At 39.4% G+C, this 143440-nt stretch overlaps 5 protein-coding genes and 1 long non-coding RNA gene across 23 annotated transcripts; 2 read left to right on the top strand and 4 right to left on the bottom strand.

The window, feature by feature from the left end:
• Nucleotides 1-1869: 1869 nt before the first annotated feature.
• On the bottom strand, nucleotides 1870-6235 carry LOC142034024 (uncharacterized). Of its 2 annotated transcripts, none has more exons than XR_012651430.1 (3): nucleotides 6022-6235; nucleotides 5574-5688; nucleotides 1870-1925 (listed from the first exon to the last, which is right to left on the bottom strand). It is a non-coding gene; the product is annotated as an uncharacterized LOC142034024 (long non-coding RNA). The 2 variants fall into 2 exon arrangements; XR_012651429.1 differs by lacking the exon at nucleotides 1870-1925 and adding an exon at nucleotides 3431-4651.
• Nucleotides 6236-62628: 56393 nt separating this feature from the next.
• On the top strand, nucleotides 62629-70019 carry HEMK2 (HemK methyltransferase 2, ETF1 glutamine and histone H4 lysine). 3 transcript variants are annotated; one of them, XM_075033875.1, is made up of 6 exons: nucleotides 62629-62792; nucleotides 63710-63799; nucleotides 64423-64513; nucleotides 65426-65509; nucleotides 66201-66342; nucleotides 67365-70019. In XM_075033875.1, the coding sequence occupies exons 1-6, from the start codon at nucleotides 62656-62658 to the stop codon at nucleotides 67469-67471; spliced, it is 651 nt and encodes a 216-aa protein (XP_074889976.1). In that variant the 5' UTR covers nucleotides 62629-62655; the 3' UTR covers nucleotides 67472-70019. The 3 variants fall into 3 exon arrangements, with proteins under 3 accessions (XP_074889976.1, XP_074889975.1, XP_074889977.1); XM_075033874.1 differs by having other exon boundaries at nucleotides 62629-62801; XM_075033876.1 differs by lacking the exon at nucleotides 65426-65509 and having other exon boundaries at nucleotides 62629-62801.
• Nucleotides 70020-70365: 346 nt separating this feature from the next.
• Nucleotides 70366-103634, bottom strand: LTN1 (listerin E3 ubiquitin protein ligase 1). Of its 6 annotated transcripts, XM_075033864.1 has the most exons (32): nucleotides 103472-103558; nucleotides 102792-102828; nucleotides 101708-101911; nucleotides 101276-101374; nucleotides 100036-100266; nucleotides 99209-99261; nucleotides 98582-98771; nucleotides 97744-97917; nucleotides 97523-97582; nucleotides 95908-96098; nucleotides 94462-94609; nucleotides 93329-94111; nucleotides 92789-92830; nucleotides 91579-91771; nucleotides 88905-89144; nucleotides 87774-87927; nucleotides 87340-87490; nucleotides 86410-86611; nucleotides 85285-85444; nucleotides 85014-85118; nucleotides 84613-84755; nucleotides 82571-82706; nucleotides 81528-81672; nucleotides 79641-79854; nucleotides 79118-79355; nucleotides 78116-78190; nucleotides 77033-77219; nucleotides 76401-76572; nucleotides 75053-75273; nucleotides 74302-74496; nucleotides 73471-73638; nucleotides 70366-72702 (listed from the first exon to the last, which is right to left on the bottom strand). In XM_075033864.1, the coding sequence occupies exons 3-32, from the start codon at nucleotides 101753-101755 to the stop codon at nucleotides 72640-72642; spliced, it is 5181 nt and encodes a 1726-aa protein (XP_074889965.1). In that variant the 5' UTR covers nucleotides 101756-101911; nucleotides 102792-102828; nucleotides 103472-103558; the 3' UTR covers nucleotides 70366-72639. The 6 variants fall into 6 exon arrangements, with proteins under 6 accessions (XP_074889965.1, XP_074889962.1, XP_074889959.1 ...); XM_075033861.1 differs by lacking the exon at nucleotides 102792-102828 and having other exon boundaries at nucleotides 73471-73547; nucleotides 103472-103634; XM_075033858.1 differs by lacking the exon at nucleotides 102792-102828 and having other exon boundaries at nucleotides 103472-103609.
• A 107-nt stretch (nucleotides 103635-103741) lies between these two features.
• RWDD2B (RWD domain containing 2B) lies at nucleotides 103742-108115 on the bottom strand. 4 transcript variants are annotated; one of them, XM_075033870.1, is made up of 5 exons: nucleotides 108039-108115; nucleotides 107138-107356; nucleotides 106979-107046; nucleotides 105886-106251; nucleotides 103742-105161 (listed from the first exon to the last, which is right to left on the bottom strand). In XM_075033870.1, exons 2-5 carry the CDS (start codon nucleotides 107342-107344, stop codon nucleotides 104924-104926), a joined length of 879 nt encoding a protein of 292 aa, XP_074889971.1. In that variant the 5' UTR covers nucleotides 107345-107356; nucleotides 108039-108115; the 3' UTR covers nucleotides 103742-104923. The 4 variants fall into 4 exon arrangements, with proteins under 4 accessions (XP_074889971.1, XP_074889972.1, XP_074889974.1 ...); XM_075033871.1 differs by lacking the exon at nucleotides 108039-108115 and adding an exon at nucleotides 107759-107845; XM_075033873.1 differs by lacking the exon at nucleotides 108039-108115 and having other exon boundaries at nucleotides 105886-106090; nucleotides 106175-106251; nucleotides 107138-107743.
• On the top strand, nucleotides 107868-129083 carry USP16 (ubiquitin specific peptidase 16). 4 transcript variants are annotated; one of them, XM_075033868.1, is made up of 18 exons: nucleotides 107868-107996; nucleotides 109971-110076; nucleotides 112637-112815; nucleotides 113465-113568; nucleotides 115979-116082; nucleotides 117979-118157; nucleotides 119131-119223; nucleotides 119907-120037; nucleotides 120408-120495; nucleotides 121386-121464; nucleotides 122341-122432; nucleotides 123407-123463; nucleotides 124625-124792; nucleotides 125405-126077; nucleotides 126788-126882; nucleotides 128103-128189; nucleotides 128489-128645; nucleotides 128753-129083. In XM_075033868.1, exons 2-18 carry the CDS (start codon nucleotides 110010-110012, stop codon nucleotides 128875-128877), a joined length of 2478 nt encoding a protein of 825 aa, XP_074889969.1. In that variant the 5' UTR covers nucleotides 107868-107996; nucleotides 109971-110009; the 3' UTR covers nucleotides 128878-129083. The 4 variants fall into 4 exon arrangements, with proteins under 4 accessions (XP_074889969.1, XP_074889966.1, XP_074889967.1 ...); XM_075033865.1 differs by having other exon boundaries at nucleotides 117976-118157; XM_075033866.1 differs by lacking the exon at nucleotides 107868-107996 and adding an exon at nucleotides 108197-108244 and having other exon boundaries at nucleotides 117976-118157.
• A 2306-nt stretch (nucleotides 129084-131389) lies between these two features.
• CCT8 (chaperonin containing TCP1 subunit 8) lies at nucleotides 131390-143114 on the bottom strand. 4 transcript variants are annotated; one of them, XM_075033854.1, is made up of 16 exons: nucleotides 142956-143114; nucleotides 141204-141294; nucleotides 140513-140592; nucleotides 139172-139321; nucleotides 138720-138900; nucleotides 137938-137999; nucleotides 137110-137247; nucleotides 136489-136667; nucleotides 135461-135527; nucleotides 135291-135378; nucleotides 135065-135180; nucleotides 133730-133801; nucleotides 133362-133526; nucleotides 132809-132928; nucleotides 132249-132375; nucleotides 131390-131619 (listed from the first exon to the last, which is right to left on the bottom strand). In XM_075033854.1, the coding sequence occupies exons 1-15, from the start codon at nucleotides 143013-143015 to the stop codon at nucleotides 132283-132285; spliced, it is 1662 nt and encodes a 553-aa protein (XP_074889955.1). In that variant the 5' UTR covers nucleotides 143016-143114; the 3' UTR covers nucleotides 131390-131619; nucleotides 132249-132282. The 4 variants fall into 4 exon arrangements, with proteins under 4 accessions (XP_074889955.1, XP_074889956.1, XP_074889957.1 ...); XM_075033855.1 differs by having other exon boundaries at nucleotides 132277-132375; XM_075033856.1 differs by having other exon boundaries at nucleotides 132284-132375.
• Between the last annotated feature and the right edge of the window lie 326 nt (nucleotides 143115-143440).

Below are 143440 nucleotides of genomic sequence, written 5' to 3'. Positions count from 1 at the left end.
AGCAGAAGAGCTCAGACACTAAGGGCTGAACTTCTCTGCAGTAACACGTCTAAGAGATATGTGTATATTTAAGCCAAATCCATAGGCCTCATGAATCCTTACCAATTCCAAGGAAAACATTTGAGTTTATGCAATCCTGACATAATGCTCCATTATACATTGTAAACAGGGGCCAAAGGTATCTCAAATAATGAAAATATTGGCTTTGAGATCCAGGGTGGATCTTGCAGAGCTTGTTCAGATGTTTGTATTGTACCCGTAGTGATCTCCAGATCCAGGAAGGCTTCTCAGCACAGATGTGGCACAGTGCAACCCCTTACTGGTGCCTTCCTGCAACACTGCACCCAGCATAACAAGCTTTTCCAGATCCCGGAGTGCAGTGCCGATAAGTATTCAGGCACCGCACTGAACGGTTAGGCAGGTTGAGTGAAAGTGCCCTGCTGAATATGCAAGCGGGCTGGCACCGCCAGGCATTGCCCCCCACAACACTCAGCTTTCAGGATTGTGGTACAAGTACACTCCAGCTGGTTCCTTGCAGAACAGGCTCAACACTGAAGGTTAGAATAACCTTTGGGTTTATAATAAAGAAGGTTCCTCTTAGTTAGCAGCAGGTAAGTTGGTTACTTTTAGAACCTCAAGCTCACATCAGCATTAATCTATTTTTTGCTGGTCCAAGCAATTTACCGAATGCAGTCAAAAAAGAATAATAGTTTGTGCTTTTGTATTCATTTTACAACTGGTAAAATTACCCTTCTTGACACTCAAAGAAGCCTCCTTGCTGTGTATTTCTGAGTGCAAACATACAGACAACTAAAAAAATATCAGTATTTTAAATAGTACTTGTTCCAGTAGGGTATACAGATACAAAAACTTTATTTTAAAAAGCCACGGAATAGTATACTTTTGAACATGTGAGTAGATACACTACCTTTTCTATCCTCTTTCAGAGGTTCAGTTGTCTGACAATCCTGTATACTTAAGTAGTATTGAATATCTAAACAGCTGTGCTTCAAAACTCCCCCGTTTAGTTTTTTCAATGACTGCCTCTGTAAAGAAACAAATATTCTCCTAATCACCTCTTGTGATTCATTAAGATCCAGCTCAGTTTCTCATGTTATCCCTAATATCTAGAGGATTTAAATTGATGATGAGAAAAATACTTCTATGGATATACAGTTGTTTCATTTCCACATTTGTATACTACAGAAGGAGGAAAAAAGAAAGGACATTATGGCTACAGAACAGTGAAGTCTAAGATCTCGGAAGGTGTTCCTCTCCTCGGGCCTGTTCTCGTATGCTTTTGAGACATCTTCTATCAAATACATTGAGCACCTAGAAAGTAGGTACCCCTAATTCAAACCACATGTCTTAACTCCTATCTGCTCTGGTGATCTCATCTCTCAACTATCACGTGCAGTTGTGCATTGTGCAATCCTCCCCTTCATTTTCAGTCCTGGCTTGTTTAATGAGAGCTCTTTCAAACTGTGTTTTTTCCACAATACATAGGAATATAAATATTAATTTCTCACATTCTGTACCTATTATTGCATTTCACTTCAGAAATAATATTTCCAGAGGTGCCTCTAAAGGATAGTTAAAAAATATTAATTATAATAAATTGAACTCCCTGCATATATTGAATATAGCGCCTGTAATTTTTGTTCATTTATTCTCTATAATAGTGTCTAATTGCATCTATTACTTATGCAAACCTCCCAAGGTCTTGCACATAAATAACTCCCATTTACTTGAAGAGAAGTTACTCATATCCTGCAGTAGAAGAAAATTCCTGCTCACATTTCACTGCAGATTTTTCTTCAAAAACTCAAGAGTATTTGTCCTTCTGTAACATAAAGCCAAGGAACTCACCTACATGCCTGAAGAATTTGCACAGACACAAGTCACAAATGAAAGAACCAGAAGAGCTGAAACATAAGAAAAAATTGTTTCAAGGTAGTGCTTCATGCTTTCACTCATGCTTGGGAAGAGCATATAGCTTCAAAGCTGAAAATGTGTGAAAAAACATGATGAAGTCTCTCATCATTACTCTTCAAATCCATTCCTAAAACTGTTGCTTGCCTTGCTTACAAAATGTTAAAATTAATTAGCTGGCTAAGGTGCTGATTCTACTGTGCATTATGCTAGAAATTACAGTTGTTATTCCATTTTACATTTGGGGCAATCTTCCTTTTTGAATGATACCTGGTGCCTTGGGTTCAGCTGGGATAGAGTTAATTTCTACAGGAACCTGGGAGTTGGGGGGGCATAGCCGGGGCAGCTGACCCAAACTAGCCAAGGAGCTATTCCATACCATGGGACATCATGCTCAGTATATATATAGGGAGCGGGCCGGGGCGTGGTCTCGACTTTCGGTGGGGGAAGTGGCGGAGCGTCGGGTCGCGGGTGGTGAGCAGTTGCACTGTGCATCACTCCTTTTGTATACTCTTTTATTGGTACCGTTGTTGTTGTTGTAACTTCTTTGGTTTTGTGTTGTCCCAGTAAACCGCCCTTATCGCAACCCTCGAGGTTCTGGGTTTTTTTCCCTTTTCCCTCCTCCGTCTCCCCGCTATCCCACCGGGGAGGGGTGGGAGGAGCGAGCGAGTGGCTTCGTGGTCCCTTGTTACCGGCTGGGCTGAACCCACGGCACCTGGTCAGCGAGGCATCGGTCAGCCTGCACCAGGAAGGCACTACAGCAGTGTAAAGGTGCATGTGTTGGCATGCATGACAGAACAGGAATAAGTTAGAAACAGTGTTTATGTACCATTAACAATGTAAAGCCAGGCTCTTATGCAGTTTCTCTACTCATTTGGGGAAGCATCTCACTCCACAATTACGCCTATTGATTAGAATAACTGAAGATTTTCTGTCTGTTCTCAACAGAAAATAGAGTTCAGCTGTAAAGGCAAAAATAAGGATTATGTATACAAATGTATTTGCACATAATAAGAGGTATATGATCACTTTTCTGACGTCTTCCATCACTTTTCTCTATCTTTATTCTGTTCTTTAATCAGTGAGCTCCAGACATATAAACCATGTCAATGATCAGAAAGGACTCCATATATTTAAGGTGCTTCTGAAGTCTCAGTAAGGCAGGACTAAGCATGCTCTTATCATTTGTATTATCAACAGGTATTGGTTTAATTTTACACAGTAACAGATGAATATTTCCATCTCCAGGCAGTAAAATGACTATGAGTCTAAAGTAAAAGTAAAAGAGAAATCCTCATTTCATATTTCCTGAACAGTTGGCAATCACAGGTTTTGAATTTTATTGAGTGGGCAATTTCTTCTTAATTTTAATTCTCTCTTGATTAAACTTTCTTTCTGGTGATTAGATTTGTATGCACTAAGCTGGAAACCAATTTCAAAGACAGATGTCCCTTTTCTTTCACCCACCATGAAACTCTTCCATATGGAGAAGGTCAGTCAGAAGCCTAGTCACCTTTTAAAAGTCACTGGATTTTGTGAAGCAAGGAGGAATTTCACCCATAAATCTTTATACATCTTGTTCCACTGATAAATTAACACTGAGACTGAGTTTTTTATTACTAATATAATAATAGTTATACTGCTGAGTGAGGTGTTTTCAGCATCTTTGGACTGGAATTAAGGTGTTCCCCAAGCGGATGTAAAATACATAGCAAGTTTAACAGCTTCTTACATTGTCTCTTAAATTTTCCCTGGCTCAATGTAAAAATCTGTTTGAGTGATTTCAGATAGCTCAAAAGAGAGCTCCAGCTTCCTACTTAATATCTGTGCTAACATCATCATCCACCATGTTTAGGAAATTATTATTTTGCAAGAGGATACTTTCTTTCTATGGATAATAAAAATATTTGCTGGCTGGGATAATAAAGCTTTATCAGAAGGAAGAAGATCAAATTATTTTTTTATCAGAACACTCAGTAATTCTTCCACTTCACTTGATTCTGGTTAGTTTAAACTTAAAGATACCTCCTAATTCAATGATGCTGGATCAAACTTGTGAGAACTCTTTATGAAAATAGTGTTGACTCCCTAGACAAGACACCAACAGTATCTTAGCCATTTACTCCTGCATATCTGGAAAATCAATTATTTGGAAGACTTTTCCTGCCCAAATCTCATCACTGTCTACCTTGGATTTATGCAGCAACTGATAGTAAAGTGTGAAAGTAATTGGAGGCTGACCAAAGGCTGCCTTTACTCTACAAACTTGTGTTAACTGTTTGCTGCGAGCCAGTTATATAGATGTTTTGCTTATTTATGTCCTGCTGACATCAGAGTATATCCCAAAGATATATTATTAAATGCATGGTATGACAGCTTTCACCCGATAGGAATCTATACCTCATCTTGATAGGGGCTGAACACTGAGTTAAAAGAAATGACCACCAGCATGAAAAATACACTGCTTCCTTTGTCTACCTAGGTGCCACAATGCAAATCACTGCTGCGCCCATGTGCAGTGCTACCATGCTCCAGAAGGTGCCCTTCCAACATCGGGGAGTGACTGAAACGCTGAGCAAAGAAATCCACCAACTGGCCAATTCCACTGCTTTCATGTCCTGGGTGCCCAGTCCTCATGAGCAGCAGGGTGCTGCTGCAAGACGGGAGATCCGTCAAATCTTCTTGACACGGAGAAGCACTTGACCACATCAGTCCCCAGCTAAAATTGTCCAAATCGGTCAATGTGGGTTCTTGACAACAACAAAAAAACACACACTCACATAAATTACTATTAAAACCAGCAGTATGTGGTAAGGACCTGAGTGCAAGGTTTCACCCTTGGAAGCTGTAAGCAACTAATAATTAGATTTCCAGGTCTTACTGACTCTTTACGGGTTTCTCAATTTGAAAGAGTGTAACTAACCAGTAAATGATCTGCTGTGGTCTCAGAAAGCAAACTGAATCAACATGTAGAGGATTTAGACCATTTCCATAAACATGTTTAAAAACAAAATTGATGGGAGCTTTCAAACAGGTCTTGAGTGAAAAAAATTTTGAAGGCCTGCACAATCTCTCCAGCTGATATCTTCTCCATATGTGCCTGAATTGCACAGCAGCCAAGAAGCTCTCCGAGAGCTCAAGCCACTCTGACGGAATCTCGCAATGCGCTGCTCAACTGGAGGGAGAGCACAGCTAAAATTCCTGGCTAGGAAATACATCACTTAAAAACAAACGTGGTCCAGGAAAAAAGTCATGGAAAACATTGAAAACAGTCATATGGCACTGCAAGATGTCAGCAAATGTCTTGGGTTTTTTTAACCAAAAAAGCTGGAAGTCAGCATGATTGAGGGTATCATGCTTGCTTTCTTATCAGAAGTATTTTTTTCTGGCCATTTATGTGAAAAAGCACCATATAAAATTAAAAAAAATAACCACCAAGACTACTCTTACTGTGCTAAATCATTAAATCAACTGTAAATTAAGCATTGAATGCACTCCCAAGTCAGGATCCCACCAAGTTTGTATGTTTAGCAATCACAGTCATACTGAATTGGGCATTTCAGAATTGAGGGAACTTTGCTTTACTTAACTGGGTTGTTAATGATCCCCACATCCCATGATAAGAATTTAAAATTACTTACCTACAATTCATGCATTTAAAAGAAAAATAGCCTCAGGAGGTTCATTACTGCATACAACTTCATCCACAGCGAACTCTACATTCCTGCCGTTAAAAAGAGCAACCTCAGAACGGGCCTGCAGAAAGCACGAGAGAAGTACATATGTCACAAATAATATACTTCCCTCCCTGTGCCAAGCAATTTTCTCCATTCTTTAAAGCTGCTCTGTTGTCCATAGAGTATTTCTCTGGCAAGCCAAAGGACCCTCCGCTGACTTCTGCAGGACTGTTCCAGTCACCTTGCTGGGAACTGGCTTTTGTGTCCGTATGTCCCCAAGGGAGTAAATGCTGGCACCTCCAGCATCAACTTGCCCCCTGTGTCCCCCTGAGCCTGGGTCTCCACATGCTGATGTGGACAAGAAACCAGCAGAAAGGACAGCAGAAAGGAAATGCTCTGCTCTGCATTTTACCAGGATTTCCCTAGTCTTCAAGGGGGTTATGGTCCTGCCAAGGGATCACGGTCCCATGGGTCGTGCTTCCAGGATCTGGTCATTTCTGCCTCACTAGGTGCCAGGAGCAGCACGTGTCCTCCTCACCCCCCAGAGCCAGCCCCCCACATCTCCCAGCACCTCCCAAACTGCTCTGCACGCTGTGGGAAGTGGAGGGAGGAGCTGATAAAATAGGACCATTAATTGGTACGCACGTGATTTATTCAGCTCCTTCCAAACCTGAGCTCCTGAGATCAAAGCAGATTACCATCCTCAGCTGCTCGGGGAGGGAGAAATAGCTGGGAATGCCACATGAGTTAGCTGGGATGGGCCTGGGCTTGTGTCAGCAGCGCTTGGTGGCTCCCATTCTGCTCCTCCAGCTCTGGAGAAAACCGATGTAGCTTAGCCCATATTGAAGCACATTGTAAGAAGTGCAGACTAACACGTCCATACTGCGCAGCAGGGTGCGATAGTGCAGAAATCCTGTGCTAGGGCTGATCCAGGCCAGGAAGTACAGCTACAAAGTCCCTCCACAAGCCTTGCTAGCTTGGGAGCACTTCCAGATAAAAAATACTGTGCAGTTCTTAGGGCTGAACTGGCTCATGTGAAGTGCAATCCCCAGCTCTTCTACTTTAGATTGCTGCTTTTCCTTTTTATTCACTTATTTGAACTTAACATTAAATGAGAACAGAAGAGAACATGAAAGGGCAATTCAGCCCACCAAACTGCTGCCTAGGAAATATATGCATATGATGCATTAACATACTGGTCATGCAGCTCCAAAAGCCAGTAACGAACACCACCAAATCTATTTTACCATCTTTTAGGCAACATGAGATTTTCCTTTTTGCTTGCTAATTTATTCTGAGCATTATACTGTTCAGTTGTATTTAAACCAGATGCACGTTGCTGGGGTTTTTTCTTCTTTTTGTATTTGTTGTTCATCTGCTGTGCTTGGCTAACAGGAGCTGCTTTTGTTAAGAATTTTTGCTGCAATACATTCAAAGATCAGATGTCATCTAATTCCTTAACCCAAAAATCTCTCAGGTTTATCAGGATCTCTTTTCACCTTAGCAGATTAAATCTGGAGTGATTTTTCATGAAGGCCACAGCTATAATTAATACTATGCTCCTACACAGATCTGTTATGTCTTATATCTTTGCTAAAGGCATAGCTTAAACCTTGCTAGACTTGGGGGCTTAATGCTTTCCCTGACAGTCACTGCCTGCACCTTCGCCCAAAGGAGTGATTTGAAATGACATGATCCTGCTGGGTTCAGCCAACAGCCACAGCTTTCTCTAGGAAACAAATGGTGAGCCGGGTGAGAGGTTTAAGACGCAGGGCTATGATGCAGACAGCTATAGACGTGGGGCCAGGAGGCAGAAGACAATTGTCTTCTCCAGCACTGCCTGGGCTTCACTCTTACGCAAGATGCACGCAGCCTGGGCATGTAGAGATGCAAGCACGCTGGGAAGCACCACGCGGCCACAGGTATGGAAGCCCTGAGCCTGGGGACCTGTGCCTGCACTTTCAGGGCATCAGAAAGTCACACAGAGAAATGCCCATAAGAACTAGCAAAAATCAGCCAAAAATATTTGCCATGGAAAATTCTGGGAAGAAAATTTTTCCAGTTTTTGCTTTGGGGTTTATTTGGATCAGAGTGTTCTCAAATATGGTGAGCTTGGGCCTTTTGAGCAAAAAAAACTTGCAAGTTTGAAAAGCAATAAAGAAATAAAAACACTTATGTTTCCAAAGCAAAGCCATTTTTCATCCCCAAAAATGTCTGACTGAAAAACAGTCTGTGTATTTTTATTCCCCTTTCCCCAAGTGAAAGAAACAGTGGCCGCCTGCAGAAACCCCTCCCTTTGACTCTGGATTGGCACAGGAAGGAGGGTCTGAATGGGAATGGATATGGGCATGCGTAAAAACAATAACATGAAAAAAAAGATGTTTAGTCAGGGGAGGAGGCTGGAGAGTATTTTAGAAGTACTGCTGCATACTTCCCTGTACTCATTCTTCCTTATGCATCCATTGTTGACCACTGACTAAATGAACTGGCCCAGAGCAGCTGTTCTCACACTCTTATTTATAATAAATGGTTCTGCCACCTTTACAGAAAACAACACAGACTCCACTGTAAAGGCTACGTGAATTTCTATCCGACACTTTACTCTCCTTCAAATGTCCCGTGGAGAAGTATTAGGTGAGAGACCCCAAGGCATCAGAGGCTTCAACACAGATGCAGCATCATTGATTTTGTGTCGCAGGTACATCAAGCCATTGCCAACAGAACAGAAATGAAGACGCGCCAAGCCCTCCTCCCAGAACCATCAATCTTCAGCCACACACCACGGGAGCACCGCGGGCCCTTACTTCCTTCTTCCCTCCCCTGCTTGCCACTCCAGCACAGGAGTGCCAGCAACGAAGCTGTACAAGAGATGACAGCCCACGTAGCATGCTAATTTTGAATGATGGTAGTACCTAGAGATGGCTTCACAGGTAATGGTGCATTCAAAAATAGATTTAGAAGGGGTCATAGGCAAGAGGTCACTATCTGTGACATTTCACACAGTGTTAGCTTTTAATGGCCCTGAGTTCTCTTTATCATTTCTACTTGGTTTTTCTTCATGAAGTTCTCAGACAGGTTTTTAATTTACAGCTCCAGATGGAATTTGTTCTTGAAGTTCCTGTTTTTCACAGTTAACTAAAAGACCTATTTAAAATTTTGCATAAAATTTAATAAGAAAGTGAATCACTTAGAGTTTTGGAGTAAGAAAGAGCTTGGTTAACATTGGATAATTTTAATCTACTGTTCCTGTGTCATGAAATTAAGTTTATTGTTCTCACAACTGAAAAACACCCTCTGAACAACAGTAATAAAGTATTTCACATTATGATTCAGATGTAGAATAGCTCACAGCAGCTAGGAAATTCAAAGCTAAAGCATGTAGTATTATATACTCCACTTTTTCACCCGCAAGTTCATGTTTAGCACTCCCATGCACTATATACCCTCATACCTGTGCCAAAAAGCAGGCTGTGCCTCTCAGTGGATGCCCATACTACTAGGCACTACAAACATCCATGTGACTACAGCAAGCTGTCGTGGCTGAAGAAGGGATAAAGGAAAGCAGAACTAAGTTTGCAAGAACTGAGCCAAAAAGGATGGCAGCTGTTATTTGGTTATTTGTATTAGTTAAGTTGTATAAGCAGCGGGTCTTTTTCCAGCTTAACATAATTATGTACTTGCAGAAGTTATTGTTGTTTTTAATTGTCTGAGGATGTCTTTAATACTATTAGCAGGACAGCTCCAGTTTTAAAAAAGAAATTAGGATTGTGAAATGGTGCATGACTGTGGGAGTGAACATACTGTTGCTCTACAACTGGAACTCACAGAAAAGAGTTCAACAATGGTGAATTTTACTATACTATAATTAAATTCTCAGTGGAAAAATACAAGCATCCCAATGGAGGTGTCTTGATTTGCATCAGATGGTGATGTGACTCTAAAAGCTTATTAGAGTCATAAAATATTCTGATATTTAGGACCTTTACAAATCTTCATGACAGAGCTCAGCTTAAGCATTATAATTTTGTGAATTGCTTCTGATCATATTTTAATCATTACAGACATTTCAGAGTACTCCAAAAGAAAAGCATAATCACTTGTTCTCATTTAAAACTGATTTAGGATACAAGTTTAATAAAGTTATCACCACTGGAAAGCCATTTCACTATTTTTAACTGAGTATACAGACTAACGACAGCATTGGTAGTGGAGACATCACGGTATGAGCTGTCTGTTCTTAATGTAACAGGTTTTTGTTGTTTGAATTGCAGTGTTTGAATGTCGTGACTGAACAGAACAATTTTAACACAAATTCCCAGCAAACTCCTCCTCCTGATTTCTCCCATCAGCTACCAGACTCCACATCTAACTCGTATCTACTAGCTTAAGGTGGTGGGAATAGCTGCCTCAGGTCAAGCAGGTCAGTTAGTTTATTTTCTAAAATCTGTTAAATCAGTCCAGCTTCTTCAAAATATCAGCTGAATGAGGTACTGCCTTTTAAATCTGCTGTAGTATCACACTGAGAAGGAAGAAGGTCACTCATTAATGGCTATCAAAGACTCAAAAAAAGCTTATGGTGACAATTTTGATAATTATGAGTTTGCAGTGTTCAAAACAATCAAAGGCCTCTGCAGCTTCTAACCAGTCCAGATAAATATTTTCCTTGGTGTACTTTATCACTTGGACAATTTGCTTATACCTCACCTGTCTATTCCTTCCATATAAGACCATTTTTTGCATATAAGATCATTTTCCTAATCCCATCTGTATATTTTTACTGTAAACACTCTTCTACATAAAGACCACCTCTACCTTGCCAACCACACTTTCACGAGCTGTTTCTTGAAGAGAAAAAAAAAAAACAAAAACCACCTGTTTCTCTTGTGGAAGTCTGTAAGCAGAGCTGTACATGTCTTTTCCAACCTGTGAAAGCCTGAAGACAGCGCACCACTGTACAGGTGTAATTAAGAAGGCGTCCTTTCCCTACAATGGAAAACTGACACTGTGCAAAGATTCAAAGCTCATTTGCTTCTTTTTCCAGCTTTTAAAACTGCAAACCTGGGAGACTGAGTTGCCTGAATAGCAGGAAGGAAAACATGATCTTTTCAACCCTCCCAGTCATTGGTCTGAGTCCAGGTATGGCCAGCAGTAATCCAAAGCCCTCTAGTAGCTGTTTAGAAATCTGCGTGCCATGAATTAGTGGCCACATGCCAGGCACTGATTAGGCATCGCTCACCAGTGGTCCCTGACGGACAAAGCGATGGCACATTGATGATGAAACATGAGAAGCTTATTCAAGCGCTCTGTGGATAAACAGAGGTCTTCGCACTCACAGCCTTGAAGTTTGGATCTTCTCACAAGCAGGCATTTTTTCAGCTGTGGCAGTCGGTGTCAATATTTGCATTTTTACCATGTCTGCCCAAACATTTTGCTTCTCCCTGTTATCTCACATATGGATCAGGGTGAGTTTAAAGGCACACCCATGATCCACCCACAGCACAGGCTTTCCAGCACTATCCCAGCACTGAGTGTAACTCTACCTCTAACTTGGCTTCTGAATTAGATTAAAATAACCAAACAGGCACGCATTTCAACCTATTTCCAGTCTAAGGGTACATGCATGTGCCATTGACTGTTTCGGTAATGCTAACATTGACAGGGCTAACCCCTCTGCTTGAGGCGAGGAGACATCTTTATCTCCCCTTTCCTGACAGGAAGATGAGGCATGAAGAAATTAAGGCCTGGACCCACAGAGACTCCAACACGAACAGTTGTTACGTGCCTCCTGCTTGTGACAAGCTAGCCTGAGCCTTTTTCCACACCTCCCGCCCTGGCTGTAGCCATGCCTCTGTCCCCAGCCGCTCTCGTCCTCCCCTTGCCAAAGGCTGACGCCTGCTCAGGTCTGCCAGAATAACTGCACGTGTAACCCCCCCCTCGTGCAGTTCATGAAAAATAGTAAGGGCTAGCAAAGGCTTGCTGTTTACAGCACTGGAGATCAAGGCAATCAACTCAGAGAGTGCTTATCCTGGCAGAGCAGAGGTGATGGTAATCGCTGATGGAGGCGACAAGGGGCTGCGGGGGGGGGCATGGCCGTTGGGAGGGACACGTCTCGCTCAGCACGACGACTACTGCAGTACCAGCTCTGGACTGAGCAAAGCAGAGACCGCCTGCAGCAGGAGGGTAAAGCACCCCCAGCCTCTGCCCTGCCTGCTTCGCCTGCACAGAGGTCTACCAAGTAACACCTTGGAGGTCTGTTGCTCAGGCGGCCACTGCAGCACCTGCAGCAAACCTGGCCCGCCAAGGGCTTTCTCTTCCTCCCCTGCCCTCCTCCCGGGATGCCCTGGTGCTTGGAGCTTCACCCAGGCTCCAGCCCCATGGCCTACGGTCACAGCGGAGAACGAGGAAGGGCACAGCACATAATTCTGGCTCTCCTAAACCCCGGGCTGATGGCTCTCCTTCTGCTCGTAACAGTAAGAGTCAGTGGAGGAACCTACTGATCTGCTGCTAATCTTCAAAGAGCCTCTTCCAAACCACAGGATACTGGCTCTCACTTCACAAAAATCTTCCAGATCAGCAAAAGTGAGGCTTCTCCAAGCACAATTTACAGTCACAAACTGTGTGGTTTCTTGTAGGTGGAGGCGAAGTCAAACACTTGGCTCGGCACGCTGCATTTCTGGTCTTCCCAAGCACTCGCAGTAAGTACCTCGGGAAATGGAGAGCACCCGGCACTAATGATGTAACTGCGCTGGCAGAGGTGGGGACACACACCCACATGCACAAAATCTTTTATAGGGTGCATGGATTCTCTCTTGTAGCTTCTTACGCTCTTATGTCAAACATGGCAGCTACAATCTCTCTCCCTGCTTGCAGTGGCAAAACATCAATAGTCACACACATAGACTCTTGGATGGAAAGTGAATTTATCTCTTGTTGACAGTCTCATTAGAAACAAATAATAAGTATTCCAAGACTTTTTCAGTTCCTGCGGTCTCTCTCCAAGAGACTTGCTTTCTGTTACAGCTCAAGCGAACTGCCCTGCTCAAAGGTCACAGAAGGAAGTCTGTGAAAGAACTGGAATTCAAATCCAGGTCTCTTAAATCCCAAACTGACTATAATTTTATAATTAATTCATTCTATGTAGCAAAAATGTTATGCATCTTATTTTATTATTTGGAAGTAGGGCCTTCTGGTTTTTATATTACATCATACACATCAGTTCCATAAATACTTTCTGCATGTGACTAATCCTACGCAGTGTCTAAAGTCAGACTACTAAAACATATGTCTGCAAGATCAGGGCCTAGATTTGTTTTCAGTCATTCTTGTAAGAAATTATTTAGCTTCCGAAGAGCTAAGCCACATCTCAGAAGGTTTTTAGGAAGAAACCTAGAGGTTTGCCAGAGCCTAGGCACATACCTGTCATCTCTTCTTCTCAAAGTCTCCCAACATGCTCTGTTAAACCAATGGTATATTAGTCCTACAGAAAACAAGTGAAAATTGTCAGAAACATGAATGTATGGATCAATGGTATCACAAAGGGCTAATTAAAAAATGTAAAATCCTCTTTACATCTGCTACTAAAGTATATCACTCTTTTCAGCTGCTATCATTTGTTACATTTGCTGGACTAGGCTTGGAAGGACTGTCACGTGAGGGAAAATTACCTGCAATCCAGTCAACAGAGTGAGCACACAACAGCAGCAAGCCTTCATTACAGCACAAAATTTATCATAAATAACAAAGAGTGAATAACTCAGCTACAAAACTGGATCAAACCTGAACAATTTCTGATTTAACATCCAGCCATCTGCAGTCCTGTACTGCCATCTGCAGCCTCCTGATAAAAGTCAGATTTCTAAACCAGCAGACTCACATGGACCTTAGCAATGCCGTGGTCCTTGTAAACATTAGGAGTGTTCAGTGGCAGGCAGATTTTTTTTCCACAAATATTATCATATTATAATCAAAATATTCTTCTTTTTCAAGACCACGTTTGTTCTTTCTCCAGCTTTTTTTTTTTATTTTCTGGTTTATCTCAGTTCTCTGCTGTCTTTGCTAACTGAAGTTGAACGTCAGACCCAGAGTGCAACACACTTAATAACCCAGAAAGTTTGTAATACGATGATAAGTAAGAGCATTTTAGAAGTCGCACAGGATGTCTTAGCTACATACGGAAATTGGTTTTAATTTGTGTAATTATAGTTGCAGCATTAAAATTAAGTTTTAATAGAATATATCCCCTACCATCTCTCACCAGAGAAATATAAACACCTTTTCTTGTATGCAAAAGTTGCCTGGACTCCAAAAACATGCTATAATATGTATGTTCTCTGTTCTAGGTTATGGAAGCAGATCAGCTAAAATGGCACTGGGCCATTGTTCATCAAGGTACTGGCATGTGGCTGAATGTAGCAAGGTACGGTAGCTTAGCAAGCTACCGTGCACCAGTGGCGAGCAACTACAGCTGACCATGATCCTCCATGAAACTTCCCCCACTCCGAGAGGTAAAACAAAAACCCCTTAGGGGCTGTTGAAACAAATGAGTTTAACTCAGGTGTGTTCCAGGAATGCTGTACGATAATCATAATGATCTTTTCTCCAAAAAAAAGAAAAAAAAGGTCCTGGATTAAGAAGAGAAAATAGGCATGAAAAAAGTGGCTTGGAAAGAACTGGCTGTTTTACAGTAATAAGATAAATCAAGACTATCCACTGGCTGTCAAACAGCAAATAAGGCACCTCAGAACATCAAGTCTGCCTTGAAGGGAGCAGCTCAGCTGCACCATTTACCATAACCACTCTAAGACCTGGTATAACTCAAGTGTAAGTCAGACCTGCTAGAACCTGAGTGACTCACAGGTGCCTTGACATTGGTTTTGCATGTCTTGTCCCTCTAATGCTAGGAGGTGACACGTCAGTCAGTGGGTATTGATCACAGTGTACGTGCATGCTGCAAAACAGGCTGCGGCTCTTGAGGCAGAGCGAGGCACTGAGCGCAGGACGCCCCAGCAGCACTGGGAACACCAAGCTGGGAGGGGACAGGGCTGCCGGAGCAGACCACCCTCTCCCAAATTAGAGATTAAGCATGCTGCTGGGAGCTCAGTGGGAGCCAGGGGGATACTGGCTGTTAGAGAGGTAAGATGCCACGTATTATCAGTGGTATCTCACCTCTGTGTAAGGTAGCAGCTCTCAGCTCTCGCTGTGTTCAGAAGTCATCAGAGTAAGGAGCCATGAGCTGCTGCAGCGCCAAGCTCCTGGCCCTGTCTCTGCCCTGCTGCTTGGTATTTAAAATCCACCCATGCACTGCCTTGGAAACTCATGCTTCTGGCACTAACCCCTGCTCTAGAGCAAATTTCGAAGTAAATTGTTTCAATATTGCTAGTATAATATAAGGATTTGGTAGGCTTTGATCTGAAAGAATGAGCCTGAAAAGATCCATAATCTCAAGAAATTTATTCAGGGTGATTGTCTGAAAGATTTCTGAAAGATTGTCTGAAACATTGTCTGATGTTCTGAAAGATCTAGCACTGTCTCACTAGCAGCCCATGGGCCAGATCCTGCCTTCTGGACACTTACAGCTACAGCCCTTGTGATGCAGAGGGGAAATAGCTACTTGGTCAGCCTTATCTTAAGAGCCAAATGCTTCTTCCAGTGCCTGGTCAAATCATAGTTCTTAGTACTAGACCCAGGAGTCTCTTAGGAGGCAGGGGTTGAGCCTGCTCACACTGGCACATGGCCAGAAAAGCCATCACATCGAGGAAATCAGCAAGAGGCATTCCAGAACTGGGATCCAGCCCCATAGCTGATGAGGTTGGGCACCCTGAACTGGCCATTTGCAGTTCCCCACATACCAATGACACAAAAAAGTACACATTTAATTGCTGGAGGAAAGGTCTTAGGGAATGCATATGGAAATTTGAACTGTACCACAGGGATCACATAGGGAAACATGGAGAGAAAGTGATCCATGACTTGTCTAATACATAATGCTCTTACTGCACAAACTGCTTCAAGGAAACGGTTTGTAATAATACAACTAATCCCTACTGCCAGTATGCAACCTTGCAAGTATTAGCATAGCAAAACAGTAGCCAAAACATAAAGATCAAGGACACATCAATATTAAAAACTATTTTTAAAAGAGGTAAATTATATTCCCTGACATCATTTTTTATCTTCAATGTATTGCCCTATGTGAAGGAGTCACTGCAAAGAGAAAGGAGATTTATGGCTATATAGGAAAAAGTGCAGGACAAATTGTAGAGGTAAATGAAGAGATTATGTTACCAGAGATATTAGAGCTAAAAATCATACCTCATGAATCAGTGCGCAGGACTGTTGTTGAATTTTCATGTAGCCAGACTGACATCTTGTGGCTTGTGCAGAACATTTAAATGTGCACCTTGGGGGAATTAACTTGTAAATTGTTACAGCATGATAAGATATACCTTTTTTTCAGCAGAACAGTATGCGGCTCCCCCAGCTTATTAGTGGTTGCAATCATGAAGTTTATATAAAAACTTTAATTTCAGTTTCTGCTTTTGCAGGTACTTGTTAGCCCTACCTCTGTCTTAGCCTAATGGTAGAGCTGCATTTAAAGACAGTCACTCAAAAAAGTGTTTAACAGTAAAAATTGTAAAATTGGCTCAGCATTCAGGAAATTATACAGATTACTAATAATTGTATGTCCTTGTTACCTTTATTCATTTTTAATATCAGGGTGAAAGTTTATGAAACACAAAAATGGTCCTTTTTGATCAGCTGACAGGTACCCTTATATCAGTATTTAGTGACCAGCAGCAACTGCTTATGGAAGAATATGAATATAGTTTGGCCCAAATAAAATTAGAAGATCTGACTAACCTTCACTTCTCCAGTCTTAATGAGACACCATCCTCACACCAGTTTTAATCCACCCTGACTTCCAGGAACATAAGCTCTTTTCTCTCTTCAGCCTGTAAGGCAAAGAGAGTGGGGAGATCAAGGATGATGTTGGAGCAAGGAAAGGAAGGATTGCTGGGGATCTGTAAGAGAAAGGCTAGATAAAAGAATATGCAGGGACAATCAAAGGACACATCCACACTGTGCCAGGGTAGCTGGCACAGATCTTCAAGCTACTGGCAACCAAGTCAGCAGCGCGTGAAGCCTCCTAACCCTGCTGATTTCAGGGCTGGGCAGCCTAGGCACAGTGCCGAGCTCACCCAGCTACTTGGTTCTGGGCTTGAAGCTATGTCCTTTCCAGCCAGCCACCCAATACCAGAGGGGCTCAAGATGAGCTCTGCAATCTTTGCACCATGCTTCACTTCATGGTGTAGGCTTACTCCAAGCCATCATTACAGGTCAAGCCCAGTAGATGTCTTCAAGGGAAAAGGGGCAAGGAAGAGTTAGGAGATGGGATTAAATAAAACAGGGTGAAAATGGAAAGCAAATAAGACAAAACCTGCTAGAAGAAAAGCCAGCCATCCTCTCCTTCCTGCTTTTCATGGCTCCATGGAGGAAAAAAGAAGCTCTCAGGGCTGCCCTGCAAAGCTCTGCACTGACACTTGACACGGCACTTAATGTCCCTTGTATCTGCAGAGTGAATTCTTACAGAAATGGAGAAAAACTGGGCCTCCCTGTTATGAATAGTTCACAGTTGCTAATACCATGTAGACCATATAGACCATGTACTTTAGGAAAGGGTCCTCCAGAGAACAGTTCACAGCAAGACCATACCTAAAGCTGTGAAGTATCCAGAGTCATCGTCTCCCTCTCTCTCCATGGAGGCTGCAGAAGGAGCCCAGGAAACTTGGGTGACTGCCCTGAACTAAGGGGCAAATGTTCCAACAGCACTTGCAAGACCTTGTAAGCCTGACCGCTGGGCACATACATCCACTGTACGTGCTCAGGCATCCCCCGCACCTAGGAGCTGGAAGCTAGATGTGGGTGTAGTCCCCTGATGACAAGGGGCACAAGCAGAATGCTCTGCCAATAAAAGCTGGATTTTTTTCTTCTTTATTTTTAATGTGAGAGAATAGAAAGGGAGGAATTAATGTCACCGTGCTAAGAGAGGTATTTCTGAGGGCAGAGTGGAGCCACATGCCCAAGTAGATCAAATTACTTTGGCTGAAGTTACAGAAAAGCAGCAGCCCGAGCTGGCCTTGAGCAATAAACTCAGCCAAGCCTTTCCCACACAGATCCACTCATGTACTTCAAACACAGACTGGATGCAATGTCCTTGCTGTCCCAGCTGGGATCTGCTTTCCATCAACAGCTGACATTCACACCAAATTGTAGAGTTTAATATTTATCCCTAAACACATCAAGCCTGCTAATAAAAATGGACTGGGAACTATTTGGTTACAGTTACTAAGGCATCAATAGGCAAGAGTGGGAGTTCACATCTCTGAGCCTCAGGCTGTTCCCATCCTCCCCGCCACGCTGCTCCCAAGCCATTTCTCAGCTTCTTTGCACTTTAAACAAATTCTGCCTCTAAAATGTCCAAAGTCCTCTCACAGGAAGGGCAATGGGTGGGAAAGATGCTCCCTCGACATATTCCCTTCTTTTCCCCACAGGGTGATGCCACCTTCTGACCCCATAAGGGGGCAAATATTTAATAGCAGTCTATTTAAAAGCAGAGGTGGGGGGCTGTGGGGGTGAGAGGGTACCATGTCTGTATGAGGTCTCCCAGCTTTGCCCCTCCATTTCCACCATACCTGAGACCATGCCTGTCAGGCACTTGTTTTCCCACTGCCTTTAAAACCACACATAATAGAAGGAAAAAGACTAGCTCACTCCGTTTCTTACTTCCCATTTGTCTTGATACAGGCCCTTAAAATACAAGCATTATCTAAAGACTGAGAGATTCATTCGCCTGTTGGTATTGTTGGGCAGCGGGCAGTGTTTGCAACACGGACGCCCACGTAGATGGGAAGTGTTCAGTCTTCCAGTCTGTCAAGTCAACACATTTCATGGCTGGTAACAACCACAGAAAATAATTATGAACAGTGACAATGTAATTAATAACTAATTTCAGGACATTTGGTTCCAATAATGGCAGCTGGCATGCAGGTACGTGGTTACAGAAATCCTCCCCGCAGGCCTTCACAGCTCACCGTATCCAGAGGTATCAAATGACTGCAGACTGCTTCAGCTCATCATTAACTATGGTTGCAAGAAATTCTTAAGACATTAACCAAGTTTAGGGGCGTATGTATGGAGATCCCTAAACTTCTTCAAAATGAGAGAAGCCATCCCAGCCACAGCTGTCAGCAGTGACGCTGCTGAAGCAGAGACCAGGTCATGCACATGACACTTCACACTTGGGCTTGAAGCTGCATAGGTCAGTTTTAAATGGGATAAATACTCTTGAAGTATTACTGAAGGCTCCAAGGACTATGGATGTAAGCACAGCAAAGTTTTCAGGGTGAAGCAATACCTTTTATTAGATCAACTGATAAAACTGGAATAAACAGGCAAGCTATGAAGCACCCTAGCTGAGACCCTTCTGAGCCAAAAGGGGGTTGTGTGCCCCAAAGCTTGTCCAGTTTTTCCCATGTGTATGAGCTAGCCCAATAAAGGGCCATACTTCTCTCTAGAAACCTTCCCTCACTTAGGGGAGACCATCACAGCAACACGATTACTGCTAGTGGCACCAACACAACAACTCAAGATCTTCCCCAGATTTGAAAAACCAGACAAGCTGGCAGACATGCAAGCTCTTTTTCAGAAAGATTACTACAAAAAAGGCTTCTGCCTGTCTTCCTCTTGCAATGTTTTGAGTTACTGTAACAGGCAATAGAACCTCTCACCACAGGCACCATCTTGCCTAACTAGGCCAGTTTGTGGTAAAGCTTTGTCTTCTTCAGCTCCCTTGATAAATATTACAGCACCATGTGGTAGAGATCATAATTTTTAACTGTCCAAACCCATACTATAATTATCTGCAAAAAGACAATGCTATTGAGAACTGACCTCCTCAGCAAAGTCAGTGCCTGTACCTTCTCCAGGAGGCAAAACAGTCCAAGGAAGAGGACAAAGCCTGGTAAATCTGAATTTGGCAAATGCTGACTCTCAGGACTTCATGAAGATGTTTAGATAGGCTTTGCAGGCTCTGAGAAGTAAGCTTGTGGCTGCTGTGTCTAATACTTGTCATATCTAATTACTGTACAGTATTGCACAATTGCCTAAGTGAATTATGTGTTTCCTTTGAGATACCGTGAGCTGTACCGGTCAGCCTAAGGAACAGCGTGCTGTATTTTTGATCAATGAACCATCTGACCAGGTGAGGCTATCCTCTTTCTTGCACTATAAATGTGTACAGATTTTGCCTCACATGGACTTGCAGAACTTAATCTCACATTGGCTCTGGACAAGTGAAGAGGCAAAATGAGGATCTTCAGCTTCCTCCAGCATCAAAATACTATGTGTTCTTGGGGACATCTACCAGCAGTCAGCATCACCCCCGTGCAGCTGAAGGAAATCCTTTCAGGGCTGTATCCTTTACAAGCAAAGCTCCGGGGGTCAGACCCAGACTCCTTTATGTTCCCCAGGTAAGTGGCATTGGTATTTATTGGAGTAGGTTTTCAGCAGCATACACGTGGAGTTAATTACGCAGCCCACATTGCCATTAATAACAGCCAAGCACCTAATCCTCCACATGCAGCATGCCGAATACGTTACCCTATGAAACTGCAGCTTCACAGTTATTATACTTCAGTTTATGTAGTTTCCCTTATGCTGTGCTGAATGGATTTTCATTCTGTGTCCAGGAGCATTCCAGTCCCTCCAGTAGCAAACAATAAATGAATCTTAGGAGGCTCTGGTGTACTTAGGAGGCTCTGGTGAACCTATCAAAAGAGGCAATTTATTTCTGAACTTGGCACTAGGCATCGTGTGCCTTGTAAATGTCAATTTGTGTATGTGTGAGCATCTGACACTACTCAGCAGCACACGGCTGGGGCCAAGAATTTGACTGATTCTGGCTGATTTGCAAGCCTAAAAATATTCTCTTTTATCAATATCCATTTTTTTTTGCTTATTTGCATGCTAAGAAAATTCTAAGCAGGCGGTGGTTTCATGGATCAATCCACAACAGCTCTGCGGAGACCAAGTACATGATGACCTGCCATAAACTGTGTGATGACACAGTTAGAACCATTGCATAAGAAGTGGCCCATATATAGGCATACTTTGATTTTCACTGTTTGTCTGTTCTAATGCTGCAGGAATCAGAGACATTTTAATCTCTTTTATTGTTTTGTATTCATTTACATGCAGTGCCCAAAGGCCTCTGGCAAGCAGAGAGAGGGCTATATAAGTCAAATGCATTGTTATTACTGCTGTAGTTCCTATCATGGGTCCAATTCTCTTCCCATTGACGTCAATGACAAATCTTCCAATAATTTCAGTGAGAGCTAGATTAAGCCAAAAATCTATGATCACACCCTGTTATGTTTTATACCAACAGTACTGTGGGCTCCAGCTGAAAATTTTAGCATTCATTACAGTATAGGAAATACAGGGGGCTCTAAAAGAGGTTTTGATGATAAATGAGTGCATTTACATGGCAAGCTGCTCCATTTGTCATCGGAACATGACAAAGGTGGGTGCCAAAATAAAATCTTCAGAAATACCAGGAAAAAGAATGCAAACTTTTAACTTTTCTTAGAACAAATCAGGGGAGCTATGTGGGTTTATATGACAATTTTGAACCAATCAAGAATTAGCCTGATAAAGCAGTAGAATACTCAAATGACACCATAGGTTTACAGCTTGGGTGTACTATTTTTTCCATTTCATCAGTCCTCTTCATTTGGTGACTCTCAGTACTGCCCTGTCACTTTCAGTTTCACCCAGTGAGCCCCTTCATTTCTCTCTTTAATGTTCATTTTCCTTCCTTTCCTTCATTTTCGCACTCTCATCTGCTCACTGCTTTCCTTCTGTTTGCTGTCTCTCAGAGGCCTCTCTCTGTTACGAAGGAATTCAGCCACTTACAGCCACCCAGCTCTTCACACCTGCAAAGCTTTTCCTCTCTGTTGCCAACTTTTGTCCTTTTTCAACACCAGAGCTGCATACTTCTTCCAACTCCTACTTTCAGGACTGCTCCCCCTCCCTCCATCTTCTTGATTCAGCTTTTGTTCCTCTTTCTTAGCACTTCGATGTGTACCCCCTAAACTCATTGTTTTTCAGAGTCACCTTTTCCAACATGAAAGTTCAATCTGCCTTGCCTGATGGACTGTGCAGCCCATAGATCTGCACTGACACCATTATCCTCTCTTGAAATCCAAAAAATAGGTCAAACCAAGATGGGTGAAAACCCAGCTAAAAGCTCAAAATGTGATGGTTAATTAACGGCTCAAAATCAAACCAACAAATGGCATTCCTCAGCGGTTGATGTGAGGTCCAATACTATTCAACATATTTTTCAATGGTCTGGATAATGGGACTGAATGCCCACACCAAGTTTGTGGATGACACCAAATTGGGAAAAGAGATATGCTGGAAGGAGATGAGCCACCACACAGAGAGACCTCAACAGGCTGGAAGACTGAGCCAACAAGATTGCTGTTTATTATGAGGTTAAAACAGTAAATGTTTGAGGTTTAATGAAGACAAATGTAGAGTCCTGCAGCTGGGATGGAACAATCCCAAGCAGCAGTACAGGCTGGGGACTGGCTGGCTGGGGAGCAGCTCTGCTGAAAAGGCCCTGGGGGTCTGGGCAGACGACAAGCTGAGCATGGGCCAGCAGCCTGCCCTGGCAGCAAAGGCGGCAGACTGTGTCCTGGGCTGCATCAACAAGAGTACAGCCAGCAAACCAAAAGATGTGATTATTCCTCTCTACTTGGCACTTGTCAGGCCACACCAGGACTATTTCACCCAGTTTTGCTTTCTCTCTGCTCAAAAGAGACATTGAAAAATCGGAGACAGCCTGGTGGATGATAATCACCGGTGATTAGAGTGCTGGAGAACTTAATGTGGAAGGAAAGGTTGGAGGAGTTGAGTTTTTCAGCCAAAAAAAGGTCCATGGGAAATCTAATCACAGTCTTCTAATACCCAAAAGGTAGTTTTAGAGAGGTAGATAGAGGTACAGAGAAGTATTGCCTTCACAGGGATGCACAGCAACAGGACAAGAGGCAATGGGCACAAGTGACCAGGAGAAATGCCACCTAGATATAAGAAAATAATATTCCCTGTGAGAACAATTCAGTATTAGAAATGGTTGCTCAGAGAAGTGGTGGAATCTCCTTCACTGGGAATACTCCAGATTTGGCTTGACAGGGCCCTGGATAACCAAACCTAAGGCCCCGCTTTCAGAGAAGGAAAGATGATGTCAAGTGGTCCCTTCCAATCTCAGCTTTTCCGTGATTCTGTGAAAGCATGGGTGAAGAGGCATGTGTCAAATTCTGGATGCCTCCTCTCAAGGAGGCTTAGAAGCATTAAGAACAAGGCATGGAAGTGATGAGATAGACATAGGACAGGTTCAGTAGATGAAAATATGTGAAAGCATATGAGGAAGTAACATGAAAGGCAAGGATCTTTGCAGGGTCTCCTCCCTGATGAAAGCAGAGCTGATCGCTGAAAGGAACAGATGAAAAATGGGTGAGCTGTTTTTCACCTTAGCACGGTGACCAGGAAATTCAGCCACGGAGCAAGACACTGCAGGGGTAGATGTTGCACAAGTGATGGTTCCTATCTGAAAGACTTTGTCCACGTATAACACAGTAAATGAGACTTAAAGACTCTCTGGAGAGTGCCAGAGACTAATATAGTATGAGTCAACATGACATCACTGGTTGGGAACCAGCTCTGGGAAATGGTAGCTGAACAGTTGAGGGCAGGGATGTGAAGCCTTCAGTCAGTAGCATGTACCACTGGATGGAAAGTGAAGCCATCGCACTCTGGAAGCTGTTAAGCTAAGCTGCCGACAGCCTTTCAGCTCTCACTGTGCTGCTGAAATCTTTCTGGAGCCTGTGGTGATGAAGGCCTGAAGCTTCATCTCTGGTGGCCCTGAGACACCCCTACCACCTTACAGCCAGCAGAGTCATCTTGTGGATTGTACATAGGTGTGGGTTAGTGTGGGCCATTTGCTGAAATTTCTAGAGCAGCAAAGGGGATGTGTGTGGGGGGGTCCTATCTGAGAAACGTACACAGTTGTTCAAGTTGTGTGAAATGTTATTCTTTAGGCGTTATTTGGTACTTTTTTACTGGTGGAGTTATGTCTGATTCATGCTGGGTTTTCTTCTCTTTTTTTTTTTTTATTTATTTATTCCTGGAAGATCTGAGATCTGTCCATGCATCAGCAAAAATGTCAGGCTGCAAGGCAGGGAAAAGGGAGATTGCATTAATGTTGCATAGTGATACCTCAGTACATGCCACAGGCTCCACACTGCTCTTTGCTCCTCACCACAGTCCTTGAAGTCCAACAAGTAAACTAAGCCTACGGAAATGTTAGTTGCATCAGGAGATTTCAGATTGCTGATCAACGAGGACTAGGACTATGCCACATTCATTGTGTTCAAACACAGGGAGTGCAAAGTGTAGGGGACGGTCAGCAAGGTGTAAGCACATCCCATACCCCATTTTCCTGGCAGGCTGCTCTATTTGTGCCACTAAGGAGAACTTGTGTCCCTCAAGGAGGAGCCACAGGGTCTGTCTTCACATGTGCTAAAAACCTTCTGCAAATTTTGGCAGAAGGTTTAATGGCATCATCAGTGCAAGTCAGTGTTAAGTCCAGGCAGACTGCTCTTCCTAACTTTCTGTCTTATTGCTGTGATATGGCTCGTCTGAAATAATCATGCAACATCCACCAACACTGAACAACACAAACCAATCACCCCTGAGGTATTTCCAAAAGCCTGAGGTTTCAGAAAACACATCACTTAAGATACCATGCAATGTCCCTTGCTTTCAAATGAACTGCCAAGCATAACTTACTGCACACATGGTCCCAGAATAATCTGTGGGCTTTGAGAAGCAACATCCTGCAGCTTAAGGAAAATTCACAATACCCACATAGACTAACCTGCTGGCTGGAAGAAAACATTTTCAGTACAAACAACTTCAAAACACTGTATTAATGAATTTTGCAATTTGTGCATGATCATCGTCATGCTTTTAACAGGTCCTTCTGGAAAATACAATAGAATAAAGATTGTTTGGCATTATATAGGCATATAACAAGATTAACAAGCCTAGTCATTGCAATCCATTTAAGACCTGTTTACCCCAAATATTGCTTGTGTTTGTTTTCATAAGATTTCTGAGAAGCAGGGAAGTGAATCACAAAATGTTCAAGTGACTTGCTTAAGTGAAATTACAGCAAAGGAGAGACTTGAACCCTCTTGAGTCCTCTGCTACCCATCCTATGGACCACCCTGCCTTAGCCTCTAAATTATACATGATGTCAACTCTAGCCCTTAATAAGAGTCAGTTCCTGCTCTGGAACACAGATCTGTAAAATTAATATATTTCTGCTGATATTGAGAGTCATAAACTCTTTTGCTTCCTGAAGTAGGTATTTATTCTTATTCCTACCCCTTCTAAGTACTGCAAAGCCACGTCCATTAAGGAAGAATGAGTAAGACTCTGCTCTGCATCATAGATTGATATTTTACTGTTCTGCATCATGAATTAACAGTTTTCTGCATCACGTATCAATATGTTCCAAATCCAAGGCCATAATCCTGTCTCTCCAGACAGCCTCTGGGAGACAGAGAATGAAAAAGATTAACTAGAAACAGAATCTGAAGAGCGTGTGCTTGCATAAATACAACGCAAGGCACGGTTTGGCTGGTGGAAAGTTATGGTGACAATGAAGAAGTCAAGGAGAATGCAGCTTGGATTTCAAGAAGACCAGAAGCCTGCAGAGCTGGCAGGTGGACAAATATGTCTTATAAACTCAACAAAATTCCATAAAAGCTGCTGTTACATAGATGCGAAACTATATCACACCATATTTTCTGTGCTATTGTTCAGAGTATGACCTCAGTAGTGTAGAAGGCTTTTCAGCATGTATTTTGTACTCACTTTTTTTTTCTGGAGGAGGAAAAAAAATTCAGATTGCACATGTAAATTTTTAATTTGTCCTTTCAATGCTAGGGCATAAATTCACACTTTCACAGCTGCAGGTTTTGGGCCACAGGTTTTTTTTCTGCATGGCTGAGCTTTTAGGACAGCAACACATCTGAAAACCCAGTGCAGATCGATAGCAACAGTGGGCAGAAGTGGTGACAACTGCATTCGAATGGGTCATGTACAGTCTTCCTACTGGCACAACAGCAGGCCCATAAGAAAGTCAGAAAAATAAACCAGAGTGTTAAAAAAATGTATAAAAATGATAGGAGAAAGCACAAGCATTATCCCCCACTCTGTATTGACGCTAAGGCCAGCTCCTCCATTAGGGGCACTTCAGTTTTATGTCAGTGAGGGCAGGGGAAGGATGGAAGAAATAAGTATTTATTTGTGTTAACATACAAAGTACGTTGACAACATTTATATCCTTTTTTCTTTATGCTCAATGAATGCAGAGTCTTCAGCTTATGGTAATTCCAAGCAGGATATAAATTGCTATCCACATTAAGTTAGGGGTTAGTCACGGGATTTTACAGCAGATGCCTTAGAGCAAGAGACATTTTGAATACTTCATAAACAGTCTTGGAGACATGGAGTTCCCAGCTCCCATCACAAGAGTAAAGATCTGCTGTTTCTACAAGCTAATCAAGTCATGATATTTTTTAATAAAGGTAGCACAGCAATATGGTACATTATGTGGTGGTTTTCTACTGTGAGTAACCACAAATTGCTACACAGTGCAAGTAACCACAAATTGTAAGTACTGCTGCAAGTACTTACAGTACTAGTAGTTCCTTAGACTAAAGAACCCTGAAATATTGGGCCGTATAGGCTCAAAAGCCATCTATCTTTTGAGAAGAAGGAAAAGTAACCATCAGATTCAGCCTATAGACACTTAATGTTTTATTGTACTTTAATCAAAGCTTAATTAGTCACAAGATACATTTAAACAGACTTCAGCAATAAAATGGTTGTCTCAGGCTTGTCTTATGCAACCAAAGAGAAAAAGAATAATGGTTTTTTTAATGGAAAACATTTTTGTTTGAGTTAAAGAACATTTACAAAATTAACTGCCAAATCACACTCTTTGCAAAGGAAAAATATTTTAAGTGGCTTTCACATTTTTCCTGATGAGGCATATTTGTTATCTTTTCCATCCACGCACCTAAAACCATCCTCTGACTGAGAGGAGTTCTTCAGGTACTATGTTAGCGCTGTTATTGTTATTCTTAGTGTAATATCTGGACTATTGTGGTAGCTCTATAAAATGTTTTCCTGATGGCACACAAATCTTGTCAGCAAATGTACTTCAGTCTGCTCATAGCTGGTGTGTACTACAGATAAATAACCAGTGAATTATACATGTGACTTCATTTAATATTCTTGGTAAACAGTTTATTATGTCTGTGGCTATACACTGCTCTCGCTCTGTCTCCCACTCTTTACTTTGCACAACTTAGTGATTAATGGTTAAAAAAGACAAAACCTCCGCCAGTTTGAACAAATAGTTCTGGGGACTCGATACATCTGGGCACAATTCCAAATTTGAGGAGGCGCCAGTAAACTAATGAGGAATGTTACTGATCTGCTCTAGCTATGCGAAATCAGGATTTCATCTTGTACAAACTATGCAGGGTCAAACACAGTCGACATTTAGCTTCGGAGTCCTCAGGATGTTCCTGGGTGTTGGTGATTCACCAGGTCTGATCCAGTGTCTCAGCTTGCTCCTAGGAAGCACCGTGCTGCTAGGTGGGATACTGAAGTCGCAGGTTTTTGAGTCCTTGAGACCAGTAAAAATTCCTATGGTACATTTTTTTTGTGAGATGAGCTCTGTTAAAGTCTGCTGTGCTGGACAAATTCCAGCTCTGAATAATTTATGCCTGCTTGAGTGACCTATAAAAAATTAAGTGTAGATGGTTTTATTCTTTGCTTCCAGCACTGGGGCTGGATCCAGGAGCTCCAGACGACTCAGAGGCACAGAGACCTACCAACACAACTGCTAAATACAGTGTTTTGTGAATGGAAGTAAGAGATCTCTCCTGCAGCCTAGGGACAACCAAGTCTTCCTGGGTGTGCAAAGGTTAGGGATGCCAGTTTCTGCAGCCAACAGTACATCCACAAATGATAGTTACCTGGGCCTCTTCAGTCTCGAAAAGACACATCTGAAAGTGAATATGACAGAGGTCTATGAAACCATGGTATCACATGGAGGGGTTGCTTTCTCTTGCAGTATAAGAACTATAAGGCATTAAATGAACCTCATAGGATCCAAGTTCTGAGCAAACCAATGGATGTGTTTTGTCATGCTGTAGATCTGCTTCCGACAGGATGCACATGCTGTGGATGCTAAAATTTTACATGAACCAATCGGCAGCTACAGCAAATGCACAGGTTAAGGGTTTTCTGAATTATACAGAAACCTTATATGATTCAGAAAGCTGGAGGCTGGCAAAATATTAGGTAGAAGTACCATATGTGTAAGCTCTATTCCCATATTCTTCTCCAGCCTCTTTAGGATCTCTCAGAGGCAGAAAAACTGAAAAAGCTTCATCTTTGGCTTGACAGTATTGCTACTGCCATGACAACCACTTCTGTTCTGGAAAAATAAAACACCCTTCTGCAGCTAGTGGTGCAAACCAGCTCTGTCTGGTTGCAATGTCTGGCACAGGTGAGCACAAGGTTCAAACTCCTCACTGCTACCCTACCTTGCTGATCTGAATTTAATAAAACTCCATGAAATCAGAAGCAGATAGTGAGGAATGGTACTAGAATCTTTCATATGATTATTCACAATTAAACATTAGACACCAGTAAGAGACAGTTTCACGGGAACAACGTGATATATTTCAACCACCTACTGATCCTGGCATGTAATCTATTTTGCTTTCTATTAGATAGGACACTTTGATAAGACCCTTCACCCATTTGGTAGCAAACATAATTGGATATCTAAACAATTACTGGTACATATGCCTGCTTCCATTGATTGGCAGCTTGAGGCCTTCAGCAAGACCTGCCACATCACTTTTTACACATCATCAGTAGATCAGTAAAAACACATTTTCCAAGTGCAGTGTTGGGTACCTCTGTTCTATGAGAGCTGCTAGCTGCAGCTGCCAAGGGAGTATTTAGGATGGTAGGCTTTGCTTTAAAAATGTGCAGCTTAAATGCAATGGAAAAGGGGCTGTGAAAAGATATTAAAAATGAACATTGGCAATGGTGTATGGAAAGAGTAATCAAAGTTTATAGATGTATTTTATTTAATGTGAAACTGAAACCTCTCCAAATCAAAATCATCATCAGAAGTTATTTTTTGAAGAAAAGATACTGTGGTCAGCATCATTTGCTGGGGCTCTAATTCAGAAAAAAGGCTTTTGAATGTGGTTGGTATGTGTTTGCTGACCTGGATCTTCTGTGCAACACCTAGGTTGGGATGGGCAATAAACCCTCTCTTCAGCAGGAGATATTGTAATAAACTGCAGACAAAGTCTAGGACACTATTACCCTTGTAGGATACCATCGCATGGTCTTCATTCAATCTACATCAGATGAACGCCTCATTCGCAAAACCAAATCCTCTTCTTTTGTACATATAAGTCATGCACTGTAAATGAGATGTGGGCCAAAATACTTGCAGAACTGAATCATAATTCAGAGGCATTGAGGTTGGCCAGAAAATCTTATGACTGGCACTTCCCAAATCAGGTGCTTAATTTTGCAACTTGGTGTCTTAGAACTTCTATGAATAACAGGAAATGCTTTAGGGAGCTTATTTAGTTGATTTGGACTTTTTGCCTTTTTCATAAGCAATATGGAATATAAGCTGCTTTCTTGTATCCCTGCACAAATTCCTGCCTGTGCAGCTACTGGTTTCAGATTGTTTCACTAATCAGTCCTGAAACCATCCATGCTTCTTTGTGCCGAATCTTGCATTATGGTACTGGGTGTGGGGAGCTGCAGTACCTTCACAGGGCAACTACAAGAGCAAAACACTGTTTCAGGCTTCTCTGGTGCATGTTCAGTATGTCTTAAGAGCTCTGTACTCTCACCACATCCCTACTGTACTTTGTCAGGTGAAGTGGCCCACTCCACCTCAGTGCAGCAAATGGGCAGCTCTGTTATCACAGCGTTGGAATGAATACAGTGCAACGTGCAGGTAGAAACAGAGAGAACAGCAGTATGCAAATAACTAGAGAACAGGCAGTTCTCCGACAACAGGACAAGGAATAACTGAAAAACGCAAATGCAAGTACAATTTTTCCCAGATGACATAGCTGAAAAAAAAAACAACAAAGGTCTTAGATGAGTTTGAATGTATGGCAGTGAAGCACTTCATGCTGGAAAATCCCAGTCTGTGTAATTTCTGTTGTGACTTCATGATCTGCTGTTCACCAGTTGTCATTCCCTTGTTTTGGTGGGATGACAAAAGCAAAGGAGGACAAGGATTAAACAAAGTAGAAGGGGAGCAGCAGTACTCAGAGGCGGGGGGAGAGGGAGTGAAATTAGAAGAAAGGGTAGGCCAGTCCAAAGAACAGGGTAGGTATGTGGGACTGCAGACATCAGCAAGCAAAGCAGCACAGGAGGAGCAGACCCACAGATTGGAACCATTGATGCTGAGGCCCCCATTAGTGAGGTAATAATGACTTAAAAGGACTGTGAGACGGCTCAGCTTTGTTAACTAGGGAACTCATTTCCCAAGCAGCATGGTCTAAAGTCAAGTCTCCCCACGGTACTTCTTGCAGAGGAGGTAAGTTCAAACCCCATGAGGCAGAGAGGCAGGTCAAGCCTACGTGCACCCTGGTTATCAGATGCCTGGATGAAAGGGAGATGGCACTAGCACTGCCATCAAGCCCATCTCCACAAGTTCTGCAAGCTGGCTCCTTTGTTTCCTTCGTTCCTATTAGACGTGGTCCAGGCAGGAACACATTGCTCCAATTCTGTTGAATTTTCCACAAAAATCTTTCAGAGATTTTTCAGGTTGGAAAACAAATCAAAGAACTTTGTATTCAGTGCAACCCAAATGATGTTTTCTTCTGACTTTTCAGTTTGCATGGCTGAACTGTACACTGAGGTATAATCCCTCTAATAAGGTATGAAACTCTTAGAACAAGGCCAGCTCTCTTTGTTGTCTGGCCACCCCAGTATCTAGTCGTGGAGGTAAGTTCACACTCCACCTGAAACGAACAGCTTCAGTTGTTCTTCTCTATATGCTCCAGGAGACTGTAATTTCTTTCCTGTGCATCTGCACGGAGATGGATGTGGTTTAGCCTTTATCAAGGTCTGAAGAGAACCTCTTCCCTTAGCAAAAACCCACATCAGCTGTATTTAGAAATATGTGGATGAATCACTCTAAGGGCTGTATAAACAAAAGCATTCTTTTTGCAGATTTGAGGCAGCACAACTTGGTAACATATTTTTGTAGGAATTTAAATCTTCAGTTATTTCTGGAATTCTTACAGCACTGACAATTAAATTCGCAATTCAATAAGTAGTGAATTGTGTCTATTAATTAAAGGCTACAGGTCACTCACTTTGTATCTGCAGTCTAAAGAGTTGCACAAAAACATTTTATTTGGATGTCTTTTTGAAACTTGTTTTCCAAGATAAGCGACCAACTGTTAACAAATCTGAACAGCATTTTTAAACAAAATTTAAGACAAGGAAATAAACTGTTTTTTTAAAAAATAATAGAAGGCCTGATCATAGAGAGGAAAGTCCCTACTTAAACTAGATACAGTAATTAAAATAACAAGCACAAATCCTAGCAATAGAGCAAAGTTAAAAAGCATTATTTCACCATCCGCTTTGGAGTGGGCAGGAGACGACAGTGCTACCTCCATTTTGCAGATGAGAACTATAATGCACACGGCAGCTGTATGCATTTTCAAAATTCAAATGGAGCCATCTGAGTCGAGGTGAATGCCCAGAATTGCCTGCATCCTTATCATGGGCTGAGTTTGCCTAACTGTGCTACTATTTAAGATTCACGGTACTGACAGAGACCCCTGGGAAAGAGGCCCTCACTGTAACTAGAGGTAGGCACTTGTACCTATACTGCTGCCCACCAGTAGCCAAATCCTAAGCATGTCCTGGCACAGCACTCACTGCTTATTCAGCCAACGTGGCATCTTCCAAAACCACTGCGTAACATCAAAGGCACGAGGGGAAGGTGCGGGTGTAAGCACACGTGCCCCCAAGAACTAGAGTAACACTATCAAATTCTTTCCCATAAACGACTGAGAGCTACCAGAAGTTATAGCTGCTATTAAATATGCACTGATTTGGGACCTAGAAATATGTATCAAACCTAATTATCTGTACAGTGGTCATGTATTTCATGTGATTTCAAAGGCAGGGGGGGGTGCCATTTTTGTCTCTCCTATGAAAGTTACTGCTAATTTATTACAGATTACATGTTGATGTTTACGTGGCAGCAGTCCCAGTATCTCTGCTGACTTTGTTTCACAAGATGACCAAAATATCACCAAATTATCATCCCTGCAGCCACAGAGTGGGCACCTGAAGACTGCAAATTATATTTCCCAAATGGCCCCTAAAAAGCAAGCACTCTTTTGAGTGCCTGCATATACAAAAACATGGCATGGCAGCGCTGGGTTCCTCTGTCTGTCCATGTGTGTCTGCACATCCATCACAGTGTGATTCTGTAGGCCTTATCATATTTAGTTAAATGTGTGTGTGCATTATAGATTTTCATTTATGATAACTACAATTCTGGTTTTAAAAAACTGAAGCATAATCTACCAAAAATTAGATGTTTTTAAGTCATCCATTCTGTTTTAACACCACATTTTTAAGATAAAGAAAACCACTAAATTTATTTTAAACTTAGATTACTACTTTAGCTTCTTTTATATTCTTGGGGTTTTCTTCTGAGTTTAATGAGCTTAGCAGTACTTTTACAGAGCAAGTGTTTAACATGTGTTGACCATACAACCAGCAGGATAAGTTCCACTGAAGAAAATTCTTTAAGGTTCCATAAATCAGAAGAGAATTTACAATGTTCTTCTCTAATTGCTGGGAACAGTTTGAATGCAAAAGGAGAACAAAAATATATTAAAACAAAAAGCATGTCTTAATATATTGCAAACAAAAATCTACCATATCATTGTAGTGAGATCAATTCACTAATTCACTCTCTGTCCAATATCATGGGAGTCCTAAATTCAGCCGTTATATGTGATAGTTCCATGATGCTTTCTGCAAGCTGACTGAGCCAATTGTTTGGGTAAAAAGGAATAGGAAAATAAGGAAAAGCCTCTCACAGCTCACTTGCACAACCTTTAATGTCCAGGTCAGAGATAATATTACCAGACTTCTTACAGCCTGTCAGAAACTCTTTCTTATAAGAATGTATGTAAAAGATGTATATAGGAGAAGACTGCTGGGATTTCAAGAGATTCATGAAGAATGTTTCTTGTAATGCCAAGATAAGCTACAAAAGAAATGCATACATGAGAATTAAAAATTTGCTGAAGCAGCACAGCCTAACTGGAATAGGTACAACCACCCATCTTAAAATAATTGTTGTTGTTGCATTAGCACCTGAAAGCTTAATCAGAAGTTAAACCCTAAACTCCAGATAAGCTTGTCTGCAATATGAGCAAAATACATCTGTGGCTTCAGGCTAGGAGTGTGGTGGAGAAATAAATCTCCATGTGCTTGCAGGTGTTAAAAATCAAAATAACATCCAACGTCCAGCACTTTTGTTTGGAAATCTGTCATGAGCCAAAGTTTCACATTTTTTACAGGTTAATTTATTACTCATTTTGCAATCACTTTCTGCACGCCACATGCAGCATTCTGTGAAATAAGCTAACTAATTACAAAGTCCTGAACTAGACTCATACCCATGTTCAGCGCAAAATAAACTTCCTCCTGTTCTGTTCACTTTAAAGCAAGATTTGGAAAACTGAGACAAGATACAGCCAATATGGATTTCTGCAAGACATCAGAGGACTTTCAAGCACACATCTAGTGCTTCCAGATGTGAAGGTTTAAAGCTTGCCCAGTTTTTGAGATGTCTTAATTATGTCAGCAATGTCCTCAGAAGTCACCCTGCACACTGCAAACACACTGCCCAGTGGAACATGACTGGCAGGTTGTACTCAAAAGAAAGTTGAACGTGAGGTCAAAGGGGGTGTTGGACATCAGGATCCGACTGTGACAGAAATGTGTGTGGTGCTTACACAATGCCTGCATTCTCCTGACTCTTGTCTGCCTCTGACCAGTGCTGTTAGTTATGTCTGTTCATAACAAATACTGCACTTGGTTTGCAAAGGCCAATGAATCTTCCTTAAACTTCTCTGTCTGGTGCTCCCTCTCCTCCCTTGTGCTGGTGCTAGAACAGGCTGCACACTCAAAGCACCAGAACTACACTGGTCACCCAGATACCAGGATGATGAAAGTAATTTTCAAAAATAGGAGGAGGGTGCTGGAAGCACAAGCAAAACATATCAGCTGCAACATGGCAAAGACGGCAGTCTGAGTGACATGGCTCTAGAGGGGACAGACATCATGAGGTAGCTGCACCACAACCTCTGTATCAGACAGGCTTGAAAGGAGCAAGTTGATCAGGAAAAGGAAAATGCCTTGTGACTTGGTAACTGCATTTCACAACATCTATGCTCTAAACTGTCTGCCCATTTGCCAAAAATCCATCTAAGAAAAAAACCACACTGGCTATTTTCCCTTCGTGATGATCTGTCCTCTGACGGATATCTGTTGTGGGGAGAGAGATGGCTGGTGGAATGAGAGATCCATTTAAGGAGTGAATTGTGCAAAGAATACGCATGGAAAAAAGCAAATGGAAACTGTGCTGTAGGCGTGGGGATGTACTGGTCCCTACCAGTCCTGTGTTTAAAGCAGCAGAGGCCAAAGCCCTGTTCGTATTGCAGTGCATCATTTGCATAAGCTCAAGCTACTTTAAGCATGAACATAACTTCAACCACTAGAAGATGTCAGTGCAGTGACTATACCTGTAACGAGGGGGGTTGTCTTTTAGGAGACAGGAATGATTCTCCTAGTGAATTTATCATTTTAGCTGTCATGTTTTCTCTCTTCAAATGTCCTGCCAAACAAAGCACCTGAGGATGTGTGGGTTACTGTACCATCCTAAAGGCCAAAGCTATTAAAGGGATAATGTCTGTATATTGTGCAAAAGAACAGGGTAGTTCATTTAGGGAAATACCTGTTGAATCTGGAATTCTGTGCCTTGCAAAGCACCAATCTTTGCTTCAGTTAAGAAACAACTGACTAGACATGTGGTCATGCAATTCTAAATTTCCTTTTCTCTTCTTTTTATTTAAAAATTTTTATGGAAACTTGTTGGCACAGATTTCAGTCTGTAATGTGTACCATCATTAATGAGCACAACTGCAGTGGGCTGTAAATAAAGAATCACATTTAGAACATAAATGCAAACAGACTCGCTCTTCCGTCCTCCCTCAAAACCACAAAGTACGACTGGACCCCAAAGCCACTGCCATCTCCATTGATTCATCTGCAAGTGGCTTTGTGTGGATGGCAATAAACACAACAGCACTGGATGGGGATGAAAGCATGAAAGAAGTGGATGCTCTCAGCTCCTCGCAAACCAGAGTGGGCATGATGTTTGGCTGGCAGTTTTTTGTCCCAAGGCATATTAAACAGTCAGGTTTTCTGAAAGCCTCTTTCTCATGTTTAACTGCCATGTCAGTGGCCTTCTCCTTAGCTTTGGCGATGGATCCATACCTTTTCCAACATTGCAGGGTTCTTTTACAATCCCAAAAAGACATTTTTGTTGCCACACCAAATTGACAACGGAGCTGGTGCTTTGTTCAACTTTCTTGCAGCTTATGGGAGATAGAATTGGGTTACTGCAAAAGTATCTCCACAGTAAAGTTATATATTTCGACGCATTTGCTTGTTACAGTTCTCAGGCAGTTCAAAGTGAACATGTATTATATGGAGAACTGACGTTGTAATACATCACTATCAACAAAGGGAATAGACTGTTTGGATCCTTGTGTAAACTGGTTATAGGAGACAAAAGCTACAAATAAAAGGATAGAGAACAGGCTTTAGACTAAGGATCCTTGGACAGAAGATCAGGTGGATCAGCACTGATGAGCTAAAATGTTGGATGCTGTTTTAATGAATTGTTTTGAACATCCTAACAGAGAATCCTATTTAATTTAGATGAGCTGAATTTTCAGTGTTTATAATAAAATACTGCTGCAAACATAGGATTTAAAGCAGTGCTTGAAACCAGGCCTTCCTGTTCTTCTGGTTAATTCAAAAAGCAATAATCTCAGGTGTGAAAAAGTAATGGTTTTAACAAGCTATAATCTGATTTTTTTGTGCAATTAATTACATGGCTTCTAGCATGGCACTATTCAGTGCTTTGACAGCACAGCTGGCAGTACTTCCTAAAACTATATAATTGAAGAAAATCTGATTATTTCCTGTTTGCTAGCAATGGATGAGTTTAGCTCAAAGTTGTTTAGCAAATGCTTAGTTTCATCTTGTATCTATAATGTAAAAGTCGGCATAGATTACTTTTTAAATGTAACAGATGTTGCATTTGCAATTGGCAATGACTTGCACATTCTGCACCAGAACACTTCAAAGTACTCACCTTATGGTCTAAGCTTTTCAGTATATATTCTCACAGGTTTGGGGTAGGTTTTTTACTTTATCCCTAAGTAGGATGTCAATCGTTTCACAACTATAAGAAGGTAGGTAACATTTTCTCCGTTGTTAAAATATTCTTTCATATAGAAGTACGGGTTTGATATTTTCTTCTGATGTTTGCTTTTGTTATGTGAGAGGTATGTAGTAGGAGTGCACAGGAAGCTGAAAAAATGAGACCTTAACTTAAGTGGCTTTAGAAAGTAACCACATCTCCCTAACTATGTGTTGATCTGTGATCCGAAGTGATTTCGGTTCCCTGCTCTGTCACAGACATCTTCAGCAACCTGAACTAAGGCCGATCTCCTCTTTGGGCCTGAATTTCCCTATTGGTCTCACTGGGCAGTGGTCCTTCCCTGCCTTACCAGCACATGGATAACTCCTACACGCCACAGACTGTGAGAGGTCAAGTACTATATTAATGAAGACTGTGTGAGTGCTTAAGGAAATGGAAGTACTTCGTATGCTTAGGTTTACTGTTCCAAGTTCCCCGGCATAAAAAGGAAGTATGCCTTGAATGTTTTACCCTGCAGTACCCCTCAGGATACTTTTTTCATTGCCCAGAAAAGATCCCCTTTTCAAATGAAACAATGTCACTACAAAAAGCCAAGTTGATATTTTTCATTTAATTGTAGATAGTTACATTTATTATTCAAAATTAAATCCCTCATAAAATCATAAAGAAAAGGATTTTAGAAGTGTATTGATGTTTTCTCACTATATCTAGATATGATTCCATTACTGAAATCAGGTTTTAAGATTACATTAGTTTTGAGTGGACAAACTGTGGCACTTTCAACAGTGTTTATTAGACAATTCCTGAAAATATTCTGTATTTAAACTGTCTCTAGTTGATAATGTGTGGAAAATGCAGCACCAAAATTGCTGATTTTTTTTTTGAAATCTTGACTTCAAAACATCAGTTTCCTTTTTGCTTTTAAAATATCATTGACAAGTTCTTATGTATTAATTAATACCTGCAATGTCTGGGGCTTCTTTAAGCATGTATCTGTTAGATTTGTCTTGCCACTTGTAACTAATCAAGAGATACAGTTGTAGAAGATACCCAAAATACTTTGATCTCAGCTGTAAAGACAGCTGAGGCAAGGCAAGATTATTCCTGATCAAATAAGGGACCTTGAAATAGATTCTGTGATGGTGCTACTCAAATGGGAACAAGCATCAGTTTAGAAAGTGTAACTTAGTGCCAGCTAAAATTATTTTTACGATTCTAAGAATATGTAGCTTTAAATTTCAGAAAAAAATAGACCAAGACTTGCTTCTGCAGTAACTCTTCTGTCACTTTTGCAAGGCTGTAAGACTGCTTTGAAGTTACAAGAAAAGAAAGTTGTATTACTTCATTCATGTTTAATAAGAGAGAAAACCAAAAGCAAGCAAGGTAAGTAAGTAGAAATACAGGCAATAACAGTTACATGCAGCCTGGGTAAGAGACCAAAGGTCTACCACAGATTGCCAGCCCAGATTCAGTACTTCAGCATATATGATGCAGGTCCCTGGTATGACACTGCTCCAGCTGGCAGTGGCCACCAGCTCGGAGAGTCTGGGATTTCAGTACACACGATAAAATTTACCTATTGCCCAGCTCCTCATTCAGATTTTTTCCAGACTGCTTTGACACATCTGTGCTGCTAATTGCGTGACTCTCTTTGATGGCCCATTTTCAAGTCTACAGCATTCAAGTGTCTTAATTTACAACAGAACAAGATAACAAGCCAATAAAGGATCACATTGTTAGTGTAATCTCACCAGCGCTTACTCGTATTACAATAAATTTAGGAGACTTTGTCCAAGATCATTAAAATATGGTAGGTAGATTATTCTACATTTTTAAACCCATTTAATGGGAAAGGCTAGCTTCATTCTGCAGGTAGACATTGGTGTTAGTTAAAAAGTTATGTAAATAATCTTTTAACTAAACTGTTCCTAATTAATTGCATGCAAATAAGCACCTTGGGCTGAAAATGTAATGCAGGTTTTCATAGGCAATCTGCGCTCACCATAAAATGGTCAGGTTTTCACTCTTACTGACCTCCTGCTGCTCCACCTCATTACAGGTGCTCAAACACCCCTGAAAATGAGGCTGCATTTGTCTAGGTAGGTGAATAGAAATGTAGTTGCCCAAACTCATACACCTTAGTCCTAATAATCAGGGTCCTTTCACTACCTACTAAGCCCATAAAATTGCATTTACCAGCATTTTCTAACTTACTGTTACGTAATTAGAAGGATGAGTTTTAATTTTAACTTGGGTTTCATATATATCAAAACGACGCTAAAACCTTCTGGCAGACTGAAGCCTAGCAAAAAGGCACTGTGCTTTCTTCACACAGGGAAGCATCATGAACTATAAAAGTCCACAAAAGAGACTTACTTAGACAATAATGATAGTAGTATTGGTATACTGATACTAAAATGCAAGTGAAAATGTACCAGCATTTCCAGTGCATGGTCAGAATTAAAATAGTGGAGGCATCTTCCTCCAGAAAGTAACAGCTGTAAGTTGTTTTAGATCTTGGAGGGATGCAGTTAAATTCATCCATTAATGTCTAAAGAAAATGTTAACTTTTTTTTTTTTTAAATGTTCTGGATAACTTAACATGTGTTACTTATCTGTTTCTCTTCCATGAACCTCATTCTCTGAATGCCGAGATCCACATCCCAACCATTGGAATCAGAAACCTTCAACAACTGTTCAGTTGCAAGCTCTTTTCTACAATTGCACGCTTTATTTTACCTAGGAACATAAAAGGGCTTGGAAAGCACCAGCCTTCTTGTAGAACTGCAGCAATGCACAGATACAAACATATTCTCCACTACCAGATAGGGTGTTAAAACAACTAAAAAATGGTTGAGTTTTCCTCCATCACCGTTAACTAAAAAAAACCATAGCTCCCATTCTTGAAGACTGCAAGCATAGATTTCCAAACAGCTGACACTGTGAAACAGTAAAAGTTGCTTCACACTGATCTATCCTAATGGATACATAGAAAAACCATATATATAGTAGAAATTAGCTTTTGTACTCTATTTAAAAGAAATATTGTGCACCATCTTAATTGTCAGAACTTGCAGGGGTGCAGGACAAGCCAACTGCCGGAGGTAGAGGACTTGAGAAAGTGAGCAAAAGCAACAGGGTAAGTCCCCACATCACAAAAGTATCCTGCTGAAGAATTTATGAAAGGCTTGAACTTTTGGGAGAGTCAAGGCAAGATGGAAAAGCCAGTAGTGTTTGTGTTTTAGAGGCAGATCTTATCAGGACATTGGGTAGTGCTTAAGAAGAAGGGCTGGGACAGTGGTTAAGCCCTATGGAAAGATCTAGGTGAGGTTAAGACCTGGAACAGACTTTGAAAAACTATTATCCAATAACTTCTTATCCCAGGCAATAGTAAGGAAATCCTACAAAAATTGCCTCTCGTGTATTGAGACCATAGGGGCTATGCCAACACTAGTATTGCATGAAATACATGTATGATACCGACCTTTATTTCTGTACTCCCAGTCAAATCCCTCACACCATTCTTCATACATAAACCCAAATGCAATCCCAGTAACAACAGGATACATTTATACAATTTAGAAATCTTTGTCTGAAGATACCCGAGAGATCAACTGAAACTTTGAAAAGTATAGCTCTCTGTACATTTCAATGTAAGTAAAACTGGCCTTGCTTGATTAAAAACAATTAGGTTGTGCAATCATTTGGCTCCATGGCCTTTGAAATACAGGATGCTGGGCTACATGAGGGGCAGGATGATTCTGAGCTCTAACTAGTCAATCAAGGAACATCGTTTGCTGTTACAAGAGCACCTTCTACTGCCTGTGTAATGGAATTGTGTTAGGAATGCTACATCTTAAAAGACAGGTCCCCCTGAAAATTCAGTGTCATCAGCACCTTCCTAAGAACTTTTAAAGGGTGATCTCCTGTATAATGTGGCAAAGAAAATTATGTAAAAATACAAGACTATTTGTATTTTTAGAAATCAAGATTCTTTGAGCTTTAATTCAAAATCCCTATATTCCCATACTTATACTCTGATCCATACAGATGCTTTCCCCACTTTGTAATAGATTGTACTTACTTTGAATTTCTAGGCCTTGTTTCAGTTCATCAAGTACAGCTGTTTGTTAGTACTATTTCCAATTTTCCTGGAGTGGAGTATCACATAGCTCACAAACCACCTATTAATAAAGCAGTAATTTTAATTATGTTTCCATTATTTAGGCATATGAATTTTATGGTCTCAAGGAACAACAGTGTTCTGCCAACTATGCACTTGCACTAAAGGAACTCTAAACGTTGTTTAGCAAAATGCTACTACAACCATCAGATACATTTAGCTATCACAGATTTATCTACCAGGGAATACTGGAGCTTTTCCTTTTTTCTCTTCTTCTGTTTTTTGTCCTGTATACTCTTGATAAATCTGCCCAAGTTAATATTGAGTATCCTAGTATCCTCACCTAAATATCTCTTTCAGGGGAAAAATACCTATTCATGAGCTGCATGTTAACTAGTACATTAAGGAATTCAATTGCAATATGACACCAGAAAGAAGCTGTGACCTTAATAAACCTCATGGATGCTAAAAGGGATGTCTCAGCAATTGAATGCAAAACAATAGCCTACAAAAATCATCCATTAAATCATTCAGTGGTGACAATCTTTTGTGTCTTGCAAAAGACTTGTATACATCATGTTATCTCCAGCCTTTCCTTGAGTTAGTTACCTATTTCTCCACTAATATCAGGAACCATTGCCACAAAAACCAGTGCACTGTATAGGCACTTGTGCTAATGGTTAACACTCTCGCCGTTCCCTCAATCACCAAATGATTGCCATTAGGTAAAAGAGAGGCTGTATCCTCTTCAAATCTGTTCAAGTTTTCTACTGTACCTCATAACTCCCTTCAGTTTCATCCTGATGTATTCCCACCTCTGCTCTTGACATTTCCTCTGCAAGATCTCTCTCACACACACAAAGCAATTTTCCCCAATTACACCTGCATTTCCCTTGTAATCGCCTCCTCCAGTGTCCCTTCACCCACACAGTGTGACATCTTCCCAGGGGAGGCTGGTTTCACCCCCTGAGGACTTCAGGGGATGACTTGCTAAGGCTGCAGAGCCTGAGCTGCTTTCAGAAGGGGACTGGAGGCAACTGCCAGCCAACATTGCTGAGCAGCAACTGCAGCAAGAAGAGGATGCTGACGTTTAGAAGGGCCCGGCATCCCGGATCAGTAGAAGACTTTATGGGCCATATCTTGAAGATAGACTTCCACTTACAGAAAATAACATTTTTAAAGACACTGAATTCCAAATGTTTCTTAAAAAAAAGCCACTCAATGTCAGATCCCCCTCTCTGCCAGTTTATATGTAGATAACTTACTCTTTTTAAGTATGAATCTAAGGAATCTTGAAAAATCTAACCCAGGACTCTGTTCCAAATGGCTCCTATTTCAGACACACTATGCAAAAAACAGCCTACACAAAAACTCAAAGAGCTAAAAACTAATATGCATGGCCACCTGCAAAAAAGTGAAAAAAAGATTTTTGTTGTCTTAGAAAACCAGCTGGGGACTGGCACTGCAATACATCTTTCTGATTCTGGCTTTATTCTGTCATCTTTGAAAGTAAGTCTTGCAGGAGCTGTTCCATGAATATTCTCCCTAACAATATGCATAAGAGCTTGGAGTTTATTGTGTTGTTCAGTTAGGATGCAACAAGATAGCCTTGTGTATATACTACTGTCATCCCTTTGAATCACAGTGCCCCATTGTACATAAGCACTAAATGAGAAGGCTAATGAAATAATTTTCAGGATGAATATTCAGCAGAAATCTTAGCACCTCGGTTTTGCATAATATTTTCCCCAATCGAAATTCAGCCCAGTTTAGCTTTTCTCTCTTTTCTAGGAGTGTCTGGATAATATCAAATACTTGCAGTTAAGCTAATTCTGCTCTTGTGTGAGTTAATTCATTTTGACATCATGCTAGACTTGGCATCATTTTGGGGTACATACCACTGGGGACAGGTGGAATTTCAATAGTAACTCTTGTCTCCTTGGTTGTGTTATAAAACTAACCTGTGGAATCCAAGCAGATGAAGCAAAAGTGTGCTGAGGTAAATTGTATTTTATAGAGATTGAACTTTTTTATTATTGAGTATATGTCTTAAATCCTATAGACAACACTAGTTTTACCACTTTTTATGTCGTGAATCATACAGAATAGTGATTTGCTTTTATAACACTTACTTCCTTTGCCAACTTCTAAAATTATGTTGTAAGAGCCTGGATATAACAAGAATTTTATAGAACATTTGTGGAATAAAAAATTTGAGGAATTACTGCAGTTTGTTTATTTCTTTAAAATGAACTGCAGTATAAAGCTAGTTACACTGTACTTAAAATATTTCCCCATATGCTCTTAATAAGTGGTATTGCTGCACTACACTGGTATGAAATGGATGAGGGTGACCATCTGGGGCCATTTCTCACACAAAGGGAAATGGCTGAATAATTTCATTATTTAACATGACTGCCATAATTAGCCAAGATGTAACATAGTCATATAATTACTCCAAATATAGACTTTCTGAGACTTCGAAGAGCTTGGCTGGCTGTTTGTAAAAATAGTTTTATTCCCCCCTCCCACAAGCAGTTTAGCAATACGGGCTAGCGGCCACTCCACCCGGTCTATTTTTGCCCCCGTGTGTTTGTGCATTGTGTGTTGACAACTGTAGCATGTTTGTACTATGAACCCTGCTTTGAATGGGGGCTTAAATCTGTTCACGTTTTCTAATGTGAAAGGAATGTTGGCATGGCTAGAGAGAAAAAGAAACCCTTTTAAAAATCTTCCTGCATGAAGAAAGAAACTTTTTCTCCACAGTAAGTGTGATGTGAATAGAACAGAAGGACTAATTGTTTTCCTCTTGTTCTGGCACGTATGTTGTGAATCGGGTGGGACCATGTTTAACTGCAGCATCTATTCAAATTGGTAGCAAATAATTAAGCACTAAATAATAGTTTTATTTGGGAAGGAACTTTTGTACAGCCCTTGCTGTAGATTTCAGCACATACTCCTCAAGTGGAATGCTTTTTCAGAGATTATGCCTTAAAAGACATAATATACATATATACATGCAGTGAGCAGACACCTCAAAGGTAGGTACCCTAAGTGACAGACATGGTAACAATCTGTCCCTGAAGGTTACTGCAAGGAGTAATCTTTTTTCTCTGTGTCTTTGGTGGAAACAACGAAAGGAGTCACAGGCTTGAACTGAAATGAAAGCTGTTGAGGATAGGCATTCTGAAAAGTCATTTCTAATTTTAAGGAAAATGCAGAAGTGTAGTAGATTTCCTAGAAAACTATGGAGCCTGCATCACAGATATCTTTAAGGACACACCATGTAGGTATGTGTCAGGAATGACCACAGTGCTGTTGATCCTGCCTTGGACAGGGAGATGGACTGCCTAATCCCCTCAGGTGGATGGAAGTGGGCATAATGGTAGATTGTAAGCATTTTTTCTACTCCCTCACCAGAAAACGGGTCAGAAAAGACTCCTGTACAAGCCCTAACTCTACAGGCCTGTCCAAGACTCGTCTGTGTCAAGTGTTCCACGTAGCTTTGAATCTGCTCAGCAGTATGCGTAGCCCTCCTTCACTACTTTACTCCCTCCACCCTCCACAGCTCTGGTGCACCCAAATTTGCAGGTGGTCATCCAAAGAGAGCCCAAAGTTTTGCCACAGTGCTGATGGACCTGCTCTCCCACCATCAGGAGGGGAAGGCTGTGGTACCTATTCTGGATGGATGCTGCTCAGGCTTTTGGCAGGTAATTTTGAGCAAGAGGAGCTGGTCAGTAAATAAAACACATCCCATGCATGTACTGGAAGAGAAGGTGGTGTATTAGGAATATCCCTACATATCTGCCCCGTGCAGGCATCTGCTCTTGTCCACAGCTGGAGGCAGGGATTTGATCCAGGGAGTTGACACTGCCTTCAAGCAAGGACAGGGGCATCTCACCTGGTAGCTGTGCCATGCTACTGCCATCCAGACTGAGCTGTGGTCTGACATGGCAGTGCACACCACGGGCTGCCTCCCCACATGCCGACATGCAGCCAGGGGAGGTTTAGATTGGATATTAGAAAAAAATTCTTTACTGAAAGGGTTGTCAGGCATTAGAACAGGCTGCCCAAGGAAGTGGTGGAGTCATCATCCCTGGAGATGTTCAAAAAATGTGTAGACGTGGCACTTCAGGACGTGGTTTAGTGGGCATGGTGGTGTTGGGTTGACAGTTGGACTTGATGATCTTAAAGGTCTTTTCCAACCTAAACGATTCTATGATTCTACCTGCAGCACCCCCGCACCCATCCCACCACCACAGTGCAGGAGACAGCATGGCAAGATGGGGCTCCACAGGCACCATCGGCCCATCATCGAACACAGCAGCTCTTCTCCACCTGCCCTGCTCGCCGGGAAGGTCCCCCTTGCAGATGCCGTCTGTGGGGCACCTGCTGAAAGTGGGAAGGGAAGAAACCCTGAAGCCAGGCTGCTGAGCTCCTGCAGACCTCCAGTCCCTCAAAGCCGAGGGCGAGCTCGGTGCCATGCTGGCTGTCCATGGCAGAGGACACGCCGGGGCAGGCCAGCACTCCTGCTGCACGTGGCACCAAAGGTGGGCAGCCATCTAACTTGTGCTGGTGGGAATGCAGAGGAGGGGGAGAAAAGAGTTACCATGACTGGCTGCTCTTCCTCAGCCAGCAACTACTGAATACTCGGAAACCCTTCAGCCTGAGCTCGCCTCTCACGTGGCTGGCGACAGGGACAGTATCTGCACCGTGCTGCCGCTGGGCATGGCACCGTTCCCCTGGCCATCACCCACCGCATTTGGGGTGAGGAGGAGACCACCAAGACCGCCAAGCAGCATCTGTGTAGAGATGTCTAGGGGGGGCTGTATGGGCTCAGTCCCCCAGGAGGGAGCAGGGCACCCGGGCTGGCTGGCCAACACATGGGCTGTCTTTGCTGCACACAGCAGTTACGCAGAAAGGCTCTCCTGCAGCCCACATCTCCAGGGGGACTGGAGCCAGACTTGCCATGTAGATCCCTGCTCCAGAGCCACGAGCCAAAGGACCCAACTCCTCCGTAATCCTCAAGCACTCCCCTCCCACTCCATGTAAAAAAAGCTGCACGTCTACCAGGAGCACTGGCACAGGACAGTGGTGGATGTGAGTGGCAGGGAGTGGAGATCCTGGAGGATCTCCCAGAGGGATGCAGCCTACACCCTGACTCACACTATCCCCATCAAGGCCTGGCACGCTGCTGATGAGGAGCTTCCAGTTCGGTTTCCTCCAAAGCAGTGCCCATTCACACATACCGAAACCACTCCACATGTTGGATCAATGCATGTTAAAAGAGAGGCAAGCAGTTAATTTTAAAACTCCTCTACAGCTCCAGAATAAATTGGTAGCATACATGCAGCAGCCTCAACACAACAAATGTCAGGTGAGATTCTCTTTTGTTCCTTTGAATCTTGTTTCCTATCACACTTTTGCTTTTTCTTTCTGTGAATTCCTCACAGCAAAACATGTTAAGCAAGATGATAAGAGCGATAATATGAAACTTACCTGTACTGTTTGGAACAGGCTGTCAGAGGCTGTTAAACATTACCATTAACAATGAAGAAAAATATCAACATGAAGATTTCCAAACAAAATGCTTTTATTGCAGAGATATCCATTACTTTTATGGCAGGTTTTTGGTGATTTTAGAGCATATTGATGTAGTGCATCTTCTTCTTCTTCCTTCACATGTGCATTATGCATTTTAACTACACAAAAATAAAATTTGCTTGTAAAGTGAGGCATTCAAAAGTTAAGGAGTATAAAATTTAAATTCACCTACGCAATTTAATTCAATCCCCTCATTAATCTATTACAAAGACAGTCATTCTGTCCTGCATCTTTTTCCTTCAATGTGTTTTTTAATTAAAATCATCAAATTGCTTCCATTAATACATAATTACACATAAAAATCCTTTAAGCAAGGATTTGTAGGGACTTTGGAAAATCTCAGTTGGCATTAAGCTACTTCTGTCAGTACTAAACTTATGCATGTCACATAAATTTTGTAACCTGAGCTCTTCACTAATATATTCCTTTTCTGCCAGGAGGAAAGAAAGAAATCTCTGTTGAGATACTAAAAGTGTGTATTTCATTGTCTATTTGTCAAAATAGCTCTCCATTTCTAGAAGTCTTTTCAAGCTAGCTGCTGTTAATCAGTAACCAAGTATTTGAGGATGTTTGCTTCAGGTGTGGGATAGTGAGACAGAGCTGGAAATGGGCTGAAAGTGTGATGAGCCATGCATAATTTTTTGCTTTTACTTAAATCATTAATGTTTATTACCTGTATTGCTGACATTTCTAAATATATCACATATTCCAATGTCAGTGTGACACTAGAAAAAATATTTGAAAAAAGAATTTTTAGATAAAATACATGTTAGTGAAATGTCATAAGGTCAGAAGAGATATGGAGAAAAAAACATTTCAGTTCATGTTACGGATTGGCCAAAACAATGAAGTTCTGTTACTTGCATATTTTCTTATTAAGTTCTTTTCTTATTAAGTCTCCCTGAAAATAAGTAAAAATCTGCATCTTAGCTGGTAATCCAAGATGTACATCAAGCTGCTTGGTATATTAAAATGGTGTTGCAGGCTATTTGAGATGGAGAGCGCCTATTCCTTCCTTCATTATTCATCCACTCACTCTTCTTTTCCCAGCAGCCAGGTTGGCTGACCCCTGGAAACTTCCAGCCTCTTGTCCCTTGTTATGGCAACCAACTGCCACCTCCAGTGTCCACCACTGTCGCCAGAAAACAAGTCCTTAGCTGAATTCAGATGTTTTTCTGAACATCTTGCTGCTGACTGAAGATTTCCACCTTTACCTTATCAGATCATGGGGCTTCAAAAGATAAAATCTGTGTCGGTTCCTCACCTGTTCTCTTCCTTCTTCCCCTCCATTACAAGATACTACATTTGAATTAAACCAGACTTTTGACTAACTTCTGGACTTCTTTTATCTCAGTAAAATCCTCTTCAATCTAGAGAAAAGTCAATTTTTTTGTACTTTAATATTATGAAAATGTAGTAGGGAAACTTTCAATAGAATGTTAACTTTTTGAAGAGTTTCATGGAATTTTGGATGCAGTTTATGTTGTATGCAAATAGTTCAAAGGGAGGGTTTATAAAGTTATATATAGTGTGTGAAGAAAGATGACTCTTCTCCTTCTCGTTAAAAAGTGCTTTTGCCGTAACAACAGTCCTTATAAAGTAACTGCATTTTGATGCTTTTTCTTCTCTTGGGAAAACCACTCCTTTGCTTGCTCCATTTGCATCTGCAACAGAGCCAGAAATTACACTGCAAATAAAACATTTAGTAGCTGTTTATTTCTGTTCCTGGGTTTTTTTGCCTCAGACTGGGAGACCTGGGAATGCTGGGAAGACATTGTGATCAATTGTTTAGGGGAAAAAAAAAAGCCTGACATCTTTCACTGGTTATCTTCTTAGTTGGTTAAAATACAGCAATTCCACACCTTCTCATCCAATTTTCCTTAGCCAGAAGACTGCTGGTTGGCAATGCAGGGCCTAGGTTGGTAGAAAACTGAAATGAGGAAGTCACAAAGAATGGAAGAGGATGGAGGATGCTGTGCAATTTTAAATTAAATAAGATCTTGTCTCCTAGCAAAACCATTTACAAACATGTAATGTTTGTAAACCCAATAATGACTAAGGGTTAAGAACACAATGGGGTTTTTTTCCTCCTATTCTAATGGGTGTCCCATCACTTCTGAGTGAAGAGCAGCCAGTTTCAGAAGACCTGCAGGGAGCCCACCACCATTCCAAGTGGAACAGTGGGTCCACAGTGAAGCAAACGATGCCAAGCCTAGCCTCTGATTGCTACCAGCATGATGCAGAGCCAGGCTGACATTATTCATCTTGCTGATGACTGGGGAAGTCGTTTTTTCCTACTCCCCCTGCTATGGCGTGCTGGAGATGCTCACAGGCAGATGGAGAATAAGCACCCTTGCCTAGGTACGACTTCTTATTGCAGCATTAGTAGCAGGACAAATTTCAAATTTATCTTTAAACAAGATGTGTCTCACATGGCTATCTATTTGTGAGTGGGTTTGGGAGGAGGAACACAGGCTAGGGCCCACTACCTTTTCTTTTTGCCCCAGCATACCCCCGGCGTGGCAGAAGCCCGTGGGTCCAAGTGAGGGCACTAGCCCTTGTCCCACTAGTGTGCACCCAAGAGACCAAGCAGCCTTCTTCAAAGAAAAGTGTAAACTTGTGCACTTTGTACCCTGCCAGCACTGAGTTTCACCCAAGAAATGACTCGTTTCATTCCCGCACCCCTCCTTAGGGCGTGCTGCTGTGCGCCATACTTCTCTCCAAGTACCACATGGAAGGCAGGAAGTAGTCTGCCAATCGAATGGGTATTTTTATAAAGGATGTTCCCTATACCCTATCTGAAGTTATATAGCTTCTGTTCTTCAGGAGGGTGGTCTGCACTGTAATTAGTCTCCTTGGCCTTTAAAGCCATTAATTTGCAAAGAAAAGTGTCTTTGCTTAAATAAGTTCCACAGACATGAAGTTAAGTGTCTGAAGTATTCTAGGACGTCTTTCTACTCAAACTCCTGGTTTCCTGTTTGTTCATTTTTGGAGGGAAAAGGAAGTTTAGTTAAGTCCAAATTTAACAGTAAGACCTTTGGCACCATGAAGTATTTATGTCTGATTTCAGTCATGGTTTTTGTGTTGTTTGTTTGTTTTTCCAGAACTGCCAGTTGAAACAGTTGTAGAAAGGAATATCATATCGCTTATTTTTCTTCCTATTTGTTTCTGTATCTGGAACTCTGATAAGTCCTTAGTGCTAAGAAAGGCAACTCTGGTTTATATACCATCATCACGTGTATAAACATCTCATCCTTAGCAGAGACAGAAAAGAGAAAATGGTCTTCAGGAATGAACACTAACATCAGCATTAACTAGAAAAATCTCATCTTCTAAATTAGGCAAATCACACCTTCTCTCTGCCTTGTAATCTCTATCTATAAGATGTAGCTAAGTGCAAGAGTTAACTATGTGACAGGTGTGTAGGGAAAAATAATTGATGAGCAAAAACCTCCCCACTCATACCTTCATGAAAGCATTGTTCTGATTTGCACCATTTCCAGTGAAAGGAGAATGAATGGTACTTTGAAGTATTACATCAAGGCAAAATATTGTATTTGGCATTTAAATTCAAAGTTGATAGCTGTATTAGATATGCCTGAACCAGATAGTCAATGCCAAATGCTACACTTTTTGTACTCTGTAATATTCTTCAATAATTGCTCCAAGACTCATACAGAGAAAACAGGGCATAATGAAGGCTGTTACTAATACTTTGATCAAAGTCGTATGATTTGCCTTTCTGATTTTTTAGTTTCAAAGCCTGTTTTGCTTTGTTTTCTGTTGTAAGAGTTCTCGATGCAAAGTACCACATATATTCGCCACAGCTCCTGAGGTTTGTACATGGGCTATGTAAGTAATAACAATCAAGGTGCAGTAAATTTCCTGAGGATTAATGAGCGGCTGGGAGGAGATGAAGGTCAGCAGCATAGCCACAGATCATTAACCCAAGCTGGTCATTAATCTCAAGAATTTACCCCACACCAAGGTCAGTATTGTTATTTTAAGCTGGAAATGAAAAAACATGGCTATATGAATTTTTATTTGATAGGTTTAACTGTAGCATCTAGCATATTTTAGAAAAAATTAATTTTATTTTGGACAATTACATTAGCTAGTCAGACCACCAGCCCACCTTTCAGTGTTTGATTAGTTTTGCTTTCTTTAATATATGTACTGCACTATGACAGGCGGAAAGGATTTATAAAATTTTTCTTCTATGTGTAATTGCTATGGACCTATTAAATAGTGACCTTGTTTACGTATCTATTTACAAGTTTTGTTTTCCATCCCAAATTTTATCTCCTAGAGCTTACTAACATCTCTCATAAAATATTTGTTTGACTGAACATCTGTTCAAGTTATTAGAGTTTTGAAAGTGACATTTCAAAAGATTGTTGTTTGTAAAGTGACGGTATTATAGATAACGAGAGGGTGTCTACAATTCAGGGAGCATTTACTCCCTTTAAAAAGCAGTACTCCCTTTAGAAGAAAACTAAAATGGCAATTTTGATATCTAACTAATATTCACATTTGCATTTATGGTCACCTGGTATTTGAATTAACACTGCCAATTAATCCTTCCGATAGTTATACATCCTATTTCTATGTCAATACAGATATGCTGGGCTTAAAAGACTTTAGATTCTCCCTGATTAGGAAGGATCCAGCCATCAGCTCAGTGGCATGCTTCATGAGAGCAGAATCCCCCAAACACTCTCCTGAAATAAGTCTCCAAAAAACCCAGGTGCTGCCAGTCTTTGTGTCTAGGCACCAAAGGTGCCACAGGAGATCAAATGTCCCCCAACTCTTCTGGCACATTCTAATTTACCATTGATATAGGCAACAGTTAAAGAAAAAACATACAGACTCAGCAAAAGGAAAACAAATTGCAATTTATCTTATACAATACAAGAAGTATTTAGATCTTTCTAAAGCAAATAAAGTTTTCCTTGTTTCAATGTGGAGCTTGTCTTTTGTTTTATAATGTTTCTTCTTGCTGGGAAATTTGTCCCTGTGAGTTCCTCCTCAACTTCTCAGCCATTGCAGTTTTAAATCTGCAGTCTACTAGTTCCCTCTTTGCTCACGGCTGGGGATTTGCTGCTGAAAGGGACCAAACAGATCTATGAGTTCAGTCCTCCAAGTGTACGTGCAACTGTGCAACCGACGCAGATCTACAGAGCTTTGACTATGTTTGACCCAACTCACCACAGATCACTAAATATTCTCCAACATTTCTTACAAACTTTAGCTCCACACTAAGAGACCAAAGCAAGAGTGTGATGTGCTGCACAAAGAGAGCAGGAGTGACAAGGATCTGTTGCAGCAATTTGACTCGCCCGGCTATATCCTGTTTCCAGCTGAGGTCAATCTGCAACGCTTTGGAGCGTGGCTCACCAACCAGGCACCTTGAAGATTTTAATACAATTCTAAATCACCTCATTTATTCTTACTGACAGATGTTATGTCTCTATTTGTAAAATATTTTTAATATTTCCTTTAAAATATATTAACAGGTGTGCATGTGAAAAACGGACAGCTTAAGGAGGTTGTTGTTGCTGGACAAAGACTCAGTTTGAGCGCAGTCCAATGAAAATGTTACACTATGTAGCCTTACAAGCCAAAAAAAAAAAAGTTGCCTAAATCTCACATTCTGATTGTAGATCAGGCTAACTCAGCCAAAAATAAGCTAATCTTCAGGCTCCTTCCCACAATATATTTAGTTTCTTCTTTCAGACATGCTTTTTTTATCTTTTCCTTTTACTTTTCCTTGAAAAACCTAGGAAATGTAATTAAAGTCTTGATATAAAGTTATTGAAAACCTGCAAACCCCATGAAATACAGGACTGCTTCATTATTTATTAAGTGCTAGCAGATGTTTGTTGCTATGGAAAGCCATAGCAAATGTGGATTCCCATTCATAGTCCTTAGCATTAAGTTAGACTGTGTTGGTGGCAGTCTTATCTTGACTGTCTTGTACTGTGATAAGGTCCTTCATTATGGGCCAAATTTTGCTCTTCTTTTTTTGACTAAACAATGTATGATTTCAGAAATGATTCTACTAAAGTAGCATTATGTGAATACTTATGACCTGAACTTCTACAATGTATACTCATCAATCATCTACAATATATACAGCTATAGACAACATATATTTTGCATAACATTAGTGTCTTTTTCCTAAGTCTGTCAAGATGCTTTTTTTATATAACTCCAAGAAAATCTTTTCTATGAGGTGCCTGATGACATGTTCTATCCAGTATCTACTAAGGTAGCTACATCGACATCCAGTGGTTTTTTAGATAGCTGCCTAACCCCTCTGCTTTTGAAGCATGACTGTAAAGGAATATCAAATGTCATTATGAAAGACATTTCAATGTTGTTTTGAAGTGAAAATCCTTTTTAATATCTCTTTATTAGATTTTCATACTAAAATACACACAGGGAAAACTGCCACCCAAAACATAATTACATGCAGATTTTGTTTAGTTTAATAGTCACACTTTCCTTTACTGACTGTATGAACACATTAAAATTGTCCAAGAAATAGTATGGATAAAAAGGTGCTGGAAAAATGTTAATAATACATCCAGACAAAAAGAGAGACATAACATTTACAAATGCAAGAACCACAGCCTGCCTAATCTAGTATCAGAGTCCCTGTAGTCAGTATCAGCAGTGTCAGACAGAAGGTACATGAAATCTTCTCCAGGGTGGGTGTTCTCCCTGACGTTTTTACAAGCACGTTGTATTATAATGGACTCCCAAGCAAGTTTTCAGACGAACAATTATGGGAGGACCAGTTCTGTGGTGGAAGGGCAAGAAGCAATGGACACAAGTTGAAACAAGACAGGTTCAGGCCGGATATAAAGAACAACATTCTCACCCTGAGTACAGTCAGGCGGTGGAACAGGTTGCCAGTGAGCTTATGCAGGCTCCATCTTCAGAGAGTTTCAAGACCTGCCTGGAGAAAGCTCTCAGCAGCCTTGTCTGATGCCAGAGCTGGCCCTGCTTTGCGCAGGAGGTTGGACCAGAGACCTGAAGCCCCTTCCCACCTGAGTGACTCTTTGATCCTGTAATTACAGGCCTTTTTATAGAAATAGTAAGATTTGAAAAAATCAGCGCAAACCTTCTCACAATGTTTGGTTCTTCTTAGGCCTCTTCATTAAAAATTACTCATTTCAAACTGAATCACTTTGCTTAGTGAGTTTCTCCTGGTATTCCTGGTGTAACCTGCTTCAGCGAGTCAACAGAAAATGACATTTTCTCTACTAACGACTCTCAGTAGTCACTCTTAATGTAGAGTAACCCCATCAGAATTAAAACTAAGTGCATAATGTTTGAATAATCTGTTTAATAAGTCTTACTCTAAATGCCCATTTGTAGACAGCTGCTTTTTATTTGAAGCAAAAGTGTTAGCATCTTTTATTGCCTGTTCCTTAAATAAATTGCTTCAAACTGTTTGCTTCATTTATGTATTTTGAAAATTAGTTCTATTAATTATATACTGTGAAAAAAATGTATTTCTTGCCTTTAAGTTTTACGAGTTCCTGAGAACTCACTTAAAGTTTCAATTTCTTTAGTTCATACAATGTAGTTTTCAGCATTCACTGCTTTAAAAGCTTCAATCACATTTTATTCTTATTCTTCCCTTCTCTAACATCACGATATATTCTTTAGGAAGTCAGAGTCTTTCCCTGGCTTCAACAGCTTTCCATCACCCATTTATGAGCTTCTTTACAAAACAAATATACAATTAATATTATTATATATGTATATAGAAATATATATACACATCATCAAGTAACATATATTACCTGTATGCAATACCATTTTTATATAATGCCATTATAAATATACATATGCTTATATACATCAACACCAATTTGTATAATAATATTATAATATTCTCAATTTTATTTTCTCTCCTGTTCTAACCTAAGCTATTTCTATGGTATCTCTTGCATTTGTTAAACAGATTTTCACTGATTTTTTATGAACACTAGAGTAGCTATGACTGCTGAAGTCAAGAAACTTATAATAATTTAGAATAGGTAAAGATTTAATCTGCTGTGTTTATACCTACTCAGATGCCTACAATAAGACAAGATTGGTGTTTATTATATTTTTCTCTAACACTGACCAATTTAAATAACCGACTGACTGTAGTGTTGCTGCTTCTCTTTACAGTCCTGTACAATGTCAGAACTACTTCAGATAATTTGAGCAATTTGTCAACCTGTTTTTATCCCAGAAATTGAGCACATATTTTTCAATATCACTGTTAAACATTCTCTAAGCCAAAAAGGAAGGTGTTACGTCTGGCTAGCTCATAGACTTTAATGTTCTATCAAAAGAGGAGAGAAAGATTTAGCAACCACAGAGCTTTCTTAAGAAGATGCAGGAAAAACTGTCTCTCTTGGGATAACTTCTGAATTTATTCAGTCACTTCTGCTTAGCTGTTCAGTAAGTTCTGTTTCACTCCAGTTCCAGTGGACTGACACATATCGAAATTATCCATTATTCATGTAATGAAAATGTCAGTTCAGCCTGAGTTCTGAAACAGGAGAGATTTTTCAGCCTTTTTAGAACGCGTTTGCTGAACGTGTATCCTGGAAGATTTTTTCTATTGTATACAACCTTAGGAGAATGCCCTTCTAGCCGGTATGTTCTTCTCCTGTGTCACATTGCTCTCTGCAGATATATAAATTTCATTCATATTGTAATGAAAAAACAACAAAAGTCTCTGTGTTATGTATGCATACATTCAAAACAGCTATTTCTTTGTTAAATTCCTTGCCGTGATCCTACTGAGCTTGATTGCATTGTAGTTTTGCTATTTGTAATAGATTCCAAATCAACCCCTTACATCTTCCTGAACATGATGGTTCTAGCTAAAACGCACAAGGAATACAGCTACATTTTAGACTATCATGAGTGCTGCTGACAAACTAACACAGTGATTACAGTAATCCACATTATTTTTAAGCTTTTTAAAAAGGACTCCTGATCTTTTACAATTGTTAAGAAGGAATATTGCCTTGTGACAGCATATCATTTTCCTGTTTTCTCTCTTCCTCTCTGAATTCCCCATTCAAAGTCTTTGGAGACAAAATAAGAAAGCACACTCAAAACTAGCAGCCATGACAGAGACTCCTATTCAGTACCTGGGCACGCAGGAAGTCAGCAAAACTCTTACCTTGGTAGTTTGTTTGTCAGAAACCAATGCAAGAAAACATTTTTTAATCTCTAAAAACTAACAGTTTAAAATGGCAAGAAAAAGCAGAAATGCCCTGAAAATAGCTGAAGGAGCCAATCTGCCCTCAGGCACATTGTTGTAACTTCTTGGGGAAATCAGACATCACTCCTACCCACTGAAGGAGGCAATGTTGGTAACCCAGTTATAAAAGAAAGCTCCACTATGATTCTGCTGCTTGAGGTGGTGTGTTTTAAGATGTAAATGTAACCCAAAGGGCTTGATCATCTGTGACTTAAAAATCCCAATTCCATTTTTTGCATTAGCAGTAGGTTTTTCCTAGGTTTCTGGCCTACATCCAGTTAAAACAACTATATATGACTACTTACCTAAACATTCTCTTTCTGCTCAGTTGATTATGGTATTATTCATTTTCTCTCCCGAAGTGTTGAAATACTTTTGTACACCATTAAAAAGTTCCTTGCCTTCTCCCTGGGGTAGCTGCATTTCAATGATGAGTGATGTAATTCTTTCAATAGAATAGTTGGTAATTGGTTTGTAAAGTATAGCATGCGCTCTGGGATCTTTTCAGGAAGGGCTATAAACAAGTATCCATCATTCTTACCTCCTAATATGTCATCCCTGGACCTCTCCTTAGCAGGTCTAAAAATTCCACAGCTGTGATTAAACATTACCATGCCATGGTATATTGAAGCAATGTCATGATGTAAGGGCAAGAATTTTCATCAGTCAGTAGGGATGCAAGGAAGTGAAAAAAGATTCAAGCTATTCATCTTAGAAATACAAAAGAAAGAACAGTGTGTAATAACCAGCATTGACTCATCTGACAGTATCTATGGACAATGGGGAGTAGAAAAGTTTTATTGGAGTATAAACTCCAAGGTCTGGCTTTTGGTACGGTTAGGGAACTCAGTAATACGATTAGAAAGGGAAATGCAATTGTGAAATGTGACACTTGGAAAAAGAAGTTAATTATCCAAAGACTAGAAATGAGTAATATCCAAGTGTTCTTCACATCAACAGTAAGCATAGTTCTTCACTTAATAGTCAGGGAAGCAGTAAAAAGATGATACTACTTTTGCCTTTGCTGAGTAATGAGTACGTTACTTCAAGGATGTCAATTTAATATAATTAAAGGATAAACAAAAGTAGGTCTGTAACTAAAACTCACTATTCTAAAATGACAAGCTTTAATAATTAAGAGAAGAATTGAATGAAATAAATTAAACTACGGAAGGGATTTCAGGATGTGACTGTGAAAGATGTCTTAATTGCTTCAGGTCAAGAGGGGATGGAAATATTTGATCGTGGTTAAAGGTGGAAGCATGGGAATTAATGTGTGTGGGAATAGGCTTCAAACCTATTTGGTTAAATAACCATCTCAAGCAAGATATTATGAATATGCAGAGTGTAAAAAAAGTAATAGAAAAAAAAGACTGATCAGTAAAAAACCTGTGTCTTAGAAGCTAGAAAATACAGTGTAAAATAAGAATTGTTAAAATCAATTTGAAATAGTCTTAATGAAGATATTAAAACAGAGCAAAAAGGTTCACACACGTGTCAAAAAGACAAGATGGAAAGCTGCAGGACCTCTGTACCATTAAGCTGGGATAACAATTATGAACAACAGACAGATGATGATTTTGGCCATGATGGCAAAGGCCATCTTGCTACATTACTGCACTGTCTATCTCCATTTTTATACAAGAAAAATGAAGCACAGTGAATCTACTTTGACTCCCATGCAGCTTTTGATGTGATGTAATGTGGAAAAGTATGAACTAAGCTGGAGATGATGGAATTGGCAGAGGGTACATGAGGTGAACAAGAAAATGAATAAAGGTTAGATAGTCATACATCATACTGAAAAGGAATAGTATCAGGTTAGAAGTCGCTAATGGTGACTTCCTGAAATATCAGTCTTGGGGCTGATCTTACTTAGTGTTTTTATCAATATCCTTGAGATCACTCTGATGACAAAATGAAGTCAGGAGACATCATGCAGGGGGAACAAAATGACCAGAATGTGAACAACAGGCATGCAAAGTGGACTAGTAAAAACAATAAAACACTACAGAATTCTCACTTTATAGTCAGTTATTTGGAAACGATTGAGGAAAAACTGAGGAAAACCAGCCAATCACAAAATGGTAAGAAACCATTTCTGTGAGAAAAATGCAATCATGATCCTGGGATGTACCAGGAAATTTCCAGGAGAGATAATGCAGCCAGTAAATTCTGCAAGGCATCACTAAGGCATTGCCTGGAGTATTTTGAACAAGTCACATTCAGGGTGAAGTCAGACTTGAATCCATACACGAAAAGTCTAAAAGAGTGGTGTATTGGCTTTGTGTGGCAAGGTTTTGGTAGCAGGGGAGGTTACAGGGGTGGCTTCTGTGAGAAGCTGCTGGAAGCTTCCCCTGTGTTTGAGAGAGCCCATACCAGCCAGCTCTAAGACGGACCCGGCGCCGGCCAAGGCCGAGTCCATCAGCGATAGTGGTAACGCCTCTGGGATAACATTTTTAAGAAGGAAAAAAAGTTGGGACAGAGGGAAAACAGCAGCCAGAGAGAGGAGTGAGAACATGTAAGAGAAACAGCCCTGCAGACACCAAGGTCAGTGCAGAAGGAGGGGGAGGAGATGCTCCAGGCGCCGGAGCAGAGATTCCCCTGCAGCCCGTGGGGAAGACCACGGTGAGGCAGGCTGTCCCCCTGCAGTCCAGGGAGGTCCACGGTGGAGCAGATCTCCACCTGCAGCCCGTGGAGGACCCCACGCCGGAGCAGGTGGGTTCCCGAAGGAGGCTGTGACCCCATGGGAACCCCGCGCTGGAGCAGGCTCCTGGCAGGACCTGCGGATCTGCGGAGAGAGGAGCCCACGGAGCAGGTTTTCTGGCAGGACTTGTGACCCTGTGGGGGACCCGCGCTGGAGCAGTGTGCTCCTGAAGGACTGCACGCCATGGAAGGGACCCATGCTGGAGCAGTTCGTGAAGAACTGCAGCCCCTGGGAAGGACCCACGTTGGAGAAGTTCATGGAAGACTGCCTCCTGTGGGAGGGACCCCACGCTGGAACAGGGGAAGAGTGTGATGAGTCCTGCCCCTGAGGAGGATGAAGCGGCAGAAATAACATGTGATGAACTGACTGTAAACCCTATTCCCCGTCCCCCTCTGCCTTGGCAGAGGAGGAGGCGGGGGGGGGGGGGGGTAGGTAGAGAATCCAGGAGTGAAGTTGTGCCTGGGAAGAAGGGAGGGGTGTAGGGAAGGTGTTCTGAGATTTGGTTTTATTTCTCATTACCCTACTCTGGTTGATTGGTAATAAATTGAGTTAATTTTCCCCAAGCTGAGTCTGTTTTGCCCGTGACAGTAATTGGTGAGGGATCTCTCCTGTCCTTATCTCGACTCACAAGCTCTTTGTTATATTTTCTCTCCCCTATCCAGTTGAGGAGGGGGAGTGATAGAACGGCTTTGGTGGGTACCTGGCGTCCAGCCAGGGTCAACCCACCACAAGTGGTAAGAGAAATGAAAAGAATGTCTTACAACAGGAAACTTTTAAGAGCACGTCTTATTTAGTCAAGCAAAACAAAGGTCAATGAAAGCATTTCTTTGTCTACAAATCCATCAAGCAAGAACTATGAAATTAATTGTTTAAGTTTACATACTTGCCAGAAGACTAAATGAGTATAAAACCTATCACCACCACATTTAGGCTGGAAATTACAAGGTTTCTAATCATTAGAGCACTGAAGTGTTATAATGGCTTTTCATTAGAAATATTGATGGCAAGAAACCTAGCTACTTTTAGGAAGATACTTGCTCAGTTTAAGGAAGAGATGATATGATGTGGTTGTCTGCTGGACTACACAGCTAAAGAGATTTCTTCCAGATCTCTCTTAGTGGTTCTGTCTTTGCAGTGATCCTGGTGGCTCCACTTGCTCAAATGCACCAAAACAGGAGCCTTCATGGATCCAGCACAGCTCTATCTCTCTTCCAGGATGCCGAGGGCCAGATGCAGCCATGAGATGTTTTGAGAAGTTTAAAATGGAGACCTCTGAGGGCTGACAGGCAGCTAGGAAGTTATGGGTTAAGCATCACTGTATGAGAGGAATAGCACTGAATTCCAAATGGGATAAAGTCATACAGCTTAGTAAGTGTAAACAAATGGCTATGATTCCTGTCAAGAACAATTTTTCATCTTCATAAAGCCTAGTTTAATAACATGGCACAGGCACCACTGAAAACAGGAATATTAGCTTTCCAACAATTTCCCAAAATTGAAATAGAATCTGTTTTGGCAAAAACAGTACAGTTGACTACCAAGAAAAACATTTTAGGTAGTTATATAAGCAATAAAAATAAATGTTTTATAAAATTCACCCAGAAAGACTTATAAGTATTAAAAAAACCCCAATAATAATTAACCAGATTTCATGAAGTATGAAGCAGCCAAAAATAATAACCAGTACAGCTGAAGATGGTGAAGTCATTTCTTCTACTGCACTCCAAAGCCCGACCACCTGTAGCGATTAAAAAAATACATCCAAAGAATTAATTTTCCTAATATGGACACAGTGCAAAATTCTGTCTCCTAACGTGACTTCATTTTGCCAAAGTAATGGAATCACGCTTAATATGGTTTACAAGTACTTGTTCCTCTGGTGAAGCAGCAAATCATTGGGAAGACAGACGAAATGAAGGAGTATCTACCAGGTTTCCTTTTGCATTTAAAAAACAGATATTGTCTCCAGCCAGGCTCCTGCTCACTACTGCCCCCTGAAGCAGCCTATCATGCTCCACTGATGATGGAGGTAATTGAGGAAGAGCAGACAGATTAATGCTAACCTCTGTCAGAACCTGCCATCCTGACACAAACATGATAATCCTACTCGGCATCAGCCAAGGGATTTCCAGTAAAGGAAACCATTAGTATCTTCTCACAGGCTAAGATCTCATTTAGCCTGTATGCGGGTACCAGGTTGAAAGACGGAATAACTCCTATCAGAACAGGTTCACGAAACAGCACAATAAGGACATAAATTAGGAGGCAACAACGGTTAATTTTGTTGGTGAAATGAAGGTTGACATAGATTACGACAACACTTCATATGGGGGAGCAAATTAAGAGAAAATAACATTTTAAACTAAAAGGTAACACTAGTACAAGATAAGGTCCATGAATAAATTCACACTGGAAATTGAAGTTTTCTGAACTTCTTAGTTTCTAGAATTGCTTTACATGCTAGGCAGTGGAGCAAGAAACCTAAACTGTTTTAAGATAAAGCTTGATGGTTTCATTTCTGTGACAGGGCAAAAATGATCCTTGAGTTAAAAAGCTCATCTTTAGATCTCTAATTATTAATCTCTGGATATCTGATTGCATTGACTTACCCCAAAAGATTGGAAATAAAGGACACTTGCTTACTACTGACTCATAATAATTCTTTGCATGTATTTCTGGTATGTTACTTATGATTCTCCATAATCTCTGTTGGCTACTTCAAAAGGCATTGGCTTTGGGGCTAAAGAGTAGCGTGTTGATTTTACTTGGAAACGTTGAAGGTGGGCCACAGCTAAAAGCAGATGTAAGGCAGGGTGCACTAATACTGAATCTTCAGCTAAATCTTCCAGATACCTGGCTGGTGAGCTGGTGTCCAACACTTGGGCCAGGTAACACCAGTCACCACATCTGTAGTGAGAATGGAATTGTTCCCTGCTGTAAGTCACAGAGATTCAGCTTTTGCTGCTCTTGTTTGTCTCCAGAGTGCAGGCATACTCCTTTCTCTAAGAGAATTTACCCAAACAAATTTCTTGGTACTGCAGGGACTGAGTATATTGATGACATAATTTTGTCCCTCACATGGGTATGTGGAATAGACAAACTATGAACTTTTAGGACAAAGTATCTATTCCACAGTTCTTTGCAACAGAGGGTAAAGGATGAGATGCTCCCATGAAGCAGGAACTCCCTTTCTGTGTTTTCCTATATTCCTATGCAAAGCTGATCTATGGTGGATACAGAAATAAACAGAATAAACCTAGCTTCAAAATGAGTTAGCTGCATTTATGAACAAGCTGCTCAAAAATTGAGTTGTTGTTCTGTAGGAATGGAAGATACCCTGTTTTACAGAGACCATTTACAGTTGCAAGTGAAAAATGGCAATTGGTTATCTTTCCCTAGTTCCAGAGCCAAAAATGGAGGCTAGCAAACAAGACACACCTCAACCCTTAAATGCACTTAAGTCAACAAAGATTAATCTACTGGATTATTTGTTCTTTTTTTTTTTTTATTATTCTTTTCCCAAAACTGATGTTCTTTGAAATTATTATAAAAATAATGTTTTAAGATTCTGGCCTGCTTATTAGCATCACCCTTTTCCTTCATTGACCTAGACATGCATCTCACTCTCAGAATTTGAGTGTTCAGTGCATTAGTAATTGAACACAGACGTTTTGTGGGAATTAGAACTCGTACACCTCTCTCTCCTGCTTTTGATCAGAATTTGTTTGCTCATTTGTGTTTTGTTGCGTAGAGCAAATTATTAATCTGATCTGTGCCTTGAAATTTCCCCTCAATTCTTAGTTTTGCAGAGCCTCATTTTTCTTTGAATTCCGGAGTTCACAGAGTTGGACCCAATGATGCTGTCAAGTGTTGCTGGCAAAGAATCACAGAAATATATTCTTTTGTAACTGGAAAGAAAGAGCTTCATTTAAGTTGAGTGTCAACATCAGTCTTTCCCCTGTGTGCTTTGCTGTAGAACTGCCATTAGAAACCTCCTCAGCACCTCTTCTGTTTGGCTTCCTGCTAACTCACCACGCAAAGGTGGTACTTCTCATGATGGAAAAGCAATTAATTTGGGAAGCTGACACAACAATACTGACACAAAACCCAGAGTAGCAGGTCCCCGTCACATCCATCTTCATGGACGGCCAGGCCGCCTACTGCAGGGGTCGCTCTGCACACTTACGCAGATTTAGAGAAGGTTTTTAACGTTGGACCAATGGAATCAGCACGATGAAACCCGACGTTGGAACTCCACTGAGAACGGCGGTTTTCACCGGAACTTACCGCCTGAATTCCGCTAACAACGAGGCCAACGACGCCGCCGACGCCGCCACCGCCACCGCCCTAGGGCGTGGCCAACAGCCGTTAGACCCGCCTTCGGGGCGGGGCCACGCCGGCGCCCTCCCATTGGCGGTATCAGTGGCGCGAGTGCCGCGGCGCTCCCCCGCCCCGCCCCCCCCCCCGGCGGGCACACGCTTTCCTCTCGCGGCGTCAGAGCGCCGCGCGAGAGCTCTTGGCCCCGCCCCCTCCCTCAGCCGGGGCGGGCGCGCCCGCGCATGCGCGCCGCGGGAAGCGATGGCGGCTCCGCCGCCGCTCCCTACCCCGCGGTACGAGCACGTGGGGCCGCAGGGGCCGTTCCGGGATGTGTACGAGCCGGCCGAGGACACCTTCCTGCTGCTGGACGCTCTGGAGCGGGACGCCGCCCGCCTCAGGCAGGCTCGGTAGGCGGCGGCGGCGGGGAGGGCACGCTGGGGAGGGGGCGCCGAGCCCCGCGACGGAGCGTCCCGCGGCCGGTAGCCGGGTTTCGGGCCCCCGAGGGAGGTGGGTGGCGCCTTCCCGCCGCCAGCGGGGCGGGCGGAGGGGAGCTCGGCAGGGCCGGGCCCGCGGCTCCTCCCGGGGCGGCGTCGGCCCCTGCTCCTCGGCTGCGGGTGGCACCCCGGGGGAGCTGCGCCTCGGCTGCGGCGCGGAGGGCCGATGCCTGCCTCGGTGGGGGCGCGGCAGGCGGTAAAACGCCGGCGTCCCGGCCCGGAAGAAGCTGTGGGGGTTGCAGGGCTGCGCAGGTCGCTGCCCGGTGTCGTCTCCCGGGCTGAAGCGTGTCTGCGTGACTGTAACCGCTCTAGAAACCGCCGAAGGAGCTAATCTTAACGAGTGGTTTTATTCTGAAACTGCCTGCCGCTGCTGTTCGTCCGGAGCTGGCTGAAACTCTCCCGAGGCATTCTGCACTCGAGTCCTGCTTTCCTTCCGTGGCTTTGTGGTGATCTTCCCCGTAACCTCTGTTGGAGTTCTGTCTTGCTGCAATAAACCTGTAATAGATGCTGTAGAAATGTTGCCTGTGCTGCTGAGACCGTGTAGTTAATGGAAACGTTCATGTTAGGCACGGGAGAAACATAAATGTTTCCCAAAGTGGCTTGTGATAACCAGGAATTGTCTGTATGGGCACCAGTAGGCCTGGCAGCCATCGCGGAACGGACGACATAGGGTGGGCTTTGAGGGCCGTAGGACCAGCAAGTGTTTGAGCATGTTTGGGAGAAGGGCAGCAGGTTTCATAATCCTGTCTTGACCGATTCTGTGTCTGTTGCAGGTGCTCTTATACATTACAAATAAGTCATCCAAAGTTTTCTCTCGTTAGGGTTGAGATCTGCCTTGAAATAGGATCTGGGTCTGGTGTGGTTTCAACATTTCTAGCTTCTTCCATTATTGGATCCAGTGCACTGTACATGTAAGTATAATAGCACTTAAACTGTTGCATGCAAGAATAAATACTTGGCCTTCACATATATACTTTTCATTTTCACATTTTAAAAACTATTCTTTTCACAAAGAAACATTAGCTTAATTCTACAGCTGTAGAAGTCAAAGCAAAGAAAGCCTGAACTATTTACTTCAGGTTCTGTAACAATTAAGTAGCGGCACGACTAGAATTCCCTCTTCCTACTTAGACAAATTGCTAAACTTACACTTGTGTTTGCTGGTTTGAATCCTAAATTTTAGCCACTGACTAGTCTTACTGAGGTCTGATGACATAACATTAGCTACCTGGGTGTTGGCAGTAACTCAGTTTTATTAGAGACTTATACGCATATATGCTTATGCAGAGCTACTGTTGAAAAAGAAATCCTATGCTTCAGCTTTCAGTCAGTCATTACATCCTCCAGTGTAGTGTTGAATGGTTAAGCTGCTGATACATTGTAATTCACTGGCTGTTTTTGCTATTTACTTGCAAGTAAAGGATGCTGGAAAAGATATCTTCATTGAGAGTACATAAATTAGCATGTGGTTCACAGGGTTAAACTTCCAGATACAGTAGCCAGTTACTTACACTTTGTAGTATTTTGCTTTTAGATGTACAGATATCAACCCCATGGCAGCTTACTGTACACTGGAGACAGCTCTGCTTAACAATGTTCACCTTCAGCCAGTCATTACTGACTTGGTAAGTTAGATGTTTCAATAATATCTTCATAGTTTTTGTAATTTTTTAATACTTATTAGAGATACTGAAAAGTAACCATGAAGTCTAGAACAAACATTCTCTTAATAAGCATGGATGACAAAAAGAAAATAACAAAATGCCAAAGTGTTTCTGAAAGAAGGGAAAAACAAACTACTCAAGTTCTAAAATTCAAATTTAAGCTTTAAAAACTCATTGAATTGGTTTAAAAAAACAGATGATGTAGTTTGGAAAATGCTGCACAAGGAACCCGGCACTGACCTGACATTATCGTAGCCCTTCCTCTAATGCTATGCAGTTCTTGGTTCTCAGCTCTTTCTGATTTAATTAGGAGCTGTGGATGTTGTTACTTTTTATTTCTTACAAAATTTGGTATGGAGAAAAGCCAAGTTTCTCATCTCTTTAGCAACATATTTAAAATGCCCTGAATATATATGTTTATAAAAGATGATGAAGATAGGCAACAATAAATGTGATCTAAAATGGATGAACAAGTGCTCGTACTTGGGAACCGAACTGTGGTTGTTACAGATTGGCCATTTGGGGTAACAAATGATAACTGATGATAAATGCAAAATTCTTTTATATCTAACTTAAATTCTGAACTGAGAAAGAATAAGGTACTACCTTTGTGTCCACATATGTGTCTCTTGCTCTTACATAACATAGTCTAAAGACTATTCAAATTGTTCTGCTATGCACGGGTCCTTCTTGATGCTTCTCTTGCACATAGAAAGTCAAGCTTAGTATTCCTGAGTCAGGCTGAAATGCTCAGAACATCCAGTACTAGGTAACTGTATTTTTACAAAATGTTTGCATTCTTTGTTAAAAAAAAACAAACAAAAAAACCCAAAACAAACACAACAACCAAAGAATCATGTACTTCATCTATAGGTCAAAGGACTGTCTCCAAGATTAAATGGGAAGGTTGATCTACTGCTATTTAATCCACCATACGTGGTAACACCTTCTGAAGAGGTAGGAAACATTTGAAATACACAATAAAAATGGCATTTCTACTGTCATAGGAGAGGTGGTAACTCCAATAAGCTCTGGTCTGAAAAGTCCAGGGTTTTTTTGAAATTGTAAAGGATGTTGTAGGACCAGCACTGTTTTAGTGAAAATGATTTACTAGAGTTGCTTAAAAGACTACATGGGAATAAGGATTGCTAGCTGCTGCTTCTCAATACCTAGTTTCTCCATCAAGTATAAACCATGTAAGACTTTTGTTAGGCATGCTAAGGTGTTCTTATAGAAGACTTTCAATGGAAAATGCGTTTGTTCCCTGCAAAATAAATATCCTCTGCTTCTGCAGACTCCTACTCTCAGAATTTGATCCATGAACACTTAAACAGTTTTCTGGCCACCTTCCACTTGGCGACCAAACTCGTGAAACATTACAAGAAAATACATACAAAGCACATGACAAAATGTAGCTCTTTTAATTCAGTTTAAGAATAGAATTTGAAACAAAAGTAGTGTGTTCATCATGTAGGAAGTAGTCTTGGAAGTAATTTTATTGCATAAACTATAATCTGCTGAATCAAAGTCGTCAGATTTCTAATGGCAGATGCCCAAAGCTAGAGATTATGGTGATGTTTCTCTTATAAGTACCACTGACACTTCTAGCATTCTGTATTATGACAATATTTGCTTTCATTCTTCCTAGGTGGAAGGCTGTGGAATAGAGGCATCCTGGGCTGGTGGCAGAAAGGGCAGAGAAGTAATGGATAGAGTTTTTCCATTAGTACCAGACCTACTTTCACCAGGAGGATTATTCTACTTGGTCACAATTAAAGAAAATAATCCAGGTGGTCACTTTCTTTGGATCCTTAAATGTGTCAAACCAGATTTAACACTGTATTAAACAAAATATTGATCACAGCACTGTTCTCTAGGTTATCAGACTTAAGTAAACAAGAAAAAGTAATACATAACATCAGTTGAATCTAACATGTGACAATAGCAACTAACTGAAGATTGACAGCATGTATTAGAAATGCTGTAGAAGGCTAGAGTGTATCTGCATGCTTCATACAAACCATGGCATCTCTGTGAAGTCCTGTGTTTCTCATCTTTTAAGTTTGTGGGGGTGTCTAATCTACAGAGGGACTTTTACATAACCTGATGCCTCTTGGAATCCTTTTTCTGAATTCATGCCTTGTGCATCCAGTGTACGGTGAGCTAGACCAAAAAATAGAAGCAAACTTACCAAAACTAAGGACTTCCTAAGCCTGTTTAGAAAATGGTAATATCTAGGTCCCGACGCCAGCAGCTCTGCAAGACTTCAGTTCTAAGTCTGAAAGGTGACTGTATATCTTCTGAACCAAGTAACAAAGCCAGGCCAACCCTTTCTCATGAAAGACAATGGTGTTGTAAACTTAAAAGGCAAAAGCCTTTAGTTGGAAATGTGATGTCTTTCATTTTGACACGTGTACAGAAAAGATTCGGACTTGCTTCTTCTGATCTAATTAATTAATGGCTATACATTACCAAGTAGTTTCAAGAAGAAAGACTATTCTTTCACACTTCATTGACAGGCAGCTTTTGGGAGATGGTGCTACAAATTTCAGTTTCTCCTACAAGTTAGCTTCATATCTGAATCGTTCATTGCTATAAGTAATACCAAAATACAGAACTTCAGTTAGTAAATTGTAAACTTTATTTGTTCCTGGTGGAAGGCTACTTTGCATAAAAGCTACTGTCTGAAAGAGTAATAGGATACAGTTTATAATCTTTGCTTTATAGCTTACGTTTGGCAGATACATTAGCACTGCCTTTTATAGCTGATTTCTATATAAACTCAGTTATAACACTACACTTTCAATTACAGATGAAATTCTGGAAACAATGAAGAAAGGTGGCTTAGAAGGCACACGAGTACTTTCCAGGCAAGCTGGACAAGAGATGCTTACTATCCTCAAATTTAGGAAGTCTTGATAACTGCTCTTCCCCTTCCAGATACTAGGCACACAGAAGGTTGAACAGAGTACTGAAGCTGTCAAATCAATTTTTAAGCCAAGATTTTCATCCTCTTAAGGTGCATCCTCAGTTACTGACTACTGCAGTGAAACTAAGCAAGACTCTGTTATTTATTATGATTATTCTGGATGTTAACTAGCTCTTACCTGCTGTCAAAGGCACAGTTGTCTTCTGGCTTTCTCAGGACAGTTGTGGGGAAACTGAAATACCCTACCTTGTTGCATTTGCACTTAAGCACTAAAGACCTTTTCCTCTATAAATACATATTTGTATACTTGTCATTGTGGCTTATTAAAATAATGTACTTGATATAATTCTTCCTGTTTTAACAGCTAGTCTATATCAAATGAATACTTGGAATCAGTGTTACTCATTTTGATGTAATATCAGGCACTTTACACATCTAAGGCACAATTACTGAGTTTGTTTCTATTGTAAGGAAACAGCGTACTTCTGAATACAAAGATGCAGTAAGTGTATCTCAAGAGGTGGGACAAAGGCAAGCTATTACTCTCCTGCAGTCTTCTAGGCAACATTGTGGTGACTGCTCTCTTTTATGCCATTTTACAAGGAGGGTACTACTATGGAGTACTGTAGATTAGATAAAGAGTTCTCATCCATGGAAAGATATTAAGGGGGGGGGAAAAAAGCATATGAGATATTAAAAAGGCTAGTTACTGGGTAGCTGAAAACAATGACTGTAAGTAGAAAAGTGGAAAAGTCCTCCCTCAAAATCACTATCCAAAATAGGAAGCTATTTCCTGACCACCAGATCCCAACAAAGAGCTTTCCTCTGCAGCCTCCTCCCCCTCCCAGTGCCCACAGAAGGTTCTAATACAGCGTTGCCCCAGTGGCATTGAGGCATGTGCTGTGTGGTAGGCACAGTCCTGTGAGGAAGATGTTTTGCTCACATGCAGCACAAAAGTAGACAGTCTAGTATGCAGCACAAGTAGTGCTGTCTGGGAGAATGCTTTCAAAGAAACTGACCTTTAAGGGTTTGTGTCAAGTGATGTTATAAACCATTAGCTAGCTCCTCTCTGAGGACTAAGGTCACAGGCGTTTTCTTGTAGGATGCACTGAAAAGACTGCTCCATTTAAGACTTCAGAACTAAACTTATGACTGTAATTCTCCAGCTTGCACAAACATTAAAAGTTCTTCCATGTTTTGAGCTGACCACCCAAAAAACTTACCTAGGAGCTTGAAAAAAAAAAGGAGTTTTTGGAGAGGCAGAATAACACATAAGAAGTGGAGGCACTGTGAGCAGAAACACTTGACTGCGAACCTAGCTAGTCTATCTGAGGTATTTTACTGCAAAGGAATGTGGGAAGCTACTTTTGACTCATACTGGTCAAAAGTCAACTTATATTGGTCTGGCATAAGAGTTGTTCCTTATACCATCCTGAAGAAAATACAAAAAGGGTAGGTTTGCAGGAAGTGTGCAGTGGTGATTGTTTTACATCCTAAGAGTCACCATTCCCCAGCTTAGACAACCAGTGAAGAGCAACACTGCAATTCAACAATTCAAACACATCTAATGCATCCCCTTCAGTAACTTTTCTGTCAATTTGTTTTTATATAGATAAACATGAATGTCAACACAAATGCACAGTAGGAAGGTTTAAAGGGAAGATGCAGTCATATTAAGGATGTTACTTGACATCTTTACTATATACAAGAAATTCTAGTACTTGAAACTACTGAGGCTAAAAAAAAAAATGCATTTCATTGACTAAATTGAGGCTAGACTCAGGACTTTGTTGATTCTTACCTTCTGCATAACTTGTCTAAGGAATGTCAAAGTCGAGAAACTGAGAGGAAACTTTGTGACCGTCTGTGAAATAACGTGTTCCCACAGTTTTCCACTGAAGAGTTTAAGCAAAGTTTTGTTCTTGCAGCTTACCAACTAGTCAATTCTGAGAAGTCATATTTCAATTTGACTGCTTCCTACTTCTAGACCCTTTTTGACTTGATGGCAGACCCCTCTGCTAAGCCACACTTTTTTTTTTTGTTAGTTTTCCCCTACAAAACTGTAAGGAGAAGAGGTGTCCTGGTTTCAGCTGGGATAGAGTTAACTGTCTTCCTAGTAGCTGGTATGGTGCTATGTTTTGAGTTCAGTATGCAAAGAATGTTGATAACACTGATGTTTTCAGTTGTTGCTCAGTAGTGTTTAGACTATAGTCAAGGATTTTTCAGCTTCTCATGCCCAGCCAGCGAGAAAGCTGGAGGGGCACAAGAAGTTGGCACAGGACACAGCCAGGGCACCTGACCCAAACTGGCCAGTGTATTCCATACCATGGGACATCACATCTAGTATAGGAACGGGGAAGTAGGGGCAGGGAATCGCTCAGGGACTGGCTGGGTGTCGATCGACGGGTGGTGAGCAATTGCCCTGTGCATCATTTGTACATTCCAATCCTTTTATTACTACTGTTGTCATTTTATTAGTGTTATCATTATCATTATTAGTTTCTTCTTTTCTGTTCTATTAAACTGTTCTTATCTCAACCCGCAAGGTTTACTTTTTTTTTTCCCCCGATTTTCTCCCCCATCCCACTGGATGGGGTGAGCGAGTGAGTGGCTGCGTGGTGCTTAGTTGCTGGCTGGGGTTAAACCATGACAAGAGGTTTTATGCTTAGCAATTTTGCTTTTTAAGGTAGAATCATAGTTTTTGAGGTTATAATCATAGCTGCAGGGCTGTTTGAATGAATCAAAATGCTGTCGTCCTTAGACCACTATAAGTTTTATGCTGTTAACCATTTTGGCTAACAAAGTTAGGTTGCTGAGCAAAAGTAGTAACATCAAATAAGATTTTAAGATTCAGTCAAAACATGTAATAGAATCAAACTACAGGTTTATCAAAAGGAAGTTTTAATTAAATCTGTGTAGCTTTTAGTTATAACTAAAGAATTAGTTTTAAAAGAGGTAATCAGAGATAAAACAGGCAGTCATCTGTCACAGTAGATCACAATGCTCAACAGTGTATGCAGTTTTAAATTATAAAGGACAGAATAATGAAAATCAGAACAAAAAGTGTAATAAACCAACATGCTTTCAACAAAGAACGATTGCACTAGACTACCTAACAACTGGATATTTAGACAAGGAAATTATATGCGTCCACTTTAATAAATCATGAGTCAATTCTCCTGGCTTCAGCTGTCTGCTTGCAACTTTAGTGGAAGCACTTGTCAAAATGCAATCCAATTAAGAACACAGGTGAGTTCTGTAAGAAGTGATTCCTATTATGCTCCCATCATCCTGCACATACATACACTTAGCATTTGCCAGGGCACACCTGTTCCCTTCTACAAGACCAAAGAAAGCGATGCTTTCTGAAGAGTTTTGGGAAGCATACTCCTGCATTCAATATGCATGAGAATAAGCTGCAGGCAAGTACAGACTTTCTATGTAGTGTCAAACTTACCAGGAAGAAAGCAAAAATTCTGCTCACCCAGACCCCTAGGCACTACTCTGTCAGCAAGTACCAGTGTCGAAAGACACACTGCTGCTTTGCAAGTGCCTGCACTTCTCTGTTCTAGCAGAACCAAAACAAAAGCTCTTCACATGGCTGTTCCTAACAGACAATTTGCAAGTTAAGGTCTGCTAGAAGAGTTTAGGATGGTTCTTTTCAAGCAATACCTGGTTAACCACAACTGGCCTTCAAATCAGTTATTGAACTTGCAAAGAAGTAATTTAGAATAATAAAGTGATGCAATGGAAACAATCCTGGAGTTTTAGTATCAGTAGCTAGGAAACAATACAGCTTGCTCCTTAATCTGTGTTTTCAGCTAGGCCTTTTCAATACCAGTTTTAAATCATTTCCATTCTCTCTTTCTCAAAAAATGTCAAGAAATTTCTCCTCTGGAAGCCCAGTGTTACCTGTTAAAAATACAGACTCAAGTTATCAACAGCTAAAAATCATTTCTAGAGCTGTCACCTCAAAAGGGACCAACTTTGAGAAAACAAACAGAATCAAAAAAAAAAAAAGAAAGAAAAGAAAATAGCTGTTGAGGTACAGCCAATTGAATATGCTATAAACTCAGCATCTGAAAATTTATACTATTAATTTCTGAAAGTTTATCACACAGAGGAAGAGACTACAGAGACTGACAAAATTCATTTATTCCCTCCCTTTTATTGACTTTTCAAAGAAATCCACCACAAATACCATCCAAGTTAGAAAATATTAGTATGCTACTGCTGTTAAAAAAAAAAGCATGAAAAAAATGTATAGTTGAAGACTATTAAATTCTGATACATCTGTCATGTTCACTTAGAGTCATTATTATTATGGGACCATGGAAGTACAACGTACATTCAGTGATAGTTAATTTGCCAGCTAACGAAGACGTTAACTGAAATAATGAAAACAAGAATCGATCAGTGCGTATGCCTTCTCTTTAAAAGCCAATCAGCAATAAATAGGTAGTGTTTTTCGTTGTCATGCAGGAATGATTGTACTCTCTCTACTTACTTGGGCTTCTGAGTTTTCATGGTTTTAAGGTGCTGGATGGCTGAGGGGTTTTGGGAAAATGAGACTGTTAAAGGTGAAAGCTCAGTTTATAAACATGTTAATTTAGAGCATGCTATGTTTAAATTTTATGCTTTAACAGAAGGTTATCACCCAGTTCCACGTCTTAATGTCTAACAGCAACAACATTCTTTTTTTTTCCCCATAAGAGGAACTATTATGAACGCACTACAATCAGAAATCAAGTCTTTATACCACCTATGTTAAATTCACCTGTTAAGAGGCATGACCTGGGTTAAGTGCGTAACACCACGTTAGAATATACCTAAAATAAGAGGTTTTAATCAACTACACTGTGGCTTAAACACCACTTTTCAGACATAATTCTGCATTATTTCTGAGTTTTTAATATATCTCAATATCTTTAAAAATATACAAATTTAAATAAATTATTCTTATATGTTTCTTTATATCAAAGAAGAATCTTCAAACTTACAAAAAACAGTCCAGAGGTAAATATGCGTCATATCCCACTAGTCAAGCATTTAAAGTAACTGACATTATTTCCAAGTAGTTAGCTTTTTTCAACATACAGTTTATTGTCTCCTCTTCATTTATATCCTTACTCACAGAAAGAAGAAAGACCATTTTACTTCAGAAAAATGTCTCTCGACAGAGTGGACAGGTGGACTTGTTGCTGGATGTGAACCATTTGTACTGAAAGAGAAATACAACTGTTTAATATACAAATGCAAGCTGAGCATCAGGAACACTGGTTTATCACCAATAATAACCATTATTTGCCAATGAATATAACTACCAGAACATTAACTACACTTTAAAAAACAACAAGAAACAGTAAAAAAAAAACCTTTCCACTTGTGTATGTATGCATGTATATATATACACACACACAGATATTACACACATACACAGAATACTGAAGTTTTATTCTAAAAAACCTAACACACAGGAATTCTCATCCAGTCTCATTTTAGGATGAAAAGCTAGTGTTTTTAAAGCAGCAATAATTCCTTCACTGTACAGCCACACAGATGCCAACCTGTTCCAGTATACTCTGTAACCATACAACCAATGCCTATGATGACTTGGATATAGTTAAATGTTAATTATCCAGATCAGCATGGTTTACTTGAAAGCATGCTGCATAAATTAAATTTAACCTTTTCTATTCCCGTATCTGAGCTGATAACAAGATGCTGTTGCCACACCCTACATAGATGTAATGGCTTATGTCTTAGTGAACACAAAACAGATATTATTATCTGTGAAGTGTAGCAACCCCTCTCTCATTACATGCCCTTACAGCTTAGGACAAAATCTATGCAAATAATTTATGAGTTCAGTTAATCCCAGATACTCCAGTGACATAATGTAGAATTGCTAGTATTACAATAGAAGTTCCTCATTCAAACTATAAATGGATATTTTGCCTATTTAAAAAGATTTAGTCTACGTACTTACCAAGCAAGCTGAATGAAACTTTTTCTTGCATGTTCTGCAAGCTTTTTTAGGAAGAGAATAGTTGGAACCATGAATGACTGAAAAACAGATCATGCAATCTTCAATGCCCTCAAAACGTTTATCCACGTTATTTTTCCACAAAGATAAGCCATCCATAATACTTCCATTCTAACAGAGGGAAAAGAACTGTTAATACTGTAGAATTCCTTCAGAATATTCTTACTGTTATTCACAAGCACATGAAGGAAACAAAGCCTGAAGGCTTTACAATCTGAAGTTATATACAATATATGCAGTGAATAATTTATAAAGCCAACACACGAAATACAGATGATACTCTAATCTACAAAAATGCAAGCATTCATCACAATGAAAAGAATGCACTTAGGAGCACTTAAAAGGGGATTTTAAAGTTTTCAGTCACTGTTTTGTTTTGTTCTAGCCACAGATGATGCAACTTCAGCAACCACCAATCTTTTAGAGAATTTAATATCCTGGGTTTTAGTCGGTTTTTGGTTTGTTTGGGTGGGTTTTTGAGAGGGGGGTGCTGTCCAAATTATAGTTAGAGATGGCATTGCCACATGGGGCAAACACTGGCCCATGTCTTGACATCTAAATTTTCAACTTTGGCTATGGATTTAACAGGACTTGTTAGGGTGATCACTTTACCTGTTTCAGCAGCTGGAGAAAAGCAGATGGTAACAGTGACCAATTTTATGAAGTCCTTTGAGATCTACTGATGAGATCCACTATACAGATCTCAATAATACTGCATTTTTCTATTATCAGGACTCTTAAGTTTTCAAAACTAGGGGCTTTCTCTAAACACACCTGATGTGTAAGATATGTGCTTAACTGTAGCATCCAATTGCGCCATTGCTGTACAGCCACACCAACCCTCTTTCCACTCTCAACTGTTATGGATCCCAGGGGGTAATTTGATGGAAGCTGTATTATTAGTTCAATAAATATATCTTCAACTGAATAGGTAGCAATGACTTCCCGTGCTGCAGACCGAGCTTTTACCTATGAAAAAAAAATGTACATATTAAAAAACTCCAGACGTATACACCATCTCCAGTCTTTTTTTTTTCATATATATATATATATATATATGTGTGTGTGTGTCTGTGTGTGTGTATAAATAAATAAAAGCCATAAATACTTTACTACACACACTAAATAATTTCCTTGGACCGGGAAAACAATTCTCAAAGAAAACAAAAATCCACTCATATCTTGGCAAACCAAAAAGACACTACCAGCCATTTTTCAATCTACTGATTGATTAAATTTTTTAATAAACCAAAAACTATATTGACAGCAGTATCTTCCATGTACCACCTCAACTTCTCCAACATCATAAAACCCATTCTTTTCTATTTTTTTTTCCAAACAGAATATTAATAAACATCAATATATCAATACCAAGCTAAATTATGTTTTCATCAGTCATTTAGAACAAAAAAAATGCAATCATATAAAACACTGTAATACAGTCTGGTTCCAAGAAGTAATATTTCTCAAAATGTTTACAAAAACACTAAAGTAAATCAAGAAAAGCTCAAAAAGTCTTACTAACCATCATGCCACTAAGTAACTGTGTGCTATTCTGAACAGAAGTGATTTCCTGTGAAGAAAGCACGCTGCTGACATATTTGCTTGTAAATTTATCTACAACATTGAAGACACGTTTCTCACAGCTATTCCACCAGAGCCTGACCATGGCTGGCAAGTCTTTCAGTGTTATGTGGTAGACAGAGCAGGCCAAGTGCGGAATCTGAGATGACAGGACTCCTGTCCCTAGAAGGGAAAGAAAGGATGTTGAAATACTCTTAACGCATTAGTGACAAAATGTTGGTTCCTCCACACCACATACAAAAATTTTAATACCAACGTAACTGTGGTAACTGGAACTTCATGTACATGCTCCTTCTATATCTGCTACTGTAAGTGCTTGTTTCAATCTGCCTTTCTCCATCAGTCCAGTTTCTTTGTTTCTTAGGCTAATACTTCACAACTGGAAATTCATCTTCTAATATAGAAATGAACTCTACATGGACTAACAGAAATCAAGAATAATTTTATATTCTAGAAATTAGAAAATGCTCACTTTGCAGTCAGCAAACAATAAGATGTTTGGAGCACGTTTGAGGTTGCAGTGTTCTATAGAAGTGCATAAAGAGATAAGGGAAATCCTTCCCTTGGGATGTTGTGTTAGTAATTCTTACTGTCATCCAGATAAATTGTTCTGCAACACACAGTGATGTTCAAGCGAAAAATTAAGAAATGGAAACTCACTATCCTTGTTTACATCTATACAAGTACATAAAATGACAATTTCAGTGAAGTAACTTTAAAAACATTCTCTTTTTCTATTTCTCAGCTAAAAAAAACCAGCATATCGTCTCTCATTATGGTTGATTAACTGGGTCTTCTGAACAGGATGATGAAACAACACAATTTCACATCTCAAACATTTCAAAAATACATTAAAATATATTTTTAATTTGGTTTTATTTATGTATTATAATAGAAGGAGAAAAAAAAAGAAATACCATCTAGCATAAAAAAAATGTCTAGAAGCAATGGAGAAGTCCCAGAATAGGTCACAAATTTTTAGTATTTTGTAATCTTTGCATACATTCAGGATTTAGGTAGTAGCAATGTATTCTTTCTGCCTTAAGGGAATAATCTAAGCATTTCCTGTTTTGTTTTTTGTTTCTTGATTTTTCTGATAAACATTTCAATTTTGGTTATGCTTCAAATGGGGAGTGTTAGCAAAAGATTTTTAAACATATGTATGTATTTGTGTGTGTGTATCTATTTTATAAGATTCAAGATTTTCTAAATATGTATTTTTAAGCAGAAAAGCATATTTAAACTTCAGCAATACCTCTCTCAAATGCACAAATACAATTTTTACTAACCTTTGACATCTAGATGAAGCTCTTCCGTAAAGAAGGTTTTTGTGTCTATATATGGAACTTCTGAAGTTGGCCCAGAAGAGACAGGGTTCTCAGGCATAAGCCTGAACAAGTGATAAAGCAATTTATTCAAGCTTTTAGTTCTTCTAAGGTATTGTGAGTAGAGAACTCGCAGCTGATAGTGTTACCAAAAAAAAAAAAAAAAAAAAAAAAAGCACGCAATACAGATGAGACTTAACAAATACAGCTTACTCTGCAAATAATACAAGTATCTTCTTTAAAGGAAGAAAAGCAAGACTGTCATTCAGAACAAGTGTTTAGATGAGTGATTTAGTTCTCTGCACCATTTTGAATGATAAGAAGATCATAAAATGTAGCAAGCTTGTTTGAAAATGCAAGAAAGAATCTATTAATGGATCTTAGTTCTTTATTACTCTTAATACTACCATCCTTAACTATTGCAGTGCAGAAATCTAAGTCTATTGATGCTTTCAGAATTCCACTAATTGGACAAAAACAAGAGGTAGGAAGATAGGTAATTAAAAGAATAAAAAGGCAGGATGAAACTTCCAAGATTCAAACGAAATAAGTATGTTAAGAAATTCAGTTAAAAGGAAAAGACTCTGAGCATATACCTGAGAAGAAGCTGCTTTGAAGAAAGCTAATGTTAACTTCCAAGTGAGAAGATATCCCAGGACAAGGCAGAACTCATCGCTCAGGGGCTGAATAACTGCAAATTCTCCAACTGGAATGCATTCCAGTATGTTTTCTAGCAAGAGTTCTTGAGTGGCCAGGACAGACATAAGAGCTGCTGGAGGTGATCTATGGAAAAAATGTTATCTGGCATAGTAAACTCAAAACTTGAGCAGAGCATTAATTGAATTTACATTTACAGCTTTCCTAGAAAAGTCATGTTAGTAAAGCCGTGTATGTAGAACATAAAAGGGGCCTTTTATTACAAGAAAATTTACTTTCAAATTCACACATTAGTGCTAGATTTTAAGATATTTATTTTTTTTCCTGAAAGGGACAGTTGGTGTTTTTACCTCTTTCAAAACAGATATAAACTGAATGCTGATCACTTAATCTAAAAGTGGTCTATGGCTGAGCTGATTTAACCTACATCATGGACAGCTGGTTTGCTTGCTTACTTTGTTTGTCAAGACACACCAACAAAGGAACAAGTGAACAATGGATCTCCTAATCACTTAATGTGTTGGGTTTGGATTTAAAAGCCTTTTGCAGCTCCAGAGTAAAGAAAGATATTAATCATTGGGCTGAGGTAAAACAGAATTTTTTTTCTTAAATGGTTACCATATTCGGTCTTCAAACTGTTTATCAGGTTCAAGCTGTATAAAACACCCAGGTCAATTTTGGAGGCTCAAGACACTGTTCAGCTGGACACATTCTGAATACAGCAGTCCAGCAAAAATCTGTCAAGGTTTTACAATATAAAGCATGTATGTTGCACTTATTCTAGTAACTGTACTAGAAAACAATTGCACATACTGTTTCCAGTTTTAGCACAAAGGCAGATTTAACCAATTACATTGAATATTTTCAATATTTATGACCCTACTGTCATAGCCATGTCATTTATTTTTTTTTCTTTTAACACCTCCTGATAGACAACTACTCTGCTGCAGATCTCAAGTCTTGTAACACATTTTAAAAATATGGAAAACAGTTGTAAAAAAACTTGAGGAAAAAATACACACAATGCTGATTCCTCCTCTTCGTCACCATAAGATTTGAGATCTTCATCATCAAATTTAGGCAATTCAGGCATTAATCTGTATAAATATGGAAAAGAAATCAGATTTAATTTTTACAATTTTTATATATCTGATGCATAGTTCTTTGCTTATCAATGTCAACATTGATGATAAGCAATAAAATAATGGCAATTATTCCTTAATAACAATACAGAATCTTTAAGAGACTTGTCACTAGTACACCGATGGTTCCTGAATGACAGCCAACAAACATGTAGCCTTGCTCGGTTCTTTTCCAGACCTTTTACACTTCTTGAGTCATGCTAAAATAAACTTCTCTATCAGAATAAAGCTATGCTAAGGCATGAAGTTGCAATATGTGAAAGATAATGTTAGCTTCTTATGCTTAAGCCAGTTGCCTCACAATCTGCATTTTGAGCAGTCAAATGCACATACTATTTTTCAAATTCTGTATTCTCTCTTTTGGAATTAGAAATATCCAAGAAGTTCACAAGAATACTACACATTTTTATTCACTTTCTTATCTAAATTAGTGAAAATAAAAAGGTCATATTATTTAATAATACTGTCAGACCCAGATCAAACCTGGAATATTTCAGTTTACATTCTAGGATCCTACGAGTGTTCAAATAGGGGCTAAAAATAAATAGCTTTATAGTTATAATACGATAGCTATGTAACTATGGTAGAGAAAATAAAATTATATCTTCACATACTGTGGTAAAATTTCTCAGTCTACTTTTACAATTAAATTTACCATTCATAGCTTTATATAATGTCCTCCATTACAGAACACAAACTGCCCAGTTAAGGATTTTCTCCCATAATGGAACATGACTTTGCTAAACATACATCTACAAGCGCATGTTCTACAGCACATTTAAAAAAACCACCCCCCTCCCAAAAAAAAACAACAAAAAAAAAAAACCAAAAAACACCAGAGGGGGTAGGAGGTGAGAGAAGTGAAAATTTTTTGATTCTTACTTATACAACATGTGGTAGACAGAAATCTGTATGGGTCTAGACCGGAAAAGCAACAATGGAGATAATGTATTTAGTAGAGTCTGGAGTTTATCTGGAAGATTTGTTTTCTGGCCTGCAACAAACTTTGCTGGCAATTTGTGGTTCAACAACTGGTCCTTCGAGATGTAAGTTAGAGCTTCGCCCAAAGACGTTAACACAGAGTTCTGAAAAGGGCCTTCAGAAGCGTTTTTGGTTTCTCCTATTTAAAATAGAGAAAGACAAGCTGTGATACAGAACATATGGATGATATAAACAACCATTACTAGGAACAACTCAGACTGCGCTTATCAGAATCCATCTAATCTTAAGAATCACAATGTGAAGTGCAATTACTTTACTAATTAGCATGTAAGTGTTCAAAAAAGTGAGATTTTATAAACTATGTTGACATAATATTCCTATAAAATCAAAAACACAGCCTGTCAAGTTGTATTTCAGAATAGCCTGGCAGGTACCACTATTACCCTCCTTGCCATATACTTGCCTGTGACTTTCACCAACAGAGGTAATAGCAAATTGTGAATTCCCTCAGAAAAGAATTCCTTCCATTCACTGATCAAGTTCACAGGAAGGTTTTCAGTAGTTTCAGGAGCTGCAGCTTCAAAGTAAGCACTAAGGGCCGATGCCAAGTCACAACTGACACAAGCAAAAATCTGCACAAGCGGGACATGATAAAGCGAACAGTTTTCACTTGTTGTCTAGGAGGAAAAAAATAAGAGGAAGATTTCTTAACCATAAATTTACTTCAAGGTATCTGTTTCACATTCCCTGTCTATACCAGAAAGTGTAATTTCAAAGAAGACTCAATTGCTAAGACCATTTTAAAATTACTTGGGGGACTCCCTGGAGGAAAAAAAAAAAGAAAAAAAAAGTTTAAAAATGTAATCTGCACTTTAGTAAGACTTAGTGAAATGAATTTCCAAGTCTCAACAACATTTAGAGTCCTGGATTGCCTCCCTTATATGACCTTCTTTATAATGACAGAAAGAAACTGCCACCAAGTGGATTCAAATCGAAATGTACACAGCTGTAGCTTATCTGTAGCACTTCTGCAGCCAAGTGAGCCAAAATTGGTACATGAAGTGCTCTCGCTTTTCTCTCCCAAACATAAAAGCCATACCAATGTCATACTTGTATTTCCAAACTGTGAAAGGAAATTGACTAGTTTTTTAAATAAAAAAAATACAGTTTTGAGGCACATACAGCATAAGTAAGAAGATTAATCCTGAGACCAAGAAAGGCCACATGGAAGTTTCCAGCCTGCCCTTATAAGTGTGTGGTGACAGAGGGCACTATAATAAAAAAAGTAGCTACAGGGTGAGAGATTCTGTATCTTTATTTGATTAATAAAGTAGTCGTCAGCTGTTTACTCTGACTTTTTTTCTAACATTGTTAGAATATAATTTTGATGTTTCATGTGATCAGTTAGATATTAAAATGCAGATACTGCTTTTCAACCAGTTAATTTTTATGTCATGTTAGACTTTAGTCTTAAAGGGATATTATTTTTCAACATAGAGACCTACAGCAGATATATTTGAAAATTATTCTCCAATTACCAATGCCATTACTAAACATCATATTACCTCAAGAGTGAGGTAATTTCATCTTTTTATATTTTTTATATATCTATTATACAAAAATAAATAGGATATATAGTATTGCTTGTGCTTTAAAGCCACACATGACCTTTGTCAAAGCTTGATGAAAACAGGATTTTTGTGCAATTCTTTTTAACACTGTGTCAAATTTTTGCTAAGCTGACTATGTCCCGGCCATATGCAGGGAATAATCTAAAAAGGTAAGTACATCAAAAGTGAAGATACAACATTAGCACTCATGTGGTAGGTAGAGTTTATTTTCTTAGTTCCATATTTTGATCGAGATGCTTTTTAAAATAAGTTGCCTTTGAAATGCTGAGTACCAAGCTATTAATATTGATCATTACTCTAAAGTACTAGAAAGTTAACACACACATTAAATGAAACAAAGTTAAAACTGCTCAGACCATTGTGTGCTAAAATCTAACAAAGAACCATTAGGAACACTCTGATTTCCATTCCTCTTGGCAATCCTCATGCATCTTTGTTCAAATTTAATTGCTATGTGGCATAGCTTCTTATTTTACTGTATTGTCCTGATATCCAGCATTCCACTTTGTAAACAGATAGGTGAACTTTTAACATAAAGCTTTCTAACATTTAGGATGAAATGTCAATCAGACAGCCCAGTAAGATTATAAAAATCTAGTTATTTTGTAGCCTATTTTTTTTAGCCCTCCCCTGCATCAGTCCAGTAGGTTCAGAGGGCATCAGGAATACCCTATTAAAAGCTGCAATGCAATCAATAGTAATAGTCTCTTTCATATTACCTCTAACCAAGCCAGCATGGAGCACATGATAAAGTCCCATTCATTATCGGCCAAAGGAGCTGTGGAATACTTCAACAGCAAGGGAAGGTAACGGATCATCTCTATGTTGAAACCAAGCAACTGAGCACTTGTTTCTTTCAGATTGCTGTAATATAAATACAACTAAAGCTTACATATCTTCATGTTGTACACACGAGTATTTATATTCTTGCCTTCAATCCTCCTCTTTGGACAAATTAGTCTTGCACCAGGCTCTGCCCCATGTGCTTTTGATATTCTGTTTTTCAAAGTTAGAATGCCACATTAGCTGCTAAGTCTGAATAAGCCAGTTAACAGGTACAAAACAGATTAACAAAGCTACTTGCTCATTTGCATGTTATACGGATTCCTAAAATGGTATAATTTACATATTTGGTCAAGTAATATACTTATATAAACTATGAAATTCAGCAATTTTAACTAAATCAATGCAAGAAAAATAATCATTTAAGTTACTAATTTCCCTCTAGTGTCCAAATTGTGTACATTATTTTGAGACTTTGATGCCTGCGTTTTTCTCACCATACTCAAGACACATGTACCTCAGTATATTTTCATTCCTTGCTGGAAGTTTTCGAAGTTATATTTTCAGGTCCAGAATTTTAAAAAACACACATCTAAGTTTGGTATCCAAGTTTTCTTTCTGCTACCTAAATAGCAATCGGAATTTGGAATTGAATATCCAGCAACACCAACAAAAGTTGGTCAGTTCTGAATGCTTTTGAAAACAACTGACATCTAGGTGCATTACGAAAGCTCCTAGTTTCCCAGCCTTCAACCACTTGGGTAATTTTCTTCAGTATGAGATATTAGACACTTAAAAGACAGATATATTAAACTGAGGGATATGGTTCTACAAAGGCTTAAAAATGTAATATTAGAGCAGTGGATGGCGATTGTAACTTACAAATTGATTTTGTTTGAGTTAATAACTACCCTGTATTTTTAAAGTGTTGTTTTAGAAATTAAAAAAAAAAGTTAAATTATTTCAAAGTTGCACCCACCAGCTAAAGAGAAAGCTGTCCTCATTATCATTTTTCCAAGACATTATGATTTTTAGTATTCCAGGTAGTAGATGACCACAATCAATACTTCTATCATTCAAGCAGGAATTCAAAATGGAAAGACACCCAAACGCTCCTATAACATAATAAAGATATAGGTCTTAATTATCAAGACAAAACAAACATGAGAATGTGTGTCAATTGGCTGGATCATTGTATTTAAACTTAACATTAATATCATAAGACAGTTTGGATAATACCTAAGTTTTCTTCTTTGAACACTTAATCCAGAGATGACATTGTGAAATCAAAAATACTGTACCCAACCCAAACTTAAAAGAAAAGAAAAAAAAACAAAAAAGAACCCTCAAACCAACAAAAAACTCCTATAAGATTAATTGTTGGTTTATACAATTAACAAAAAGGAAAAATACAAGGTAAGGTTGAAATCTATTTGTGGTGCTAAAAATGTAGTTTGCTAAGCAATTATTTGGACAGGTAATTAAGTAAATGTAACTGAGTCGTGAATTCCAATATTATGTTAAGAGTGTTAATTTTTACTTTCAGAGTGAAGTACTACTGTTGCATTAGTGCTGTTTTCCATTTTTAAGGAAAACTGCATGTATCTAGATCTCTTGGTGAACAAGAACATTTCTTACAAGCATGATGACAAAGAACTGACTTAATTAAAGTACCATATATGCATAGCAAAAACCAACCAAACAAGAAAGCCACTTTACTCAAGCAGCAGTGCAATGATCTACAAGAACTTTACCAGCACTTTCCTGATCTGGGAGCAGGGCGGGGGGGGGAGGAATCAAAACTTGAATGGTAAGCCTACAACCTACATCACACTTAATGCGAAAGTTTGGGTATATATTGTCTGCTCAGGAATCCCTAAGAAAATGAGAAGCGGCAGAAAGGAAAATGCAGGCCAGGATTACAAACAAAAGCACTCCACAGCAGGGGAGGAATGAGGATTCTTTTCCCCATTTTCTGTTTGAAGTTTCAGACACACTTGGTTGGTTCACCAGTTCACTCAGAAAGCTGGGAAAGCTCAACTAAGTCCAAAGAGTAAGAGTTAGGGAAACTACCACAGTAGAAAGATACAAGATTCCTCTCAATTGCTGCATGACATTAACACTGAAAATTTTCACACTTTGAAGACGTCCATTTGAAGAACTCATCTGAAAATCTGAGGACACTGCCAAGGGACAGATGTCCACAGTTTAAAGTCAAAGATAGTTTTTTTCAATTTAAGTAAGCACAGTCCTGTTAAAAAATACAAAATCAAATATCAAGTTTATATATAGACTGATCAATAAGAGTATGTGCAAGAAAGCACAAAAGCAGTACCGAGAAAAAGAGGAAAGTTCTTTCTTTTAAACAGCATCTAATTCAAACATATAGAAGGACTGTGTGTGAGCATGTCCAAAGAATTTTCTTGAAAAGCAAAAAGTTTGTGAAAATAAAAAGGTTTTCTGAAGGATATTCAAAGCAATATTATAACTCATCTCAATCACCTCTAAGTAATTTCTCAAAAGCTGCTGGAAGTATACGTACAGCTGTTCTGACTCGGCACACTATAGCCCACGCACTGCAAGAACTACTCAAAAATTATACATAAACTGTGAAAGATTTCTTGCTAAAGCATCTAAAGAAAAACAGGACGCTACCAGTTGAGAATAGTAATACTTTTGCATGCTGTGTAAAGCCTAAATGATTAATTGAAAACTTTGATATTTACAGATGTGTTTAAGATAGACCAAACAAGAAGTGTGGCAATATCAAAATTCTTTTAACAATATCAGCCTAAATCCTTTAGTTCTAGTTTTGTATCAGGCGGTATAGCTTGTACTTCCTTAATAAGACAGAAAACTGCTACGCCAAACAGTCTAGAAGAAATATGCAAACTGAGAAGACATTTCTTTCTAGGAAGAAAGATAATATTATAAATAACACATTTTATCTAAAAGCAAACATTATTATAAAAGAATGTTCTTAAACTCTAATGAATTGGACTGAGATAAGAACATACTCACCATCAGTGCTGGAAAGCTCTGTCTGTGTGCATGTCATAAGTTTGGCCACACAGTGGAAGACAAGTTCTTTCTTTTCTTCCTCAATTAAAAAAGGTGATAGACACTGAAGTGTATGCAATCTGCCCTCTGTTAACGGCAGAAACCTATTAACACAAGCAAAACATCAAGAACAAAACAAACCCAAAAAATTAACTGTAAACAAAATGTCAACTGATTCATAATGATCTAATATCCTACGACGTAACTAGTCCCACATGCTAAACTGAGTCTCACTTTTACGTACCATACAAATATATTACCAAATTTTCAGTCTTCGGTTGTCATTCATCAGAATCAGTATCATTTAACATTATTAACATTTGCAACAAACTAAAAGTTTATAGGCAGCAGTATTACAATACCCGTCTGTTGTCTTAAAAAGTTGTTTCTTCTCACAGGATACAGTATTTTCCACACGAATCACTTTAGCCATGGTTAAGGACCAGAGTCTTCCATGTTCCTCTGATCTTCAAAGAAGAAGAAATACCCTGGTTAATATATACAGATGCAGAGTTCACAACAAGAGTGTTTGGATTAAATTTGAATCAATACACATAAGGAAATATGGTGGCACTTAATACCATGCAAAATATGAAGACAGTGTTAAGGGTTGTTTTACTTGTTCTTACATACCTATCAAATATTGTTTGCTGAAGGCTAGTTGTATTACTAAGTGTACTGAACTTCTCATATGTGATGTGCATTTCTTCCAACATATGATGATATTCCAGAAGCAGATGAGGAGGATTCTCCAATTCTTCAATCCATTGTAATGAGTACAACAGTTCTGCAACTAATTAAACAACAAAGTTCTTGCTTACAAACAACTGATAAATATATTCAGTACATAAACAAGAAGTTTCAGGTCAAGGTTTTGTTGTTTTTTTTTTTAAACAAGTTCTTTTTAATGCATTAAAAAGATGATATTTACACACAATCTCAGGTGCTCCAGAGCATGAATTAGATAGCTGCCATTACATCATAAAATACAAGAGAAGAAAAAGCTATAATAATCTATTCTAGATGTTCAGGAAATTTTAAAGCAAATCAAGCATGACAGGAACTCTAACTGCTCTCTATTTTTTTTTTCTTTTTAAATATATATATTTATTGCAGACAAGGCAATCAAGATCTAAGTCCAGGAAAAAAAAAACCTAACAAATTTGATGCTAATAGTTAGCATGTGGTTTCTTCATTAGCTTACAAAGACCTACACTGAACAATTACGCTTCTCATCATGGTGAGACTTTTGGAGATAAAATTGTTAATTTGATAATGCTGGCTCTAATTTGAACATTCTATAAATAAAAGAAAACAATATTCCTCCTGGTGGAATTAAGAAAAATTGCTGCCTCAAAATATCTTTACATTATGGCTAAACACTCAGGACATTTATTTGATGGCATGGATACATACAGTGCCTATTGCCCACTCATACCAATGCACCGCATGTTTTGGCAATGAACAACTTTGAAGTTCAACATAAATTCAAACTTCTCCAAATTCAAAGTTCTGTTGAGATAGCATGTATATAATCACAAAAGGTCCTAGAAATATAAATGCTATGCCTGTGCATACTTATACTTTTAAAGGAGAACTGAAGGGGAAAAAAAAAACCCAAAACCCAACAACAAAAGGTAAAAGGATGACTTCTTATACCTATATGTCAAACTAACTATTCATTTATGATTACCAGTTCAGGTTAATTTACAACTACTACAAAATGAAATTCCTTTAAGGTTTACCATTGTAACTTACTTATATTATCAATTTTCTTTCTTTCGGCATCATCATTTCCATGGACTATACCATTTTCCAATACAAGTAGCACCATTTTACTTAATAAGGCTGAAGTACACAAATGGCCTGGAAGTTTAGTTGTGCCACACAGCTTAACACATGATCGCAAAGGTTCACAATTAATACTAAGCCTTCCTTCCAAAAGAGGTTTGTGCATCCACTGTAATACATGCATAAAAAGAGTATGAACAAATAATTGACATTCTAATGATGCATAGAAGAGCTATGATCTGTTTAACCTTGAAAATTCAGAATTATTAAAAAAAACACACCATGAAACATACAAATTAACACCAAAAGCACAATGCTGAGGACCACCCACTCCAGCATATTAAAAAAACCTAAATGTATAGCAGTAACTTGAAACTGCATTGCTCCCTCAGAAATAAATATGTATCTTTAGAACTCTATATATTTTACAAGAAATACTAAGGTTAATGAAGATTGGTGGTTGGACAGGAAATTTATGTCCTTCCCCACTTTCCACTCCATGTATATCAGCATTTTGTTGATCAGATACCACGTTCCTCTGCAGATATAAATGTCTTTCACAAAATAAATCTTACAGAAGAATTAACTTAAGATAAGAACACCTTCATAACATGTATACTGTCAGACAAAATTCCTGCATCATAAAGTAATTTGCTGGTGTTCCATGCAGAAAAGGGTAATTCCATCACTTTTTATTTTCTCTGGTAGTACTGGATGGGTCCATAAATACAGATTTTGTCCTCTGTCATGGACAGAGGCTGAAAAGAACCTTTACACAGACATACACGTATTCATAACTGCAGTGCCATGTCAAAATAAAGAATGCTTATTACCCTACAGGACAGAGCCTTGAGGTAAGATCAACTACCTCGTGCAAGCCCATTACCATTTTCATACCTCAGTGAATAGAGACTCGCGCAATTTCCCCCACTCAGTTTTGTTTGGCATGACACGCTCAACGTAAGCTCCCACAAGATATCCAGACTGTCCATCAGCTTCCATAAGCTTAGACAACAAATCACTAACTGCAGAGATCAAAACCTGAAGGCTGAGAAAAGGAGAAAACACTGCAAACAAGTTTGGCACTATCCAATAAAAGCAAGCTGCTTTATTTTACATTGATACAATGCTACATACGTTGTAGCAATGCTATATAGGTGCTATGCTAATAGCGCTTTAAGAAGTTATGCTCTATGCCACAGTTCCCTCCTCTGACAGACTGAAAAACTCTCAGTAACACAGATGCCAATTAAATAAAGAGGAGTATAGCACTGATCTTAGTTTGTTTTGGAGAACAACATATTATGAAAGGGCATGTACATCACAATTACCTTTTAACATCCAAAGAGGAAGACTGAATTTGATTCTTGACCCACAGTGCAGATTTATGCAAAAAGGTACTCTGTTTCTGCATACTCCGAAGTTGACGCACAAGTGAACTTACACCAGACATCCAAGTGTGTTTTAATTTACATACAAGTAAATCTATTGTAGGGAAAAGAAAAGAAAAAAATAACAAAAAAAACAAACAGACAAGCAAAACCACCACAAACAGGTAAACTCAAATCACAACCTACAGCATACAGCAACGATCATGCCTAAAGGTCCTAGGCCAGGAAAAGAATTCTCTATGTGGTTACATGCAATACCTACCAAGGGCAAATATACAGGTTTCTTGTTGTAAAGCAATTTTAAATTAATGCTGACACACAGGTAATATTTATTTGAGAATAAGAGTGATGTTCCTGTTGTCTACTACAACATGTCCATACAGTCTTCAAAACTGCAGAACTTTTTAAAATACTGAAATACTGAACATTCACAACATCAATAGCCATTTGCAAAGCAGCTGTGGTTTTCAGGCTAGTGTTGTCCTACTTCGCTTTTACAACAACACTGCAACATTTCCTCCTTTGTATCTATGTCAGTAAATGCGTATACCAATTTATCACTCTCAAATTCTGCATTCAAAGAATATAAGTCAGGTTCTCAGTCTCAAAATGAGACAGTGGTGGAGAAGAAGAATGGGTCACAATTTGCCACAGCAACTTGACCAATATAAATAGTTACAGAACAAACAGATGTATCTTTAATGAAGTGATGGCACACATTTTTATAGGATTTGCACACTGCAGAATGAACAAATGAACAATGTACTTAAACAATTTATGTAACACTCCTGAAAGTGTGGAATATCACAGCCTCAAAGATAGCTGAAGCACAGGGATACTAACATCAAAAAACCTTAAAATCCTTGTAAAGATGTCCAGGACTTGATGTTCTGTAGTAACTAATGGCATTATAAATTAAAGCATAAATTTTCATATCAGTTACAGCTGCACGTGCTCAATGTCTTTGAACTCAATATTCTATTATATACTTGAATCTGTTTCATGAAAAAGAAGAACTTAAATGTAATCATCAACTACAAAAAAGTTTGGCTGAAGTTTTTTCCAAATTACCTGTTAAGTGCATAGCATCCTGCCTCTGAGCACACAATTGGAAGATGGTAAGCAGCAAATCTTCTGAGGATGGCATCAGTAAACACCCTTTAACTGAGCTGAAAAAGCTTGAGGCTACATCACAGATGAAAGATACTGATGGTTCAGTATTTCCAGCTTCAGAAAGATCCTTAGCTTTAGACAGAGCTGCTTGAAGTTTATCAATAATCTTTTCAACAAAAGTTTCACCAATCAAAGATTCTATTGGGGAGAGGAAAAAGACAGTGTGCTTCGATTACTTGTTAAACATGATCATTCAAAGAACGTTAATAGGTACCGATTTTTTTTTTATTTACTAATTTTGAATGCAAAATAAAGTGCAAAGTAGTTTCAGTCTAATGTATACCTAAACTCTTTTTCTTATTCCACAATCATCTAGGATCACCTAGCCAAAATTTCACATTGCCAAGCATCCTTTCTCTAAACCAGCTGAAGCAGCTTTGACAAAAGGTATATAAAATAGAGCAAGTCCAGAGTGATCCCTCCCCTTTTATGCCTTCCTAGCTTCTGGCAATCAATTGTGAGCCAGAGATTACACCTAGACCATTGCATATAATTAACCCAATCAGACCAAATCTTCCATGAATATGCTTAGTCCCTTCCTCACTGGATCCAAGTAGGTTAATCCCATTTATCCTCAAACTCCACTCCTGTGGCAATAAGTTCCATTATTTAATTATGAACTTTCCTCAAGCTTGCTATCTCAACATCTGTAAGCAACCTCAGGCTCTTCCATTCAAAGAAACACAGGAAGACTTCTTCCTATTTGCTTTTCCCATACAAATTATGATTTTATAGCTCTCTACCACAAATACATCCCCAATCATTTCCATTGCAAGCTGAAAAATTCTAGTTTGTTTTATTGCCTCTACAAGCAGAAGCCACTGTATTTGCCTAACCATCTTTCTTTGGGCATATTCTAATACTATCACCTTTTTTTTCAAAAGTACATAGGTGAACAAGAATATTGCAGTGATCAGAACTACAGGCAGCATTCAAGATAGTGACACACCAGTGCTATAATAATTTTCATTTGTCCTCTGTTCTTTTCACAGCAGTTCCTAATAACCTGTATTCATTTTTTATGGCTGAGCACCAACCTGCCACTTACAGGGAACGATCACAATGACTGAAGATCTCTTCTGAGTTTTAACAGCTCAGAGCCTATCATTGAATAGATACAGTCACAACTGTGTTTTTCTCATATATACTTCTGATATTTATTGGTTTTGAATTTCATTTGTAATTACATCAGTTAATCATTTAGTATCACAACACACTGCTACGGCTCCGTGAAGTTTCAGTTTTGATTACTCTGAATAATTTATCAGAAACAATTATCACACTTTCAGTATTTATCCTTTTTCCCCTTTAATTGCTATCATCTGTTAGGTTACTGATCCATGAAAGGCCCTTCCATTTACTCCATGAGTTTACCTTGAGAAACTTAGATGAGAGATATCATAAAAAAATCTTTTTGAAAGTCCACATACTCTACTTTGGCCTAAATCACTAAGTCAAGAACTACCATAGCTCCTGAAGGTCTCTTAGACTTCATCCAACATGCTTAAGAACAGGTCACACAGCACCCAGCACAAAACGAGCTCAACAATAGCTCCAGTTCTAGAGCCAAAAAGCAGTCACTGGACAGTCAGCCCTAGGACACCCCTGACTCACAAGCAAGCAAGTTTGTTGAACTCTCTCTGGAACAGGTTTTCCTGATGCTCCTCTACATCAAAAGTTCCAGTAACAATCTTACAACACCTTCAGGATGTACTATCTATGAACATCCACTGCAGTCAACTTGTGTGCCTATTTGAAACCTGAAAGCACCACAAAAGTGCCCAGCATTCAGATAAACTGAAGTATGTTACCTCAGGGATCAAAGCAAATGGCAAGTTTAACAAAACACAAATGACAAGTTTACATGGAAAACATCAAGAAAATTGAACTCCACTAGAAGCCTGTATCACAGATACCACAAAATGCAAGGAAGAAATGAAATAGAATGTTATTAATAAAACCTAGATTACATATACAGCATGAGTGCACACATGTATTTTTTTTTTAAATACATGAATCTAACTGAAAATGGCTCAAAGCAATTAACAGCCCTTGTAACAAGGCATTACCAATGCACACATAGGTCCATAACCATTGATTTTTTATATTCTAGTTTTGAAGGTAAATTTCAGATGGTATCATTTAAAAATTAATATTCTTTTACAGCACATCAGCTAATAAATCAAACTTAAGTTTTCCAGACTCAGAAATGTGAATCAGTTCTTTAAACTGACTTTTGTTTAGCAACACAGACCAAAAGAATTGCAATGTCGCTGCTGCAAGTTAGTGTTTACAAAATTAAACTGGGCATGGTTAATTGGCTCAGGTAAAAAAAAAAAAAAAAAAAAGAGATACACACAGGTGTGCGTGTGTGTGTCCCCCACCAAAAAGAACCACAAAAAACCACAAACAAAACCAACAAAAAAACCCACAAACAGCACAGAAGAAAGCCTAGATGTTACAAATTGTTACAAATTAAGTATTCTGGAAGATCTCAAATTCCTTTCAACCTTCCACAAAGCGCAAGTGCGGTATTTACACTTCACAAACTCCAAGGAATAAATATGCTTACCATTTTTAATGTGTTGTGACAACACTAAGCTCAGGAGTGTCCACCTTTCTGAAGAGGGTGATTCTGATGAGGCTGCCATAGGTTTTAAACCCAGGTGACACAGATCATCTGCCAGCACTACAAGTCTTTCTCCAAGTGTATCTCCTTTCAGCCAGTCGGAGACTAAGGAAAGTTTTGTTGTGCTTGAGCATGCCTGAATTCACAAGGAAATAATTCTAATAATCTTTTGAGGGTATTAACTTTTATTACTAACTAAGCACCAGATATGTCAAACCTGCACACACAGAGTGGGAATCATATAACCTGTCATAAACAGTAAGTCTTCAGGTGTTTACGTCTACAACAATCCTTTCAACTTTCTTTTTGGTCAGAGATATTAAATTATGGCTAGGTCAGACCTCTACTTTAGAGTGAAACAAGTCATCTTCTGAAAGCTCTTCTCTTTCCTTTTCTCCAACTACAGAGCCCAGGGAATGCCTACACTGGAGTTAGAAAGATAAGTTTTGGATGACCAGGTTGGCTGAAATAAAATCTATTTACAACATACAAGCTATTTACAGCATCTGAATTTCTCCAAAAAGAAATGGAAGGTCACAAATCAGAAAAACATTATTTTAGTGATAAGTCATTATAAGTTTCAAAATCATAAAAACTAAGGATTCCTAAAATACACAGTATCTGTGAGGAAAGATACTATGGTCAACACACTGGATTGTAAATGAAGTGCTATGAATTCTTGTCCAAAAATCTGTAATAGACTTCATATTTTACCCCAGGCAATCGCTTAAATGTCAGTCTCTCTATATCCCATGTGAAAAAGTGGTATTACTGTCTTTTACTTGTCACACGATGTAAGGGTGAGGATACAAATAATCATTTAGATAATTGGTCTAATACCCAACTCCATTCTCTCTAGCTTAGAGGGGATGACCAGAAACAAATCAGAAATCCCTCTGGCTCAAAGAGCAAACAGACCAAAAATAGAAGGGACAAAGATGCTTTTGGTTTGGCATCATCATTTCACTTAAGACTGTCCCCAAATTTAAATGCAGGTTTAAATGCTGTTAAAACAAACACTCTGAAACTATTACTACAAGATCTTCAAACTATGGAAGTTGTTGCTACTTAAATAAAAAAAGTCAAACACACACATGTAACTCTCAAAGCTAAAACTATGCAAAACAAGAACAAAAAAAGTCTTAAGAGGTACCTTTTGAATTATCTGGAGAAAAATAATCCATTTCAGATCCATCTGAAAAGGAAAACAAAATTCCACAATTTTAAAAAATTCTTTGCTGAATAAGAAGCATTTAATACCATTTTAACTACAACTATATTTTCTGCAGGGGATAAGCAGAAGTTGGTAAGTTTCAGTAACAAAGTTATTGATTATATTACTTTTGGCTTCCAAGTCTCTCTCTACCACACAGATCAATAAGGGACTGTATTTATAAGAAAGGCCACTAACGACTAGTATAAAAGCACACTGTATAAAGAAGCAAGAACAGAGAAATCCTGACATTATTTTTTTTTTAATTTGTACCATATAGAAAGGGACGTATGTTATAACCTTTCACCCCACCGTCATATCAACCTTTCCTAAATTTACCTTCCTTACGCTGAACATGTCCAAGTTCACATAGAACATCTTCCATTGCACAGTCCCAAAATAAAATGATTAACCAATCACAGCCCACAAAAAATAGTAGTCACTTTGATAAAAACTAGTAACAAAATGTACGAGCCATACCTTTGTTAAATCATCAAGAATTATTTTCCTTTCATCATTACTATTGCAACAGTTAAGCACACTGTACAAAACATCAACCAGAAAATGGGTGTCTTTCCTCCAATCTTCTTTCAGCCAAGTTATTAAATTCACATACAGAAATTGTACAGATGGACTTTCATGATAAGCTTTCATTTCATTTTGGGATTCAGCTTGAGCAGAGCTTGCATCATTTCGCTGCTCTAAAAGTACCTGAAAAACTTTGTTTGAAGAAAAATAGTTGAGCAGGGCAGAGAGAAATTTCAAATGCTGTTCTGACTTCTGTTCATTGACATACACAATACTCAGTTCAGCAAGGTTGCAGACTAAATTCTCCAAAGGTTCTTTCCTTAGAAGTGAACTATGCCACAAGTCAGCCTGCATTTCAGAGTCAATATTTCTCACTTCTGTGAGCCTTCCATTCTCTGTGTTTCTTTCAGATTCATCCTCATCTCTAAATCTGATTTTTAGAGATTTTCTGTTTGGTTTTGTAGCACGCTTTGGATTCTGAAGAATTTCTAGCATACTAGATATGGCAAATAATGATTTCTCATCAGCATCCAACGTATCGACATGAAGTACACACATTTTTAAAAGATGGCCCCAAAAATCTGACAACAGTTTTTTGAAAACTTCATCAGTGCCGTTATCATTGGAGAGTTCTGCTTTAGCTTCCCAGCAGCTCAGCGTTTCTGCTATTTGATAAAATAACGGTCCATTTTGTAACCTGGGCTCCTTAAGTACAGCATCAGTAAGAGGAATTAGCTATAAAGACAAAAAAGTTATTAAAGAACAGTGATCCAACTAGATGATCATTTTATTCTTTATAATACCAGAAAATTCTATAATTTTGAAAAACCTTCTGGAAGCAATTCCAAAAACATCAGAATTACTCATGCTTGAACACTTAATAAAAATATACAATTTAAACTGCACAATGAAAGGGATGATATTACAGGAAGGAAAAAATTGACTGAATTCAGTAACATTATTTTTTCCACAAAATCTAGTAAAACTTTCAACAGAGAAGTACATCCTCACAGAAATTTACATTTTTCCTTAACTTTGAATTATTAAGTTTACACAGAACAATATTGAGTATTTCTAACAAATACCTGGTCATATATAAGCATTTGATGAATTTGTCTTTGGTCATCTTCTTCACCTATTTTCTGTAGTATGACAAAGCGCAGACATTCCATAAATGCAGTTATAATTGCTGAACTTTCTGAAGGGCTGGCTATTGCTCGCTCACTTGACAACCTATTGAAAGGCAACATTGGAGGGAGGGCACATTCAGTCATCTATGCTTCTGAGAAACTCAGTATGCACATAACAAATGTTACCTTGGTTATGTCATTCTCATCCAGAAAACACCAATACGGAGAATACAGAATCATTGATAGGAGTGGAGATCAAAACAATTTCAGTAGAATATATTTAAAGGGTCAAAACAATAAATCTAGGCATTTAATATAACTAATATTAAAGTAACTTTTTTATCTAGTTTTAGCATTCATAAAAAAAATCTATATAAATACAGGAAACATATCCAGTCATGTATACTGTCTACTGTTTCAGCTGTTTGTCAAAACTCCTTTGCAATTTTCTACACACACCACAGAGGTTTAGCAAGTGTCACTTTCTGTCATTACAGAAAAAAGAAAAAAAAACTAAAAAAGCCACCAAAAGACAGTTTCATCATAGCCACTTTGAGTCTGAACAACTGTGATTTGTTTGCTTTTTAATGAAAATTAGACTACACAAATTACTACACAAATATTACAACCACTTTACTACTTGTAATAAAATTCTATACACTTTTCAAAACCAGCCCATACATAAATCTCTTCTTCAAGAGCTCTGCTAATGGCCGCACCAAGATCAATCGAGAATTGGGTTTTGTTTAAATAAGTTACATTTTAGTGCTTCATAAAATACCTTATCTATGCTTTTGAGTACACAATGCACATGCATCTATTTAAATCAGATTTGATAGAAAGGTGGTTTTGATGTATTTTAAAAGGCAAAAAAATGATAGCAGTTTCAATCCTTTAAAAATCAGTATCACAAGAATTAAAGTTTCTGCATATAGGAAATTTCACAATCACAATGCTAATCCCCAATAACCTCTGTAATAATTACACGCTGGTGACAAGAAGATGATATCTTCAAAGCCATTCTTAATTTTAATTTAATTTCCCATTTTATAACTTATCATGGAATAAACATGAAACTTTGACAAAAAAAAAGGTAAGAATGCTTTAGGTAGGGAAGAGGTAATAAAATCAAAAAGAAGGCTTAAAGTTTAAGAACACAGGGACAGCCACAAAGGACTAACTCTAGCTTTGGATATTTAAAAATATTTTAAAAATAAGATTTTCAAATATCACAGTGAAAATAGTATTTTCTTAAATAAATAATTAATGTGTATTTAAATATCCTCAAGCCAAATGATACGTTACTTATCTTTAAATGCTTAAACAAGATTAGTTCACCTATTTCCAAATGTAAGAGAGACTGATTTCAAAAAAATAAATAAATAAATTGGTTGTTCATACCCTTGAATTATAGAGCTGAAAAAAGTTCTGAAATATTCCAGCTTCGGCTCTGCAATGCCAGGAGGTACCTTGCTAATGAACGGCAAGAGATTTGGGTATATAACAGTAGCTAGTCCTCGTCCACCTTCTCGAAGCACTGTCCATAGCTTTGGTAGAACTCCCTTTTTGGCATTTACATGACTCCAACAGTCCTACAGAAAGAAATACACTTATTGTAAATTAAATAGTAGTATGTTGCCTTGGAAGAACTCCCAAGCTAGACTTTTAATCTAACTCCCTATGTTGTGCCTGAAACAAGTTATTGTAAAATTTAAAATTCACTTGCCAGTATTTTTAAAAATCACTTTCTCCCTATTTCAGCTTGTGAATTTAAGAAGTTAACATGATAAAACTGTTTCTGTATTGTTTAAAATCAATAGACCTTCCTTGTTAGCAAACTGCAACTGAAGGCTTCTCTTTACTAATGCTTTAAAGATAATTGTCATGGTTTAACCCCAGCCAGCAACTAAGCACCACACGGCTGCTCGCTCACTCCCCACCACCCAGTGGGAAGGGGGAGAGGATTGGGAAAAGAAGTAAAACTCGTGGGTTGAGACAAGAACAGTTCAATAGAACAGAAAGGAAGAAACTAATAATTATAATAATGACAATAATAAAATGACAATAATAATAAAAGGATTGGAATATGCAAAACAAGTGACACACAATGCAATTGCTCACCACTCACCGACCGATGCCCAGTTAGCTCCTGAGCAGCGAACCCCCCAGTTTATATACTAGGCATGACGCCACATGGTATGGAATACCCCTTTGGCCAGTTTGGGTCAGCTGCCCTGGCTGTGTCCCCTCCCAACTTCTTGTGCCCCTCTGGCCTTCTTGCTGGCTGGCCATGAGAAGCTGAAAAATCCTTGACTTTATAGTATAAAAACTACTGAGCAACAACTGAAAACATCAGTGTGTTATCAACATTCTTCTCATACTGAACCTAAAACATAGCACTATACCAGCTACTAGGAAGAAAACTAAATCTATCCCAGCCAAAACCAGGACAATGCTTCATAAAAATCATTATTGTAACTGGTCCTGTATTTAATTCTGAGTTCTTATTATCAAGAATAACCAATGATTTCAAAATCCCAACTTTAGAAGCATGACTAACTTCAAAACTCCCCTCAAAAATCTTCTGATGGTTACAAAACACCTCGAAATTTTCCCACACACCACAAAGTTTTTGTCATCTGATCTGATTTATCATAGTTCCAGATACCTATATTTTAGCAAGCTGAACAAAGATTATTTTTTTTTCCCCCCATGAACTGTTACAGTTTATACCAGCAGCTACAAAAGAGATCTGCAGCATTAAACCCTCAAAACATCCCTGTCTATGGAAACACCACTCAACCCGCTAATAAATTCAAAGCTGGTATTTCACTTCAAGAAAGAAAAACTTTGTAGAACCAAGCATTAACTTAGAAGGGGAAACAAACAAACCAAAAATACACTGCAGGTAATTTTTTGTAACCATTTTGTACCAAGAAAAAAGTTTTAAGTATTATTTTACTTATTAGCAACTATATTTAATCGAAGGGATTCAGGTTAATTTAATTAAACTTACAAAACAACTCTGATTTTCAGGCATGCTGGACAGCATATATTTGAAAGTTACAGTCAAACCCTAAGGAGGAAGAAGGAGCATGTAGCATTGTTAAGTTCATGTTATTAATCATAAAGAAAACCCAGTCAAGCTGTTCTTCCTAATTCTACACAGAGAACAACGGCACTTGGTCAAAAGTTAAACTCAAGTAAAATATCTGCCCCTTCCATTTCCCACATTACCTCAATAGTGGTGATAGCATAAAGTACAGCTTCCCAAAGAGCAGGACACACCACTGCATCACTGTCATCAATGCTGAGAAGAACAGCAGGGCAAACTCTTGGTGCTTCAGCTTTCACCAGCTCAGGCAAGTACTGGCATAAAGCAGAAGCCAGCTCAAAGAAAGCTGAGCGAACCTGATATAGGCCACAGAAAAAACAAAATTTTAGTCAAATGACAACACTTTGTCACTATGTGTAGTTCATAACATTCCTTTTAAAGCCCCTGTAACTTACAGCACACGGTCCCCATATATTATCACATCAGCAAAGGCTTAATTATTAAAAATGAAGAAAATAAAGGAATTATTTCATAAGCCTGTTTAAAATATTAATTTGTTTATTGATAAAATGGTTATCAAAAATTTTATTTTAATATACTTCTCAAAAGGAATGTTTTCCAAAATGCACCTTAAAACTTAACAAAATACTACCAGAATCAATTCATCACTCCATGCACTATTGGTCTTAGCAGACCAAAGACCAATGAAACGGTTTTAAAAAAATGAAAATGCAAAAGCACTAAGACTACTGACACAGTTTGTATCTTTTACATGAATCTGAAATGACAGCAGATTGCCAAGTAGATGATGGTGACATGGAAATAACAAATTAGTGTATCTGACAAATGTTAGAGCAATACTGTCAATTTAAGACCTAGAAACCTGAAGGCTGTTGCAAACATAATTCAGTGAAGTACAAAGTTCATTCTTGTAGAATACAAGTAATTAATACTTGCTTAGGTTCAGTGTATTATCTTTAACTAAAACCAACCAAAATAAAGAAGAAATTAAAAAGTCACCTGTGGTACATTGTGTTTGCCATATTTCCAAAATTTGTTTTGGGACAGAAGTGGCATTAACTTTTCCTCCAATGAATGCATCTCTCTCTTTGGCAACATGCTAAGCAACTTTTTTAAAGCTAACAAGGAACAGGTCAGAATCCGGAAAAATTTGGCTTCCCTTTCTTCCTCTGGTACAGTTCTCAGAAAACAGAACAAAACAAAACAAAAAAAATTAAAGTGAACCATAAATAAATCAGTAGGCTTCTAAACTGTCTAAACTATACTGTCTTCAGTTTTTCTGTGTTCTTCTTTTGATTTCAGATGCCAGCAATGTAAATATGTAAACTTTCCATAGCTTCTAACACTACCAAATTACATTATAAAGTGCTAGAAAAAAGAGAGTTTCAAGTCATCTCATCTTCCAGCTATTCAAAAATGCTACTCCTAAAAGAGCTGAAATAAGAATTATACAACTGATAACAATTTCAAAAGCATTTATACTTTAGTCCCAAAGAAAGCTGCTGGTATTTGGACTCAAAAAACTATTCTGTCTCTTGAAACAAAACTAAATCCACTACCTCCAAGGATAGAAAGCCCAATACAGACCAAGACTTATACCATATACATTAAAGCAGGCTAACATACTGGGGGTCACTGAGCGTATCAGGTGTTTCTTTCAGAAGGTGATCTTGAAGTACCTACATGAAAAAAAAAATAAAAAACATATATACATGAAAATCATAATTTATGTGTGAATAATATAGTTTACACATTAATTCAGAAACAGCTCTACAATAATACTTCACAACCTCTGAGTCAAGTCTTTTAAACACATTTTAGACATTCTAATGAACAAGAACAATATTTAATTGACTCCTGCTGAACATTAGTAGCTGTGGTACCGTTTGAATCAAGACTTCATAATACTTTGTAAGTTGCAGTCCTATGCCAACTTCTGGTAAGAAGCCAAACTGAGACGAAACAAAATGGTTAAGTTTGCATATGATAGGCCAGCAAACTTTTACCTTTTTAAATTCAGCCAATTCAGTTTCATATATGACTGGCAGAAGAGCATTAACTTTGATCAGAACCAGACTTGTAGAGGCTCTCTGAAACACTGCTCAGCATTCTTTAATCCTTTACCACTGCAGCAAAACTACTCCAGCATCATTATTCTATTCTACCTGTCAGCAACATTACGTGATGACTGAGCATCATTACATAGAAATGCACACAAGAAAATTCACTTCATATTCATTCCTCTCATTCCAGTCATTCTAACTGGAAGTAAAAAAAATAGAGGATATGTCTTTGCCTCAATCTTCTCTTCACATTAGCAGGAGCGAAGTTTCAGGGAAGAAAGAAATTTAACCATGAAGAACAGATGGGGACAGAAGGAGTTTTAAACTTTTATTACAAGTTGACATATACTCAACACAAAGCCTTAAAGAAATACAAAAGTATAAACTCACATTAAGAATTTCATCTTTACAGAATACTAAGGCTTCAGGTTGTTTGCTGGAAGGAAAAGCTTTTTCAAAAGCTACTTTTGCAGCAGAAGCAGCAGGGGAGTAAGTGTCACATTGAGCAATCAGCCAGTATCCCATGATACTTTTTAAGTAAGGAGCTAAGTGTTTCTTTACTTTAAGAATCAGTTGCTCGAAAGATTGCTGAGTTGCTTCTCGAACACGGCGATCATGATCCTGTTTAAAAAAAAAAAAATAGACAAAAAACAAAAGGTTCATTGTTTTAAGAAATGTACCTTCGATGCCAGGTACTTTCGCAATGAATTGGGCTATATAGATTTGAAAATATGCAACAACAATGACAAAAAAGTCTTCATATCCCTAGATGAGGGGAGAGTCCTAACTTAGCAGCACTCTATTCCCAGTGTGTTGTACATTCAAAATTGTAACCTTTTCCTGACATCCCTAACTACAGTTTCTATTTCATACAAGCATTTAACAGGACAAGAGGCAAGAGAAACAGAGAGGTATGAAGACAATTTTTTTATTAAAATGACCATAAACCTACACAAACTGTGCATCGCTATCCATTATTTGTGTAGGAATTTACAACATCATGACTTTCTATGCTCCTGGCTTCTGAAATACGTACTAGGAATTGCTCTAACGGATCAGAATAGTGATTCATTTTGTCCAATATCACGTTTCCAACAGTAGCTAGTCCAGAATGTTTGGAGATGTATTAAATATATCAGTAAATATATCAGAAAACTATGGGTTATCTGGCTACACATGGCCTTTTCATGTTGGGGGAGGGGGGGGTGGGGGGGTGCTAGGGGTTTTTTTGGAGGGGGGGGTAATATTAAGTCTGATCAGATATTAGTCCTAGATCAAAAAGATTTATTACTATGTTAACTGAACAGTACATTCTCTTTAGGTGTTCTGGAATCCACATAAAAGGACTTTTCATGAGAAGAAATATCTTGTCATCTTTTTAACATAAAGGTCTAACAAAGAGCTACCTCCATCCAGCAAGTACAGCCCAGGCATTAACAGTTCAAGATTCCACCCACTGCCAATACTGAAACACCTCCACAATAAAGAACACTACTTTCCTTCAACTTCATGTTTTTCCTAGAACAAGCCAGTAATTCCAACAAAGTCAGATATATCAATAAAGACTGCCTTAGAGGTTTTCACAGGAAGTATCCAGAGAAGTTTTTAATTTAAATACTTTAATACTTACTAGTGAGATTTTACAATAAATTCTTGGCCAGTAAGGAAGAACACCTTTAACTACTTCCACTTCTCTTTCCTTGCACATTGTTCCAAACTCTTGCATAGCCTAAAATCAAGACATCAAGTGCATGATTTAAGAAGTCAGACAGATATGTTCTGCAATTTACCAGCTTCTATCAGACACTTCAACTCCCTTTTTCAAAAACCAATTCATTTCTTGCAGCTGAGCATCTATAGAGTTAATTTTATGAATGCTCCATCAGCACTGCATGATGGACCATCTTGTAAGTCCTCCAAGATACCTTCTGGATTGCAGTTCTCACAAATTTATCAATATGAAATTAGTACTAGCTACCTTGATATATTCCTCCCCCATCCTTAAGAAAAATGTATTGTTTTCCAATAAAAATTTTTTATGAGGGACAAAGGGTACACCTACTTTTAATTTTGTTGTGATATCCCTTTTAGAAAGTTTTCGCAACACCATTCGAAAGTCAGCATCCACAAGGCTGTCTATTTCCTCTGCTCCTTGAACTGCAGGAATGTATCCTAGATCACTCTGAGATGTTCCAAAGCCAATAAACCCAGGCACTGTTCCACGTTCTTTGGCGAGGAGCTCTGCAGCTCGGCCACTGCTAGAAGGCTGACAAAAAACAGGGACCTAAGTCAGTTACCGATTTCAATCACTTTATTTTGTACACATCATGCATTTGAAATAATGATCCTATTTATATTGTAGAATTAAGCTTCTATTTAAAACAAAGTCTCAGAAAAAAAAGGCCACCTATGCTTTAAACATAGAAGTTTGACCTAGAGGACTATTCTTCTCTTTAGAGTCAGCATCCGGGTTTTCTCATAATCCATGAATACTTACGGAAAGTTCTGTTGGTTTTATACATGTACAAAAAAGCATAACAGAAAAGTCCTTCTGTAAGTGAACAATTTAATAAGAAACCATTTACCCTCCTTCACTACTTCTGTTTTTACTAGTTCTTCTCATGTTATTGCATATGGACCAATACAGCTCCGCAGGAACGTTCTTTGTATCGTTGCGAAAAATAAGAACACACACAAAACAAAGGATGCTACCAGCAACAAAGGGGCTGAGAAGCATTTAGAGAAATGGAGGAAAAGGGTACGTATGTAATACAGTATAATACCACTCCATTAATACAACAGTGAGTGTTTTGGAGTGCAGCATCTCTTCTAGTTTGCCCCAGTTAAGTCAACACCTTGCTCATCATATCAGTGGCTTGTGTTTATTTCAACCACACTCTTTTGAAAAGACTGCCCCAAAATTGACTGATGCTTTAATGTTCTCTGTGACACCTTATAGTCCAAATACCTTTTATTTCCCAATGACAGTTGCAGTTATTTGAGTTTGTTGCATTTTTTTTAAGTAATGACAGTTTGACAAAGTTCACCATACTTTTCTGATCTTCTTGAAGTACGTAAGCCACATTTTACCTGACTACTATATCTACAGTAATCTGTAGTCGTTTTTTCTGCATGTGAAACCTCACCTATAAGGACACGCTTCTTTGTGTTCCGTAGCCTTCTCTAAATACAAGCGAAGGAGAAGAGTTGTAAGAATTGCATAACCTGAACACAACGCTTCACCCACAATTCTCCCATCCTGAGCAAGCACCATATATGACAGATGTCACACCACTTCAGGCCCGGTGGCAAGACGGAGACACCACAACAGGTGTACTCTAAGACTCTCCACAGAAAACCACACTAAATGTACCCACCGGTACCTTGCCGAACTTACACCCGTGGTGATTCGCAGTTCCCCCACCCTCGCCCCTCTCTGATTCGCAGTTACACCCTCCCACCCTCGCCCCTCTCCACAAAACGCGTACAAACGCCCCAGGAAGTTGCAGCCACACTCCCCCCCTAAGGCACCGGCCCAGGCCAACACTCGCCCCCGAAGCCCGGCGGTGGCCCCGGCCGCAGCTACTGCAACCGGGCCCGAAGGCAACGCCGCCTCCCAGCGGGGAGCGGGCTTCGGCAGCCCACAGCCCCCTTCCCAAGGCACCGGGAGAGGAAGGGCGGCCTTCACCCGCCCGCCGCTGGCCGGAAGCCCCGACCCCAAGGCCCAGGCCTGGGCCCGGGCCCCGCCGCCCTCCCCGGCCGTGCCGCCTAGCCGGCCCCGCCGGAGCCATCGGCGGAGGCGGCGCGGGACCCGGGGCCCGCTTACCCTCAGGTTGCCCTTGGTTCGCTGCTTGTTTTTGCCCCCCATGGCGGCGGCGGCGGCAGCGACGGTGGCGGGCGGCGGCCGCCAAAGAGGAGGTGCGCGGCCGGGGCGGGGGAAGGCGGCACTTCCGGAGGGCGGGGCCAGGCGCGAGGCGCTCCACCATCATGCCGCGGGGGCTGCGGACGGTGGCGGGCGCGGCCTGGGGGGACCCGCGGCCTCGGGAGGAAGAGCGCAAGCGGGTTAAGTAATCGCCAGCGCCTTGTGGTGAAACATAACGTCGGTGTAATTCTGGCTGAAGGAGCCTTGAGCTGGGTACCCGTCACCAGAGCTTACAGCGCGGAGACGGGAAGCGTCCGCCTTGGGCCCTTCGTTACGCCGCGGTACTGCTGCGCTCGGACGAGGAGTCCCGGTGCGGTGGGGCTGCGGGCAGGGACACATCTGCGGTTGTGGAATGCCATCGCTGCAAAGGGTGTCCGAGTCCCCCCAGAGACAGGAGCTTCACCGGATCTACACAAAAACACTTAACCAACATCAGAAGCAACCGAAGTCTGCTTTTTATGACATGTGTGGCCGTTTACATACCGAACCCCTAAGCAAAAAAACAAACTAGCATTCGTCGATACAAATTTGTTGAAACCGGACTCAAAAGCATACGCAGCGTAACGCACCTTAGATTAGCAGACTGCCAACTTGCGAACTCAGCGGGATGAGGATTGTTCTACCGGTTTGGAGTGCACTGTGAGGAAGCCCAATCCTTGCTAAGCTTCTGCTTTTACATGAGTAAACAGACTAGACTCCTCAGCCACAGATGTGGTGGAGCCACCACAGTATCTCTCTTACCTGCATACACGCTTCTACCTGCGGAAAATTCTTACGCCTCAGAGTAGGCATCCTAGCTCATCCTGTCTGCGCGAAGAAGGCTTTTGTGAACTTGCTCCCTCCCTTTTTATTTTTTTCTAAATAAAACATTAATCTCAGCGCTTAATATACTTTCAGGTAGAAAGTAGAAGAAAAGACTGTTACAAAAAAGTCTTCATGTAATGTATGTAAACAGTAACAAATAATGTAAACATCACATTTCCTCTCCTGAGATATTCACTCTTCATTTTTGTCTCTTCTTATTCACACATTCATTCACAATAATTCCATCTATTCATTCATCTATAATTCTCTAACTGCCCGGTAGGTTATCAAACATATTTGCTCTCATTGTAATTAATTAGGTAGATGCCCTACATGTCCTTAAAACCGGAAAGCGTAATAAAGCATTCATTTAGTCATTTTCATTATTCAGGATTTCACTGGATAATTGTTTTCATTGAAAACTGGATTCATCATAGAAATCCCAAATTATTAATTCCCTCTCCAATCAACTGCTGCAGAACAGCTAAGGATCTGTAACAAGGATTAACTTACAAATGAAGGCACTTGGACCTGTGGTGATCCTCAATCCCTTCAATGCCCTTCAACCCCAAAGTACATTTGAAAAATGTCAGCACATCCTTTTTCTTCTAAAAAATGATATAACTGCCCCAAATCCATATGATTTCCTCTGGCACCATGTGCATCAAAACATTTTTCTTCCAAAGTGGAGAACTTTCTTTGTTTCTGAATCTCAGCATGTCCTCCACCTTCCAAAGAAACATCTTCTCTGTGCCGAATGAGAATTCTTTTCCACGTTAATCTTCTTACTCTGAAAGCAAATAGAGAAATATGAATCTATCTATAAAATAAAGACTGTTTGAGAAAATACTATGAAATAGCTATTATCACAGAAGTCAATAAATTCCATTTGTACATATATCTTGACAGATAATGGTTCCCTAGCTGGTCATAGAAACACAGCTCACGTGCAAACACTACCATAAGCAGGAGCTTGTTTCTTTGTATCTCCTGAGGATCCAACAAAAACCTTAACCTTATTCCTCATGAAGTAATTCATGAAGATGAATTTTCATGAAGATGGTTTCAATTTCAGTGCTCACTTCTGCCTTGCCTGTGCTAAGAATTCTCATATTCTCGTACTCTCTTAGCTGTTATAACCAAATGACAATGTTCATTTTGTCTGCACCACGCAGAAGTTTAAATGATGGGAGCAGAATAAAACATGAATGTAAAGCAATATAACAGCATACATATATAACACAACTGGGGTACTGCAGTCCATTGCTATACTAGTGAAAGACAGAGGAAGATAAAACAGAAATAAACATGCACCATGCAGTACTAGTAGCTTTGCTGCAACCAACAGTACAGTGGATATTCAGAGTTGTAAATACATTATGATGAACACGAATACTTCACAGACCTTTACAGGTTGGAATGTGGTTGGATTTCCCACCTTCTGGCCACATACACAACATGAAAAATATAATAGTCTAACTATTAAAGGCATTTAAGCACAAAGAAAAACTAACCTTGACCAGAACTCTTCGCAGCTACTTTGTAGACCTTCTACACAAACAACACCTGGTTTCCCTGGCATGCAAAACCCTGACAGAGCGAGCTCCTTGGCCCAGTCAATAATATTCTTTCTTTTTTGCTTGTTGTAAATGTGGTGACTATAGATCCACAATCGAGTGAACATGTTGTCTTCTGACTGCATGGCATTCGATGTTGTCACTGAGGAAGACAAACGCTCTTTGTCAATGTAAGCAGCTGCATGGTCTTTAACCCATTCCCTTGCACTCAACATGCAAGGCTCACCACTGCAGTTTTGCATCAAATACATTTTTAGATCAGAGTTCAGGTGAATCTGCTGAGAGCGGCTTAATGCCGATGACCTAAAAAAAAAGAAAAATACAAATGCAGTTGTAATATGCTTACGATTTAGCATGTCTTTCAAACAGTTTTACTTCAAGCTGCCGAAAAAATCAGGCCATATTTAGATGGTAGGCACTTGCTATTGATATTTAAGTCAATTAATTATTAGCTAGATATTAGCTAGAAAAAGCTCTTAATTAGCATTTAATTGGTGTGCTAACTCTTGAGTTCACATATAGCACTACCAATTTGTAAATCAAAATCAAGGAAAAGGTATTTGAAAAGTAAGTATGGTGGCTGAACTAATTTCCTGTAATACTCAAGGCTACTTCTTTAAACAGAAATGTTCCAATAAAAAATAACAGAAGCCTGGGAGTAACAGCATTTTGACAAGGGAAGAATAAGACCATTGAGTAACTTTTCACTCCTTTACTTAGTGTTAAGCCTTGTCAAAACGGACAACAGTCTCCCTTCTTGAGCATCAGATCTATGAACAGTATCTACATGTAACCCCTCTGTACAGAAGATGGCACGCCTCCACACTTTTCCCATTTTTCTCACTTATTTGCTGAAGACACCAGAGAAATCATAACCTTGCAGATTTGTTTTTCTTCAACACTGTTGTCCATCTGGCTTAATTTGACAGTAAACTATCAAAAAAGGACTGCTTTTTCCTATTATAACAGTATTTATGTAGTACACCATAGCTTCTAAATGTTTTTATTAGCTGTACTTTTAATGCCATACCTCACAGTAATTTCTGGTAGAACAGTTGGATACTTGAATGGTAAAGCACAGGCCATAGAGAATTCCACCTAAAAACAAATGAGCAAATGTTCAGTTCGAGTAAGCCCTAAAATCCCACAAAAATAAGAATAAAAAAAATTAGAAAGGTGTTTATGATACCATAGAGGCATTGGTGACCTCTGGCTTTACATTCAGTACAAACTGAACTTTTGAAGATGGCATCTCTGCAGACTCGTTTTCAGCATAGTGTTTCAGTTCTGCTACAGCCAGCTGGTCAGTGACAACAAACTCTTCCTCATAAGGAAACATGCTAGAGAGTAAATCTAGTTCTGAAAGTTGTATCTCAGCTTCTTCTCGGTTACTCATTTCTGTTGTTCCCTAAGCAAAGAGGAAATCAGGGAAGAAAAACAGGGCTTGAATATGGGACAAAGTTCATTAACCACCCCCACGGAACTCACACGAGTCCCTCCTTGTTAACCAAGCCCATCAAAACCGAACTGGTATTCGTCGGGCAGTTGGGAGCACGAAGGTACTCTGTGACAGCCCACGAGGTTCCCATGGACCTGAGGCGGGACGGGATGCGGCTGGCGGTGGGTCACCAAACCAAGTTCTCTCTCACGGGGCCGCACACCCGGAGCGCGGCCGACCTCTGCTGCTCTTGCGGCCGCGGAGGTGGACGTCGGCGCGCCCGGGCAGCCTCCGCTCACCCGTGGGGAGCCTCCGCTCACCCGTAGGGCCCGGACCCCGGCCCCGGCCGGAGGCAGCTCCCCCTCCCCTCACCGGGGGCGGAGCGGGGAGGCGCCAGGTCCCCGCGCCTGCGCCGACACGTCCCCGTGCCCGTGCCCCTCAGCGCCCTTCCCCTCCGCCGTGCCCTCACGGCCCCACAATGCACCGCGCCGGAAGCGCGGATGGCAGCCGCGGGCCGTCGCCCAGCCGCCGGGGGATGAGGTGAAGTTGCCGGGCTGCTCCGAGAACGGAGCCATGCGCCGCCGAGCTGTGCGCCCCGCGGCAGCGGCAGGTGAGGGACGGAAGCACCCCGGTGCTGTCGTCGCGCTCCTACCGCCGCGGCCGTCCTCCTTCCCCCACCCCGGGACTCGCTCCTCCGGCGCTCCGCAGCCTCCGTTCCGGCCGGGACGGCTCGGCTTTCCCTATTGCCTGCGGCGCCTGTCAGTGAAGGCGCGGGAGGCGGGCGCGGGCCAATCGGAAGCAGGCGGGGCGGGGTGCGCGGCGGCGGGGCCGGGGAGCACGTGGGCGGCGCGGGACGGGGTGAGTGGGGCGGCCCGGGGCGGGGGGCGGCCGGGGGGCGAGACGCGCCGAGCCGAGCGCCCGGCCGGGCTGTGCCGAGCCCCGGGGCGCACCTGCTCCCTGCCGCTGCCCTCGGGACAGGGAGCGTCGGCTCCCCGCCGGCCACGGGTGTCCGGCGGAGCCTCTGGGGCCCGGCCGGCTGTCTGGGGCGGGCGCCCGCCGCGCCCCGGTGGTTTCGCAGGCGTGCCCGTGCGGGCATTTTTCCCGGGTCTCCGTGGGACGCAGGTGCGCTCTCGGCCGTTTGCGGACGGCTCTTTCTTACTTTAAAAAAAAAAAAGTAAATACAACGGTTGTTTCATTGCTTTAGCTGTTGGGCTCTGCAGCGCGTTTCCTCGCGTGGGCCGTTCCGTGAAAAAGGCTGGTGAAGAGCCTGTCAGACAAGTCTGTCCAGACACAGCGTGGGTTAAATTAACAGCTACGTGTGTTCGTGCTGCCCTGCTTTCCTGGCAGGAGCAAAGTCACTTTAATAAGGATTTTAACAGTTTAGAGTTGTTCATAAAATATTGTAGCTTTTTGTGGAAAAATGCGCTGTGGAGGGAGTTTGTTGGATGAACCGTCATTTCTTTTTGTGAACAGATTGAATGCTAAGTTGCAGAAGTTGGTAATTCCACTCTTAATGAAGTGGCTGCCTACCTGTCATTTAACGACTGGGTAATCTGTCCTAAAAGCATGCTTCAAAAAGGTTTTTCATACAAAAAGGTTTTTTGGCTGTGACAGCTGCAAGTGGGCAGCTGTTCTCTGTGGCTGGTGTGCTGCTGAGGACGAGCTGAGAAATGGTTTTGAAAGGACGAATGTTACACGTCAGGTTTAGCACTGTGCTAACATGTTTGTGCGGAGGATGGACAGCAGGGTTAGGCCAGTCTGCAAAGACTGCGTAAGACTGCAGAGACTTGATTTTGAACCCTTTCAGCTTGCACGTTTTCGTTGTACAGCATATGTCAATTTTTTTACTTTACCTGATCTTTTGTGCAATAAGGCACAGGGCCTTACAGGGGCTACAGGCTAGAAGCTAAAAATGTCCTACCATATGTGCAGTAGCCAACTTTCTGAAGGCAAGCACGTGGTTTAGGACTCTGTAGTGGTAGATCACCCTTGTCTAGAAGGGTTTACAGGCATACCAAATATCAGACCCTATCTGAATTATTTGCTTGGTATTTTGGGAAGTTGATGATAAATCTCCCCCAGTGAAGAAACTGAAAAATCGGAACTCCCATTGTCTGTATTTTTTCCAATATATTAGCATATTTGCATGTGTCAGACTTCATCAAAGATACAAAGAATTTGCAGTAAGGAAAACTGAAAAACTGTAATTGCAAAAAACTTGAAGATTTAAATGGGACAGAGACAATTCTTTTTCCAAAAAATCTCTGTGTTACTAGTTAGTACAAGTCCTAAAGTTTTATAGGATTTTTGATACTTCAGTTTCGCACCTTGTTCTTTTGTGCAACGCTTTTGATTTAAGATTTTAGATCATTTGGTTTTTATAATTCACACTGTGATCTTGCCTTTACAACAGTTACAATTGTTTCATGTTAATGTATAATTAATTTATTTTCTTTTGAAAATGTCAAATTAAAACAAGTTAATTCATCTCAAGGGACATCTCGGCCATGGAAATAATTCATTGTTTAGCAATGAAGAAGTAAAACCAAAACCTACTTTCTAATTTACTGTTTCTCTTTGCTAGGTCACTGTTGCATGTAAGAAAAATTAACAGACTACAAATATGGGAAAGAAACGCATCAAAGGCAAAACTGCACAGTCTGATGAGACTCTGGATATGGAGTATGTAGGTATGTGTCCTCAGAGAAGTCTGTGGTCCTAATGTTTGTTTTAACCTCACAGAGGCCTTGAAAATTCATTAATGTTAGAAGGCCTTTACACTAGTCACTGACTTTGAAGTCTCATTTACAAAGTGTGTGTTTGTATAATTGAAACTGAAGTCTACCAAGAAATATTAATGTTGCTACTTTTCTAAGTATGCTAGAAAATAATAATCCTGTCTTGAAAACCAGGATTATTTTCTGGTTTTCAGGAAACTCAGACACACAGTTCTTTACTGGTACACAGATCATGTTGAATCATATAAAATTCCTCAGAATAGGAAGGGTTAGTAGAGTCAGCTGCTAAGCTTGTCATGATAAGTTTAAGTAGCATTTTCCTAATGCAGATTTTGTTGCAGAAGGTTCTCACTCCAGCAAAAAAGATTGTGATTAAAATATTTCTGTGAAACCATTTGTCTTTACACTAGCAACTAACTTGATACCAGCCCTGGACACCTCAGCTCTCTAGTCATAGTGCTTTTCCCTTAAAACCTCTTTTTCTTCCTTGCCTTCGATTCCTTTAGAGAAAATCCCAAATTGTTAGTGTTATCATTCTAGCTGGATCTCACCCCTGTATTGAAATTTTGTTATCTTGTTTACCCTGGTTATTCTAGCTCTTGTGTTTCCTTGTGCTGCATAGCATTCTCTTCTACCACCTTGTCTACCAGGTCACAGATTCTGTCTTTCCCATCTTTTTTGTTGATCCTGAGTGGGGAAACAAGTTGAGCCATGCTAATTTAGCTGGAAGAAAGAGCACTTACAGTTTTAGCCGAGAGGCTCAGTGTGATGGCCTCTTTATCTTAAATCCAATTCTATTCTACTTTGGTTTCCTGCTTATCCTGGTCTTGTGGTAGCTTCTGTCTCCTATGGCTTTTTAGCTGCTTTTAGGGGTTTTGTTTGGATTTTTCTGGAGTCAAGATCAATATCTGCTATGACTGTTCCTCATCTTTCTCCAGCAAAAAAAATCAGTTATGGTGAAATTGCTGATGGCATCACACTTCTGTGGCTTAAAATAGGCTAGCTTACCCTGACAAAGTCCTGTAAAGCCACAGATGTAAACTAAGACTGATCATAGTGAATAATTCCACTGTATAGAAGCAACCAATATACAAAAAGTTTATTTAAAAACCAGTTTTGAAGTTGTAGATGAAGCTTATGTTTTTTAAAAAGGCTGAAATAATGCATCAAAATAGCCGTATTTGGCTCTCCTTCGCTAGCATTTGTACTGTGGTAAAATCCTATAATCTTGGACAGAAACAGAACTGTAGGTACAAAACTTTTGACCGGTTTCAGCTCATTCCAAGAAAAGTTTGCTATCTTGAGGCTGTAATCTAGCAATAGGGTCCTCAGCAAAGACAAATTCAGAGCTGTTATGCTATCTGAGCAGTAAAAATATCTCTGTAGCAAAGGACTTAAGGCAGTTGAATTATGTAAACAACTATATAATTCTTCTCAATAGTAGTTTCACAAAAATATAATTTTTTTTTTTAACATATTAAGTACATACAGTGTTCTTCTTTTAGCATGGGTTTGTTTACTCTGTGCTTTTTGACTTTTGAGGTAATTCTTTGTACTGTCAGATATTTGACCCTGTATTTGCAAATTTAGATGTTTGTAACTGCAAATAGTGAAGAACTGTAGGCTGCTGATGATAAATGTCTTGGAAACCTACACAGTTAAAAAAAAAAATTATGTTCCTCATTTTTTATTTGGAAGAACTTGAATCAGTTTGCGTATGCGTTGTCTGTCAATCGCAATTTCTCTGCACATGACTTAAGCTTAGAGGCAGCTTCTCTTTGCTCAAGTGTTGGTGTAACCAACAAACTTAAAAATTAAAAAAGAAATAAGACAAACTCCTGATAGTAGCTCATAGCAACAGATGCCTGTTCTCCGTGTAACAATTCTTAGCAGAGTTTGGTTAAATAGATAAGAGTTCACACCAGGCCCAGAAGGTGCAGCTCCAAGTAGGGTGTAGTATTGTAGTGCAAAGTGATAACGGTATAGGTAGGATGACTCTGCCATTCGTTTTTATCATAGTCTGCTGCATACTTTCACTGAGGCAGCTCAGCTGGAAGCGTAACCTCCATAATCTCCACTTTTATAGGCCAGCCAGGTGCTGCCTTGGTGACTGGGAACCGTGGCAGTGGGCTGTGGCTGCTCCCTGGGAGGTGTGGGAATCGTAACGCCACAATAATAGAAGCCCACAGCCTGGCACAGTAGGTAGGTTTGTATCCAAAGGTTTTGTCAACTCCTCTGACTAGATGTAGATTTGAGTGATACTTTGGGGTTTTTTGTTGTTTTTTTTCTTTTTTTTTAGTAATGCAGTAATTAAGGATGCAGCAACAATATCCCTGGATTGTGAATGGGGGTAACAAAGGGTTTCTTTCTGATATATGTGCTAAATTGTCAATGTTTCTTTGACTCTAGAAAGGCTATCCTAGCTTCTGGATTGCTGCCTGTGTCTCTGAAGCCTAGAGACATCTGCATTTGTTATGATACCTATATCCTTCTTGTGCTTTTTATTTTGTAGCACCTGTGTGCAAGCATATTCGTAAAGGACTGGAACAAGGTCATCTGAAAAAGGCACTGCTGAACGTGGAATGGCGTGTTTGTCAGGACTGCAAGGCAGACAATAAGACACAAGAGAAATCTGAGGAGGAGACTGATGAAAGCCCTTCAATATGGTTATGTCTAAAATGTGGCCACAGGGTATCTCTTGTTTTGTTGTTAATTTGTCTCAATATCTTTCAGTGCCTCATAATATAGTGGAACAAGAGAGCTTCTAATTAAACTCTTATCACTTTTTTATTTTAAAGGTGGTGCTACATAAATGATTTTGTGTATTTTAGTGTGATTAAAAAATGTCTGCTCTGAATTGCAGATGAAGTACTTAGAAGCTTGGCACAAAGGCATTTAGCATACTTAAGGCTAAAACACAATCTTGAGGACTTACTCTCCTAGAAAGTCCAAATTATTTTGCTAAGAAAATAAAAATTTCTGTTAATGTTCCTAATTCATGATTTTTACAGAAAGGTCTTACGGTCACGTTAGTTTATTAAACTTAGAACTCTGCATGGTGAAGAGGTTTTTGTTCTGTTTCGTTCTTCAAGCTGTTCAAACTGGAATTTGTAAATTAGATGTTCAGTCCCTGAGCAACTTTATGGTTATTCTGCACACAGTAAGTTACCTTTCTCTCTGCAGAAATAAGTGTCTTGAAATAGCGACCCATCTGTTTATCCTACTTAGTTAACATAATTAAACAGTTTTCATTTTAATACTTTGTTTATACTCTGACTTTATGTATGTTTCATTGATAGTCAACTGGATTTTGTGACCCTTCTGGTTATCAACTTTATAGGGCTGTGGCAGAAATTCTCAAGAACAGCACGCTTTAAAGCATTATGCAACGCCAAGATCAGATCCCCATTGTTTGGTTCTCAGTTTGGACAACTGGAGCGTGTGGTGAGTTTGTCAGGCAACAGTTATAAGATAGAGCTAGAGGGCAACAGAGGCTGGGATGTAATTTGTGTTTTCTTTTCTCTGTGAATTCTAGGATTTATCTCTAGATGTATATGACGCATTTCCACACACAAAAATCCCAGCAGTCTTTGCTGAGATTTGCTGAATAAGTATTACTTTCTTGTAATATTCGTAACTAGAAACTTTTCATAATTGAAGTTGAAGTTGACCAACTAGCAAATGCTGTTGACTTCATATTTTACTGCTTTTGCTTGGTCACAATACTGACACATGGAAACTAATGTTGATATGTAGCTCTAAATCTTAATTTTCAGCCTTAGGAGAAGCTCCTTTCTGATGCGCACACAGTGACAAATTTAATTATTTTTATTTTCTCAATAAATATGGCTTCTTAAAACTATAGGTATAGTTAAGAAGCACAGCTGTAGAATTACAAGATGCTACTGGATCAATCAATACAAATTCCATCTCCCTGGTTGTATTTCCTTCTCTTAAAAGGAATAGTGCATTACTATATAAGGAAGAACCTTAATTTTCTAAACTGTGTTCTACAGAAATACTGTGCCTGACTTAGAGTTTTAATTTTTCTTAGTAACCTTTTTTAAACTTATAAAATGAACATAATGACAAATAATATAACATTATCTCTTTATTTGGCCATATTTAGCACTTTTATGTGTAATGATCAGTATTTTTATTGAACTCTAGAATGGAAATGGACATTATTAATAACATGTATTACTAATGAAGTAGTAAACTTCTTTTTGTGAATTTAAATTTGTGTTAAAATTACGGTTTTGAAGTGAGTGCTTTACTTTTTCTGTTCTAAAACTTAAATAACTTTTAAATCTAAGTACTTGAGAATAAGAGGACATTCTCTAAGCAAGATGTTTTGTTTCCTTCTGGAATCTCTTGGTTGTACAAACTTGCACAAGAAATTATTCAGAGATTGATATATTGGGTATAAATTATTGTTACAAATCAAACCTACAGTCAAGAACTGTATTTCACAGTGGGCCTAGTACATAAAAGCAAAAGCAGGTTTGATCAGAATTTATTAATGCTATGAATGTATGAATAAATCTCTCTATGGTGTGCATGCATAAGTGGTTGAAATTGAATAGTACCTGTAAACAGTTGAAAGAAACATTTTGAACTTGGAGAAAGAGGAGAGTTCTAGTAATTCATTAAGTTCTGCTGGTTTGGGTTTACAACAAGTGCTATTGTATGCATTTTCAGTACTGGTATGACATAGCAGTTGGATATACTTAACGTTTTTCCCCCACTAGTCAAACAGCCATTGCTGAAAAACTTTTTCTAATCCCTTGATTTCTTGAAGGTTACCTACAAAATTTTTGAGGGATGAAAGGTTATGATGTTAAAATGGCCCATAGAAGTAACTCGTTTGTTATTCCAGGAGTGAGAATGACTATTTTTATAATTAACCAGACAGACAAAAAATACATACTTAGGGATCCAAAAGTCAAGCCAATTCTTTTAATGAGACATGAAGAAATGTGAAAATTGCAGCTAATTCCAGGGATGCTGGAAATTTAAGGAAGCACTTTGCTACAGGCTTCTGCTTCTTTTCATATCAGAAAATAGAGCCTGACTTACGGTAACTGTGAAATCTGCTAAATGCATTTGTGCCTAAGAGCTGTAATTGGTGTGTTTCAAAATGCAGAAGTATTCTCTTCAATACCTTTTGTTACCTCTTCAAAGAGCTGATTGGGCAGAACTACAAAATCAGTACATAGAACTCTCCTTCAGTTGTATGTGTTCTGGCAGAATTTTACTCTTACTTGAGCCCTTATCACTGCAGCTTCTCTCACAATTTTGTTTAAAAGAGATTAGTGGCCTAACCACATGCTTCTTTGCTCATAAAGAAACAAATATGTTTCTATCAGCAGCAGAAGAGCAAGTAAAAGTGTGCAGGATTAATGGAGGACACTGATTTATTTCTTATCCAATTTAAATATAATGAAGTACTTGCTTGGCTAGAATTCTCAGAATATTTTCCCATGCCATAACATTTGTAAGTAATTTTCTTTAGGGCCTTATATCTTAGTTTCTTGATTTTGGTAAATTTTTCCTGCATTTATTTTTCCTGCAACAAGATTTCTAAGCACATCTTTTAAGAGTCTGATTTATATTTGTAAATTGCAACCTCCATTCACCCAAATCATTTAGTAAAGATAATTTTTAAACTTCTTCTTTTCTTTATCAGGAATAGATTGAACTCTTCTTTAAGGCTTCTAAATCTTAAAATAAGACTTGTAGTTTTGTAACTTTGTGTAATGAATTGCATCAAACAAGCAAATAGTTTAGGATTTTTAAACAATAGGAAAAAAATTAATTGTTTTTCTTTGGGGGGGGGGGGGGGCGGAGGCAGGTGCTACATATGCGATAATGAAGTTCCATATAGCACTTCAACCCGATTGGGCCAGATTGTGGATTATGTTAGAAAACAAGTTTGTATTGACTCATCATGTACAGGTAAGTAATTATAGTATACATACCATAATACAGAAAATCCTTTAAATTTAGGAGACAGTACTGTAAATTTAGAAGGCACACTAAATTAGATTTAACTTTTGGAGCACCTAATGGTAAAGTAAAAAGCTGATTTCCTCCCTTTTTTTTTTTTTTTTTTTTCCCCTCCCCTTTGTCAGAATTCTGATAGCAGAAGTAATGTCCTAGCCCATGGACCTAATTGGACCAGGATTTTGCTCAGTGTCCTCTAAACTTTTACAGACCAGAAATACAGAAATAAGAGGGAAAAAAAATACAATTTTAATGTGACTGGTTTTTTTTAAATGTGACTTTCAGTTGTTCTGTGAGTAAGGAATTGACTTTCAGTACTTAGAAGTGCTGTGTTTAGTCATCGGTATTGCTCAGTCTGTCTTGGTCTGAAGGAGAATTGTCACTGCTTAAGGATCATTTGATTGATTTTTTTTTTTTTAAAGTATTTTTGTAGGTATTTGTCAATGTATCAGCTGGAATGACTAAGTCTCCAGCTGTTGCAGCACATTTCCTAATGGAAGGAGTATACAAGAAGATTTGTCTGCTGGGTCTGTATATTTAGTATAGGTAGTTGCAGTGCATTCAGAACTCTCTAAAATAGCGTGTTCAGCCTGCAGTCTATCTGCAAAACATGGTTGTTTAAAAGGAAACAAACCCAGCAAACCCCCCTGTTTCCACAATGGCAAAACTGTTTTTATACAAGGCATTTCGACTGGAAAACTTGGAATAATTTGCATATCAAAATAAATGCTGTAACTCATAGCTATAAAAAATGCCAACACCATCCTACACCTGGGTGAAATCATAGCCTCCTTGGGAAATAGATCATAACCATCCAGCAATGCCAAGGGCCTGTCTCTGAATATTTGTTCAGGAAGCAGCTGAGGTTTTCCCACAGGAACCAGCATCTTTGAGTGGTTTTGGTTAGTCTTTCCCAGATATGTAGTTTCTCTACATCCGATATTTGAATTTCATACTGGTTGCCAAAATCTTCTTCTCAGGTTTGAACTGGAAAACAGATGAATACCTGGGTGCGGTTTTCTGTTTCAGGTGTTCCATCTGTTGTCCATCCATCTGTTTCTTGTCCACCTGCAAAGATTGTGTTGTCTGTTTTCCTTGCTTCCTCTGAGCTGGTGTTACTTTATTCTAAAGTTAACCTTGGCTCACAGCCCTCTTTATCAGAAATCTAATCAATAGTAGACTGCCAAACTGGCAGAACCAGTGTTGGTGTTAACCAGTGTGGGTGTTATTCTGAAAATTACCTGGAATTCCCTTACAGTTTTATTAAACAGGTCATCGAAAGTTTGAGCTATACACCAAAGTAATTTTGGGGAAGATGTCTTTAATGTGTCTTGAAGAATATAAACCTTCCAGTTTCATCTGTTTAGGTTCATGAAATGAACATGAGAATGCTTTGACAGTGGGAGGCCTATGCATTTCACTTCAGACAATAGTGCCATGTCAAAAGGGATATTATCTCAGATGCCCTCTTGTTGTATAAAGTCCTAACATAGGTGATTTTGCAACAGGAATGAAATTTCAGATAACACATGCAGAGTTTCAGAGGTTGTTAGCATGAATGGCTTGTGGGCCAATTGGCATGTTTAACTTGTGTGCTGATCTGAAATGGCATTTCAGGGGTTTCTTGATTATTTTGTTGGTGGTGGTGGTTTGTTTTGTTTATTTTTTAACTCCTGTTACCTGGACAGTTTAAGAACCTAAACTGGTAGTGTTACATTTATACAATTACAGAACTAATTATCATATGTTTAAGTTTTAAACATTGTAGATTACTGCTGCCTATAATAACTTTCCTATCCCATTTCCTGTTACTGGGTTAATATGTGTATTTTTTTATCATTTCAGTAGAAAAACAAGAAGAGAACAAAGAATTTGAAAATAAAAAAGTAGAGAAAGACAGCAAAAATGAGCAAGAAAAGGAAGTCTCACTTAAAGAAGAGAATTCTCATCCAAGTACTAACTCGGAAGTGACTGTGAAAGGACTTAGTAACTTGGGGAATACATGTTTCTTTAATGCAGTGATGCAGGTATGGTAGTTATTGCTGCTCTTAAAAAAAACTTTGAGTAACAAAAAACCCCAACAAACGACTCCACAAAAACCCCGCCCCCAGTATTTTACAATGACCCAATTAGAATGTTATTTTTATCTGCCAAGAATGATGGGTTCTTTCTAAAAATAGTGTGTTGGCCCAGAGAAATATGAAGAAATGGAGCTGCAGGTTCAGACATGCTCTAAGGGAAAATATAACAAACTGCCTTGTCTTTGAGGGACAGTGTCTTTCACTGATGTAGATTAAGCATGCCAACTTCCTAATTTAGTAAAAAAAAATGAAATAGTCTGGCACATCACCCTTGCTGACCTCTTGAAATATAAGAGATTAATACCCAAAGACTGTGGGTGTTTACTGAAACAAAAATGTCTCTGTCAGCAACAGGAAATCAAATAAAAGTAAATTATTAACAGGATGAGCATATTGCATTGCCAACTTGTGTGTCTTGCTTGGCTAAGAGGTGTTTGGATAGAATAAACTTGTTCTTTCATGTGTATTAAAACTCGCATGTAATCTTGTGCTCTTTGGCTCTTGATACCGAAGCTTTACTCGAACAAAATTCCTACTGTATTTGCAGGTTTTAGTAAACTTTGATTTTCATTTTTTTTTTAACATGTTTTAAACTAAGCAAATATGCTTGATTTTAGAAACAGACACTAGTAAACAGACTGCCAAAAGATCACTCTGTAGAATAGTACATTTAGGATTTCTGCAATCTAAAGTAATACATAGAGAGGACGCTTGGAAGTCATGTTCGCTGTATGGAATGCACCTTTAAATGTTAACTCTGTTAGAATTTCCAGAGTGGTAGTTACCATTCTAGTTCTGTGTTTGGGAAAAATAAATTGCTGCTAGTCTGGTTGCTACAAATTCCATGACCAGTGGAACTCACCTGCCCTTCTTCTTGTTCCCCAGTTACCAATCTTTTTCTTTCTTTTCTGTTCTACAGAATTTATCACAAACTCCAGTCTTGAGGGAGCTGCTTAAAGAAGCTAAAATGCCTGGCACAACAGTTAAGATCGAATCACCTGAGTTATCCATGGTATGTATGCTTTGACCTTCATAAAGTTTCTCCCTGCCCTTCCAATCTGTTAAAGAAACTAGCAATATTCATCTCTGAATTTTAAAGCTGTTTCAGCTAAACACTAACAAGATTAAGATGTAAAATCAGTGGGAACTTCACCATAAAGCTACTTCTGAAGTCAACAGAGGTCTTTCTTTCAAAGTAAAAGAGCAGTGATTCAATAGTCTTAACTATTAGTTGTCATCAAAGGAGTATTTACATTATGAATAAGTTATTTAAAGGATGAAAATGTGTAACTTTTGCTATGGTCTCACTTGTCTAAATGCAAAATAGGAAACTAGAGCATGTCTGCAGCACTAACTTAAATAACGCACCTGTCATTATAGTTAGGGATTTGGATGGGAAAGAAGGGTTGTGCATTTTAAGAAATTGTATTTTTTTTTTCTAATAAAAGCAAGAAATGCAGAGTTGCAACTAAGTAATAAATAATTAATGATTCTTAGCCCAATGTTTTGGCATCATCTCATGAGAAACCATGTGTTGATTGTTTTTGTCAGGTTAACTTACTGCCATTTTGGAATTTTGTGTATTTTATAATAATGTTTTCAAGAACTGAAGTGTTTTAGATAAGGAAAAACTTACTCCAGAATGTCTGTCACCAAATTAAGGCAAAACAACTTTGTTGCTTTTGTTTAAAACAGGAACCTCAGCTGATAAAACTAGATCAACCAGGTCCTTTGACATTAGCCATGTATCAGTTCCTGACAGAAATGCAGGAGACAAAAAAAGGGGTAGTCACTCCTAAGGAACTTTTTGCTCAGGTTTGTAAAAAGTGAGTATCTGTACAATTGCATGTCATAGTGAGTATGAAAAAAGTTTTAGTTGTTTAAAAAGAAGGTCAGTTTTCTCCCTTTTTTTTTCTTGAGCTCACATCACAGCATATAAAATTTGTGTAATACTTAACAAATTTTGAAAGAAGAGGATAAAGAGCAAAATATAAATTAATAGAGGTAAAATTAAAGATACTCAGTGACGTTCTGATTAGCTAGCTTCATATTTTTAGAAAATACCATCTTAGAGACTTGTTGCTTTTATATACATACTTGCTTGAGATTTTGTGTTTTTGTGTCTGGTATGAATTGTTTTTACTTTGTCTATCTCCAAGTTCAGTTATACTTTACAATTATTGTCTCATTTAACAGAGCAATACGATTTAAAGGTTATCAGCAGCAAGACAGTCATGAATTGCTTCGTTACTTACTTGATGGAATGAGAGCAGAAGAAATCCAAGTGAGTGCTAATTTCATAGTTGCACATACCTTTCTGCTACATGCCCCAGACCAAGACTTTCTCCTCTGCTGAGGGGAGAAAGATCGTTCTTTCTGAGATAAGTCAACCCCTGTAGAGTGGTTTGTGCTGCCCATAGCACGCACTTGAAGCAGATTAGCAACAAAGCTATAAAACTGGGCAGCCTCTAAGCAGTGGGGTTGTGAAGAAGCAACCACAGGCATTACTGTTTTCATTTAACAAAACTGTTCAAAGAGAGAAGTAAGTTTGTGGCCTATGTGTCTTATATATATTGCACACATTGTTTAGGTTTCTAAGGTAATAATATTTTCTGCCTTTTTGGAAAGCAGCGTACTGGTAATTCTTTATGCTTTTCTAGTAAAATTAAGTAGAAGGATTCAATTTTGCTTGCTCTAAATGTTTTCAGTTAATTCAACACTTTGAATATAAATGTCTGTTGTCCTTCAGAAATAGATTGACTTGTTCAAAACTTCCACAGAAAAAGTGGGTTTGGAGTATGTGTAGTCACCCTAAAGATTGTCGTTTTGTCTTAATTTCTGAAATGCCTGAAAGTTCACTTGCAGAAATTCCTTTTTTTCATTTTTCTTCTTTTTTTTCCAGTTTTAATTTGGGGAAGTATTTCATCCTTAGACTGATTTTTCATACATACTAATTGCAACATTACATTTGCGAGCTTGTTTCTTGGTTGATTATTTTTTTAATATCCGTAGGAACTACTTTGTATCTCTACAGGTGTTTGTGTTGTTTGTATTGATTCTCTTAATTGGTGAAGATTAAACTTTTTCCTCCATTTGAAACATTTTGTAAAATGAACTAGTTAACTGAATTAGTTTAGGAAATTTTACAGTGTGTATTTGTTTTGAAAATTCCAGCAAGTAAGTGTTGGAATACTGAAGGCAATGACTGACTCTAACAAACAAAATGAAGAAGAACTTAAAAAGAAAATTAAAGGTAAAATACATGTTACTGATGTTGTGATAATTTAAAATCTTCTGTTTCATTGAAGTACACAAAGTAATAGTATCAATTAAAAGATACATGTTTTAAGTGTACAACTTTATGCCATCTGTTGAATATGTGTGTATCTAGAATATAAGGCTCAATGGGTTAGTCTGTTTATTTAAATGTCTTACTGAACTTGGTGGCATTTCCTTCTTAACAGTGAAAGAAGGGGTTGATTCTCTAGACATTATACATTAAAATATGTTCGGGTAGTGTTTAATCATTCAAATATTATGTAAGAAATTAAAATATTAGCACATGAATGTAATGATTTATTCAGTCCTAATAGTCCATTGTTACTTAACAGTGGTATAAAAAAACCCAAACAGTGAACAAAAGAATTTTTAAAGTTTTCAACATGACTTAGGTTAGAAGATGAAGAACAAGTTTAAATTCAGACCATGTGCTACACTGAAAGTATAACTTGAGGAAATTGGTTTTGTTTGTAGGCCATCTATAAAAGTTGGTGCTTGTTTTTTAGCTTCAGACAGTTGTTTAAGTCCTGAGAGAAAACAGGAACTCTTACTGGATGCAGTACTTCTGAGAAAATAGGGAAATGCATTTGAGAAAATAGGTAAAGGTGTTGGTTCAGTCAAGCTGTCTTCTGCAAATGTGTTTTTGTCCCCATTCCTTTGATATACAAACAAATCTTAATTTAAGAATCTTGCTGTACTTCCTGAGGAAACCACAACAGGCCAACACATTACATCATACATCTTGCATACTGTATTCTCTTTTTTTAATTTGGTATGCCATAACTAAATTGGTTGCCAGTATATTATATATAATATTATTAACTTTACTATATACTTTGTCAATTCTCAGAATATGAAAAGAAAAAGGGAATACAAAGCGTTGTAGATCGAATCTTTGGTGGAGAATTAACCAGTACAATTATGTGTGAGGAATGCAGAACTGTAAGTAAACTACCTGCTTTGAATAGCCTAGAGTATAATTTTATGTAATCTGCAGGAGAACCCCAAAGTAACTATATGGAGACATAAGTGAAACTGGAGAGGTTTGCTTCAGTTAATATACTTCTAAGAGTTGACTGGCTGTATACTTCTCAAAGAGGGCCATGGTTTGGCTGGAATCTTTCTTCCCGTATGTTATAAAGTTAATCTTTCAGTTCCTTTCAGAAGCCTTCCAGAAAAAGAGGTCAGCAACAGCAAGCTGCCTCTGCCAGAGGAATTCACTCTCAGATTCCTAGTAAACACCTTCCAGTGCTACAAATTGTAGAGTGAATGAATTGTTCTGCTACCAGCAGTGTGCTGCTGAGGGTCCTTTCCTTTTTCATCAGATGATTAGGTTAGAAGATGAAGAGCAAGTTTAAATTCAGACCATGTGCTACACTGAAAATATAACTTGAGGAAATTGGTTTTGTTTGTAGGGCACCTGTACAAAGTTGGTGCTTGTTTTTTAGCTTCAGACAGTTGTTTAAGTCCTGAGAGAAAACAGGAACTATTACTGGATGCAGTACTTTCCCTTTCCCACACTGCAATGACCGTGGGATTGCCAGGAGAATAGTTAAGCAAGAAGGCACTATTGGGATAATGCATCTTGAGAATGAAGTAATTAAGGGTATTAGTGAGTGGGCTAGATGAATCTCCTGACTGATTGCAGATGTCAATCTTATAGGCCCTAAGTTGGGTTCTCACATTCTGGGCCACTAGAAAACTGTAATTTGTAAATTATTTCTGTGGTAATATGACTGCTAGATTTTGGTCAGGGATAGCTGTTTGTGAAGGTAGATTATCTGTAGTTTACGTTTGTATGAACAAGTGAAAGCATGCACTGAATGCAAACAAGGCTACATACAAATAAACCTATTGATAGCAAGCCAGCCACTTCCAAAGAAAATTAAATTGGTCTCTTGAATATTCATTTAAAGGTATCCTTGGTCCACGAGTCTTTCCTTGATTTGTCACTTCCTGTACTAGATGATCAGGTAAGAAATTGTACATGCTTGCTTTTTGGCTTAGTTTTTGTTTGCTTATATGAAAACACCTTTATTATATAATCACTAGGGAATGGATTTATGCATCCTTCTAAATGTCTCTTTTGAAAGTTAAAATTATAAATTCGCCCAGAAAGATAGAGAATAAGATTTTCATGAGAGTCATTCCTGTAAGTTGTGGCTCATAAATTGTCTCTGGAAAATTACTGGTAGTCTGTTGGTGATCTTCCTGCTTTGTCAGTTAATGTTTCCAATGTAGAGATTGGCTTAGGGAATAATCTAGTATGTTCCAGTGTTGTCTCACTACTGGAGAAGACTGAGTTGCAAAGAGCAATGTTTCCCAATTCATCTTCACTGTTGTAAAACTGAACTAAATTGCGTGACAGTGATGGGTGTCTAGTGGTTGCTAGAATGCTTTATTATTTTTTTTTTTACTTTTTTCATCCATTTTTCTGCATTGAGTGCAAGAATACTTCTCATAATATTCAGGTTATTGAATAAAGTTAAGAAACGGTAGGATAGTGTGTGAATACTTATTTGATCAATATTAATTTATTTGATCGATCCCTAGACACTCAAAATACTTTATTTGCTTTGTGTTTCATATTGATAGTCCGCATATGTAATATTTCAGTTTTGTTACATAGCACTGCACACACAAAAGCTATTGAGTAAATATGGAAATGAAAACCCCTCAGCCAAAGGGATCATGTGTCTCCTGCAGCAAACAAATTTCATTTTAGCAGAAGCAAACAAATTCTGTGGCAGGCAGTTCAACTGAAAATGTCTCCACTTGTGTAAAATGTTACTCTTCAGTGCATTTAATGAGATTTACATCTGTTAGAGCCAAAGGTAATGTTGCCCCTTTACAGGTTCAGAATTTGGCCCTTGATAGTCTTCCTTTTTCATACTGTTTCTTTTTGCAAGTGATTGTTTCATGTGGACTCCCTCTGGAGTGAGACACCTCTTTTGTAAACTTTAGGGTGGCATAAATGAGTTAGTTGTATGTTACAGTTACTAGAATGTTATATCCTGAGCTGAAAACTCACATAACGTTTCATCCCTGCAGTTTTCTCTGGAATACTATTTTGTTACTCAGGACAGTAACATCTCTACTTCTGTAGTTGTTTTGTGGCTTTTTGTTTTTTGCAGAAAGTAAAAATCACAAATGAGAGAAACATTAAAAAAAACAAAGAAAAGGAATCTGAAGATGAAGAGGACAAAAACAATGACTGTTATCTTAAGCAGAGAGATGAGCCCCCTGGTACAAGTAAGCACCTTCAGAAAAAAGCAAAGAAACAGGCCAAAAAACAAGCCAAGGTTGGTTTTGCTAAGTATTTCACTATTATTACTGAAGTGCTTGCAACTTCTGGTAAAACAAATTCTTTCTGCTTCCTCGGTTTAGATGAAGGAGGAGACGGCTCAAAATTTCTCCTCACTCAAATGCACAACTGAAAAGACCTATTTTATCTGCGTCTTTGCTATTAAGATGTTACATGTTCTGTTAAGAGTTGCTGTGCTAGGAATAAGATAATATCCAGAGGAATGTGGAATTTTTGTTGCCTGTCTGAAGTAGTATTAATTTGTATCAGGCAGCTGTTCTCCAGTCATTGATTGCAAGAATATTTGCAAAACTTTAGAATACGGACATAAGAAAGTATGAGGAGGATACAAAGGAAATTGTTAGTTGTATTTTGAAGATACTGTGTTACAAGGAGCAGTGGGAACTATATCTGAGTGAGGATAAACTCAGTATTGGTTGAATTGTGATCACCTCTGATCATCAAATCATAGATTTTGCTCCCCCCTCCCACCCTTTGCATCTATGGCATGCTACAAAAATTTTGATAAAGTAATTGTAAGAATTGCTAAATATCATGTAAACTTGCTCTGGTTTTTCTATTTTTGTATATTATGTATTCCAATTTGCAGAGCCAGCGCCGCCAGCAAAAACTTCAAGGAAAGGTGCTTCGCTTAACAGATATCTGTGCAACTGAACAATCAGAAAAAGACATCGAGTATAACCAAGAATCAGAGGCAGAAATTAACTCTGAAGCTCCTGATAGGAAGAGAGAAGAGGAATCATCAAATGATGGCAGAGATCACTGCTTAACTCAAAAAGACTTGAGGGTACAGGGAAGTAGTACAGAAGTTCAGAGCATGCATGAAAATACAGGAAAGCCAGAACAAGAGTGTGTAGAAAGTGAGACTCTCATGGATCTCCCTATGGAAGGATTAGATTCTCCTATGAAGTTTGTCAATGGCCCTGACAACCTATCTTTGAAAGTTGAGGATGATGAAAATAAAGATGAGGAAGAGCTTGCTACTGACTTTTCAGAACTACACTTGGGTGCCAATGATGAATCTGATACAAGTACCTTAGATGACCTTCAAACTCTTCCTGTCAAGACATGTGAAGTATCAACTGAAGATCCAGAAACAGCATTTTGTACTCTTGCAAACAGGGAAGGTCTGAACCTCGAAGAAGGTTCAATCCATCACTGTTTGTATCAATTTACCCGTAATGAAAAGCTTACTGAGACCAATAAACTACTCTGTGATGTATGTACACAAAGACATTATGGACCAAAGAAGAACATAAAAAGTATGACAAATTACCTTTTAAAAGAAAACTTTAAATATGTCCCTATCTGCTGCTTGGGTGGGTAAGGGGGGGAATGTCCCTAAAGTGGTATTTGTATAACTTTAACTTGGATCAGTTGAACTAGTATTCAGTGGGTAGGTTGTGAGAACCTCTTTCACGCAGATTAATACAAGTAAGTTCTTAACTGAGCAGCATAGTAGGCTCACACGGTTGGGTACAAATACTGCAGGACTGAAGAAGAAGAGTGAGCAAAGATGAGTGGGTTTGTGTGTGGAGGGAGGGAAAGGGCATTTCAGTCTAAAATTTCATTATGTGGATGATTGTAGAGAGTAGCTGTTTAGCAGATGACTTCTGTTCTTTCCTCAGATGTGAAAATTCTGCTATGACTGTCATAGGGAAATCATGTTGGTGTTTGCTGAAAAGGCCAATAAAAGCTGCGTGCAATTTCTGATTGTGAGAGTTGTAGAGAACTAGCACTACTTGTGCTGACACTGCTGAGACATGGTGTGAGCAGTTACTTTTGTGATACAGGATCTGCAAGATGGCAGCTGTTGTACAGTTCATCATTTAATGTGATGTTACAAAGGGGAATGTTCAGTTTCTCAGTTGTAGTAGATGACATTCTAGCAGTGTAAATAGTGCAAATTAAAGAAATTCGTCCTGTAACATTTGTTTAGATGTTAATCATTGGTGTTTTCTCTTTTCTGCAGGTGAAAAGAAGTATGTTTATACTAATGCCAAAAAGCAGATGTTAATCTCTCTTGCTCCTCCAATTTTAACTCTTCACTTAAAGAGGTTTCAACAGGTAAGTACCAGGCCGATATTGCAAAAATGTGTATGTATATAGTATCAGTTTAATATGTATGTATGCACATAGTACTAGCTTAATTTAGAACTAACATTAGCATATTTTCATTTCCTGTAAGCCTGTTTTGTTTTGTTTTGTTTTTCCCAAGGTTTGGAAGGCATTGGTGCACAGTGTTGGGTTTTGTGGTCTTTGAGGAGTTGGAGTGTGTTTTCCTGAAAGAATATTCCATTAGTTATCTGGAAGACACTGTTCCTTGAGCTTATTTGCTATACATTCCCTCGTTATTGTTATCGCTTAGTGTATTCAGCAGTATCTTGGCATTGTTTCCTGCTACTACAGCAGTTCGTGGACTCTTACATTTCAGTACAGATAGAATAGGGTCCCTTACTAAATGAATGTAACAAATAGGTCAGTAGAATTGGAAAAGAGAGGATTCCAAGCCTTACTGGGGGGGTGGGTGTGGGGAAAGGGATGAATGGAAAGCAATGCAACTTAAGTCTTATTTATAGACACCAAAGTAAAGTGGCTTACCTTTTTTCCAAGTTGTAGGAAAAATTTTAATTTAGGGCTTTAGCTTTTCAAGAAGGAAAGAGGAAAGGAATCGGGATGGGAGACGGTATTGCCTCTTCTAAATTTAAAGCTGTTCTGTATTTTTGTCAAAATACTTGAAAGATAAGGGAGGTGGCTCTAAGTAGATGAAAAACAATTTCACAGAGAAAATGGAAATGTGTAGCCTATTCCAAGAGACAGTAACGTGATTAAGAAAATAACATTTGTCATCATCTCCTTCTGTTTTTCCAGTTTGATACTGGGAGATTATTTGAGTAAGGGGGGAGTAACATCAGTTCTGATGATATAAAATTAGATCCTCAGGCATATTACAGTATCTGAGAAGCAAGAGATATCCTTGTAGTTATATAAGTACATTAGAGCTGGTTCTTTTTCCACTTCTGCTACCATTAAGTTACCATAAGAACAAGTTGAAGAGCTGTCTTAACTTGTGCTCCAGTGCTGCACATGAGGGCAAGGAGGTAATGCTGGAAAACCTTGGGCATTGGAGGGGGGCAGGGGGGGGAGTTGCTTTTTTCTAATTTTGTGTCATGTAAAACTAATTTTGTATTGTTGAAACTTTAACCTGAAACATGCAGTAACTAAGCATGCTTTTAATATGCTACATTTTAACATTATGGGGTTTTCCTCTACTTTGTCTCTTTAAGGCTGGTTTTAATCTACGGAAGGTTAACAGACATATCAAGTTTCCAGAAGTGATAGACTTGGCTCCTTTCTGTACAGCTAAATGTAAAGTAAGTAGAAAAACAGATTCTCCTTTCCTATGTCTAATGTGCTTTCACAATTAAGCTGCTCAGCAGAATCTTTGTAGAACACTTGTCAAACTTCAGTTATTTTGTGTGCTAATACAGGATAACTCGCAAGTGCAACATGTAGTTGAGTCAGTGTACTTCCACTGTTCATAGCTGTAGTGCTTGCATGAATCTGTAATGACCAGCTTCCCTTTCATCAGCAAACAAAGCAAAGCGAAGAGTTTACATTCTAGCCTTGTTTAAAACCCCATACCTGAATACCTAAATTTTTGCTTTTATAGAATGTGGCTGAAGGGAATACAGAAGTACTGTACTCTCTCTATGGAGTTGTTGAACATAGTGGAACAATGAGGTCTGGGCACTACACTGCTTATGCTAAAATGAGAAGCATGAACAACCATCTCTCTGATCTTGTCCTTCGAGGACAATCTCCTCAAGGTAAATAAGAAATATTTTACAAGTTATTTCTTACTGTAGAACAGTAACAGGATTGATTGCTTCAGTTCTTTGTAATAACTTTTACTCCTAAATTCTTCTTTTCACAGCTTTAGAAACTGAACCAGTAAACGGGCAGTGGTTCCACATCAGTGATACCCATGTACAAGCTGTGTCTGCATCAAAAGTGCTGAGCTCGCAAGCCTATCTCCTGTTCTATGAGCGACTGCTGTAACTCATCTGAGAAGCCTTCTTTTATGTGCAGCCATCTTCAAGTGGTCTGAAAGAAAGCAAAGACTCACAAATTATGTTGTTAAATGTTGGAGCTACTGTATACAACTGCAGGAATATACTTTATGCTTCTTAAGACACACTGACAAATGGTTAACTTATACTTTTTCCAGTGTTTTCACTAAATAAAAGATTGGGGGTTTTTTGGTTTGTTTTTTTGTTGGGTTGTTTTTTGTTTTTTTTTCAAAATTACAGCTTTGAGCTTCTCTTGAGTAATTTGCGTGTTGGCCCAGACAAGCAACCACTACTTTTAGTTTCCTGCAAGTGCTACACATCTTAGCAGCTCTTTTGCTCTAAAAGGACCAGCTCTGATTTTGAACTATAGTTATCTTGGCTATCATCTGTTCCATGTGTATTTTAGGACAGGGTTCCAAGCATAAGAAGCTGTTTCTTCCTACACATCTTAGAGGTGAGACAAATTCAGCATCAGCTCTCTTTCCACTGTTGGTTTATGTCCAATAGAGGAGCCCTCAGTCTGCAGACTCTCTAGGAATTTTGCATGGGAGCCTTACATGGGTATTTTGGCAAGGCTGAGCAGTCAGCTTGCTCTCCCTTTCACTACAGGCACCCCAGCATAGTTTTTTCTGCACTAGAGGGGCAAGAAAACGAGTCCCACAATGACTTGTAACTTTCAAGTTCTCCTCTCCAGAGGCTAGGCTTCACATGGTGTTTCATACAAATAAAATCTTGGCTCCTCCATGCTACAGCAGCAGCTGCTTACATTCAGTGCATTTTTCACAACAACCTTACTAAGAAAATGGGCAGTCTTATGTGTTCTTGTTACCCTTCCTTACAGTCATCAGCAGTAGCACTTGTGCAGCTGACTATATCAGTATGCCAATCCTTCTGAAAACTTGCTGAGTTTATTTTTCAGCCACACCAGCAACTGACTATAAAGTGAGCATTAGTGTAGCTGTTGTATGGCAGCCTTATTTAGGCATAAGATAGTTCCCAACTTGATTTAGCCTTCCACTCCCTTTTGGCTGCGAAATAGAGTAGCACTGGCAAGTGTAATAAAAGGATTAATTATTGAAGTGGCTTGAATTTCAAGTGCAGTTCTCCTTTCCAGCTACTCTGAGACACACAAGCTGTTTACTTTCCAAGAGGAATCTTAACAGGGGCTTCAGTTGAAAGACTCCAGCACTCTGCATCATGCTAGCTATCACTGCTTGGTGTTTATTTTTAAGGCCATTAGAATGAGATGCAGTTCACTGGTGTCAGGCTGCCATTTTGAGAGCATGGAGACTCTTGAAGGGTGAGGATGAAATAGATGCATGTAACAAAAATGAATGTAGACTACAGACCTGCTGCCATACTTAATTACTTCAATATTCATTTGACTTTTTACACTTGATATTGGGTAAGGAGCACAATTAAGAGCACAGAGCTGCAACAGTTAGATTATGGCTTCCTGAGGTTATGAGCTCCTTCATCCACTGTACTGGCTGTAGGTGCCCAGGCCCTGGCAGGGGGCTGCAGGGCGGCCTCTGTGAGGAGAGGCGGGGGCTGCCCCGAGCCGGACACAGCCGGTTCCAGCCGGCTCCAGCCCGCCCACCGCAGGGCACGGCTCAGCCCCGCAGCCACCACGGCGGAACCTCCAAAAAGCCTGTGTAAGAAAGGGCAAAGCGCTGCCCGGCTGTGAGGGGAAAAGTGTGAGAAACAGCCCTGCGGGCACCGAGGGGAGAGGGGGAGGAGGGGAAGGGGGTGCTCCAGCAGGGATCTCCTGGAGAGACCACGCTGGAACAGGCTGCCCCCTGCAGCTCATGGAGATGACCATGCTGGACCTCCACACTGCAGCTGTGGAAGCCCCCAGGCCAAAGCAGGTGGATGGGTGCCCTGAAGGAAGCTGCAGCCTGTGGGGAGGAGCCCAGGCTGGAGCAGGTTTTCCTGTCAGAAACTGCAGCCCAGGGAGGACCACACAGGAGCAGTTGTTCCTGATGAACTGTAACCCACAGAGGAGCCCCATGCTGAAGCAGCTCATGATACCCTGTGGGAGGGGAAAAGCACGCATAAGAAGCAGCAGCAGAGAGGAGCTGTTATGGGCTGACCACGACCCCCATTCCCTGCACCATGCGGTAGGGGAAGTGGTAGAGGAGTCCAGAATGAAGGAGTACAGCTGAGCCTGGGAAGAAGGGGAGATGAACAAGGTGTTTTAGTTTTTGTTCTTGTTTCTCACCCTCCAACTCTATTTTTAATTGGCAATAAATTAATTTTGCACATGTTGAATTCATTTTGCATGTGACAGTAACTAGCAAGTGACCTCCTTGTCTTTATCTGGACCTGTCAGCTTTTTCAACTTACTTTCTGACTCTGTCCTGGTAAGTAAGGGGTATCTGGCAGCTAGCCAAGGTCAGCCCCCCACACCCACACACTGTCATCCCCACACATGCACCTGCATTATTCACATACTGGGAACAACCATGTCGCACTAAGTCCAAATAAAATGACAGTTAACATTTTAACAGTGAGTACATTTATTTGAAGTTCTGCACTCCATTGGACACAGTTCATAACTTAAAGGCAATAGAGCAAAACACTGTGACAGGCTCCAGCTGCAATATTAAAAAACTCACATAATCATGTCACTTAAGAAGTACAGTTAAATTGTTCAATCATTTTGATCTTCATCCCAGTCTTTCCTTCCTGATGGAGGTTTAGGGCCACCAGCTGGTTTTGCCATAATGATCTTGAAGATAATAGGGAAGTAGAAAAAGATAAGGTTAGAATCAGACTCTTACTCCAGCCCTATGATGCTGTCAACATTCACTAAATTCATGCAGTTTCCCTACTCTGAACCTAAGCCAATACATATTATTACCCATCTAACCGAGATATTCACAAATTAATTATCTTTTTTTGAAAATGGCAGAAGCTGAGCCAAAAAAAAGGCTTTTACCTCATTTTTTGCATGCAAATTAAGACTTCAGTTAGTCTACATAAAGTGAGTGCTTAAATAGGCTAATGAGTGACTGGTTTACAGGATGCACACTACAGAAAGCAGAATTATCAGAGCTATTGTTCCGAATTATTGAGTCTAAACATCACACTTCAAAAAGCATAGAGTCCAATAGTCCTACCATGTTAAAGGCTTGTTTTCTGCACTTGCTATAGTGACAAGTAAGGTAAAACTAAAATTGCACTTGTGATCCCTTCAATGAAAATTTAGTTTTAGGTGTAAAATTCGTTAGCAAAGGCACAAATACAAAATGTAGCAACAAGCACATGTAAGACAGCAGCACTACATGTCCTCAAGAAAGATATCATCTGCCATATGCTTGTCAATATACTCATGCATGCACTCACATACACAGATACCTCTCTCTGCTAGAGACACAGAGCTTACTGCATACTATTTTTCAGGCTCATCTTTCCAGTCATCCTTATCCCAATGTCCTTGTTGCTTAGGGGCTTTTGGACCGCCTGCTGTTTTTGCCATAATAATCTACAGAAATTTTACATGCAAATACGTTTTTGCTAAAGTTCCACAAGATATATAAAGTTAAGATTTGTCATTAAAATTATAACCTCCGTTTTTCCTAAAAGTTTGATTTTCATGTAAGAACAATATATGAGAAAAGGTTTCTTGTGTTAAATCTTGCTCCTACAGAAGTTAGGATAACTTTCTGGATACAAGTATCAACTGTCAAATCTTAAAAGAAAAGAAACATTAATGGCGCTCCCATGGAAGCAGCAACATTGCAACATTGCGAGCTCTTGAACAAACTGCTTCCTGGCTTTCAGAAATAAACAAACCACGTTTTCAAGTATCCTATTTTAATGCCTTACATGCCTAGAAGATTCACATATTTTGCATTAGTGTTCCGCATGCTGAGTTAAAGGTTTCAGTTCAGCACCCAAGTTACTTGTAAGCTTACCTGATCTACCCTTAGGACAGTTACTGCTGCATTTGTAGCTAGCTTGATACCCCAGGATTTTCCAAGGTATGTGTCTAATACACCAGCTTCCAACATATCCTTCACAGCAGCAGCTTCAGCCTATCAGACAGGGGGAAAAACATTATTCAAAACTTTCTCAGGCTTCTACCTAGCAAGTTATTGGGTTTTCAAGGTTACACATTTAGAACAAATTATCACTCTTCTGATCTCATCTTCTCTCTTCAGAAAACCTTCAATCCTAATCCATTAGCAGGACAAAATAAGTACTTACTAAAGGCTTACTCTCCATCACACGTTAGCTCAGTATCTCACTTTACCTCCTACATAAGGCCACTATACTACATTGAATTTAACTGCTTGCTGATGAAAAAAACCCACTTTGGTATTACAATTCTAAGAAGTTATTCTTCTAGACTGTGCAACACAGAGCTTCAGTGATTTCAATTAATCCGTAAATACTTCAGACTGATAGAAGTATGTTTAAATATAACCCTGTACTGCAGAGCACCAACTAATGTGAGAGACTATTTACCTCAATATCAAATCCAACATTTTTATTCCCTTCCTGATGCACAGCATAAAGTTTGGAGATGACCTCATTAGCCTTTACTCCAGAGTTTTCTGCCAGTGCTCGAGGAATGGCTTCAAATGCCTCAGCAAACTTCTTGATGGCATACTGGTCAAGCCCAGGACAAGTCTAAAGTGAAGTTGAAAACCACATCAGCATTTCAAAAAACTTAGGGAGGTATTTCCCCCCACATTTTTAATTTATTTATATGCATTAATACACATATGTATTTTGATATAAAACAATATGTATATATCTTTGTAAGCCACATATATATTTTAAGTACATATATGTTTGTGTATATAAAAAGTCAAAAAGCCCATTTGCTATACCTCTCCATACGATGTGATCTGCTTGGCTAATTCAATCTCTGTTGCACCACCTCCAGGAACAAGACGTTTATCCTGTGAACAGACCATCCCAAAATGCAAAGTTTTGCTTAAAGCATCACATCAATTTTAATTTCTAGAATTTATATCCTCTGTCAAGAAGAACGCCATAGAACTTTATCCCATGCAGACTTACTAAGAATCTGCTTCAGAACAAACATGCATTGTAAGAGAAATTCACCAGAATTTTCTCATTCATTCCAAATGTCTTTGAAGAAAAATAGCTTCTTTTGTAAAAAAGAAAATAATAATGCAGTGGGGTTTATGTCTGAGGTTTTTTTGTTTGTTAGTTTGAAAAAAAGTAATTTCAGCTCTTTGCTTACTAATAATAGAACTCCTAGATTTTCTCATCTTTTCCATTAACTTGTTGGGAAATATGCAGGAAATCAATCTACTGTACACTAAGTTTAATATGTCAACAGGTATCACGAGGTGTTGAGTGTTTTTGTTTTGTTTTGTTCTTAAATTAAGCATTTTGTACATCCTTTGGCAAACCAACATCACTTAAGAACTCCTAGTCTTTTAAAAAGAAAAGTAATCATCATAAATCAGAAGTTAGGACAACTCCTGGAGACAATCAAACACAGTGTCTATGGTTGTTTCTGTACTCCAAATCAATGTGCACGTGTTGGTATGTACAGGACATTAAGCATCAAATGAAAGTTTAACATTTTTTGCATGCCACCTTCTGAGTAAATACACAAACATTTCCTTCTTCATTTGAAAACAAAAAAAAAAAAAAAAAAAAAAAAGGAAAAAGGTCCACAAAAGCTGTTCAGAAAAAACTCTGAAAAACTGAATTCTTCCATCTATAAAGTGTCTCTGTAGTATGCGGAGGAAGCCTGTCTTGCAAACTAAATTGCTGGTTCATTGGTGACAACCAGTCAGTTCCTCCTGATCCCCAGTGACAAACAAAGCTATCTGGCTTTTCTTCTGTGCCTGGTTTCCAAGGAACATTACAAAACATTTAGGGATATAGTCAACAAAGAGCTGACTGTCATTAGAAAGTGGTAGAACTCATCTATCTTCAAGAACTCACCTCATTACTGGAAAATTGCATGCAGTGCATGGTGAGCACCTTCTCTTATGTACATTGTATTCACAAGGATGTCGGCAGCTACCTTCTCTACACAGCCCTCTACACCTCAAAAGGGCTCCAGCTAACAATGTAAATATCTGCTACAGCCTTTGTAGCGAATGAGCACAAAGCAAGCCTGAGTCTTGCTTCAAACTGATCCATAGCTCAGTTTTGATAACTGAAGTGTCCTGGTTACTTACCCTTGTGAGTACTTTGAAAGTATTTACACCATCATCCACTGCTCTCTCTATGTCATCCATCAGATTGTCTGTAGACCCACGAATGAGTATAGTAGAAATGGCACCATCCTCCTTTTCTGTTCAGACAGACATGTGCATTACTGAATTAAGTTTGTTAGATGTAAAACACATATGAACATCACACTTCTAGAACAGTAGCATTAGGAGTTCTAAAGAACATACATACCATGCTTAAACACAACAACTTGCGTATCCCCAACCTCCGACAAATATACACTATCACAGTGACCCATTTCTTCTAGAGTAGGGGGAGTCTGGAAAGAAAAACAAGAGTTAAGAGATGAACCTGCTCATCAGCTCTCTCTCCCTTCTGCTCCTCATTTGAAAAGTCCATACCAGTCTGGGGAGGGCTGTTGCACCAACAGTTTTGCACAGTCTTCTCAGATCCCACTTTGAATTCAACCTTTAAAAGCAAGTTTCCAGAATAAATGTTAACATACGATTAAACACTCTCTTAACCTGGAAGCATTTTGTAAACTAATGACTCTATCAAAATTTACTGCATTAAGTTATAAAATCCACTCATCTATTTTTTTCAAGTTATAATTTTCTGTTTTCAGGGAAGCTATGCAAATACTGTTTTCTAAGAATTTAAAAACAAGTAAGTAGTTCAAATACATGGAAATTATCGAACTTCATCTTCTAGTGCGTAAGACTTGAACTGATGTTTACAACACCTCTAAAATGATCCTTCTTTGTTATGCAAGAGATTACAGTATCATGCTCCATTTCCAAAGTTCAAACTTTTTGGACACCACCGATAAAGTTACAGCTTTCAATAAAGGACCACTAATTTGTGCGAGACCTGAGAGCTGCTGCTAGTAAGTGGACTTTATGTTGTGCAGAATGTAATTCAAGGATGTACAAACATGCCTTATTTATAGACAAGAAGATTCAAGGTCCACAAAAATGACAGAAAAGTATTAAGAATTAGTTCTTCCATCCATCAATACATTAGTGATGCACGGAGGTGTATCTCATCATTGCTAAAACATCACATGAGAACTGTGACCAGGAGGGAACCATTATGGTTTAGTCTTATATGCCTTTGAAGCCACATCCCTCTTTACTAGATCCACAAATTTTGATATTCTTGATTTCAGTTGTGTTATAAAGGCACTTAAACCAGAATAACAGTATCACATACACAAGTAACTCCCCAATTAGCTGTCTATATAGACGTGAAATACTATCAAGAAACAAGCTATGAAACAACCAAATCACAGCTCAGGTTTTGATCCACTAGAAAACCAAATAGTCTGCAATATTTTCTTTCTAATTCACTTGAGAGGCGTAAGACAATATGGCAAGTACATTTCATAAACCTGGTAGATCAGATGCTTTTATGCTTTTCTAGTACTTACCTGACTAACATAAGATTGTATTTGTTGGCATAATGAAGTGCCATGTCTGCCACTTTGCCACCTGTTACTACTACATTTGCACCACTATCAGCAATAGCTTTGACTTGCAAATCCATTAGATTTTCTTCTCCCTTACTGAAATTCATCAGTTCTTCAGCATTCTTTATAAGTACAGTGCCCTAGTAAAACACATACACTGTTAACAATTCAGCATTAACTACATGCCTAAAAGTTTTTGACAAATGATTTTGTCTCCCAACCTGTCCATAAACCTCAAGTCATCTTATTTTTAATACTACTGCCACCCTTCCCAGGCAATGGGGTAAAACATGTCCAAATAAGGGTAATTCTAGCATTTCTAGACGACCTTGAGGTTCAGACATTCTATCACATAGTTTGGCTCAAATAACCCAACAAAAACCAGTAACAACTCCCCAACCCCAAAAACCCCGTATAGCAAAATTAGGTTCAGACGTTTTCTATCAACTTTTTTAAACTAGTGAACTCAATATTAACAAAAATATCTTAATCACCAAGTGTCAAGAATATTTATAGTTAAGTCTAAAAATAAGAGCACATGAGCATAAATGGCTATCTAACTTATTTTGAGCTTTAACATACCTTAGTTTCAGTTATCATACCATCAAAAGGGCAGGAATACACAGCTATTTTTGCATCTTTGACAGAAGTAACATCTCCTTCAGTTTCTTTTTTAAAAACCATGCCATGCAGTACTGAGGAAGCAGAGATACCAGCACCCTGAAAGGAAAGAAATGGAATGGGGGAATATATCATATCAATAATATGATCATTTACTGTCAGAAAGTTGCATTACCCTTTAGGAAAAGCAGTCCTTACATTCATTTGAATGTAGCAACCTAAGTTTTCATTGCAGCATAAAGAAATAAGACTTAAGCTGACTTAGCAACATCAAACATTGTCTTACAGGTTCCCATTTTAAGATTAGTTGGTGGTCCAGGTTAAGGCCTGTGACATTCATTTGCTGTGCTCAACTTGTTATTTATTTACTAGCGAGTAAAAAACACAGGGGGGAAATTCATACTACATATAAACTTGTTCCAAACCTACAAACCATACTCAGGCCTGACAAAAAGAATGCAAGATTAGACCGCTACATTTCCGGCAGCCTGCACCTTAGCCTAATCTTATGACTGCTTCTATAACAAAATCAACATCCCTGTGTATAATTTAAGTTCATGTATCTGATTTAGGGTAAACTTTCAATATTAATGATTTTTGTTTCTGAAAGCTGCTACTCGGCACTAAACAAGGAACGTAAACACCAATTTCCAAAACTTATTACGCATGCCACAACACAACAGAGATTAGAATAGAAAAGACACTTTCAAAGTTTAAAGATCTAAAAATTAACTTTCATTGAACTGTTTACCTTAATAATACAGCAAAGCTAGCTACTTGCCAACTTACCACGATTTTGCACACTCTGATATTATCAACGTTGAAATGACCAGAATCAGGAAGAATAGAAACTGTTTGGTGAACAAAGAAAGAAAAAAAAAAAAGAAGAATTTGTATTGCTTAATGAATAAAGTAGAACACCACCACCATAAATAATGCCTAGAGTTTTTCTGAAGTACTAAAATGTAATGGTTTGAGATGCCTGCCTAAATTTAAGGCAGTTATAATCTGCTAATAACCTGCATCAAGAGAAACAGAAATTTTGTTTTTATAATATAGTAATCAGAAAGCAATATCTATTCAGGCTGCTCAATTAATTAAGTCCAAATATCCATTTACATTCAAGAGCGAAGTCTGACCCAGAATACTCTGAAAAAACACTTAAACTAGACATGAATATTTTCTTGGAAAACTAAATGGAGGAAACAACACAACTACAGTCCTGCTTCCATTGTTCTGCGGCTGAGACTAGTAACAGCTTACCTGAAGTGTAATACATCTTCCAAATGATAAAAAAGAGGAAAAAAGATGGGGTTCTGCTTTAAAAAGACTAGAAAGCTAGTTCTATAAATGTTTAGTAGAAAACACAGACCTTTCCTGAGCCACAACACCAACAAAGAGTTCAAAACGAGAAAGAAGGTTATACTCATTTCAGAGGCTAAAGCTTTCCATCCAATTCAACCTGATAAACTAACCATACCTTTTATCTTCCATGAAGACATTAGTAATTATCATAAGCAAACCTACTCAGTTTTTTAGATGCATGCACTCATCTATTCTTGTCCACTTACCACAGGCCTGAGCAATAAGCTTTGCCAAAAAACGTTCATTGCCATATTGTTTGCTCATCACTGAAGTGTGCAACAAAGATGCCACTTCTTCAACATCTCGAAGGTTCTTTGCAGAACAGCACACCAAATCTGGAAGAATTTCTAGGGCTTTCTTGCAAGCCTTTTCATATCCTTCAATCACCTGTGCAGCAAACAATAAATATTCACTACACCATTTCACTATGCATTCATACTGCTTCCATCTCCTTCTCAAAGGGCCATAAAACACTAACAAATGCAAAAGCTTACAAGGGAAGCAAGCAATCACAAGCAGCAAAACATATACTGTTCTTCCATACATCACTAAAACATTAGTTCAGAAGGAAGCAGACGATTCATAACATGACGCAAGAATACTGACCAATGGCAATCTGAATTCAAGCGATGTGAATTGTAGTAACAATATAACTTGCCTCTGAGACTGATAACCCCATCCTCAGAAGGTCTTCTGCTAACTCCAGAAGAACTCCAGCAAAAACAAGGACAAAGTTTGTTCCATCTCCAACTTCTTGCTCTTGCATGTGGGAAGCCATCACAAGCATTTTTGCAGCAGGATGCTGGACCTTTAAAAGAAGTTACACATCTTAGTTACTAATATCCCACCTAGACTACAGTTCCAGGTTTTTCCTATGCATCCAGTATAAGCTCTTTTATTTCAAATTGTATCTAGAGATACTAAGAATGCACAAAATTGGAAAAGAAAGCAGCACAAATTATCTTAATTGGCTAACTTCCCTAACAAGCAAAAGTACAAACATTATTAAAAAAATAAAATAAACTCAGAGAACTGAACATTCCCCCTACAACATGAACTAGGCATCCTTGATACTGGTTCTATGCTATTTTTACAGGATGCAGTGGCTTCACAATCAAGCTCTGCAACAGGAAAGCTGCCTGAAGTTTAGATCTCCAAGCTGAATTCATGTGTAACATGCAAAATAGACGTCTAAATCACAGTTTAATTCTAGTGGTTTTTTCTGCTTAAAGATTGCACTGCTTTCCCTTTCTTTCAAAAGAAATGCAATAAAAATGCTGTATTCTTGCATATAACTAAAGCAACTGTCATTTTATCCCAGAAAGTAACATGCAAGACTCATTAGATTAAGTAACTAGTCCGCAAATAATTTTTTAAAAACAGAACTGAGACTTCCACCACTATTCTACTTATACCAAACACTAACACAATGCATTAAGTAAGGAAATAGTTACATTATTTCTATCAGTAAGTATAGAATTCAGTAAAATATTATTTGTGTTGTAATACAAATATGAATTTGATAGAAGAAGTTAGGACGGGTCAGTCTTTCCACACTTTTACTGTATTCACAGGAAGATGCTGCTATATCCTCAAGCTTCTTAAATCCAGTTAATGTATTCTAAGCAGACAGGAGAAAGTGGCAACCACCAACACTGGGAGATTAACACAACAGCTATTTCAGAGTTTTCCAAACACTGTATTAGACAAACCCTCTTCTAAATCTACACTGGTTTGGGGGGAAAAAAAAGTAGGCAATTATTAAGCAGCTCCTGCAACTACTTAATGTTGCTTTACAAAAAGATTTCTACTCTTCACTGTGGATATAGCTCATTGACTTTACTCAAATGCAGTGAAAAATGTAAATGATTTACAAAATGACATATGTAAATTATCTGACAGGGTGACATGTATTTCTTTATTAACATTAAGAACCATAGCAGCCCATGAACAGAAACACTAGTTCACAACCGACATCTTCTGGAGCAAGAAAACTTACCTCCAGCTCTCTCAAGATAGTAGCAGCATCATTTGTAACAAAAAGCTTCTCCAGGTGATTGATAACCATTTTGTTCATTCCTAACGAGGGGAAAAAAAAATTAAAAATCATTCATTAGGCAAACATCACTTTGTACACAGATACCATTTCATAACTTGCAGGTATATCTCACACATTAAAACACTAGCCCTATTTATAATTTAAGAACCTAAAAGATTTTTACAAAATGACACTTTGGAGCGTGTTACATTAAGGAGAAATCAATAGTTTCTGAATAAGCAATTTTCTCTTCAAAAATATTAGTATATCATTTAATTAATTGATGCTGGAGAACCTTTTGTTTTCGTATATCTGACCAGACATGGTATGGTTATGTTCGTTATGACTATCTACCAAGTTATTTTCTTTCCCTTAATTTTTGTGGGTCTTCCATATAGCAGTAAGACAGCAAAGAGGACACAGTAACTAGTACAAAAACCTGGCAAAGGCAGGTACATTGTGCATAACTCAAGAGCTAACCAAAGTCTGATCTGTATAGCCACAAAGACTGTATTTAGAGTTCTACAGCAAGTCCAATGTGTCTCCTCAAGAAACAAACCGTTGCTTCTTCAAACAAACAGTCAAGGTAGGTTTAGCCTTCAAACATAACATTTTGCTCAAAAACATTACAATAATTTTAGGATTTATTTACCATTTGGTCCATAAGCTGTACGGGTGGTTTGAGCAAGTTCTTTGCATGCCTGGATGTTCCTATAGACAGCTTCTTCTAGTCCTGAATAATGCTAAAAAGAAAAATGTTCTGCTCAGAATTAGGCTTTCTAACAAAAAAGAAAGGGATAAACTAGTCATTTCTCATCAAAGCATGAATAATCTACTGAGTCCATGAAAGTTCTTGATTAATTTAGATTTGGTATTTCACTTAAAGTTTAAACAGAAACTAAACCTTACCCAAAGACAGTGAGAAAAGAACCACTGTGTACTCCTTCTCAACTAGGCAACTCAGCAGGCACGATAAGCTTCTGAACAGAAAATTTGAACAGTGACTCAATTTTCAATATAGTTTGCATCTCTTACGTCTTCCAAAAAAGTTAGTGGCATGCCAAAGGGAAACAGAAAATAACCAATACCAGATTGAAGAGAGGTAACAGTTTTGTAAGCATGTGTTTTTGTACAAGCTTCTTTATTCACAACTCTGTATTCCACAAAATTCATTTAACTCACTTGTACATTCAAACATGTGCGATTTGAAAATTCAGAAGCAGAATGATTCATAAAATATTTGTGTTTGAGAAGCTGATCAGCCTGGCTTCAGTTTGGAAGCCTTAAGAAAAGGAGGGATCCCCAGAAAGGGCAGGGTAAAACGTACTGTGTGGACCATAAGAGAACGGACAAAAGTACTCTCTTAACAATATATAGTCTCTAAAGGCAAAACAAACATCTCAAAATGCCACCTGCTTCCTTGTTTTGTAAAAGTCTGCTCTTGCTATTCTGGCCCTGAATTCTCTATTAGAGAACCGGCATCTAGGCCGCTTTGTTTCCCTGCTCTCTCCCTGCCCCTGACATGTGCCACTTCTTGTGTCCCAAGGAAGATTCTGAAGAAAAAAAAAAAAGAGGGCTTTCCGAGCTGCTAACTTCACTGTCCTTTCTATTAACTAGCAGCAATCAGAAATTTTCTTCCATTTATTTTCCCATGCAATTAAAAAAAAAAAAACCGCCTTGCTTGCTTTCTGTCCACTTTTTCAAAGAAAGCTTCTATCAGGCACAGCACTTGCCTACTATCAAAATCTTCATTACGTTAATGTTAAATACAATGAGAACGGATTTATGGAAAGGAAATGTATGGAAAATAGTACGTTAGTCTACAGCGCTGGCCGAGGCACTTTTCTTAGGGGCACGGCAGCAGAGAAGGCGTCAAGGAACCTACAGAACAAGCGGCGGACACGCATCTGAACAGCTAAACCCACAGGGCCCGGTCGCACGTTGCCGACCACGGCCTACGGAAGGTCTCCGAACGAAACGCCCTCCCGACATCGCCTCCGCAGCCGCGGCACGAGCCGCGCACACAGCTCGGGAGGGAGCACCGGCCCCCGGGAACCCACGCAGCACCCCCGCGGCGACGAGAACCGGGGGCCGCGCCGACGGGCGGGGGCAGCGTGGGCGCCGGCTCCGGCGGAGCCTTCTGGAAGGCCGCGTGCGCCAGGCGCCGCCCTCCTCCCGCCGCCGCCCCGGGCCCGCGCGCTGAGCGGCGGCGCGGGGCGGACCCCCGCAACGGCCAGAAGCCGGGGGGGACCAAAGCCGGGGGGCGGGCAGCGTGAGGCTCCCCCCGGCCCCGGCCCCGGCCCCGCCGGCCTTCCAGAACCTTCCCCGAGCCGCCGCGCTGAGACTTCCCCCCTCCCCACCCCATCTTCCGGAGGCAAGAGCGCCTGCCCGGCGCCACGCTCACCTTCGCCCCCTCCTTGAGCATCTGGGCGAAGCCCGGAGCCTTGGGGACGTGCAGCGCCATCTCCGCTCCGCACCGGCCAAGCACCGCACCGAACCGGGCCGCGCCGCGCTGCGCCGGGGACGACGGGAGGGGAGAAGGGGGGACGCGCAGGCGCGATGAGGCAGCCTAGCTGGCCGCAGGCTAGACGAGTTGCGCCCAGGGAAGGTCGATAGCGGGGCGGGGCGCAGGGCGACGGCGGCCGGCGGGTGTTCCTGCTTCTCCTCAGAACGGGCGGCGGGCGGCGCGCGGGTTTCGGCTCTCGGGTCCAGCGGAGCCCTGCTCGTCAGCCGGGGGGGGGGGGGTCCCGAAAGCCGGGTCCCGTAAAACACCGCCTCGCCTGACATCTTCCTCTCCCCGCAGTCTCGGCGGAGCCCGCCAGCAGGCCGCCTAGCCGGCAGCCTGACCGCCGGGTAAAGGCCTCGGAGTTTCTAAAAGAGAGTGAAGAT

The sequence above is a fragment of the Buteo buteo genome, chromosome 8, assembly GCF_964188355.1.
Source record: "Buteo buteo chromosome 8, bButBut1.hap1.1, whole genome shotgun sequence".
Classification (NCBI taxonomy): Eukaryota; Metazoa; Chordata; class Aves; order Accipitriformes; family Accipitridae; genus Buteo; species Buteo buteo.
Note: the sequence above shows the minus strand (reverse complement) of the source record. Positions and strands in the feature narration are given on the sequence as shown.

Excerpts from the sequence above, each read along its gene's own strand:
- USP16 (XM_075033865.1), top strand. The coding sequence starts at position 110,010 with ATGGGAAAGAAACGCATCAAAGGCAAAACTGCACAGTCTGATGAGACT. Across the intron at positions 120,038-120,407 it reads TTTGCTCAGGTTTGTAAAAA|AGCAATACGATTTAAAGGTT; the intron begins GTGAGTATCTGT and ends CTCATTTAACAG. Across the intron at positions 126,078-126,787 it reads ACCAAAGAAGAACATAAAAA|GTGAAAAGAAGTATGTTTAT; the intron begins GTATGACAAATT and ends TCTTTTCTGCAG.
- RWDD2B (XM_075033870.1), bottom strand. The coding sequence starts at position 107,344 with ATGAGTAACCGAGAAGAAGCTGAGATACAACTTTCAGAACTAGATTTA. Across the intron at positions 107,047-107,137 it reads AGGTCACCAATGCCTCTATG|GTGGAATTCTCTATGGCCTG; the intron begins GTATCATAAACA and ends ATTTGTTTTTAG. Across the intron at positions 105,162-105,885 it reads TGCGAAGAGTTCTGGTCAAG|AGTAAGAAGATTAACGTGGA; the intron begins GTTAGTTTTTCT and ends ATTTGCTTTCAG.
- LTN1 (XM_075033858.1), bottom strand. The coding sequence starts at position 103,513 with ATGGGGGGCAAAAACAAGCAGCGAACCAAGGGCAACCTGAGG. Across the intron at positions 87,491-87,773 it reads TCCTCTTTGGATGTTAAAAG|CCTTCAGGTTTTGATCTCTG; the intron begins GTAATTGTGATG and ends TCCTTTTCTCAG. Across the intron at positions 85,445-86,409 it reads AAAGAAAATTGATAATATAA|TTGCAGAACTGTTGTACTCA; the intron begins GTAAGTTACAAT and ends TTGTTTAATTAG.
- HEMK2 (XM_075033874.1), top strand. The coding sequence starts at position 62,656 with ATGGCGGCTCCGCCGCCGCTCCCTACCCCGCGGTACGAGCACGTGGGG. Across the intron at positions 63,800-64,422 it reads GGATCCAGTGCACTGTACAT|ATGTACAGATATCAACCCCA; the intron begins GTAAGTATAATA and ends TTTTGCTTTTAG. Across the intron at positions 66,343-67,364 it reads AATTAAAGAAAATAATCCAG|ATGAAATTCTGGAAACAATG; the intron begins GTGGTCACTTTC and ends TTTCAATTACAG.
- CCT8 (XM_075033854.1), bottom strand. The coding sequence starts at position 143,015 with ATGGCGCTGCACGTCCCCAAGGCTCCGGGCTTCGCCCAGATGCTCAAG. Across the intron at positions 133,802-135,064 it reads CTTTCAAAGTACTCACAAGG|GATAAACGTCTTGTTCCTGG; the intron begins GTAAGTAACCAG and ends GTCTGTTCACAG. Across the intron at positions 133,527-133,729 it reads AGATCACATCGTATGGAGAG|ACTTGTCCTGGGCTTGACCA; the intron begins GTATAGCAAATG and ends ACTTCACTTTAG.